The 111,397-nt window shown below is 35.3% G+C and overlaps 9 protein-coding genes, 1 long non-coding RNA gene and 1 pseudogene across 12 annotated transcripts in view; 6 read left to right on the top strand and 5 right to left on the bottom strand.

Moving 5' to 3' along the window:
• The first annotated feature begins 7,881 nt into the window (after positions 1–7,881).
• LOC116025490 (chromatin modification-related protein EAF1 B-like) lies at positions 7,882–22,765 on the top strand. The gene is made up of 23 exons (XM_031266722.1): positions 7,882–8,231; positions 10,033–10,213; positions 10,313–10,367; positions 10,452–10,549; positions 10,647–12,111; positions 12,228–12,347; positions 12,507–12,662; positions 14,065–14,253; positions 14,486–14,566; positions 15,268–15,325; positions 15,407–15,927; positions 16,033–16,083; positions 16,788–16,845; positions 16,936–17,132; positions 17,274–17,327; positions 17,406–17,486; positions 17,571–17,708; positions 18,122–18,238; positions 18,654–18,751; positions 18,860–19,078; positions 19,206–19,584; positions 20,388–22,047; positions 22,246–22,765. Exons 2-22 carry the CDS (start codon positions 10,086–10,088, stop codon positions 21,858–21,860), a joined length of 5,736 nt encoding a protein of 1,911 aa, XP_031122582.1. The 5' UTR covers positions 7,882–8,231; positions 10,033–10,085; the 3' UTR covers positions 21,861–22,047; positions 22,246–22,765.
• Positions 22,766–22,984: 219 nt separating this feature from the next.
• On the bottom strand, positions 22,985–33,481 carry LOC116024360. The gene is made up of 7 exons (XM_031265254.1): positions 32,338–33,481; positions 31,710–32,229; positions 30,625–31,610; positions 23,745–23,895; positions 23,570–23,625; positions 23,292–23,397; positions 22,985–23,218 (listed from the first exon to the last, which is right to left on the bottom strand). Exons 1-7 carry the CDS (start codon positions 33,479–33,481, stop codon positions 23,143–23,145), a joined length of 3,039 nt encoding a protein of 1,012 aa, XP_031121114.1. The 3' UTR covers positions 22,985–23,142.
• A 1,772-nt stretch (positions 33,482–35,253) lies between these two features.
• On the bottom strand, positions 35,254–35,922 carry LOC116024866. The gene is made up of 3 exons (XR_004099535.1): positions 35,831–35,922; positions 35,454–35,665; positions 35,254–35,360 (listed from the first exon to the last, which is right to left on the bottom strand). It is a non-coding gene; the product is annotated as an uncharacterized LOC116024866 (long non-coding RNA).
• A 44-nt stretch (positions 35,923–35,966) lies between these two features.
• On the bottom strand, positions 35,967–36,791 carry LOC116024359. Its single transcript, XM_031265253.1, has 5 exons — positions 36,662–36,791; positions 36,472–36,568; positions 36,268–36,395; positions 36,074–36,161; positions 35,967–36,003 (listed from the first exon to the last, which is right to left on the bottom strand). Exons 1-5 carry the CDS (start codon positions 36,789–36,791, stop codon positions 35,967–35,969), a joined length of 480 nt encoding a protein of 159 aa, XP_031121113.1.
• Positions 36,792–46,647: 9,856 nt separating this feature from the next.
• Positions 46,648–47,856, top strand: LOC116026321. The gene has a single exon (XM_031267803.1). It carries the CDS (start codon positions 46,857–46,859, stop codon positions 47,712–47,714), a length of 858 nt encoding a protein of 285 aa, XP_031123663.1. The 5' UTR covers positions 46,648–46,856; the 3' UTR covers positions 47,715–47,856.
• A 520-nt stretch (positions 47,857–48,376) lies between these two features.
• Positions 48,377–55,207, top strand: LOC116024358 (annotated as a pseudogene).
• Positions 55,208–62,265: 7,058 nt separating this feature from the next.
• On the top strand, positions 62,266–67,267 carry LOC116026309 (ankyrin repeat and SAM domain-containing protein 6). The gene is made up of 6 exons (XM_031267791.1): positions 62,266–62,642; positions 63,077–63,141; positions 63,263–63,549; positions 65,938–66,009; positions 66,094–66,156; positions 66,775–67,267. Exons 1-6 carry the CDS (start codon positions 62,536–62,538, stop codon positions 66,817–66,819), a joined length of 639 nt encoding a protein of 212 aa, XP_031123651.1. The 5' UTR covers positions 62,266–62,535; the 3' UTR covers positions 66,820–67,267.
• Positions 67,268–68,202: 935 nt separating this feature from the next.
• On the bottom strand, positions 68,203–73,364 carry LOC116026127 (GPI transamidase component PIG-S). 2 transcript variants are annotated; one of them, XM_031267577.1, is made up of 13 exons: positions 73,127–73,364; positions 72,354–73,023; positions 71,888–71,972; positions 71,686–71,775; positions 71,541–71,614; positions 70,940–71,024; positions 70,765–70,854; positions 70,511–70,641; positions 69,825–69,906; positions 69,709–69,756; positions 68,943–69,015; positions 68,754–68,857; positions 68,203–68,649 (listed from the first exon to the last, which is right to left on the bottom strand). In XM_031267577.1, the coding sequence occupies exons 1-13, from the start codon at positions 73,281–73,283 to the stop codon at positions 68,539–68,541; spliced, it is 1,800 nt and encodes a 599-aa protein (XP_031123437.1). In that variant the 5' UTR covers positions 73,284–73,364; the 3' UTR covers positions 68,203–68,538. The 2 variants fall into 2 exon arrangements, 1 of the variants encoding a protein (XP_031123437.1); XR_004099781.1 differs by lacking the exon at positions 68,203–68,649 and having other exon boundaries at positions 68,795–68,857; positions 69,709–69,739.
• Positions 73,365–77,552: 4,188 nt separating this feature from the next.
• On the top strand, positions 77,553–80,354 carry LOC116024843. The gene is made up of 2 exons (XM_031265852.1): positions 77,553–78,121; positions 79,760–80,354. Exons 1-2 carry the CDS (start codon positions 77,842–77,844, stop codon positions 80,131–80,133), a joined length of 654 nt encoding a protein of 217 aa, XP_031121712.1. The 5' UTR covers positions 77,553–77,841; the 3' UTR covers positions 80,134–80,354.
• A 310-nt stretch (positions 80,355–80,664) lies between these two features.
• LOC116024581 (oleoyl-acyl carrier protein thioesterase, chloroplastic-like) lies at positions 80,665–84,446 on the bottom strand. The gene is made up of 7 exons (XM_031265500.1): positions 83,981–84,446; positions 83,157–83,290; positions 82,971–83,084; positions 82,484–82,579; positions 81,816–81,903; positions 81,670–81,738; positions 80,665–81,220 (listed from the first exon to the last, which is right to left on the bottom strand). Exons 1-7 carry the CDS (start codon positions 84,311–84,313, stop codon positions 80,990–80,992), a joined length of 1,065 nt encoding a protein of 354 aa, XP_031121360.1. The 5' UTR covers positions 84,314–84,446; the 3' UTR covers positions 80,665–80,989.
• A 25,307-nt stretch (positions 84,447–109,753) lies between these two features.
• Positions 109,754–111,397, top strand: part of LOC116024495 (membrane protein of ER body-like protein) — an 8,174-nt gene continuing 6,530 nt past the window's right edge. Inside the window, exon 1 of one of the 2 annotated variants that reach the window (XM_031265397.1) lies at positions 109,754–110,034. In XM_031265397.1, coding sequence (XP_031121257.1) covers positions 109,806–110,034 — 229 coding nt within the window. In that variant the 5' untranslated portion in view covers positions 109,754–109,805. The remainder of the gene's footprint in view (positions 110,035–111,397) is intronic. The other variant, XM_031265398.1, reaches the window with a different exon arrangement.

Raw genomic sequence — 111,397 nt, 5'->3', positions numbered from 1 at the left:
CAGAACCCCCCCCCCCCCCCAAGAAATGAAAGAAGAACTAAATAGTTAAGCACAACACCCCATTATTTCTGCCATCGCCATAAACCCGAACATCACCCCATCAACGCAACATGCACACTGTCAGACCAGAAACTCTAGACTATCACGCCGACCTAACCACTCGGTGGAAGCTATTAGTGTCGGAAACCACCCCCAACCCTCAATACAGAAAACGTAACCCTCCCCCATACACACACCCAACCGAACTCAAAACCGCAATTAAAAACAACAAAAATCAAAGGAAACAAAAAATACCTTGCACACCAACGGGATACCGTTGCCTAAGCCTCTTCGAACGCCTGGGAGAAGATCCTTCCATTGAAGTTACTAGCGCAAGCACACATGTAGGAGAGAGAAACAGACGGCATGATGGGATACCGTGAAGTTGAAGAGCCTCTACACACGTAGGAGAGATGATAGACAACAAGTAGGGTTGCGTGAAGATGAAGAGCAACAGTCTAAATGGAAAGAAAGAAAATAGAGATCCACTGCAACACAAACACACAAGGAAAATACAACAAAATCAAGCAATTAAAAATAAAAATAACGGGTGCAGATATAACAAATTACTAAACAACCTCTCTAAATATCAAATGCAACTCAATATTACAAATAAATCAGATCCGTTAATTAAAAATAAAGAATGATTAAGATTCGATCTCACGATCTCATATAACTAGGGTGGTCTCATTGGATCCAAATCATATATATATATATATATATATATATATAGGGTAGGGTTCAAGTGAGACCACTTGCTTAGGTAGGATCATGAGATCACATCTTGTGCATCCATGTAATACTTTTTAATGGTCTAGATTGATTGACACACACACACACTTCGTTCGCACACATTTAATCACCGTTCGCACACACCTCAACTTAGAATTTTAATCAATCTAGACCATTAAAAAATTTTGAGATCAAATCTTGTACATCAATCACCGTTCGCACACATTTAATCACCGTTTGCACACATTTAATTACCATCCGCAAACACTTAATCACTATTCGCACACATTTTATTACCGTTCACACACACTTCAACTTAACATCTTAAATCAATCTAGACCATTAAATTATTAAATGGATGCACAAGATCTGATCTCACGATCTTATCTAAATAAGTGATCTCATATGATCCTAACTATATATATATATATATATATATATATATATATATATAACTTCTTAATTTACTTTTATTGTTGTCTGCCCATTTCTTCCCTTAGAAAGGTTTACTCTTTTGTTGGAGAAACCATAACTCTTGAACAGTATTCTGCTGCACTTGAAAAGTCTACAAAATTGGGACTAAAATAGTACAGGTCTGGTACAAGGTGTGGCTATCAGAACTCTGAAGTAATGGAATTAACCTTGCAAGTTGGTCCTTCATATGTTAGTATGGTAGTAAACTGGTGATGTACCATGAAACTGTTGATTTTACCATTGGCGGATTGCAATATATACTACTCTATGATGAATTAGGAAGCAAATAATGCTGATCAAATATGAATAAGGAAGCAAATAATGCGGACCATATTTTGTAGATTCTATTTTCTTATAATTACGGTATATTCCTTGTATATAGTGTTTTAGTTTCCTTTCCAGTAGCCTACCTTAGTTTCTTTGCATGTATTTATATTTTTCATTGTCAATAATGGGAAGTAACCTTTTCCCTCATCTTCTTTCTCACGACTTACTGATATCCCTTGAGTTTCTCAAACAATTGCTCGTCGTTTTCATCATGGCATCAGAGACAGGGTACAACAAGGCAAAAGAAGTTACGTCGAAGACATCGGATGAGAGCGGTGAAGAAAGAGAAAAGACCCAACATGGTAAGGTCGCATCGAACGCAACAGAAGTTTTGCCTGGTTGCACAGATGTCATGTCACCTTATTTCTTACATGCTTCTAATGCTTCAGAGCACATTTATGTTATTGAAGTCCTCCTTAATGGCAACTACGGAGAGTGGGTAAATGATATGTGAGACGCATTGTTTGCCAAAAACAAGATGGGCTTTGTAGATGGATCTCTGTTAACACCGACACCCGACTCACCATATTTACAACAATAGATGCGTTGTAATGTTATGGTGAAAGGTTGGCTAAAGAGTGCGATGGACAGGGACATGAGAAACAACCGTAAGATACGCCAATACAGCCAAAGATATTTGGGTGTACCTGGAAGAAAGGTTTGGGAAGGGAAGTGCACTGAGAGCCTTTGAGATTAGGCGAGCAGTGGTGCTCCTACGACAAGAAAATGCTTCTATTTTGTCTTACTACACAAAATTGAAGAGCCTTTGGGATGAGATGATGGCAATCTCTCCACTATCAAAATGTGTTTGCAGTGGATGCAAATGCAATATATCAAAGCAAATGGTTGATATGAAAAAGAAGGAACAATTATATGATTTTTTGATGGGATTGGATGAAGATTTTACTGCGGTGAAATCACATATTCTTTATTCAAAACCAACACCGAGCCTTAGTCGTGCATATCATATGGTTTCTAAGGACGAGCAGTAAAGACAAGTCTCGGCCACTCATAAACCAATGGTTGAAGCTACAACATTCTAAACACAGAAAGTTTTCAATGAAAAGGATGGCAGAGGAAGAAAAAGGGATAAGCCCACGTATGGACACTGGCAGAAGATTGGACATACTGGCGTAAAGGTCTTCATGACAAGAGAGGAGGGCAATATACAGATCAGAAAGCCATGCCAAAAGTAGCCCATGTTGATGCAGACATGAATCCCTTGCGAAGTCTTACACAAGCTCAGGTGGCCAGACTTGTTCAGTTCCTGAATACATACGAAGAAAAGTTCAAGCATGGTGGGGCATCAGCAACCCCAAGTGTTAACATGGTAGGTAAGATTGATAAACGAAACACGTAGGTAACCCCAAGTGTTAACATGGTGGGTAAGATTGATAAACGAAACATGTGGGTGATAGATTCTGGAGCCACGAACCACATAGTGTGTGGTAGTTATCAATTGAATAGAGTGAAGCTTGAAAGTGGTGATTTTCCTGTCACCATACCAAATGGAGACCGAGTGGCAGTTAAAAGCATAGGAAGTACTAAGCTTCCTAATGGGTTGCAAATAAATCATGTCTTGAACATTCTGGATTTTAAGTGTAATTTGATCTCTGTTGCATTGGCAAGTTGACAAAGGATTACAATTGTATGCTAACATTTTTTCCGGATTTTTGTATACTGCAGGACTTACCCTCGAGGAAGCTGATTGGAGTGGGTAGGATGTGCAATGGCCTTTACTACCTAGAGCCAACATTGCATGAGGGTGTGGCAATGTCAATTAACAAAGATGACCCAGATGTTTGGCATAAGAGGCTTGGCCATGCTTCTATTGCAAAGATTAAAAAAATTAAGTTAGATTATTTGGTTACTAGTGAGAATAATCTTCATTGTGAATCATGCATGCGTGCTAAACAATCTCGTCTGCCTTTTCCTGTTAGTAGCATTAAAACCAAATCATGCTTTGATCTTATTCACTGTGACATTTGGGGTGGTTACAAAATGGCTTCTTTTTCTGGTGCACATTATTTTCTCACTATTGTCGATGATTTTAGTAGAGGTGTTTGGGTATATTTGATGAAACACAAGTGTGAAGTTAGCCACCATCTTGTTTCATTTTGCAACATGATTTCCACCCAATTTGGGAAGGTGGTTAAGCAGATTCGAGCTGATAATGACATGGATTTTAGATCAAATTACATGCTAGATTATTATAAAGAGCATGGCATTTTTTGCAGAGGTCGTGTCCAGACACCCCACAACAAAATGGGGTAGTTGAGAGAAAGCATAGGCATATCTTAGAAATGGCACGAGCACTACGATTTCAAGCCGATTTGTCAATTGAATTTTGGGGGGAATGCATTTTAACTGCTCTATACATCATTAACAGATTACCCTCTAAAGCCATCAAGGATAAAACACCTTATGAGATCTTAATGGGGAGAAAGCCAGATTACAGCCACTTACGTGTTTTTGGGTGTCTAACTTATGTACACAATCGAAAGAGAGACAAGTTCAATGAGAAAGGAAAACCATGTATTTTTGTAGGATATCCAAATGGGCAGAAAGGGTATAGAGTGTATAACCCAAATGATGGAACCTTTTCCACCATGAGAAACTTGAGTTTTATTGAAAATATATTCCTTCTTAAAAGTAGTATTCATGACTTGGGGTCACGAGTTGAGCGCCTACGCTCTCGTTTAGCCTATGAATGATGAGCATTATGACATTCAAAGGATTGTGCAGGTCCAAGAAGCAAATAATGGAAGTATAGAACATAATCAACTTGAGGTGGAAAAGGATTGTACTACACCTATTGAGACAAGTGAATTGGTAAATATACATACTACCGAGAATCATGAACCGGTAGAGCCACCAGCGCCTACTCACAACGTGCAATAGCAGCATAAAAGTCAACATACCAGAAGTATGTCAAAATATTTGGAGAATTGTGAGACAACATTGCCACCCCCACTAGTGCCAACGCCATCTACCCATCCTTCGGCTATTAGAAAATCATACAAGCGCAGCGGAAGCATCAAATAACTTTCTATATGAGTTTATGTAAAAGAGGGAGTTAGAAGGATTTTACCCTTGAAGCGTGCTTTGGCAGAGTCAACAGTTTGAACCGTCCAACTGTTCAGCCTCTAGTTTGTCCACCGGTTGGGCACGCGAGAACTCCCAGAGATTTCTACGTGAAAACTATTTTCCTAACCAATCTTTGTATCATTTCTCACTCTCTTAAGAAATAGGGCAAGGCTATATATATAGCCTGGTTTGGGCCCAAAGGTGCTAGCCTTTAAACGCCCAAAACTACCAGTATTAAATTAATCCATTAGTCAATTATTAATGTATTAATTCAATATCGATAACTCTTTATCTATTTCTTTTAAAGTTCTTAGCATTACCACGAACCATTAAGGTGTGACTTTCTAGGTTCATAGTCAAACTAGCAATGAGTAATATTTAATAACTCATTATTAAATAACTCGTAAGTCATGAGTGACACCTAGCAGTATGTCATGACTACCTAGTTGACAATGAATATATTTTAATATATTATAATGAACCTTTCCGTTACAAATATCATGCAACATTCCTTCCACACAACACTTGTTCCGAACCAGGTAAAGGTCATGGTCAAATTTAGTCAAACACATAAACCCGGTCAATATGTCTATTCAATATTCTTAACCTGAAGTCCAACTTTATTACACTCTGGCCAGAGATTCTCTTTGTATGATTATTGAATAGACTGGAACATCCTTGTTACCTCAAGGTGGTGGATCCTCTATTGAACGCACACATGTCTCCGTACAATACTGAACTAGGTCGCCAAGTATACTTATAGTCCCATAAGGAACAAAAGGCGCATACTGGCAAAAACTAGTCCACAATATGTACGAGACAACCATGTCGTCTCAAGTCAAAGGATTATTGCAAACTTATACCATACAACATACCGATGACGCGCAGGTAAACACCATGTGGTACGTTGTATCAAGTCATTGTTCAATGACTTGTTCTCTAACAATCATCCACATGTCCACTATCTATATCTCATACAGAATGACATGAGACTCACCATAAGAAGGACAATGTGCTACTCTTATCGGAATTCTAATGCCCAATTAGAATTCCTATGACTAGGAGCATTTTTACAATTCTTCATTTATTAATTCTTCGTCACTCATATTCTTAACTCTTAAGAATGAAGAATGAAGAAGATTGTATAGAATAATATCAAATATTAACTAAGCCAAAATAAAATAAATAAAACAATTATTTATCATATTTATTTAATAAGAAATTAATGCCCAAAACAATAAATGTTAGCTCCTAGGGCATACATGTCTAACATCGGCATCCTCAACAGTATATCCCTTGTCTCAATATGTCTCTTATGACAATTTCTCTTGTTCACACAAAGCTTTTTTAGCTACCATCACTAGTCATGATGAGCCAAGAACATTCAGGCAAGCAGTAAAAAATGAACAGTGGCGAGATGCGATGTGAACAGAAATTGTCGCTAGAAGCAAATGGAACATGGGATATAGTTGAGCTTCCACCAAACAAAAGGGCAATAGCCTCCAAGTGGGTTTATAAGGTGAAGTACAAACCTACTGAAGAAGTAGAGCGATACAAAGCGCGTCTCGTTGCCAAAGGTTACACACAAGTAGAGGCTATTGATTATCACAAAACTTTTTCACCAATGGCCAAACTAGTCACCATGCGCTGTTTATTAGCAGTTGCAGTCAAGAAGTCTTGGGAAATTCACCAACTTGATGTAAATAACGCCTTTCTCCATGGTGATTTGCATGAGGAAGTGTACATGCGCATACCTAAAGGTTTTGGGCAACATGATGAGACAAAAGTTTGCAAATTAAAAAAGTCTTTGTACGGGTTGCGGCAAGCCTCACGCAATTGGCATCAAAAGTTTACAAAGGCGCTTATTAAGGTAGGATTTCAACAATCCAAGGCTGATCATTCTTTGTTTTTAACATGGTGCACAATTTCTTGTTGCTTTAATATACATTGACGATGTCATTCTAGCTGGTGATGATCATGCCAAGATACAAGAAATTAAATCCTACTTGGATGCTGGATTTGGGATCAAGAACTTGGGCCCTCTAAAATACTTTCTTGGTATAGAAGTATCACGGACAATGCAAGGTTTAGTTTTAAGCCAACGAAAATATGCATTAGACATTCTAAGTGAGTGTGGTATGCAAGGTTGCTGAACTATCACACGACCAGATATCACATATCTTGTTAATATCCTTAGCCAGTTTGTCACAATGCCGCGACAAGAACACATGGATGTTGCCACACATGTTCTGAGATTTTACTTAACATATTATGTACATGGAGTTAATAAATTATGTACCTATTACAATTAACGTATTATGTTCTTGCAATTAAGATATTATGTAACTTTATTTAACATATATGCACATAATACAATTAATATATTATATAAATTCAGTTTATTTACAGGTGCATAATTAATTAACGGAAGATATATAATATATTAAATAAATATATACATAATCTGAATATCGTTTTAAATAATGATTCATAATACAAGGTGGACGTATCTTATAATTTATGATTGTCATATTGGTATTTTAAAGTGACAATAGGCAAATTATTGTGTGGACCATTGTCCACACTCCACACAGTGCTATGTGGACCATAACAAAAAATACATTTTTAATATACTAATTATATTATTTGTATATTGAATGTACATTATACAAAATAATGTAATTTCAATATTCAAATAATGTATTTTTTTTTTGAATATAATGTACATTTTTAATATACTAAAAGTATACTCCCTCCGTCCCATTTTGGTTGTCTGGTTCGTTTAACGAAACTTTACTGAAGTTATTTTTAATTCAATTTTTCATAATATTAAGTTTAGCATTAATATATAAAATTTATATATTTAGAAATTACATTAAAACTACTATTAAACACAAAAATTAAATTTAAAAATAATAAAACATTACTAAAGAAATTAAGCAATGAAAAAGAGTTGGTTTGACCAATAAATAGTAAATAAGACAGGTAAAAATGTAAAATGGGACAGAGAAAGTATTATTTATGTATTGAATGCATACTATTTGATAGTATAGTCGATCCAATAATGATTGGTGACAATATGAGTGGGCTACGTGCATAAAGATCCGACAAGGCCCAAATGGGTCCGAATACTCAATCAGCCCCGTTGGATGTTTGTCTGCATGTCCAGCCCACTTACCGGTAGACGACGAATAGTTTACGAGCTTAGAGAGAGAGAGAGAAGAAAAAAAAAAAAACTGTGGAGAGAGAAAAACGAACGAGCACGAAGACGAAGCAGGAAACCATTTTTACAAACTCCAAAAGCACCACGCACGGATATACATATACATATTCATGCGTATACACGCACGCACATCTTAATATATACATTTTGGTATTGCATAATATTCCTGCTCCCATACGAGATTCAAACGCGTCTATGGCTTCATGTAATTCTAGGGCAAGCGTGTTCCCTGCTCTGAATTGAGGTCCCTTTTGCCATCAAAACCTAACCCTAGGATTCGCTGCGACATTCCTGGAAGATCCATTTCTTGCCCTAGATTGCAATTCGAGCTTTATATTTCACAATTCAGGTATAATTTTGAGAATTCCAGCTAGGGGAAACCTAGAATTTGCACTCTGGTTTATTTTTGTTTGCCAACCCTAGAATTTGGAGGGTGGTTCGAATTGGTAGTTAGTGTTTGTGGTTAGGTGCGTAATGTGAAATGAGAATTCTTCATTTACGCTCGTGCATTTTGCTTGAATTGCTGGGAGGTTTCGCACGTTGGGTCTTGTCGTTCCTTAAGCTTCCGTATTAGAAGTTTATTTAATGCGGTAACTTTAGTGTTGCTTTGCACGCTAAGGTTGGAGTCGTGTGATTGCTTTGAGCTTCTTACCTTTTCGCTCTTTTGCTTTGCCGGAGCTGCTTAAAGTAGGATTAGTAAGCTTGCTGCCAATGCGTGTGGCATGTACTTGCTATCTATGTATGCTTTGCATGCACTATCCTGCAGGGTGGGCATGAACTTCTAAAGGGTTTAGTGAATTTATCAGTTGAAAATTTGCCATTTATTTTGGAAGATTTACTGGTTGATATACTACCTTTGGTACACATCTACAAGCAATCAATGGCTTACAAACATGCACACATCATGCATGGAATGTCCTTTTGACCATGGTATAGGCATGATTTCTATTCCAATTTTGATTGACATTTGCTATATGGAAAATAATCAAAAGATGCCCATTTTCTAACTTGCCATTTTATTGGATTACTTTTTCAACCTATACTGTTGTATCTCTCCCTCTCTTTCATTGCTTTTGTATAATTTGGTCCAGGGGAAATGCATGTGTAAACTTTTGCATGTCTTCCTTTCTCCCAGTAGTGTGGGACCCTCCAAGGATCCATGGGTGATCAAGTGCTCACTTGTTCCAAAATCTTTCATGCAAGAGCCGTGTGCTTTGGGTTTAAACTAAAATATTGCTTTAATGGTGTCTATGTTTTCAAGGAAATAACCAGATAAAGTTAGGGTTTAAAATTTTTTTTTTTCTTATTTGTTCCTTCTTTTCTAAATGTCTAAATTTAGACTATCACATTCAGAAGTTCCCTATTTTGTGTTTCTTTTTCATTCTTTATTTTTATTTTTTATTTTTTTTGGAGAAAAGATTCTGTTTGGTATTAATATTCAAGCCTTAGTTTCTCCAATATATTTTGCCTGGATATAGATGATTGCATGCATGGATGTACCTGGAATTTATAGTGATGTTTCTTTGGGAGAAACTGTTGTATCTATTGCATTAAAGGCTGATATCTATTAGGCATGTAACATATACAATTTACATTGGTGGATGACACTAGTTTGACTCCTACCAATAATATGACCAACACAGTTTATTTCATGTTTTCATATGCCATTTGATAACACTTGGAGAAGTGAGAACTGAATTCATACATCAGATAGTCTCTTCAGGAATTCATGCCCCACTAGTAGGTGCAAATAGACCACTTATCCAGGATACAAATTGTAAATGGTGCAGCCATTGCATCTATGCTTTGCAAATAGAAGATCTTTGCTTGAATAAATGAAGTTCCAGTTTCTTTTTATTTTTATTTATTTATGTATTTTGTTTCTTTGTTGGAAAGTTGGAGATATCATGTTTTACCTCTTCAATTTATTTGTCTCATGGTTTGAGGCATTTTAAACTGCAATGAGTAATAGACCTTTCTTTTCCTCTGCTATTTTGCTTCCCTTCAATGAAAATCTGTTTGGAATCATTTTAGTAATTCCTTTTCATATTCAAAGGAAGAATGTACACATTCTCTATGTGTAAGTTATGTGCTATCATTGCTACCACCTGACAGTTGTTTTGCTATTGTAATTGATTATTTGAATTTAGGCTTGCATTAATGGGAGGTGAGTAATTGTTGCTGTTAAGCCGTTAGGGTGGTAATGCATGGATGTGATACAAGATCTGTTCTTGTAGTCAATGCCGAGGTTGATTCGATGGGAGGAGTTGGTAATGATACCAAAACCTCTCCACGGAGAGCAGCTATTGAGAAAGTTCAAGAAGAACTTAGGTAATGCTAGCAAAATTCTTGGTCTTCATGGCCAGTTCACAACAAATTTTATGACATGTTCCAATTTGTTATTTCAAACAAGTTGCTTGTTGATAACAGACAGGAGTATGATGTCCTAGAGGAAAGGAGAAGAGAATTGGAATTTCTTGAGAAAGTATGGAACAGCATTTGGTTCTTATTCTAACTGTTTCAGATTCCTTTTGTGAAACTTTGAATAATTTATTTCTTCTTTCTGCAGGGTGGTGATCCATTGGAGTTCAAATTTGGAAGTGCTGTTTCAGTTAGTGTCCAGTCCACCTCACTAACTGATCAACAGTTAGATCAGTTTGTGACCAGGTATTTGGAATGCAAATTTGCAATACCAGTTTGTGATCTGCCATATTTATTTTCCCTGATTTTAAAATAATCATCTATCTTTCCTTTTACATTGCAGTGAGGCCAAAGGCAGTTTTGCTTTCACTGCTTCACCTCATGGGGATTCTGTTGAAAGTAGTGGTAGACCTGGGGGTACTCAGCTTTGTGAACCAAATAGTGCTGATAACCTCATGCTATTTGATGGTGAAAATGAATTCATTGAAGGTGAGCGGACATCTAGATGTCCTGGTAGGACTAATATTGCTCCTTTGGAGCAATCAACCCAGATGGATGGAAATCAAAATGCCAGAGAATTAGGGGGTTCTGCAGCTCTTGGCGCTCCAAGAAAAGCGTATAAGCGACGTAACAGGACCAGGCCTAGTCGTGATGGCGCTAGATCAAATTCAAATGATGCCCTAACTCGTGGTGGGCGTGGCTTTTCTTTGCCCTCACATGGTGGCCCCACTGATTCAAAAGGATTGGTCTCTGATGCAGAAAAACAGTGGGACCAGAACATCACTGGGCAGCCTAACAGTCCAAATGGTGGCGTGACCTCCAAGACTTTACCTTCTAATAATCAGGTTATGGTAGAGTTGGACAGTATGAAGGCTGCCAAGCCAACGACTGACTTGGTGAAAGTTAACCAGCTTAATGATGTGCCAGATGTTATCTTTTCTACAGATATAATAAATAACCAAAAAGATCAACAGTCAGAAGGTGTTGCTCAAGAAATTCCTATCGAGGTGGCTCCTGAAGGACCAGAATTGTTGTCAGAAAAGGAGAAGCTGGGTTCTGGAGGTCTTGAAAGTAAGCCGTGTTCAGATAAGGCAAAGGTTGATGATCTAGCTAGGTCCAGAAAGATAAATGGGTTTAGTAGTGCAAAGGGTGATAGGAAAAGCTTATCAAATGATGGTCAAAACAGCAGTGCAGCATTGGCCACAAAGGCTTTAGATTCAGAGTCATCTTGCACTCAGACCAGTCTTAGTCTTGATGAAAGGAATGACACTGAAATCTTTACTGACCGAAGAAATTTAGACTCAACTGGAAACATGAAGGATCAATCCTCTGTTCCTCAAAGGACGTCAGCTTTAGAAAGCGATATTGTTAAAGATGTGAAAGAGAGCAAAGCTGATGGAATTTGTGGTTTTGTTAGTGAGGAATGCAATTCATTGCATAAGAATCATCAGGAGAATGGATTTGGACCAACACCAACAGAAGAATTTGTTAGAAATGAATCTAGTTTGCAAAATGAAATAAAAGATGATGTTGTCATTGAAGGGAAAGAATCAATTGGTCCTGCTGTATCAGAAACTGAGGGGAAGCCTAGTGTTCCTATAAGTGACAATTCCAAAAATCAAGATGACAATGTCTGCAATGTTGACCATCAGGGCTCTTTTGATTCCTCTGTTCCACATCCTTCAAAAGCTGCACCACTGGTTGGAATTTCAACTGTTGCCCATGAAGGACAACAATCTGAGATCAACATAAAACTTGTTACTAAAGCTGATGAAGATTCAATCTTGGAAGAGGCACGGATCATAGAGGTTGCCTTTTTGAACACAAGACAAATTTAACTCTTATTTATGAATTTCAAGGATGTGTATATATGTGCATAATTGGACTTTTAAGGTCCAAAGTGCTAACATAATTTAACATGCAGGCAAAGCGTAAGAGGATCACAGAGTTATCTGCTGTAACTACCCAAATGGAGAGTCGCAGCAAATCTCACTGGGATTTTGTGCTTGAAGAGATGGCATGGCTGGCAAATGATTTTATGCAGGTTATATTAAATGCCTTGTTTTAACATCTTTCTGATTTTAGAGGGATGTATTAAAGTATGCACACATCACATATCAAAGTCAATGATTCAGACATTATGGGATTAAAATTTTCCAGATTTAGTGCCAGTACTGAATTGCAATTATCTCACTTTATATAGGAGCGTCTTTGGAAGAGAACAGCTGCTGCTCAAATGTCTTACCGAGCTGCCTTTACCTCTCGGTTAAGATTTCAAGAACTCAATGACAGTTCAAAGCAAAAAATGGTAGCTCACACCTTAGCAAAGGCTGTCATGGATTTTTGGCATTCAGTGAAGGTATATTAAACCAAGTAACCAAGTGATGCATCTTCATAATTTATTTTGTATTTTGTACTTCTATGGACAGAATGGGTTGCATTGATATCATGATGATTATCTTGTTTTGGTTATTTTCTGACCAAGTAATCTATTTAATGGGGAATGTCAATAATTTTGTCAATTGGTGTCAGTGGTGTATTTTTTATTTGTTTTACTGCTTTTGTTTGGTGCTGATGGTTCTTCTCTTATACTATTTTGTTTTCTGTGCTTACTACTAAAACCTCTATCTATTCTGATTTCACTTTCCCCATATTTTTGCCCTCTCATGTCTCAGCTATGGATGACAAAAAATTGTTCTTGATGAATTGGATGACAAGGCTAATGATATAGTGGGCATTTCTTTAGGAAGTTTCTTAAGCACTTGTGCTACTTAAGATCTTGTATGCATAATCTTCTATCCAAAAAATAAAAAGCAAGATTGGCTGGTAATTTACTGTGTCTGATTTCACCATAATAGAAATGGCTTGCCATGTATATATCATTTTGTGATCCTTATTTATATTGTAGCTTTGATTTCAAGGTTTTCTGTTTGTTTGAATGAGTTGAGATAAAAGAATGTGTTGTACTGTTATAGCCTCTTTTTGCATTTATTTATTATTATAATAATAAGCAGAATCATCACTAAGATAGTTGTATAGGAGTATGGGAGTTTTGTCTTTTGTCCACTAGATTATAATACCTCTCCCCTATAGACAAATCTTCTTGATTTATGTTAAAGATCACAAGATGACAAGAATATGCTTAATGAAATTCTTATATTCACACTGTTGACCGGTATAAGACAGTTCATCTTATATGGAGGACAGTGAACTGGGCCAAATTTTTCTTGTTGGAAACAGGTCAGATTTAGAAAAGGTTAAATCCCAACCAACCCAGAATGACTGTGGGCTGAAATGAGTGGGTAAACAATGGGGTTGTAAAGCAGGCCCAGGATGGATTGGAGGGCATGTTCACCTGTTTTGGACCTCTTTTAAAATTTTATTCAGAATAAAGGTAGAAGATTATTAAGGAAGCAACATATACATTTTTGTTTATTGGTTTTTTGTGTAACCTGTTTCAATTTGTGTTAAAAAGCTTATACACGACACTTGACCAATTTATTTGAAAGTGACCCACTGGAGAAGACAGGCATTATGGGGATGTTATAAAAATTGATTAAAATTGTCTCCATTTACTATCTTTTATTTTTTATATTTTAATTTTAATTTTAATTTTTTTTCTTCTAATAATTGTTTTTTATTTCTTTGTTGATGACCATTCTTTGTATTATTTTCTAATGTCCAATGAGAAACTTTGAGATTCTCATTGCACTTTTTTTTTTTTTTTGGTTTGATGTATGATTGCATGGTGGTTGTTGTAGGGAAACAAAAAAGTGGAGCTGCAATGTCCTAGAAAAGCTTTTGGTCTCACAATTCAGGATTATGCTATGAGATTTCTGAAGTGTAATAACTTTGATGTTCCGGACAGCCAGGCTGAAGCTCCTGCAACTCCAGAGAGAGTGTCTGACGTGGCAATTGTGAACATGTCCTGGGAAGACAATTTGACAGAAGTATGGATGAGCACCTGTAACTTGTACTATTTTATTAGTGCACCCTACTCTTCTTCGTTCTGGATTCCTGTGCTCTAACCTGTATTTGTGTTTTTTTTTTTGGTGATTTATATGATGATTACATTTATTTATTCACTAGTGGATATGTGCATCTTCTACTTTATAATTATGCCTATCCAATCTCTTTTTTAGTTGTGTAATGCTTGAAAGTTATACTCCTACTTTCTTGCAGGAAAATCTCTTCTATACTATACCATCTGGTGCAACTGAAACCTACCGAAAATCTATTGAATCTCATGTTCTGCAATGTGAGGTAAACATATAGACCTTCTTGTGCCCTGTGGGGACTATTATACCATACACATTGCTCTTAGTGATAATATGTAGCAAATTGTTGGGGCTACTACATGAACACTGTCTTTGCCCTGTGACATTCAATGAGTTTGCAAGGATGATTTACTGCTGCCTTAAGATTGACTGGTCTGAACTTTATTTTTTTGGAGGCTTGTTACACATGGATTCAAAAGGCTCTTGATTTATGAGTTGCTATGCTGGCTCTTCATTTTAATGGAATCAAGGCTGGAATTGTTTTGAAGTCCTACAATTTGAATGTGATTTTGTTTATTTCATATTCACCTTGCTCTCTTTTTAAAATTTGTTCAATTAATCATCTTTTTGAGCTCATCTGATGAAGGCTTGAGAACTAAGAATTACACGAGTGATAGTATGCTGAGATACATGATCTGGTCTCGTGGGCATCTGGTGAAATTCTAAGAACACACTTTTTTCTTGTGGGAGGGTCTACTGAAAATTTCATTTTTTTTTTAAAGAAAGCAACTCAAATATTAAACGCTGTGAACAGGAAATTGATTGAAGATATTCCAACTTAAAGAATATAAAGCCTGAGACCATTTCCTCTCTCTGACCTGATAGTTTATAATTATTGTTGGATAGGAGGCTTTTATGCTATTGTGGTTGGTCTTATCATTGTTACTACCATATGATTTCTTTCAGAAAACTGGCACAATCATGCAAGAGGAAGTTGAGACATCTGCTTGTGATGCTGTTGCAGGTCTGTCTTCAAAAATCATTACTGTGTCTGCATAATTTCTAGTCAGTATGTTTCTTGACAAGCCTTTTGCTTTCTAATCAGATCCAGAATTTCAAGATTATGCATATGAAGAAGATGAGGGGGAAACAACAATGTATGATATGCCAGTTGCCTTTGATGGTAACAAGTCTTCTAGATTTTCACAAAAGAAGAGGAAAAAACATTTGCGCACATACAGTGGAAGATCATACGACATAGGTGCTGATTTGTCATTCACTCAGTGCATGGAAAATAAAGTAGGGAGCCAACAATCTGTGCCTCAGGCTAAACGCCACACCAGCAGTCTTAATGTGTCCTTTCCAACAAAACGTGTTCGGACTTGTTATCGGCAAAGAGTTCTTAGTCCTTTTAATGCTGGAACATCAGGTCTTCAGATGTCTACAAAGACAGATGCCTCTAGTGAAACCAGTTCATTTCAAGATGATCAGAGTACTTTGCATGGTGGATCACATGTGCCAAACAATTTAGAGGTTGAATCTCTAGGGAAATTCGAGAAGCATCTAAAGTTTGATTCTGCTGAAGTATCTATGAAACCTAAAAAGAAGAAAAAAGCAAAGTTTCTGGTATTTGATAACTTATTACTTCTCTATAGACAACTTAAAATATTTAAAATATGCAGTTTGGCTTTGAGTTTTTCTACTGTTGTTTACCGCATTTTTTCTTTCTAGGGTTCATATGAACAGAGGTGGACTGCTGATTCGAATTTCAAAAATGAACAGGTGCTTTTCCTTTCTAAAATCCTATGGATTTTGTGCAGACCAGTGTTCCAATGTAGTGGTCTGAACTTCTTTTCATTTTAATATTACAATGATTATGAAAGTATTTTGTTGAAGTCCCTCTTATTGTCTATCTCTTTGAACCAGTCATATATAAGTCAATTTATGTTTCTGTTCTCCCATTATACTGTGGACAATTTGATGGCAACAGATGTAAGGAATGCAGCGTAGTATTAGAGAGTTTTTATATTAATCATTTGGGTTATGTATTAGTAACATATTACTGGTTAGGTTCTACTTTGCATACATTTCTCATCACTGTTAAGCACTTGAAAATCTTCCAAGTATTATTTAGAATTGTCTTCCATCTTCTTTCTGCATGTTCAGCTTATATAAAAATGTTTATCTGAACCATGGCTGGATATTAGGGTATAAGCTTAAAATAGATGTTGCAGACAGTGTAATGTGGTATTTTGTAAAAGAACCCTATTGCAAGTCTAGATATCAATATATTACTTATTGAAAAGAAGTCTAGATATCTATATGTTTGAAGGTTGTATCTAGAAATTCATCTCTCTAGTGCGGTATTGCATGCTACTCATATCTGCTGTTTCTTTTCTTGACACTTTTTTGACTAGTCTATTGAGTAGTTCATGAAGAATTTTATATTATTGCAATTAAATTCTCTACGTCTTTTCTGATTTCAGGGGGATTATTCCAGAAAGAGGTTAGAGAGTCATCAATTTGAGTCTAATGGTGGCAGTGGTAATGTCTCTAAACAAGTCATTTACGTTTCAGGACTTGCTATTTAATGTGTTTTTTTCTAGTCCCTTAGAAACTGTTGCTCTTTTGAAGGTCTATTTGGTCAGCACATTCCAAAGAAACCAAAGATAATGAGGCAATCACTGGAAAGTTCTTTTGATAATATTTCTCCAATTTCTGGATCTGTCCCATCCCCAGCTGCATCCCAAATGAGCAATATGCCCAGCTCCAATAAATTTACAAGAATGCTTACTGGCCGTGATTTAAGTAGGAAGGCTAAAAGTTTGAAGGTACTTAGGAAAGCTAGCTCAACTGCACAGGACCTTCTTTCAATATTGCTATTTATACTTTCAAGTTTCATCTTCTGTGTCAGCATCAGTGTTTTATTCATTTAAAAATACTTGCATCCTGACGTTTATTGCCCTTCTCAGATACCTGCTGGACAGCCTGGTTCAGGAAGTCAATGGTCACCATTTGAGGACCAGGTACAATATTATGATTGTTGATCAATTTTGCTTTGGTCTTTCTAAGAATGTCTATAATGAAATCAAATTCTATGCCAGGCACTAGTTGTTTTGGTGCATGACATGGGTCCAAATTGGGAACTTATAAGTGATGCTATAAACAGCACTTTGCAATTTAAGGTGAGCATCTGAAATTCTGAATTTGTTTGTCAACATTATTTTTATATGGTGTCAATGTTACCAACAATCTTGACACGTGTGCAGTGCATATACCGCAAACCTAAAGAATGTAAAGATCGCCATAAAATACTAATGGATAAAACTAATGGTGATGGGGCTGATAGTGCTGAGGATTCAGGATCTTCTCAACCTTATCCTTCAACATTACCTGGCATTCCCAAGGTAACCCCTTTTCTTTTTTCTAATAGCTCATTGTAAACAAATTGCTAGAAATCATGTGTGGTAATATGGTGGGTGGCATAGAGCCATCAACCACCCATAAGGCAGATGAAGCTTATAGAATAAAGCAAGAACAGTGGGGAGAAATATTATTTTGATATAATTGAAAATTACATTAGTGGTGGGTATTTATACAGAACTATTGGGCACATCATTAGAAAACTAGGAGTCTTATAGATAATATGATTCCTAAACTACAAGAAAAATATACTAATAAAGCAACCACCAAGATATCTATGATTTCTAAATTTGAATTAAGGCACCTTCTGAATTAGGAGGTTAAATATAAAAAAAAAAAACAATATTTATCACTTTCCAAAACTGGCTTGCGTAACACGTGCAATATGGCCACACAGGGGAGTGCTAGACAATTGTTTCAGCGCTTGCAGGGGCCAGTGGAAGAGGATGCTCTCAAATCTCATCTTGAGAAAATCATCTTGATTGAGCGGAAATATCAGCTTCGCAAGACTCAGGTATGCTTGTTGATCGTCAGGAGTGTTCCCAATATATTATATATGCATTCTATATAAGAATGTTCAGGTTTAGAAGTTAGAACTGGTGAATATGGTAAATGGCTTATCCTTGGTCATCTTATTAGGTTCATAATTTTATTTTCCTTATGTTGTGTCTTGTGTATTTGGGAACATTTGCTATGAGGGCTAGAGCTGCAGTATGCTATTCCATAATATATATGTGTGTGTGTGCGCATCTTTCAATATTGCATTATTCATAATAATTATTGCAATTTAATTTGAATTTGAAGCTCCATAAAAGGCTTGGTGTCCGGACGCTGATCTACCTTTTATCTGATCACTGTTTGCTTTATGCTTGTTTGGATTTATATTGACCGTAATATCTTCTCTTAATATCTTTTCATTTTTTATGAAGGGTGATAACCAGGATCAAAAACCAATCCAGCAAGCTCACAGTTCTCATATAAATGCTCTTTCACAAGCTGTTCCAAATAGCCCGAATGTTATTTTGACGTGAGATCCTGCTCATTTGTGCATAATTGAGATTTCGTGTAATTTGATTTGAACACTTTGTTTTCGTTCTGTGGATATTCACCTTTATTTGTTTACTGATTACTGAAGGCCTCTGGACCTGTGTGATGCACCTTCATCTAGTCTGGACAATCCTCCTCTTGGATACCAAGGTCCACATTCAAGTGGATTAACTGTTTCAAGTCAGGGTGCTTTGGGGTCAATGCCTCCTGCTTCTGGTGCAAATTCTGCAACAATGCAAGGGTCTCCAAATGTGATTCATGGAAATAACTTTCCGTCATCTTCAAGTCCACTAAATGCAGCTGTCAGGTAAAGGATGACTTTTATGCTCATACTAAAAAAGGTCTTCTACTGTGGCATCGTGCTTCTATTATTATATCAAATCATTTTCTTTTATTTTGTTACCTCAAGTCCTAATATGGTATTCTGCTTATAGGGATGGTAAATATGCTATATCTAGATCTGCATCTATACCAGTTGATGAACAACAAAGAATGCACCATTATAATCAACTTCTACCTGGGAGAAACATACCCATTTCATCTGCTCCTGGAGCTTTTCCAGGGCCTGATCGTGGTGGTGTCCGCATGCTACCCAGTGGAAATAGCATGGGGATTATCTGTGGCATTAACAGAGGCATGCCAACACCTAGGCCTGGCTTTCAGGGAATTGCCTCACCATCTATGCTGAATTCTGGGACTATGACTTCTTCTGGTATGGTAGCAATGCCAAACCCTGTAAATATGCACTCTGGAGTAGGCTCTAGTCAGGGCAACTCAATGTTGAGACCTCGCGAAAACTTGCATATGATGCGGGTTAGTCATTTCTAATTTTCAGATATTTATCTCCATTCTTTTATTTGATCTATACTTATATAAACAAATACTTTTTGAAATAAAAAGGAGGTTATCATAACACAAAGGATAGTCAACAGAATGAGCTTTACTTCTCTTAGAGCAACCCCAACAGGGGTTTCTTAACACTTAACAGTTTTTAAGAAGTTTTTGCTGATATGGAAGAGGAGAGGAATTGGGTTTTACTGCTAAAACCCAAGTTTTTGTCAAAAATGAAAAGTCACACATGTTCGTGAAAGGCTTGTGCCCCAGCCACATGCCTGCTGGGCACGTCAGAACTGACAACCACCCAATTTATTTATTTAATTTTTTAATTTTAAATTTAAATTTATTATTATTTTTCTTTTTGCTCCAACTTGGCCAATGATTTCACAAAAAATTCCAAAATATCATAAAACCATTGTTGATGCCCTTATATGCTGTAAATTCATATTATGTGTTCATCTGCGTACTTGTTTCTGGAATTCTCGTACCAATAGTCTTGTTAGGGTTGTGTATGCACACTGAGACATGCACAAGGATATTATATTATACATAAAAAATAGTCTGGATATGCAACTCATATTGTGTTAGCATTGGCTTTAAACATTTTCTGTTTACAATCAGTAGGTGTCATTGCACAAAATATTGCTGGCAACTTATTTCTGCTTTTTTGACCCTGCATTTGCACACTTGAGGGATTTTTTCCCCATATATTGTACCATTGTATTACTTCACCTAAAGTTCTGCACATAACTTGTGCATCCCACTTGTTTGTGTTACAGCCTACCCAAAATCAAGATACTCAGAGGCAGATGATGCTTGCTGAGCTTCAGATTCAGGCCTCACAAGTAAACAGCCAAACAGTACCTCCATTTGGGGGGTTAACTACCTCATATCCTAACCAGACTGCCTCTCCACATGTTCCAACATACCCACCTCATCATCAGCAGGCTCAATCGCCACATATGCTTAGTCCTCACCATTCTCATGTTCAAGGTGCCAACCATGCCACCAACTCACAGCAACAAACTTACGCATTGCACTTGGCAAAAGAGAGGCAACTGCAACAGCGACTTATGCAGCAAAAGCAGAAGTTTGGTTCGTCAAATTCTTTGATACCGCCTGTACAGCAACACCAACTCCCTGTATCATCCCCATTGCAAAGTCCCCAACCACCTGTATCACTTTCTCCTCTGACACCAACTTCCTCAGTTCCACAGAATCAGCTGAAACATCCTATGTTGCCTCATGGCCTTGCCCGAAGTGCTCAAAGTGGGGGCAGTGGTCCAACTAATCAGTTGAACAAGCAACGGCCACATCAGATACAGCAACAGCAGCCACTCCAACAAACTAGCAGGAATCACCCTCAGCAGCGGCAGCCGAATGCTAAACTTTTGAAAGGAGTAGGGAGGGGGAACACACTGATGAACCAGAACATGCAGATTGATCCCTCTGTGTTGAATGGAGTCTCTTCAAATTCAGGGATCCTAGCCTCAGAAAAAGGTGATCAGATGACAAACTCGATGCAAAATCAAGGATTGTATCCTGGGTCAGCAGTAAACCCTGCTCAGCCTACAAAATCATCCACAGCCCCTAATTCTAAGATGCAACAGCCTCAGCAAAAGATATATTCTGGCCAAACTGCTTCATCAACGAATCCTCACCAACAGACTTCTCATCCTGATAATATGAGTAAAGGTCACGGTCTTCCAACTGCATCAGGCTCAACATCACCTGCTTGCCATCAATCTATTCCAACGCCAGTCATTAGTTCTTCCAATCACCAACCTGTTCCACATTCACAGCCTCTCGTGCAGACACAGAAAAATTTAGTAAATCAAAGTCATCCTACTTCCAAGAGAATGGTGCAACCAAGCCGCTTGATGAACTCTGAACCATTGAACAAGCTACATGCTGGTGAATCTCAGTTCAATCAGCATACTGCAAGCAACTCTTCTCCTATTGGTACAATGACAGCAACAGCTAGGGAGTGCAACAATGCAACTAATGCGGCACCTGTTGTTTCTTCTAATGTTTCCCAGTGGAAGGCTGCTGAACCATTATTTGATTCCATAGGGTCTGTGCCAAATACTGCTGCTGGTGGTGAGCATTCTTCTCAAGTTGGCCAGGGGTTAAGACAGAAGCAATCTTCAGGCAACTTGTCCCCTGCGGGGCATGATGCTAGCATGCAATGGAAGCAGCCCTCCCACTTGCAAACCCACTCACCTGTTCACCAACCACAGCAACAATTGTAGCTTACACCCTGAAACATTTTCCAGCAGCTGCAGGTTCTGCTCTGCAATCAGGGAATAGCAGTTGTATGCCTGATCCCAGTGATTGTGGACTGGATTGATGTGCACTTGACAAGATTGGAGGTAATTCCAATGGTGGCTGGTCATACCCCTAATTGGGTCGGCATGCCTTCAAAATCACAGTGTACAGGTAATCCTTTTTTGAGTTTTGCACCCACCATTTATGATAAATACGGTGTAGCAGTGCTTTACACACATTTACCCGTATGGTGGGGTAAATCGAGCAGATTTGTTTCCCTTGCAACAGGCAGGGTCAGTAACAGACAATATTTCATTTTGTTGCAAAGAAGTGTATTACTTGCTGAATCTTGCTTATTGCTCTGTGCAGGTGAAGTCCAGGTTTTGCTAGACTAGGGATGTTGACAGGCAAACTCTTGGGTTTTGTATATTTTTTGCCCTTGAATCTAAGGAAGATAGTGCTAGATAAAGAGGTATGTGTACAGGGTATCATCTATGTTTTTTTTTTAAACCTTTTTTTTTTTCCCAAAATCCTTGGTTGCCCTATTGTATCTATGTGGGCTCTTTTTTGCTTTGGCTTATGTTATCTCTGTAGTTGATCCCATGTATTATTGCTACTTTGAATTGAGGGGTAGCTATAATTTCTATAGCGAAATGGTGTTGGAAATTGTGAATATTAGTGTATACTTTGTACTATTGCGTAGCCAAGTAGTAAGTAGTAATAGACTACTGGGAGCCAGCCAGCCAGGCTGTGCATTTGTTGTAAATTGTTATGGTGATTCTTCTTCTTCTTCTTCATATGGGATGGATGCGCGCATGCTGCCAGCTTGCTTCAATGTGCATTTGACAATAAATAATCAGCGAGAGATTGATTACGTTTCTTCTTTTAACTTTGATTTGAGATCAACTTTACAAATCTAAAAAATATATATTTACTTTTAAGCTTAATTGTTGTTTTTGTAAAAAATTAGAGCATCAGTTGGAACCGTGGTTCTCCCCTCCCAAATTAATATGTATAGTTCATGAATTAAAAATTTTAAGCAATGTTCCCCTTGAATTTCTAGCCTTGATGCTTGTTTAATATATTCTCTTTTTGCTTAACAAAAAAATTAAAATAGGACAAAAGGAATAGTTTTAAAAAGAATAACAGTTGAAAATGAGTTTTGAGTTACAACAAGTTAATGGTCGAAAAGACAACACATGACATGATACAAATGTTTGAAACACTTGCGACTTCCCAATTCGTTGAATCAACTCCGGATCAGAACTATTTCTTGTTGTTAGCATTATTCCCTCCAGCCGCCGCTTTCCTGGCTGCCTTTTCTTGAAGCGCCTTTGCGTCCCTGAATGGCATCACACTTTTGTAATTGCTAATCACACAAATCAAAATGTCAAAAAAAAATAAAAAAATGTCACCTCTCTCGTCTTTGCTCGGGGGTCAATCCATCGCCTTTTGGTTGCTTGGGCTTGTGGCCTGCCCTTGCTTGAGCCCTTTCCCGATCCCTTTCTCTCTGGTTTCCCCGTTAGCTTAAGTTAAGCTCAACAACAAACAAACAAACAAACACTAATCTCTCTTAATATTTGGAGTTTGGACCCCACCAAAAAGCCTAAAATTGGCTATGCTTCTAAACAAAAGAAGAAAAAAAAAGAAGCATGATCTAAAATCAGAGAGGAGAAACATATCGTAAGGATATGAGTCATTCTCGATTTCGCCAACAGCCACCAAACCACCAATATCTCAGATTGTTGTCTATGTATAACAGTCAATACACAGAAAAAAAAAAAATCAATGGACTCAAGAATTAGTGACGCTCAATCATCAAACATTATATAAAACAAAGTTTGAGAAAGATCAGACGCGGAGTTTACCTGATTGAAGGGTGCGATTGTGGGTTGTGGTAGATGGATGGAAGAGTGGGGAATAGATATATTAGTAGTTGTAAAGTGATGCAATTCGTTGTGGCAGTCAGCTGGAGGAAGGATCGAGAAGCCGCGAAAGATTCTTCCTTTTGTTTACGTCAATTTGCACTTCTACTCCCCAACGTTAACTCTTTTTCCAATTCTACCCTTTGTGTACTCGCACACCCTAACACTTTGTTTTGTATTTTTATAGAGTTCTATTATACATACTCCCAAATTCTACTCTCTTATTTTACTCCCTAAGATGACAAATATAAATTTATTATTTTCATTATGTGGTCCCACAGAAAAGTGTCTACATAAAAAAAACATGTGAGAGGGAGTACAAATTGAGAGTATAAAGTGGGAGTATACCAAGTATTTTTCATTTTTATATATATACTAGTTTTTTCACGCGCGTTGCGCGAATATGATAATGCTCAATGTTTATTTTTAAATAAGCACTTCAAAGTATATCAGTACAATATTATATATGAGATGTTCATGCATATGTAATTGAATGTTGATTTTTTTTAATTTAAATTGATAATTCAAAGTATATATAATTGTCACTAAAATAAATGTTTGCAATTTTATAAAAACGATAGTCTAAATACTTAATCTAAAAATGATAGTATAAATAAATACTACTTTTGGTAATAAAAATTTATACATTTTAAATCATATTAATAAAGAAATACGATTTACCATTAACGTAAACAATTGTGATGTAATCCAAAAAATATTACGGGGTAGTTTCACGCTTCAATTTTTTAGGTTATTTGAATGTCTTCTTTGTCAACAAATCCTCGCCAAGTAGTTAATATGGTTTGAAGGTAAGGAATCTTTGCATTGTAGAAAATAAAGCCAATATAACCAATGCAATTTTATCTCTTTTTTAATTTTTTGATAATGAATATTTTTTATTGTAGAAGATAAAAGACATATAACTAATGAAATTATATCTCTTTTAAAATTTTTTGATAATGAATAATTTTTATTGTAGAAAATAAAGACAATATAACTAATGAGATTATATCTCATTTTAAATTTTTTGATAATGAATAATTTTTTTTTTGAATAAAGGCATTGTAAACATCGAATTCTAAATTAAAGGAATGCATTTGTATTAATTTTTTTTTTGTTGTAATTACTAATTCAATAAGAGTAATAGTGTGGGGTACTCACTTTTCAATAATATACTCTAACATATTCGTAGTATATGTTTAACAATTATGCTAACTCTGGTTGGGATGAGTTTCGAACCTAAGACTTTTCTTATAGAAATTAATTAGTAAGTTTGATAGGTAATATACCCCGGGTATACGACCCTAAGTACTATACGTATGTTGCGTGTACTATATGGGTATTGGCTCATCCCTATTTAAGGGACCTTAGCCCTTCAAGTTGGGGACTTTTGGCCCTTCTCTTCCTCTCTCTAGAAGAGACACCAAAATATACTCTCTCATCTCTTTAGATAATTGAATAATTATCGATAAAAGGATGAAGTGAGGGATTTGCATTATACTCCCCCAGCTTCTCTTTAAAAGGTCTAAGAAGCCAGAATACTCTCTATTCTCTCTACTTGATCAAAGAGCAATGAATAAGATAGACTTATTAAAAAAGTTTAAAAAAAATGCATATTGGAAGTTGAATTCTTCAAATCGCAAGCCTGAATGTAAGGAATACTTCTGCAATTGAACAATTAAGTTAATAAGTTAATTGAAGAAAAGTTGCATGGGTCAAGTAGTGGTCTCTGAGTACTAATAACAGTATGAAGGTCTAATTCAACCATTACTAATACTTAATGAAATAATTCGTACACTGAAATGACAATCAAAAACTTTAATCAAGTTTTGGTTAACTAATTGGAATTTACAATTTAAAAGATCAACCAAAATTATGCACCACAACGTTTAAAGTTATACATATGTAGGTTCAAAGTAATGCACATGTGTAGTTTCAAAGTTATGCACTTCAGAATTAACAATTATATCATATTTGAAAATTATAGAGAGAGGAAAAAAAAAAGAAGTTTTATTTTTATATAATAATAATGTAAACCATTTTCATAAAATTTATATTTGCAAAACTAAATAATATCTATAATACTAATCTAACAGCACATATATTGGAATATATACACAAATAATATATGTATTATATGCACATATAATTAATATTCATAGATATTTAATTAAAATATAATCTAGAACTAAATTAATTGTTTGGAGCAAGAATTAAATTAATTGTTATATGTATTAAAAAAATTAATTGTTATATTATGATTTAAATAAATGATAATTAAAGAATATGAAAAAGATATGGTACATGTAGATGTATGGTAATAGTGATGTGGTCATTAATGTTATAATCCATTAATATTCTATTTGGTAAAATTTATTTTAGAACTTGTTAGAATTTGTTCATTGTGCCCGTTGGCCATTAGCTCTAACCGATGAACATTGCACGTAAATAGAAAAGAAATAGAGAGAGTAAGAGACAACAAAGAGCAGGGAGTATTTTTATTCCATCAGCCACATCAATACAAAAAGGGTACAACATATATATAATATACAAATATAGCGGATACAATAATGTAGCAATTAATTCCCTGACCGTTACATAATAAATAGGAATAATGTCCATATTAAATATGGTTTATAACACTCGCCCTTGGACATTATTTGTCCATGATCTTGCCGATTAAAAACTTGCTAAGAAAACCTCATGGGAAAAACCTAGACAATAAAAGAGTACATGGTACATGAATGGTATACTCAAATACTTTTATGCCTCGTTAAAATCTTCACTAGGAAGCCACGTGGGAAGAACCTAGTTGAAGAAAAGAGTACATGATATTTATAAACTCATATATAGTCCTAGTTGCCTCATTAAAAACCTTATGCTAAGAAAACCCAGTGGGAAAAAACTTAATTAAGGAAAAGAGTACAACTATAACTTTCTGCATTTAATCTTCATGATTTACAAGAGTTGGTGGTATTCTAGACCAATAATTTATGTGTATGTTGTTGCTCCCCTGAAGACAACAACTTTCCTGATTGCCTCAGCTCGTTAAAAACCTTAACTTAAGAAAACCCAGTGGGAAAAACTTAGTTAAAGGAAAAAAGAGTACAATCATAAGCCTTCAGGGCATAATCTTCAGGATTTCGGGGTTTTTCTATTTAAATATTTATTTGTAACTTTCTCCTCGTTTATCATACTCATGCCTCGTTAAAAACCACACTAGAAAAATCCAATGGGAAAAATCTAGTGAGAAAAAGAATACATGGTATATATGTATTCATATGTTGGTAAAGTACAACTTGTTAGTCTTTTAAGACTCAATCTTCAGAATTGATTTAAGTAAATGTAGTCCTCATCTCCCCCTGAAGATAACAATCTTCAAGTTCTACATTTCATAAAGTAGAATAACTGTTTCAAAAAGGAGTATAGAGGATATGATATGACAATCTTCATGATTGTTACTATAAGTTAACATTTTATACAACGATTCTCGTGACTCTTTTGAAGCTTATGTGGGTTGAATATAGCCAATATTCTTTAACCATACCCACTTAAAACATACTTTTATTGTCCTCCCATAAGTCAGTGGAGGTAGAACTCACATAACTAGTTTGGAAAAAGGAGTCAATACCAAGTCATCTATGAAAACACTCATTGGTTTATCACATAAATTTACTAGAAGATATTTGGAGCACTAAGAGTTATAAGTGATTTCACTGTAAGGACAATGTCAGTCCTAATACGATCACGGAACTTCTGGTTCTCTTGTAGTGTTCCAATAATAATGAAGTAATGGACTTCAGATCCAAAATGTCCTTAGAATCATTTTTGAGTTTAAACAGTTCCTTATCTTCTTCAAGAGATATAACCGTTAATGTGATAATTCAATCATATTTATCCATATGAAATGCGTTAAAGACATCTTTCGAAAAATAAACTGATTGATGTATATAATGTTCAATGAAATACTCGATCTGCAGGTCGAGATAATAATTGGTTTTCCAAGTCCTTTCATTTCACTTTTAGAGCTAATACCATTAAACTCTTTACGATGTTTATAATACCAACATAGGTTGTGGTAATAATTAATAGCTCCTTAATAAGTACTAATGGTATATATTGATTTTTATATTTTCTTACTTCAGGAGGAAATTACTTAGTTAATTGCTTTACTATTTAAGTAAAGCATTTGTACTTTAACAACAAACTTGTAATATTTATTTTGAGAATTATAGATCCATCAAGGATTTCTCAAATAAACATATCGTATTTGGTAATTCTATGCTCATTTACAACTCAATAAAGAATACTTATGGTACATATTATCCCTTCAAAATGAAGGTAATAACTCCATTCGTAATTCTTTAAAGAAGTCATAATGACACATAATTCCTTCTTCAAAAAGAGAATTACTCAGTCAATTATGATCTGTGCTAAGGTCATCAAAAGACCATACCGTCCAATGACCTTATTGTCATATGGTCATGATGTTTATTATCTGCATATCTAAGTTTATTATGCCAATTATCTTGTATATCAGAACTAAATTTTATCGTACATGGGAGATTTTGGTTAAAATCAATCAAGGGTATCTGCATGAACCCATGTGCTACAAATACATGCTATTGTACCACCTTATTGCTTTCATTTCTCTTTCGCACAAACATCCATTTGTAACCAACAGGGTTATCATTCAATGGTGTACGTTTTATCAAGAGAATTTGTTTTAGCGAGTCAAGCTCTGCCTTAATTGCTCCTTTAAATATTAAACAATGAGGATGCTTCTGGCACCTCACCTGGATCCAGTTTATTTAAATGAGCAATTTATATAGGCGTGTGTTGTCGACAACTATAATATATAGTTTCTCCTGACTTCATTAAAATTTTTAAATTAATCAGAGCGTTGATATTTCCCAATATTAAGATATGATTATTCCGCATCCCTAGTATTATGTTTGTTTGGTGCACCTTTACTAGGGTTTTTGTCTTCTGGACAAATGTCTTTAGGACATAATTCATTTTAAGACAAAAGTGACAATGCTTCTTTGCTAGATCTACTGTTATGTTTCATATCTCTTAAACCGACAAATCTCCTACACTTCTGGTGTCAAGGAGTATCGAGATATATTTATATTTGGTCCAATTTTGGGGATTATATATGGGACCTTGTCACTCTTTTTGATCAACATGATCAATGTATATATACGTTTTTGGTATATATTTGGCAGATTATTTGCTACTATCGCAAATAGATTATCTTCTGAGCTTCGAGTTCAGTCTTACTAGTATGTGGATTATAATGAAGATTATTCCGTTTCATTGATTTCTCGGCATTTAAATTTGGGTATATCTCCCCCTAATGCCGTGAAATAGATCTTCAGTATGCAGTCAACGTATCTTTTGACTCCCTATCATGGGCTCTATGTAAACAGATGAAGTGTTATAATCATAGCCCATAAAGATACGCAATAGTGGTTATATAAAAAATTAGACTGCACACTAAGAATAATTACGCAGATTGGGAAATGGTTTACACGTACTAGGTTTATGGGGGATTTATATGCAGTGTGCCGAAATTTAAGCAGCTTGAGTACTATATTTCCCCAACAAGTATCCGTCACATTGGAGTTGTTACAAGAGTGTTTGCTTCATGCAAAGCATCTTGGTTAGATTCAACATTGTGATGAGTATTTGGGTGTCAACAAAATGCTTCGGGGTGTGGCGCGCGCGTGACAAGCGCCTTTTACACCCACACTTGGAGCATACTTGTTGATAGGCCAGAGCTGACAAGTTTGATCATTTTTTTGTTGTTGTTACGACCATGGCCTTACCTTTTCCTCTTCTTCTTCGGCAACCCCTCTTGGTGTTGCACATTTGAGCAACATCGTGTGCTTCGTGCACTAGTGCAGAGCCAGCTGAGCATGCATTATGAGTTTGCATCAACAGTTGGTTGTGCTTTACGGTTAACAAGTGGGGAGGTGGGGCGAAAATTGACTCATGATGTTTAAATATTTGCCTTGTACTACTAGTAAATTACAAGGTTATTCGTATGGAAATAAGGTCTTGTTAAATTAAAGCCAAGCAGAAACATTTGTCTTTCAGAACTTAAGATGCGACACAACTTTGTGTATAGCTGATTTAGAATCAGTTACTGATTTAAAACCTAGAAATCCCAAGTTAAATTAGTCAAATTGTTACTTGGAAAGAACAATGATATTTGCTAGTCAAAGCAATCCTTCAGAGATTTTTATAAGGCATAGGGGTCCTTTTCAAGAAGACATTCATGTTTCAGACCATGGTTTAGATAGTAGCGAGAGAGAAGAAGAAGAAGAAAAAAAAGACTTTTAGCTTTAAGGCCGCATCGTTCGTGGATTTCTCAACGACCGTATCTTCAGGATATGTAGGATTGAGATAAATATCAATTGCAATGGCCTATGTTAAAGAAGTGCTCCCGTCCAAGATAAGATTGGTAAATTCATATTTGGAGATAGTATCCAAGATCTAGATTTTTTTCAAAAAAAAATCTATATATACTATGGCGGGCTAAAAACGAGAGCCCACGTATAAGCCGCATAATCAAAACTATTGTTATGCTAATAAGGTAGAACTAGCTATTGACCCGTGCGATGCACGGACTAATATTAATATTAATAGGAATGAAGTATTTTTGTACAAAAAGGCAGTTAAAAACGTTAAAAACTTTGGAAAGGAAAAAAATGTTAAGATTAATGAATTTAGAAATTACAAAGTACTAATTAATTAACAAATTACAAATTGTTAAAAACTTCTTTGTAAACTACATTAGTTGTACTGTTAAGAGTACTTTTTGAATCATCACAAATTAAAATCTTGAGGCCGTTTGGTTGACTTATTCTTGATGCAGCAACATATAGTTGTCCATGGACAAAAACTGGTTTCCTAAGGATCAAACCAACATTGGACAAAGTTTGGCCTCGACTCTTGTTGATAGTCATTGCATATGACAACATGAGAGGAAATTGTCTTCTATTGAACTTGAAAGGTAATCTTGTGTCAGATGGCGTTATCGTCATTCTAGCAATCAAAACCCTAGTGCCAGCATTTGGTCCTGCAAGTATACTTCCTTCAACCACATGTTCAGCTAATCTTGTAACAACCAACCTAGTACCATTGCATAGTCCTAGACTGTGATCAATATTCCTCATTAACATTACAGGTGACCTAACCTTTAATGTTAAAGCATGATTTGGCAAGCCTGAAGCTCTAATAGTGTTTAAGAATTCAGGTGTATGGACATCTGCAAGTACAGTAGAAGAACCATCAACTTTGCAAGCTGTGTCAGAACTGAAATACGTCTTCCCTTCACCTATAGTCAAGTCCGACATATATTCATTTACTTCATTGACAACTTGTAATGTTGGTGCTAAAATAGCACTGCTATGAAAGCAGCTACCATCAATTATACCACCGTTGAACTGAGGGAAAGTACTGTTAACAATAGTTGCAATAGGATCACCATTACATTTCAACAACATTTGAGAAGGGATATCAACCTCAGCGTAACCATCGTTATCTTCTCCAATAGTACCATCACCTATTGAAGAAAGCCAGTTTGCAAATTCTTCCATTCGTTGTTGATCCAAACCAGGTTGCATACTATTTAACCTCAAATTCTTTGTTAAGCGCATAACTTTGCAATGCTTCCAAAGGTATGATGAATTGATAGCTGAAGAAACAATGTCTTGTCTTGATCCTTTTGGCTCCACAGGTAAAATTTGCCTAAAGTCACCTCCGAATACCACTGTTTTACCTCCAAATGTCCTATGACCACTGTCTTGATTAACAAATCTTAATATATCTCGCATTGTTCGATCCAAAGCCTCAAAACAGTGCTTGTGCATCATTGGTGCTTCATCCCAAATTATCAACTTCGCTGCAACAATGAGATCTGCCAACTGACTACCTTGATGAATATTGCAAGTTGACTCTTCATTGATAGAAATAGGTATTGCAAATCGAGAGTGTGCTGTCCGTCCTCCCGGCAAAAGCAAAGATGCTATACCACTAGATGCCACATTGATAACTATTTGACCTTTAGCTCTAATATAAGCTGATAATGCCCTCCAAAGAAATGTTTTGCCAGTACCACCATACCCGTAAACAAAGTACAATCCACCCTTGTTAGAATAAACATAAGAAATAACAGCATAATAAATTGACCTTTGTTCATCTGTAAGTTGACCATGAAGTAACTGACTTTCTTTAGCAAGCAACTCACGATCGTATGATAACTCTTCCAAGATCAACCTATTGTCAGTGGTAAGAGACAATTCTCCTGAGACTAAAGGCATGTCTGGAAAATCCTTCAAACTCTTATTGTAAAGTAATAGCAGTTTTTCCAACTGTATTAGTGCAAACTCCTTTTTTTCTTGGTCGTTTAGAAACAAATCTGAGGAATTGAAATTAGAAATTTGTTAGTTAAAAGAAAGGCTAATTTACAATGTAATTAAGATAATATACATCATTTGATGTTAAGAAAGTATGGACAAATGAATACCTTGATCATTTAATACTTTTCGTCGATTGTATTGAGCATCTTCTGCCAGATACGTCCAAACCTCGTTCCAGACATATTCAGGCCTCCCCATTGTGTTTGCCATTAAAAGTGTGACAAACAACTTTCTTAGTGAATGTGCAGTAGACCATTCGCTAGCTTCCTTAATTGCATCAATGTACTTAAGATCATCATCTAGTAACCCACGGGCATAACATGCATCCTTAAAAGTGTTGTACTCTTTTCCATTGTATGTTTTGATGTCTTCAAAACTCTGAGGTCCTCGAACTATGTTCAATAGGCAACGAAGATAATAAAGCTCCCCAGTACCAGGTGGTACGTAAAAAATACGACCAATTGAAAAACCACGTTGCCTTGGCTGCCATTGCCGCACATTTTTTTTCCAAACAAATTTATTCGGCATTTCAATATAACTTAACAATCTCGCTTCAGAGTATTTCTTGTTAGCTTCAAACCATTTAGTAAACATGCTTTCACCCAAGGTCTGTCGATTCAAAATGGTTTCCACATCTTCATCGTCTTCAAAGTATACTGTTTGGCTATCTGGCAAGTGGAAACTAAGTCGCTCCACAGCTGGAGTTCTGCATTGTATGTCATAGCTAAGTAACCGCCAAGTAGCCTCTGAAGCTGAAACATACCTACAGTCATAGTACATGTTTATCTCATCAACAACCTCAACACCATTAGCTTCTGCGGAACTTCTATAGAATTCGGCAGTGACTCGATCATTGCCTTTGTTGATATACTTGAATAAGTACTTGATAGATCTGGACTGGTTGCACCATTCAACATTCAAATGTGCCTTGTACCTCAACAACAAATATCTGTTATGAGGCACCACATACCTATTGTCCATTTGAATACCATTCTTTGTTATTGTTCTTCCATCATCACGCCTTCTATATATAGGGTATCCATCTTGATCAAAACTTGATGAATCAACAAATCTTTTGGGGAAGTATTTGGTACATCGTCCATTGACCATGCAAGGTGAGTTAGATCTAGCAACACCGCAAGGACCATGTACCATGAATTCTTCGACAGCCTTATAGTAATCTTTATCAATCTCTATATCAGGAATTTCCGCTGAAATGAATTTATCAATGGAATCAGGAGATGATTCCATCCTGTTGGATCCAAGAAACAACAGGATATGTGCGTGTGGTAGTCCTCTTTTTTGAAATTCAATTGTGTATATTACTGTTCAATAAAAAAAATTAAATTAATATCAAAACAATTGAAAAATGGCATACTACAGTGATAAGTAAACAATTGTCAACCTCTTCATTCCTTAATTGTGTTTGTTTAGAGAGTATGTTGTAATGTGATTGTGATTGTAACTTACATTGAGGCATTTATAAAGTGAAATGAAGCTGGGCATCCATTGATCATGTAACCATTAAATGATATTGCCATGGGAAGGCCAATAGTTGAAATCATTATGAATAAATATTTGTGTGCTATTTAATGTCAGTTTTCTTAATAATTGGGACAGTTGTGTGTGCTGCTTTGCAGAACACTTAAAAGTTTTTAATAATCAATCATGCTTTCATAAAATAGAATTAAAATATCATCAGATCATATTTCAATGCTACATTGCTGTTTTCACAGATACTATAGCTTATCTTACCTTCCCAAATTTAATACTCTAGTCATGTTTGAATAAATTTTTTTAAATTCATTGTTTTAAGTTCATTAGAATAATAAATAAATTTTGATTAAGCTATAGTTCCACATTTGTACAAGCCCCAAAAAATGGAAATTGAGAAGAAGAAGACATAGATGTAAGAGCAGACAGACATTGATGTGAACGACTAAGGTGACTTTCTTGGTTTTTTAATTCTTAATATACACAGTGGAATGTGTACATGTGTTTATCTGCTTGTTGTAACTTTTTATTTAGTGGGTGTATTATATATAGAGTACTTAGTTGTGTAATTGGCCTTACTGAATATTAAAGAAAAAGAATGGTCTTTTTTATAAAAACCGTTAGTACATTTCTAATAAGTAAGTACAATTTTGCTTATTTAAAAGGATCTTAGATGTAAAAAAAACAAAGAAAAAAAGAAATTTGAAAAGTATCTAAAATGGCACTAAAATGGCCTTTCTAAATAGAGTATAGAAATTGGTTAACTATATCTAAAACTGTATTTTGTTGCTTTGTCTTCTTTTCACTTGGTGGTTCACAGTACATACTTGCTTAATGTATATTGCTTCGAACTGCTTTGTCTTGTATTTCTTGCTGCCATATTCGTAGTTGTAGGTGCTTTTAAACTGCAAAACTTAGACCTGCAAAACTTTACAAACAGCAATAACAAAATAGGAGAAGGGTAACTTAATAATAAAGTAGTTCTAAGATAAAAAAACAGATATCAAAAGTTACAACCCAATCGAATATCTGGAAATGTCATCACACAACACATTTAGAACCAATGTCTACAATCACAAGTTACAACCCCTCCACATTCAGAGCTCAGTTTTCTCTGAGTTTTGGTCAAATCCTAATTCACTATCCTTTTCCAGTTGATAATGGCAGTGTGTGTCTTCTTCTTTGGACACTGGGTGGATGAAAACTCATCCAAAAGCCTTCTTTTAACTGCTTCACTATCATTGCCACTACCTTTAGTCATTTGAGTTAATGCATTTGGCAGAGGACTTTCAGCCTCTTCATCTGAAAAAAAGCCCTAACACATAATAAATAGCAAGAGTTAGATGACCTTGAAATTTGTAAAAAATGTGAACTTTGTGAACTCAAAATTTGAAAAAGTAATTACCGCATCAGAATCTAAGTCATCATCCAATAGCTCAACAGAATTAGTTGCCTTCTGCTTAGTAACCTTCACCAGCCCAGGACAATACTGGTTCAAAATTGCACTGTCATCTTTGATTTGCATGACTGGAAAAGCAAGGTTGCGTTTCTCTAATCGATCCCTCTCAACATTAATCTTGAATAGCATTCCTCTACCAACCAATGATACAATTTCTTTAGGAATTTTGGTTGGAACCTGCATTTTAAGCCAAAGTTACTCTGTAATTTTCCTATTTTCAATAGGACCAGCTTGTGGTAGAGATTAGAAAGGAAGTAATAAAATGCTTACCTTTGGCTGCATAGCCTTAAGCTCTTCAGCTGTGATGCCCCCCAATAGCTCAAGTGCCTCGCGATCCCAAAGTAAGAATGGTGCACTACCTTTGGCATCATACACTCTAATTTTTATCTTATATCTTAACTTAGGTTTATCGCAGTGAGTTCCACACTTACCACAGACATACATCCCACCCTTTAGATCAACCTTTTTATTACACCTAGTTCCTATGCAAGAAAGATAATACCAGTCAATCAAATTACAATCTAACTCCAGAATAATACATGGCACCCAATATTCCCCAGTCTGCAAATGAATGCAATCATTGTGTTAAAAAAGTTTTTAATGAAACTTTAAAATAATATACCAATAGAGACTCTAAAGAAATGTACCTCACTCCTTTCATAGAGTTCAGAAATGGTACTTAAAACCATATTAGAACTGCTTTGATCACCCAAAGTGTAAGTTGAAAAACTAAGGCTGGAATTTGATGTGATGCTCTTCAAAGGAGTTGGTTGATTACATAGTCTAATACAAAGCATGTTGACAATTATAAAAAGAAACACTGCAAATTTTATAGACAGGAAAGCATTACAGTTGTATAAAAAAGTGTAACTATTAAGATAGAAAATTACCTGTCTCTGAAATCAGTAAACTCATCACAGTCATGGTTAAACAACAGTTGGGTTGCATCATAGGAGCTACAAATTTTGACTTCTCCACCTGCATTTTAACGAAGTTTATATTTTCAGGTACTCCATGTAACAGAAAAATCAAATGGCTCACAGAAAACAAATGGCTCACAGAAAAGGTAATTCAATCTACTTACTGTTTTCTGGCACTTTAACCCTACACATTTGAATAAGCACAATGACTGGTTCTTTTAAGTCAGATTGGCAAAAGGGCATGACCTTTTCCACATGCTGATCCCATACTGTACATTTCAGTTGAATGCCCCTGATAATGCAAGTGGGATAAGTTGAGTTGAGTGTAGAAGGTATAGTAAATGCTATATTTGTAACTGTAGACTTACTTTAAATCCTCGATTACAAAATCGATCAGTTTAGAAGGCCTCTCATTGATAAGCTTATCCAATGGTGAGAAGATTTGCACCACACGACCAATGACATCTGCCATTAAACAAAGTATAGTCAATAAGATATATGATTAGAGAGTAATCTGACTATTTAAGTAGAAAAAAATAGTAAAACAGTATAACATACCAATCAAAACCTTTGGATCAATTCCTTCTAGACTCTTGATTGAGTCAAAAGTCTGCAAACGAAACATTTTTCTAGGAAAATCTACACCTTTGTATTCTTTGACCAGGGTTTTATGATAGTACTGCAACATGAACGCACTACTACAGGTCCTATAGGTATAGATAGGACTGATTACCAGGAAATTTTTGATGCAATAGACATGTCCTTCTATGAATGAGTTAGTAACAGAAACATTGTTCCCTGGAATATTCAGATGCACATAGGAACCCTATAACAGCAAAAAAAATGTATTTACAGTCAGAAGAACTTACTGTTAGTGAAGGAAGTTTAAGAAAAACTAATACCGTTACCTCTTCATCATGGAATACACATTCCCTCGATCTGACCTTGTCACTGTATCTGCTTTGTACAATATCGTAGGTACGTATCAGGCGCAATCTCATGGCAGCAGTAGTCTTCCTATCATCAATATCACGCGCAAGGATGTACATTGGAGCCATATCTTCTCGTGACAAAGTTTTTCTCTCAGAAATCACAGTGTTTATTTTATGTATTCGAATGGTTCCATTGATTGTAGTCCTAGAAAATGTATATATACTTGTACCCAGGTCCATGAACCGGTATTATTTCTCCGTCGATAAATGCGAAAAGGTATTGTGAATCGAGGAGTCCAGCCGCATTTGAAATGCCAAATGACGTTGTAAATAATTATTGCAAAACCAATTAACCGGCCGTAATTAATTGCCCTAATCTAAACGACACAGTTTGTAATCCAAAGTAGTGAAACTACACCGTTTTCACTGGGCGGGAAAACGAAATGTTTTTTATTTTTCAGAAATGTGTGGCTTTTATATATATATAGATATGCATATGAACTCATATTCAACAAATGAGTTGTATACTAATAATTGTAATATATGAGCATATTCAATAACAGTTCAAATAATAGGTCGAAAAAATTAATAATGATAACAATGTGAAGAGGGCCCAAAACATAAAATACCAATCATTATTGTGTGGACCATGGTCCACACAGTTGTGTGGACCATACTATTAAATAATGCACATTCAATATAAAAATAATGTACATTCAATACAAAAATAATGTACATTTAGTACATTAAAAATGTACATTTGATTATGATCCACATAGCTGTGTGGACCATGGTCCACACAATAATTTGCCATAAAATACGAACCAGTAATAATTTTTTTTTTCAGAAAATTAATGGGTCAATACCAAATCACCAAACCCGGCCCAACAACAATTCTTATCATCTTCACCACAAAAAAACCCATTAAAAGAAGGATCATAAAAATAGGCCTAATTGCTATTTAATATGAAATGGACTAGGTCTTGGCCGAATTGGCCAAACCCGGCCCAAGAAAAGCATTAGCCATTTTTTTTTTAGGATAAGAAAAGCATTAGCCATTAACTATCACTTGTCTGCAAAACCTAGCAGCCAGGTAATAAACAAAAACAAAAATAGCCCTGCAAAACTAACTCCTACACTAATTACACGCAGACTAATTCTAACAGAAGCAGACAAAGTCTAACCACTAAACTAACCATGACAAGAATCTGTTATATACTACTCCTTTACACGCCCCCGCAAGATGGTGGATCCGTCGGAGACACCCAGCTTGGAACGGAACATTCAAAAGACCGGCGAGGCAAGGATTTGGTAAATACATCGGCAATCTGATCCTGCGTGCGAATATAACGAATCGACAGTGTCCCATTACTAACAAGATCACGAACAAAAAAATAATCAAGGGCGAGATGCTTCATTCTGGAATGGTACACAGGATTCTTGCACACATAAGTGGCACCAGCATTGTCACAGTGTAGCACCGGCAGTGTGGAAACCCGCACCCCAAGATCAAGCAACAAATTTCGTAACCACACAACTTCAGCTGCTGCATTTGCCAGTGCTCGGTACTCAGCTTCAGTGGAGGAGCGCGCCACAGATTTCTGTCGAACAGACCGCCATGAGATAATATTAGAACCCAAGTACACAACGTAGCCCGTAGTTGACCGGCCACCATCATGAACACCGCCCCAGCTTGCATCTGAAAAAGCTGTTAGGCGCAAACTCACGCCACGACGTAGGAATAGCCCATGGCATACTGTTCCTTTGAGATAACGCAGAACCCGTTTCACCCCTTGCCAGTGTAGCAACGAAGGGGATTGTAAATAGTGAGATAGCCGGTTAACCACAAAACTGACATCGGGCCGAGTGACAGCAAGATATTGCAAAAGACCAATCGCACGACGATATTGAGTAACATCTGCTGGAGCGGCCCCATCATCAGCATGTAATTCAACCGCAGAGCCCGGTGTCGAAATGGGCTTAGCATCTTGTATGTGAAACTCTTTGAGAATGTCTGTAATGTATTGTGCTTGAGAAAGAAAAACACCCGCTTTAGTTGAGACCACCTCCACACCAAGAAAATGATGCAGCCTTACTAAGTCCTTGAGAGCAAACCGTGCTGATAGGGATGTGATGAACTGATCCAAAAAACTGGGTGTATTCCCTGTTAAAACCACATCATCCACATACACCATAAAGTACGCCACAATACCATCACATTGATAAACAAACAAAGAGTAATCAGCTTGAGACTTCCGAAAACCAAAGGTAATAAGAAAAGATGACAACTCCATATACCACGCCCGGGGGGCCTGTTTGAGACCATATAATGCTTTCTTTAATCGACAAACATGCTTCGGGCGCTCAGGGTCACAAAACCTCGGTGGTTGTTTCATATATACCTCTTCGGATAGAGTCCCGTGCAGAAATGCATTATTGACATCCAGTTGACGCAACGGCCAGTTAGAAGACAACGCCAAAGTAAGAACAATTCGTATTGTTGCTGGCTTTGTAACCGGGCTAAACGTATCAAAGTAGTCTCTACCTGCTTCTTGCAAATACCCCTTGGCTACTAGGCGAGCTTTATACCGTTCTACCGACCCATCCGGTTTACGCTTTATGCGAAAAATCCATTTACACCCGATCGGAGTCTGGGTTGTCGGTGGCACTAACTCCCACGTGTCATTCCGGAGCAGCGCTTGATATTCCTCATCCATCGCATGGGACCAATGTGGGGATTTACGAGCTTGACTAACAGAGGTAGGCTCCAGCATTGGTGCTAAGCTGTGGGTAGTTGTTATGTTGATAAAATGAGGATTGTAATATTTCGGATTTGGGCGCCGATTTCGGACTGGTCGTGCAGAAGGTTGGGTTTGGGTTTGAGTGACTCCGGTACAAAGCTCAGTGTGTTGCTGGAGCACAGAACCCAGTGTGGCTGCCGAACCACTTAGCTCACTGTGAGCATCGGATGGTGGTGGATTAGGATCACCTGGTAGTGAGGGTAGGCTACGAGTTTGAGTGAGGCTTGGGTCAGATTGTTGTTGACGACGTGGGGAAGGCAACGAGTTTGAGTGATTAGTGGAGGATGCCTGCGACTGGTGCGTTTGGTAATTTATGGGGGATAGAGGCGGTGGGTTTTGAGGTTGGGACACTGCACAAGGTGGACTACCATGGGATATTATAGCATCAGTGGATTGAGGTGTGTGTATGGGTAAGATTGGAGGAGTAGAGAAAACAAGATGAGGAATTAGTCCCGTACCTTTTGAGCCTTCCACATCTGCCGGGGAACTCCGTGAATGTGTTAATGCCTGAAAAGGATAGTCAAAAGGAACAAAACGAACATGACGAGATTAATAGACACGACCCGTAGTGTGATCAAGACACTTGTACGCAGACTGAGAGGTAGAGTAGCCTAAAAATATATAGGGCTTAGACCGAGGTTGAATCTTTGAGTTAGTGTATGGTCGCAACCAAGGAAAACACAGGCAGCCAAACGGTTTTAATTTGGAATATTTCGGTGTTGTACCAAATAATGCATAGAAGGGTGATTTATTTTGAAGAATACGTGTTGGCATTCGATTGATTAGATAGACCGCTGTCTGAAACGCATACGACCAATAGGTTAAGGGCATAGACGCATGATGTAGCAATGACAACCCAGTATCAACAATATGTCTATGTCGACGTTCAGACACTCCATTATGCTCAGGTGTGTGCGGGGGGCTAGTGAAGTGGGATATGCCACATGAGCTTAACAGTGGCTTTAATTTTATAAACTCACCACCATTATCAGAAAATAAGGTGTGTATTTTGTAATTGAATTTGTTCTCAACTAGTCTTTTGAATTGCGAGAACACATCATAAACCTCTGATTTCCTAACCAAAGGGTACAACCATGTATACTTGGTAAAGTGATCCATAAAGATCACATAATACCGGTACCCATCCACAGATTGCTGAGTCGAACTCCAAACATCAGAGTATAACAATTCTAGGGGTCTTGAACTTGCCATTGAGTTCGCATGAAAAGGTAATTTATGGCTTTTATTACTTAAACAAGACTTATAACGAAAATTAAAAACAGACCGAATGGAAACATTAGTAGCCTGTAGCATGTGAGCCAGTGTCTTACTAGATGGATGACCAAGGGTATGATGCCAATTTGCAAGACTAGACGCAACAGTGGTATTTATTTGTGGAACAGGAAAACGTGGAATGCAATACACATCATGGTCGTTCCTCCCGTGCAAGAGTGGCGCCCCCGTGAACCGATCCTTCACAACAAAATGAGTGTCAAAAAACTCAACAGATACATTATTTGTTTTGCAAAGTTTCGAAATAGAAACTAAGTTCCGTTGTAGTTGTGGGGCGCATAAGACGTTAGACAGAGTGAGATTACGAGTTTTAGCAGGGAGGAGTGTGTTACCAGTATGAGATATAGACAGAGTATTACCATCACCCAAGTGGATCTCGTCTGGTCCACCGTAGTCAGAAAAAGACTGCAATATAGACGGGTCCGAGGTAGCATGATGTGACGCACCGGAATCAAACAACCATGGTGTTTGGTGTTGAGGAGAATTCACGGTAGTAGTGTTCACCATAGGATTTTTCCCGAGCCTATCATCTGTAGAGACATTATTGTCCCGTAAAAACCGTTGTAGTTTGCGACATTCACGCGCCTCATGGCCATTAAGATTACAAAACTTACAGACCACATTCCTGCGGCGTTGAGTAGAGTTGTGAGAGCGCTGGTTCTGTTGATATTGTTGTCCGTTATTAGTCCAGTTGGGTTTATAATTGTTTCGACTAGTTTGCGAAAAACCGGATTGTCGTTGTGTCACATTAACAGTAGCGAGGAGAGCTTGCCTGGCAGCATCTTTCTTCTTCTGTTGTCTTTCAAACTCTGTCAAAACATCCTTCAGTTCCGAAAAAGTAATCGGAACCGGGCGTATACGTAGCGCGGGAACGATATGATCATAATCCTCATTGAGTTGTGTGAGAATATGAATCACCAAGTCTTGCTCACTAATCGGATTTTGAGCAAGTGCGAGAGCCTCTGCAATGTGGAACATCTCATCAATATACTCTTCTATAGGACGACTATTTTGGGGATTCGATGCGAGCTTGGTTTTGAGTGACACAATGCGGGATGGTGAGGAGCTTGCGAAGTTGGTAGTTAATCGGTTCCATGCTACAGCAGATGATGCTGCTGAGGAGATCAGGGGTTGGATAGTGTCAGAACAGCTCCCTAAAATGGCATTGAGAATGGTTTGATCTTGTCTAAACCATGGGAGATATGCAGGATTAAGTTCCTTTTGGGCTACATCAGAAAATTGCGCAAGGGCTGGCGATGTACCATCAATATATCCAAGCAAGTCTAGGCCAATGAGGGAGGCTTGAATCTGTTTTCTCCAAACTTGAAAGTTTGAAGATGTTAATTTAATGGGAAAATTTGTTGGAGCATTAAGCTGAATGATTTGTTTCTCTGTAGGGAGGGCCATTGGCAGGGAAGGAAAAAAAATTATGCTCGTTAGAGTAAAGGCTTTGATACCATATAGAGATGGGAGGAATGATGATTTATTATGAAGCACCAGGATGGTTTAAATAGCCCTGCAAACCTAACTCCTACACTAATTACACGCAGACTAATTCTAACAGAAGCAGACAAAGTCTAACCACTAAACTAAGCATGACAAGAATCTGTTATATACTACTCCTTTACAGGCTTAAGCATGCCTCAGCCTCCTACTCCAGTCACGACAGCTCCGCCGTTCGTTATCGCAGCCCGCAGCCCTCTCTGTTTCGCAATGATCCTCTCATTTTCAACAGCCATTTCAATTTACTTTTTTTTTTTTTTTTAGAAATGGATACATAGAGATAGACAAGGAATGAGGAATTATGGAAATACATGCATAAATTCTGGGTACCGAGAATGAGGTTTGTTTGGTTATGAACTACTGCTACTAAAGATTTCTTCTCTGTAGCAACACAAAAACCAACTAACTAACTTTTGGTGATCTTTCCAGTTTGATCTAAAAGAAATGGTAAAACCCTTCTTCTCAACACTTTTGCTAGAATATTAACATCTCTATTTCTAGCATACTGGAAAAATATATTCATATACATTTAATTCATGTAGATAAACAACATACACAAAAAAATATATGCAATTGGTTCATATATGTATACTACCAGAATATAAATACCAGAATGCATACTAGCATATTATCAAAACTCACAGGCATACATATGCAATTTAGGTATTAAAAAAACTTATAAAATTACCGTTCACCACGGTGTACTGAGCGTGCAGATAACATGTTAGAATTTGTTCACTGTGCACGTTGGCCATTAGCTCTAACCGATGAACATTGCACGTAAATAGAAAAGAAATAGAGAGAGTGAGAGACAACAAAGAGCAGGGAGTATTTTTATTCCATCAGCCACATCAATACAAAAAGGGTACAACATATATATAATATACAAATATAACAGATACAATAATGTAGCAATTAATTCCCTGACCGTTACATAATAAATAGGAATAATGTCCATATTAAATATGGTTTATAACAGAACTTATATAGTTTATTTTAGAGAAAATTGCCATTTTGGTCCAATGACTATTGTAATACTGTTAATTGCTATTCGCAACTTTAAAAAATGTTAATTGCGCACCTCGATTATGCATTTTTTTTTATCAATTTTGGTCATGCTGACCAAATTGTCGGCCAAAAGTGGGCGGAATATTTTAAAGGAGGAAATATTAAAGGCAATTTAGTCATTTTACTTTTTCTTGTTTCTTCTCCGACCACGTCTCTGCACCCTCCTACTTCCTCCGTCTCTTTTACCATTGTTGCAGCAATGCTAGGCTACTGTTCCTTGCAATTCAATTATAAGATTTGTTTTGGTGTAAGCTGAGAAGATGACCCAAATGAGAATTTTTTTTATGGCCTACTAAACTACCCAGAAGCTGGACCACACTCACTATCCACTTCTCTTCATTCTTGAAAATCTGGCGATTTCCGGCGCAAATCAGCAAACTAGAGAGCGCTCTCGCGGCGGCGCCTTCTCCGCCGTGGCATTGGCTTCCAGCATCGCCACCAGTGACGGAATGCACCCTATCTCACCCAACTATTTTCGAGTTCTGGAACCACTGTACCCTACTGCTGTTATCTCGTACAAAGCTCTCGATGCCGCAATTCTGATGCCTAAAATAAACTATAGCGCCGGCGATCAATGGACACGATGAGAATTCTCCGGAGATTAAATTGGACAACCAAGCAATTGCGGCCCACGACGCTGTAGCTTCAAGTCGGAGAAGAAAGAAGTAAAAGTAAAATGACTAAATTGCCCTTAATATTTTCTCCTTTAAAATTTACCGGCCACTTTTGGCCGATAATTTGGCTGGGTGGACCAAAATTGATAAAAACTGCATAGTCAAGGTACGCAATTAACATTTTTGAAAGTCACGGATAGCAATTAGCACTACTACAATAGTCATTGGACCAAAATGACAATTTTCTCTTTATTTTAAGTTACAAATAACTTATAGTTCTGTTTGGTACAATATGAGAATTTAAAATAATAACTTTTTTTTTTAAATAATACTGGGAAAAAGGTCAAATAGACCCTTGAACTTTAGGCAAAAGTGCAATTAAGTACTCGAACTTGTTATTTTGGTGCATCTAAACTTAATAACCGGTCATTAAGATTCCGACGACATTTCAAGTAATAATTCTGGTGAAAAAAATTATGGCAACAATAATAAAAAAAAAATCAGGTGGCCAATTGTCTTCTCCGGTGGAGAAGGCGACCGGACTGGTCACCTTCTCTAGTGGAGAAGACGACTGCCGGTCGTCTTCTCCGGTGGAAAAGGTCACCGAAAGTTGCTTGTTATGTTTTTAATGGTGGTTAGTTGCAGTCGACGTCGATAATATTATCGGTAATTCGAACTTATTTGACTCATTTTGATAAGTTTGAATGTTTAATTGCACTTTTTTAAAGTTTAAGGGTCTGATTGCACTTTTGAATAAAGTCAAACGTCTATTTAACCATTTTCTCAAACAATACTGCAAATAGCATTTCAAAATAAACTATTGACTTTAACTTTTTTTTTCTTTTTTATTCTTATTAATTTACAACAATGACACCATTTATATTTCATTAATCAAAGTCCTAATATCTCAACTTATCATTTTATGTCTTTTTACAGTTATCATCTTATTCAAGAACTAATTTTACCAAACACTTTAATTAGCTTATTAACTACTAGTTTTTCATCTTTCAAAGTAGCTTTTCAACTAGGTCCACCAAACATATCAAAGCCTAAATAGGAATAGAGTTATAACTTATAAGTTACGCTATAACAGTGTGAGGATGGTTTCATTCAATAAAAATGCAGTAAAGGCAATTTTATTCATTAAAAATAAAATATACTCCCCATCCCATTTTATTTGTCCTACTTACTATTCATTGGTCAAACCAACTATGTTTTTCTTTGTTCGTTTATTTTCTTTAGTATTTTTTACTCATTTTTAAATTTGATTTTTTGTGTTTAATATTACTTTTAGTGTAGTTTCTAAATATATAAATTTTGTACACTAATACTAAACTTAATGTTATGAAACATTTAATTACAAACAAGTTTAATTAAGCCTCGTTAATCGAACTAGACACATAAAATAGGAAGGAGGTAGTATGATATATTCACTTATTAGCAAGGGTTGCTATATTAGGGTTCAAACCTCAGACTTCTCACTTGAAAAGTCACAACTATATATAATACCACTCGACCACACAACCTTTGACAGGTTGTTTAGTTCATTTATCTAGTTTTTATTTTTCGATTCTCATTTCTTCAATTTTCTAATTTTCATTCTCTATTTTTCTAAATTTCTTTTTATCCAAAATTTCAATTTTATTTTCCAAATTCAATTTAATTTTTAGATTAAAATAAAGTCAATACACTAATATTAAATGTGTAAAGTGTAATAAAAAGTAATAAAAACATATTACTAAATAAATTACATCTATTACAATCATTTTAATATATAGTCTGATAACAAAATATTGGCATTATGCCAATATTAAAAAAATGTTTTTAGATTAATAAATATTTAGAACCAGCAATATTTTTCAGAAAGCAAATTATAAAAAAGAGTAGGTCTTGCTATTTTTATTCTTAATTGATTTTCGATAATATATTTACATCTACAAACCTAATAAGAAGAGTCAATAAAGTTAGGTCTATCCGTCTATAACAGAAATTAAAAAATATTAGTGTAATTATTTGTTGAAATAAATTGTTTCCCTCTAAAATTATTATCCAGTGAGGGTGCTTGCCTCTAAAACTGTTATTGTACTAATTAATCCAACATGTCTGCATAGTTATACATTTTTGAAATATTTAGTTTTATGAAAAATTTAATAATCTTGCATGATACCGAATGATATTTATAAATTTTGAAATACTAATTTAAAAATACGTATAGGGTATTAGAATATTTGCGCAATGTGCTTGGTAACTAGTATTTTGTTATGATTTATCTATAGTTTGATGGTCGTTAAAGAAAAAAAAAATATTCATCGTAATGCTATATATGTTACAGTTATACAGACGGTGAGCAATTGAAAACTTCCGATCCGTGTGACTCGCTCCATTGTAGCACAGCAAATCTCGATCCCTCGTCCCACGCTTGCCTTCTTCTTCTCCTCCATCTCTAACAAATTACCAACCAAACAAAACAGACAGCCAAAAACAATTCAAGGAAAGAAAACGCAGAGAAAAAAATTGCACTAATTAATACTAGCTAGTGTGAATGAAACACGGAGGCGGAGGAAAGAAAAAGCCGGCGATAACAGATGAAAAACCCGCCGATCCTCACGGCCGTCGCGACAATCTAGCCGGTCTAACTCTCTTCGCGGTGTTGAGCGGCGGAGATGAGGTGTCGCCTCCTCCTCCTCCTCCTCAGACGGCTCATCATCATCATCAGAGCAGGCCGACTCTCCTGGACGCCCTAAAAGACGATCCGAATAGCGCCAAGGAAAACAAGAAGACATGGAAACATTTCAAGGAGAAACTAGGGCTAAAAGGCGCCGCCTGGACTTCCACCGCGCCGATCCCCGCCTCGGACGTGCCGATCCACCCGATGAGCAGCCGGACGATGAGCCGTAGGGTTTCCAATCGATTTCCTTCGGGAGAATATCCGGCGGACGAATATAAGCCGGAGCTAGCACAATCGGCGTCGAGGAGAGAGCTCCGGCCGACTCCGTCGAATCGAATGTCGTTATCGAGGAATCAAAGCCGGAGCTTGAGGTTGCAGAGCTCGGCGTCGATCAGGAGATCGGGGACGGAAGGGGAAGAGGAGAGCGAAAGAGGCGGAGAAGATGGGGAAGGAGAAGGAGATCAATCGGGGATGAGAATGTCGTTGATGGCGTTGTTGGAGGAATCGGAAGGGGGATTAATGATGGATGAGGAAGAGGAGGAGGAAGGCGGTTGCGAAGATTACGGTGGAGAATTCCATAACTGCTGCGTTTGTATGGTTAGACACAAGGGAGAGGCGTTCGTGCCATGCGGACACACATTTTGCAGGCTCTGCTCAAGGGAGCTCTGGGCTGAGAAGGGCAATTGCCCACTCTGCAACAATTTCATCCTCGAAATTCTCGACATTTTCTGACCGGAATCCAATTTAGGAAAAATGACTGAAATGTGTCATCTTAATAAGGAGAGACAAGAATAAGTTATACAAAATAAGAAAAAATTCACTTGTGACTTGAGTTTTTTGTCAAAAATAAAGTAGCAAATGAGTTTCTTGAAAATTTAAAATGAATTTTTTTTCTTAAAATACAACAAATAATCGAAGTTAAAAGATTTTTTAAAAAATATTATAATTTTTAAAATATATTTTTATTTTGATTTTTCGATAAATTGACATTATATGTGAGACGTATGTTATTGCTGTAGTAGTAATGAAAAACGCATGTGCATGGGGTTTCTCATATTATACGAGAAAGGCATGTCCATTAGTTTATACAAGATGGACATGCGTTTTGTCGTATTCTAGTGAACTCAAGTCTCAAATAATTTTTTCTTTATTTTGTACAACTTTTGAAAGTGTCATATTTTTGTCTCTTCTTTAACACATTTCAGTCAAAAACCTTCCAATTTATCATCATATCACCCAAAACCCTTCAAGTGCAATTCACTTCTATTTTCATTTTCATTAACAACTAACGGTTTTACTTTAGATTTCTTTTGTGTTTTATTTAATTATTCCATTTTAATGTCGTATAATGGATCTATCACTTTTGTTTTTGTTATGAAATAATTTGTGCAGGCATGCAGGGTATATATATGGATCATTGGATACTTAATTGCTTGCGTTCGGATAGTTTGCGTGTAAAATATGAAGGGATTTCACCCGTTAACTTATTTACTACCTATTCCATCATTTTTTTATTTAGGGAAAGAAATGGTCAAATTAGTCACTAAAGTTAGAGGTGCTAAAATGAACCAGTTTAACACATATATAATGATTCATTACGAGCTAAGTCGAAAACGGGCTAGGTTGAACTATGCTTTTTGTAACCTAACCCGTCAAATGGTGGGTTGGCGTGCTAAACGAGTCAACCCACTAGTCTACTTATTATTAATTGTTTAATGAATTTCAAAGTTTTTGTATAGCAAACCTCTAATGTCTAAATTAACAATTTTTACTATTTCTAATCAAACGTATTACGCTTTGATCATATAAAATGTATGTTTAGATATTTATATTTTAATTTGTAATTTTTAACATATAATTATAATTTATTTAATTTATATTTACCACTAATATAATTTATTTATAATATTTTTATTTTACAATTATATTATAATATTATTAATTTATAAAGTTTATAAAATATATAGTTTATAGATTTATATATATATAGTTTATGTAATAAATAAATTTTATACTAATATTTATATAAAGTTACAATAAATTGTATTACTTAATGCTTGTAATATACTCCATCTATCCCATTTTATTTGTCATATTTACTATTCATTGGTCAAACCAACTCGTTCTTCTTTGTTTATTTTCTTTAGTATTTTTTTTACTTATTTTTAAATTTGATTTTTTTGTGTTTAATAGTACTTTTAGTGTAGTTTCTAAATATATAAATTTTGTATATTAATATTAAACTTAATATTATGAAAAATTGTATTTAAAAATAATTTCAGTCAAACCTCGTTAACCGAACCAGATACATAAAATGGAACGGAATGAGTGTATATATATATATATATATATATATATATATATATATATATATATATAGCTCCCATCTGGTGAGAACAAAGTGTTAGGTGAGAACGTGTGATTAAATCTACACCATTATTTGTTTGATTTTGCACGGTCAAGATTACAAAGCTTGCATCGAAAGACCTCGTCATTAGACAACACAGGGCTAACCTTCTCACCAACCTTCATCATAATATACCACATGCAAAATCGGTGTCGACTACGTGGGTAAACGTGTTCGAGCGCAATCTTCATAGCCGGGTCTTGGTCAGTTACAAAACATGATGGAGTAGTACCCATTGCCTCCTTGGAATTGTCCAACACCCAAACATATGATGCGACATCCTCTTTGGTTATCAATGCGGCACCAAAAGTAACGCACCGTTTGTGGTTATCGACACTTATAACACACCTAGTTAATTTTGCTAGTTATAAGGAATTTTATTAGAACATTACTTGGAAATTTTTAATTTGTCATCGATTATGTTAGTATGTTACATTATTTATTTTCTTTTATAATTGAAAGGGGAGTTACGTTGCAATATTGCATGCGCATTTATCATTTTATATATGAATCATGGAATGGACGTGACCTAATGAAACTGTAACAAACATGCTACGCGTTGATTGCAACATTGCGTATATGTAATGCCTTGTTCACGTCTGGTGCGAAGGACCTTGCAGTCCAGTAGTCTCAAGTTGCTCTCTTATATGGGAGGTTATGGATTCGAGCCTATGAACAGATATTGCCAAAAAAAAAAAACCCCATCTTACCTGTCTCCATGAGCAAAGCGACATCTCTTCAAATTCAAAGTTCCTAGAACTTGATGGTCTTGATTGTATCTTGATGTTGATGGTGTTTCATTGCTCACCAATGCTAATGTAGGTTTTTCACTTGTCACCTAGTCATTGTCAAACTAACAGTAACATGTTGAATAGGTAATAATAGATCGAGTTTAATTGTATTTTTTTTTTATGGATTCTTGATAGATTTTTTTAATTAATTGACTTAATTGCACTATTTAATTGACTTAGGAGGCTTATTTGGTTTTTTTTTTTTTTCTATTTAATATGTAGTAAGAACTAAGAAGGATATGATGTCTGCCGTTAGTAGCTTGTAGCTAGTATAAATGTATAATACTCCCTCCACTGTAAAACGGTTGTATGATATGAATAATACAGTTTGACTAAGTTATTTATAATTTAATTTGTGTAATATTTAATTTAGTTTTAGTGAATAAAATTTATATATTTAAAAACTCTATTCAATACAAAAAAATTATAAATTATAAAAGACTGTTAATGAAAAAATTGGTTGGACCAATAAACAAGGTTGCAAAAATCGCTAGGCGCCTAGCGCCTAGGCCGCCTAGGTTTTTTTTTTTTTTTTTTTAATTTTAAAAAAAAATTAAAAAAATATTTTAAGAGTTAATAATTGTAAAGTGTTTAACATTGTAAGCCTTTACACTTTAATAGTTAAATATTTAATACTTATTAAGTTATTTCTTATTAGTTATTATTTATTAATTATTAGTTCATTACTTATTATTTTATTAAGTTATTACTTATTATTAGACTATTAGAGTATTAGTTAATACATTATAACATTAATAGTTTAAATGTTTCATATTTATAATTTTTTTAATTAAAAAAAAAATCAGCCGGCTGGCGGCCTAGGCGCCGCCTAGTCGGCCGGCCGCGGAGGAGGCCGATTTCGGCCTTCCTCGACGAGGCCGGGCGCCGCCTAGCGCCTAGGCGCGATTTTTGCAACATTGCCAATAAATAGTATATATAACAAAATAAATGGAGATAGTGTATAATTGTATATATAAGCCACAGAAATTTAAAAAGAAAATGATTACTATGTATTTCGGCATGGCAAATTCTTATATTTTTTGAAGGCAAAAATCCCGAAATATTATTAAAAGAGCGAAACAATAGAATCGGGAGGGACAGTGTCCCAAAACAGAATGCTAGCCTGAGAACCGGCTGCAGAAGCAAGAGTATGAGCCAAAACATTCTTATGTATTATATAGTTTTGCTATAAAATATTGATTATATCGCAATTTTACTATGTAGTTACATTTTATTTCCTGCAAATTATGTTATGTATTATATATAGTTTTCCTGTAAAGTACTACTTTATGTTATAAAGTATTATATATAAGGGTTAAAGTATTGTTTATATATATCTCCAATATTGTTATATTAATACTTTATTCATGGCAAAATGTGTATTACATTTATACTATAAAGTATTATAGAGTATATATATAAGTCTTAAAGTATTGATTATATATGCAATTATGTTATGTTATTACTCCATACTTTCTTCCAACAAACTATCTATTACAGTTTTGCTATAAAACACACTATATTTATGCTATAAAGTATATTTTATATAAGGCTTAAAGTATTTATTATATTTGCAACTATGTTATGTTATTATTTTTTTTCTTGTAAATTGTCTACAATAAGTATTCACATATATGTATTACAATATCTATAATAAGCTAAGTAACGATGCATTTTTAATTCTATTTGGTATTAAATGTTCTACAATAAGTATTACAATTTCTTTAATAAATATCATTTCATATATAAGTATTACAATATTTATATTAGAATTACACTTTGTAAGCATCACCATTCCAGTTACAAGTATTACAATAATATATATTATTAGTAACAATTATTTACCTTAAGTAGTATCACAATTTCGATCCTATATTAATATTACAATATCTATTGTAAGTAACAATAGTTTATTTATTTCAAATTGGTATCAAATTTGCTATTATAAGTATTATGATTTCTATCATAAGTAAAAAGCAACTATCCCAGATTCGACACATTTCATAGATTAATATCTATAAGACGGTCTCATGCAAGTGTGACTCTCGCCATTTGGTGTGATTTGATTATATTTTTCTGTTGAAGGTATTACGTAGCACGAAATTTTGGTTCAGAGCAGTTATGCACAATGGCTTTATGGCATGCACGAATTATGGATAGGAGTCCAAAGTTGTATATATACTCAACATCGTGCATATACGACGGCGCTAATTAAGTTACACACAAACCATTTGAGATTCATCATATCGTACGTGTATAAATTAGCTAGCTCTGTGTGTATTACTATTATATTACAAGCTAAGAGAGAATCATCAATTGGGATCGAAGATATATACATAATGAGGTTGTTGGGTGCGGTCACGGTGGTGCTAAGCGTGGCGGTGGCGGTGGCGGTGGCTATTAGCGCCGCCGCTGCCGCCGACGTCTCGTTCGATGCCAACTACTTTGTTGAGTGGGGGAACTATCATGTCATATCCTCTAACCAAGGAAGAGAAGTTCAGCTTTCAATGGATAAATCTTCTGGTCAGTTAATTCCCTTTCTTCTCTCTTTTAGCTAAGCCTAAGGAATAATATTTGTATGCTTTATTATATTGATTTAATCTAGACAGTTATATTTTCTCTCCTAGAATTAATCAAAACTGTTGCTGACTTTTATCTTGTATTTTCCTGTGATCAATGAATGAATATACACTCTTTCTTCACTATTTAATAGTATATATGCATGAAATGAAAGTTTATTAAACAATATTATGACACTGTTTGGTAAATAATGAGCTATCGGCCAATTTTGGCTTATTTGACCACTATTAGTTGTTTGGTTAATAAGTTTTTTGTAACTCCAAAATAATAAAATTCAAAAGGCTACTGAAAACAGCCTTTTCAATTAGCTTTTTGAGAAAAGAAATTATACCAAACAGTTAACAGCTAATCTATCAAACAACTTTCTACAATTAGCTAATGTTATCAACTAATCATACCTTCTAACCCAATCAGCTAACAGCCATTTACCAAACAAACTTTCTACAATCAGCTAATGTTATCAACTAATCATACCTTCTAACCCAATCAGCTAACAGCCATTTACCAAACAAACTTTCTACAATCAGCTAATGTTATCAACTAGTCATATCTTCTAACTCAATCAGCTAACAACCATTTACCAAACAGGGTCTATATATAGATGCTTTCAGGGTCAGAAATTTTCTTAACATATACTAAGTCATGCACATACTTAATCATTTTAGCTAATTCATTTTTTAGTAATTTACATCAATATTACATGCATACTTATATCTTTTGTAATTTAATCTTAAATTTAAGAATCATATAAGTTTTCAGTGTATATGTACGTACGTAAGAGCTTATAATGCATTTATATTGAGTAATTAATTTAATTTGTTGATTGCATGCATACATAGGGTCTGGCTTTGCATCAAAGTCCAGTTATGGATCAGGGAGTTTCGAAATAAGGATGAAGATACCAGGCCATGACTCTGCTGGAGTGGTTACTTCTTTTTATGTACGTAAGCTAGCTAACTCAAATTTAATACATCAAATGACAACTACTGTTGTGCAAACTTGTTAACTGCACAATCAGGCATTACAAAATGCTCTAATTGTAAAATTGTAAGATGCACAACTAGACATAACAAGTTGCACAATTCAAAATACAAAAGTAATTACAGAATTACAAATTTCCGGATGCACAATTATTTATCCGGGAATGCACAATTATTAGACATTATAGATGCAGATAGTTTGTAGATTCACATGAAAAATATATATGGTTCTCATTGATTCTGCCCCCCTCTCTCTCTCCCTCTCCCTATATATATATATTTTTATTCAAATGTGGTCGCGCCTTCCTGTGCGGCCGGTGCGGAATACACCACTATGTATACAAATATACACCACTAAATGTTAGAAAATGCACCACAAAAAAAACACACCACACACCCAAAATAATGTACTATAACTCCCATGCCCTTAGTGGTGCATTTCCTAACACTGTGTGGTGTATATTGTACTATAACTCCCATGCCCTTAGTGGTGCATTTCCTAACACTGTGTGGTGTATATTTGCATGCTTAGTGGTGTGTTTTTTGATGATACGTACCTAATGGTGCATATTTGTGTTGTGCACTCTAACATTGAGTGGTGACCATAATAACCACACGTTAAGACGCGTCCACACTGATTATGACTAGATGTTAAATGCGGCATATATATTATATTGATGCATTATGGTTGGCGCATGCATGCATGCAGCTAACTTCAAATACGAAATATAGGCACGACGAACTGGATTTCGAGTTCTTAGGGAACCGAGAGAGGAAACCAATTACGTTGCAGACTAACGTGTTCGCTGAGGGTGTGGGGAATAGAGAGCAAAGGATTCATCTCTGGTTTGATCCCGCCGCCGATTTTCATTCCTACAAAATCCTCTGGAACCACCACCAAATTGTGTAAGCTAAGCAAGCTATATATAGTACTACTGACTCTGTTATAATGCAGTATCGGTTCATAACTACTTTCTCAACTTACTGAAATACAAAGAGTCAATATCATCTCCATTAAGACTGTATTAAATCTGATCTGAACATAAGAACTCATACACAAATATATGCAGATTTTACGTGGACAACATCCCAATCAGAGTGTTCAAGAACAATAAGAAGATTGGAGTTGGGTACCCATTATTTCACGCACTGCAGATTAAGGGCAGCTTATGGAACGCGGAAAGCTGGGCAACCGATGGGGGCAAAGCCAAGATCAACTGGTCACAAGCGCCATTCAAAGCTGAGTTCCAAGGATTCAACGTCGATGGCTGCACCGTCAATCCAAACTCCAATAATCTTCATGACTGCTATTCGCGTGCCTACTGGTGGAACCAACCCAAGTTCTGGTCATTGAATCGTAGAGAGCAAATGGTGTACCAGAAAGTGAAGAGAAGCTTCATGCACTACGATTACTGTGCCGATGTGCCTAGGTTTCCTACCCTTCCTCCAGAATGCAACTACAATTAATTAATGTAATATTATTATTAGCTTCACTTCACTAATATATACTTAAACATCATCTATCTTAGCTTGTAATAACCAACATCATCTATCTCATATATCCATCTAATAAACATTTCAAATACTCCTCTACTTATATTTATTCACATTATATTCCTACTACCTCTTTCTTCCCATCCATATTTGTATCACATATAGGGAGGATTGAAATAGGCTAGCTGGTCTGAGTTTTAAAAAATTAGGCCTAAGTTTGTTATGAGAATTTGAGAACTAAACTTAGGCTTGGGCTTGTATATCAACTTTTTTAGGCCTTGCCGGCTTAAATTAAAATTTTTTTAAAAGCTTATTTAATAGGTAGGTCATTAAAGATACTCTATTGTAGGCTTTAAATAGGTTTTGAGTTTATTTAAGATCTACCTACACGTTATACATTTTATAAAGATTACATATTTGTAAAAAAAATTAAACCTAATATAACAATAATAGATGAAAAATTATAGTCGTAAGCCACAATAAGCTAAGCATGTAGGTAACGACATCAATAAGCATACTCAACCTCAATAGAATATAAAAATAATATAAGAACTCAATATCAACTGTTGATCAAAGTGTTTCACTTTATCGCCTCCACTGCTACTACTATGCAATATGTAAGGATGGGTCAACCACAATAACGCTGGGAGGGAAACAAGGAGAGACGAGAAAGTGTGAAAATTAAAAATTAGAGATTTAAGTTTTAGGGTTTGACAAACACACAAACACACATACTAGTTTCTTTTACGCGCTTTGAGCGAAAACTTGTGCCCAATGTTTTAACTTGATTAGTAAATCATTTTAAAATAGATAAATTGCATTTGTGAAGGTTTTTTTTTTTATTTGACGAAGTTTCATAAATATTCACGTAAAGTTTATTTTGTTGATGTATTTGAATTTTTTCACAAGAAATACAAATCCATTATGATGAATATATACATATGTAATTTTAAGTAACAGTATTGAACACTATTTTACAACTATTTTCTCCTTGCGTTATTTAGTTAACATGTATTTTCCATTGTTTTCAATCTCACATAAAAGTATGCTGCTTCTGGTCTTATATGTTTTCAAAATGAAATTGGCAAATGTTGTAACTATTAGAGAGTGTAATTTTTCGATTTTGTTGTTTGCTGAACATCCAAAAATAAGTAATAGTAGTTGTTTTGTTTGAGAATATCATTTTTGTTACATGTAAAATGATGTATTCTATGAAGAAAGCACATTGATGTAAAGGCAATTGTAAATGAATAAAATTTATTTAAATGCCTTTTTCTTCAAGTTAGATCCCTTGTAAATTCATATATATTGTCGTAGGGAAATCCAATAATATGTGAGCCATCACATCTTGTATCCAAACATAAATAAAGTCATGTGTTAACTTACCATTAGCAAACATTTAAGAACATATGTACTATAAAAATTATATTTAAAAATTGAAGGACGGAGCAGTTTTGGTCATTTTTAAATCTAATGGTTAGAATTAAAATATTTATATATTTTAAGTTCCATAAGTATAAATACTTGATTGTAAATATGGCATCGCTTGGAAGAACATATATACAAGTGACGATTATGTAGATTACATTAGGAATAAAAATTTTAAAAAGAGAAGGTAGAGTAATATAAAATAAAAAAGTTTAAACAACTGAATAGTTAAATATAGATAACATGAATGTTAAGAAAATAAATTATTCAAGGAACCGAGAGGCCGAAGGTTCTCTCGTTTAGATAAAAAAAATAATAATAAACTAACCTTAAAATATATGGTCTAACGGGAGCTTGTGGATGTTTATTCTTCTTTATAGCAACTTAATAAGTGATCCATATTTCAGTTTTAAAATTTAAATTTTAGTGGTAATCTAAGTTTATAAAATATGACGATTTTTCATCTTCAAATTTCCTAAAACTATCAAATCATGTTTTCGAATAAGTTTTAATACCTTGTAGGTTCTTGCACTTTTGCCATTAGAGTACACCAACTTCATGCATTATGTGGGTGCTCATTTGATACCTAGATATGAGATACAAAACTTATTGAAATTGAATGAAAGATTCAAATTATACTTCATCAAATTAACTTAACATATTTAATCAAAGAATATTAATTCATTTAAAAATTGGTTTATTTCCTTTTCACCTTACCAAAGATATCTAGAATCGTTATTTTTCTTGAAAAAAATAATCCCAATGCCATTGATGGGTAAGGAGAAGTTAAACACTCGGAAGAAGAGGACGACTGACCTGGAATGACCTAAGACGGTCAGATCAGACCTAATGAAGACCGAATGTAAGTAGGCGTCGATCTGGATGTGGAGCGGGTCGACCGATCGGAGGTTGGTCGGCACTCATGGGTGAATGAGTGGAAGAGATTACATGAAGAGGAGAAATGGGAGAAGGAAGAAGGAATCAGTCTGGATGTGGAGCGGGTCGACCGATCGGAGGTCGGTTGGCACTCATGGGTGAATGAGTGGAAGAGATTACATGAAGGGAGAAACTAGAGAGCGAAGACTCCAAGGGGAAGGCGCGAGTGATAAAGGAGAAGAATGCAAGGACAAGGAAGTCGGTCAAGAGAAGTTAGACTTGTCGACTATTGAGCAAGAGCCGCGGTGGACAGAGATATGGGGAGATGGACCACGAGAGTAGGAAAGACGAGCCCGGGTAAGCAAAAAAGGGAGAAAGTAAGAAGCCCGTCCCCAGCAAGACGAGTGGAAAGGCCGAGTAGGCCAGATATTCAGCGCATAAAAAAGCTTGGGCGAGGCGAATTTGGAAGCTTCCTTAGAGAGGATAAGGAATATATTTCGCAGACATGCATAAGGAAAGTAGATCAGAATGCATTAGGAAGTTGAATCAAGTGTAATAAGACAAGGAATCATGTATATTTATGGTAGTTTAGGTTGTCATATGAGGAGATACCCCTTCTTCTTGTATAAATAAGGGCATTCAACCTTGAAAAAGGTTAAGCAATTCGAAATAAAATTAGAGAGTAAATGCTGCTTTCATAATTCTTGAGATTTAATTATTTTTCGGTAGTGTTGACACGTCGTTCGACCATCTCGTGGTTTATAAAACCAACATTGCTGCCTGTGGGGAAAGATACTAAAAGATGTGTTGTTCTAAGCAGTTGAAATAAGAAAAAAGAAGCAACAATAGTGACGACGAGGAGTCGAAGAACGCAGCCACAGGTGCAAGTTAACGTAACCACTGGGCAGAATCAGACGATTTCCCAAGGGCGAGACCTGCGAGAGTAGCTTACTCGACCCAACTCTCGTGATTTACGAGAATAGCTTGGCCATCCAAATTCTCGTAACCATTTGTCAAATGGCTAACACGGGCCCAAATGATCCGCCAAATGAAGGTGATTTTTCCCAAGCCTTGCCAAACACACACTGAAATCCCGAAAAATGATTTCCGGAAATCATTTTCTAGGTTTCCAAACTCACCCTAAATCTCTTTTACTAAACTGCCATCCTCGAATTGAGTCAAGCTTATTGGACTTTAAGTTGTAGAGTTTGATAAGTAGTGTGAGTGGTACTTAGGGTACCAAAACCTATTATCAAGTATATCTATTTTGGAAAATTATAAATGTACTTACTTTTAGTAATGTTTTCAGGTCTAGAGTAGTTTGCTTGTCTGCTTGGTTGAGTACTTATTAGTAGACTCTTGGATGTTGGTGGACTTATGTTTTTAGATTGTATGTGATGATCTATGATCTTGAATGTTTAGTTTATCCTCAGCATTTGGGCTCGTGTTGACTCAAATAGTCAAATGTGGCGGTTACACCCCAATTAAGTTCTTTTGTCTTTCAGCTTCCGCTTTGAACTTTATAAAATTGCCCTTTTTACTTAATTATTTCATGTATTAGAATTGGGGGTGTTACAATAGAGAAAACACACTTCCCCTCCTCTTCATAGAAAACAAATTTCTTCTTGTCCTCCACATCATAGAAAATCCATTTCTCCTTTGTTGTAGCTTAAAGCAAAAATCAATTATGGCGGTGGCTATCGTTGGATGGCAAGACAACTGCATAGATAATAAGTAGTATTTTGATGGTGTGATTGGAGATCAAATACAATGATGGAAGTAATAGATCGATTGTTCCCTTATTAAAAAAAAAAAAGGAAAACCAAAGGATGTGTTTCAAGTCATTAATGACAAAACTTAAAGCTAAGTCAGAGTATCTCATCACTATTAGTATTCATTCATCACTATCTAAGTGTTTATTGCCGAAGATTGGAGGAATTATGTTAATCCGTGGAGAAAAGTGGGCAACAAGTTTATAAAATTCAATTAAGAGTAAATTAGACATTTACAAGTAAAATATAATAAGACTAGCTAGCTCATGGCCAATTGAAGGAAAAAAATTTGTTTAACCAAAAACCATTTTATGATATTAACTTGGTTAAACAATTAAAATTAATCAAACAAAATAAAACATGACTAATCAATCTTATAGATTTAATTAACTCGGGGGTTCGAATTAATAAACACGATAATTAATAACAAGGATAAATGGATTTGAAACAAGCAATGTAATAACAAAATGATAATGCGATAAATCACAGGGACAAATTGTATTCATAAATTGTGTAAGATGATTACAAGAAGTGTGCCCTGCTATTACAATGTTTCATGATGTCTCAACAAGACAATAGACTAGACCTTTATACTTGCTAGCCTCATAACCGCCCCCGTGAGAAAGGAGGTGGTTATAGCAAACTTGGACGGCGCCCACCCGAGCACCACATCGGCTGAGCCCCCCCACCCTGGCTGAGCCCCACCTCCAGCCGAGCCCCACCTCAGTTGAGCCCCTCAAGGGGCAAGCTGCCCATAATAGGTTCTTCTGTTAGGTAGTGAGTGGGTGCATCCCCATGTACTACCGTTAGGGAATGCCAAGGTTGAGGTTGGTGCGTACGACCGCGACCATAGGGTTGATTACTTTGCCTTGTGCCAAGCGAAGTTGGACTTTGCAAATCTTATTACGAAGAACATATGTCGATGTTTGGGGTCAAGCCCCTCATTTACCTTTGAAAAATAAAATAGCTTCGGGCTTCCGAGGAGGGGTCACTAGGTGCACCTTTTCTGGAACAACGATATCAGCTCCAGATTCCCTGGGGTCCAACCTGCTCTTTGGTTCTCCAAATCTGTCATACTCTTTTTAATGATTTGTTAAAGGGTCTCAGGCCTCATGATGGGGCTTGGGTTCTCACGCATTTAGAGGAATAATTTGCTAGTTGTGGCCTAAGCTCCATAAAGGGGGGGGGAGGGGGGTCAAAACCTATTTCTTGGGTCTTCGGGACCCCTTAGTCTACTCAGATCATCCACGTCGTCCATGGTGGCCGAGCTTGGGCTCCTCATCTTCCTGGTGCTCGAGGTCGAGCTCCTCGTGCTCATAGTAGTTGAGCTCGGGTTCTTTACGCCCGTGGTGACCGAGCTTGAGGTGAGGGTAGACTATCGACCACCCTTGCAAAACCCCATGTGGCGCCCCGATGCCAAGTTGAGAGGGCTGCACTACTCTTTGGAGCCCCTCAATGAGGCGTTTTGGCAAGGTTGCGGCTTGTTGGAGCGCGACAACCCCCTCCTAGAGCTCCTCTATTCGCTTCTGGAGCTGTTTGACCTCATCACGGTGAGAGCTTGGGTTGGGTCACTAGTTTTTCCCAACCGCTCCACCCAGGAGGCTTGTGAGTTGTGCCCATGTTCGACAGGGCTTAGAGCCCACGGCTCGGTGACCTTCGTGAGAATGATTCCTTGACCGAGGGGTCGTTCGCGGTCGGCCTCAGCTCTAACCTGTCCTGGGCCAGTGTACGAGTGCCCAATTGTGCCAAGGCGGACTTGGATCGGGTCGGTAGCCCCTTACTCGTTCATTGATGTCCTTGCTTGTCTTGATTGACATCACTTCCTCCCCGTCTACTGGACAGTCGGGGGTGAGTTGACCTCCCCCTCGGCTAGGGTCCTTAGGGCTCGGGTATGTCTAGTACTTGGCTCACCACACTCCCTTGGGGGGTCAGTGTGGGGTCGGCGTTCTTCGAGAGGCCTTGGGGCTAAGTTGGGGGCTTGGATACCTCTTTGGAGCCCTTCCACGAGACGAGTCAACAAGGCGGTGACTTGTTGGATCGCGGCTACATGTACACCTTCTTAGAAGCCCGAGGCCGTGGCGGTTGTTGGTGAGTAGATCCCTCAAGTCCCCCGCCAACCTCACTAAGATGATCTGTTGCCGGCTAGCGGTCCCGTTGAGCTCGTTCCCGCTCGGGGTAACACGAGTGTTGTGAGAACCGTTTGAATTACGAGAGTTAAATCTCGAACTTGTCATAACTAGTGAAAAACAACATGTTCGAGCTCCTAATTAAAGCACCAATGATAGATTTAATTAACTCAAGGGTCTAAATTAATAAATCCGGTAATTAAGAACAATGATAAATGGATATGAAACGGGCAATGTAATAACAAAATGATAATGCGATAAGTCACATAGACAAATTGTATTGATAAATCGTTTAAGATGATTACAAGAAGTGTGTCCTGCTATTACTAGTGTTTCATGATGTCTCAACAAGACAGTAAACTAGACTTTTATACTAGCTAGCCTCATAAGTGCTCATAATTGCTCTCGCGAGAAAGGAGGTGGTTACAACAAACTTAAACTACGCTCACCGGAGCACCCCCTCGATCCTCGGTCGAGCTCCCTCGACCGAGCCCCTCAGCGGAGGCGTTGGCCGGGCCTTGGCTGAGGCACTGGGCCTTGCCCGAGGCCTGGGGCCTCTGGGTAGCCCGGGTCGAGCACTGTGCTCTACCTCGAGGCCCCGAGTCCATCCACGTCCTTCTTGATCCACACCTCCATGTCGATTTGCTCCGGCCTCCGGTCCAATTTCTAATATATCCATCACAATCATTTTCCAAATATTTCAAATTACCTTCTAACTTTAAACTAACCTTAGTTTGATGAAATTTTGAAAACGAGTCGAATTCGAAAATAAGTAAAGGGATGGATATTGTGTCTGTTACCATGCCTACGCATCGCATAAAGAGCAATCAATTTTGGGCGTGAGGAATAACCGACCCGTTTGTAAGTGAGATGCTCATACGCATCAAGCAGAATAAAATCTCTGCAAAACCACATCGACCTCGCTCCTCCCCAACCCTCTCGCCGGAATCACCATTCCTGCGATCATCGCTTGTATCTGTATTATTATTATATTATTTATAATATATTCGCTACCTTCAGATATAGGGTTAGGGTTTCCGGCCGGGAATTGAGTGTTCTTCTAACTACTATTCCGGTCGCTTCATAAATTATCTGTACAATGTACGCTGATCGAGTGGAGTCTGGGGCGAGGGTCTCAGTAAGGGACAGGCTCAACGGCAACGCAGTCGGTGGTTCTGCTCGAAGACGACAGATCACTGGCAAGAGGTTCCTCTCTCTCTCTCCCTGTCCCTCCAAGAAGCTTATCTTCCTCACCCCCTGTATGTATGTATGTGGCGTTTTAGGATGCATGACTGGAGAAATTCTGCATGTAGAAATTGTTGCCTTACAATCCATCTCTTTTCTCCAGTTGAAAAGTGTAGAAATTTGAATGTTTAAATGGTTTTTATTTATTAGAAAGTTGCCTCACTAATCCTTCTCTTTGCTGCTTCTGATATTAATTTGAGTTATAATCCATTATATTAGCATTTAGCCTTGGTTAAAATGGATTTCTTAAATGGATACTCTGAGATTTTGTTTTCTGTTAGTGTAACTTCTTTTTATAATCTATTTTAGAGAGAGAAAAAAAAAGGAAAAAAAAAAGAGTGCAATGGTTTTATTATTTCTTTCAGCAGACAGCTTTAGAAAGTTGTTTTGTGCAGACTCAGGGAAGATGATGACAAATGGGAGCATGACCTATATGAGGCTGATGAACCTCAAATATCAAGTATGTGCTGATGAGAAACTGTTTTGTTCTATTAGAAGATTCTCCTATTGAATGTATTAGGAATGATTTTTGTTTTTGCTTTTCCTGCCGTGGATAAGCTTTCGCTATTTTCATTGCACAGGTCGCAAACTTGGTGTAAAGGATCTTCGTCTTAAGCTGCAGAAAAGAAGTACTCAAGAAACTTCACAAAGTCTGAACAGATCCGTGTCAAGAGGTACGAGGGATCTACGGGAAAAGCTCTCTGGTACAATATATTCTGAAGCAGGAGAGGTTGATCCGTCTAAACCAAAGAGAAATCCAGCACCTGATATCAGTAAACCTGTTAGGAAAAGTGTCATTGCTGAAGCTCCTGTATTGGAAACAAAGAAAGTTGCCAGCACAATTTCTAAGAAGAAGAGTCAGCAGAAGGCAAGAATATTCTTCTATTTTACTTTTTTTAATAATATTATTAATGTGAATATTTGTCTTCCAATGAATGTTGTTTTGACCTCTCATTATATTTCCTTTTTGGTCTTTAAAAGCCTTGTGCAGTGTACATTTTGTGCTTAATGATATTACTTTTTTAATAGCATAATAATAATGCTTATATTTTATCCTGAAATTAACTGTCAAATTTTATGAACTTGATTACTTAAATTTTAATGTGCTGTTCACCTGTTTGTGAAATGGTCAGAATTTTAGGATATACTGTTTATGTGTCAATGTTGCCTGGAGCAGTGTCCCGTCACAACTGATTGGTTGTAGTGCCATATACCTTTCAGCATTTAATTTTCATTGATTTTCTTTAACTTTTGTGACCTATTTCTTTATCATCTACCACATAATTTATGAGTTTTTCTCCAGAAAAGGCCAACTAAGTTTTTAATGCTCCTGCATCACACGGTGTACAAAAGGATTGCTGGATATTAAATCTCCTCTTAGACTTTTAAAATTTTAGGTATCTTTTTATGGAAAACTACATGCTAACTGTATGTTGTGGCATGCAGTGTTGTGTTGTGGTAATACTAACAAAAGCTCAATGTATATTATCCAATGAACAACTTGTTGTATAGTGCTATTGCTGAAATGATATTTTTTCTTGAGAATTATACCAATGGTGACAACTCAATCCCTAAGTTTTGGGCGTATCTAAGTTTGGCCCCTTAATTTTTACGGAAGTGGGCAAGTGGCACCTTTGGCCCCTAATTTTAGGGATCCATACAGTGTTAAATTTAAGGGGCTAATAAGTAAATTCCTTACCATGGTCAACCCTTACTGTGTACTGTAAATGTTTTCCTTGTCCAATTACACAATTACAATCACTATTGCAAAAATCGGCCTAGGCGGCCACCTAGGCGCCGATTAAGCACTATGCGCCCTTAGGCCGAGGGGATTTTACCCTTAGGGCGGACATTAGTTGGCCGGTTGACTAGGCGGTCTAGGTGCCTGAGTCGGCCAAACTCGGCTCCCGAGTCGGCCAACTTGGCAAAGTGTTTTATTTTTTTTGGTGTGCAATGTGTACACTGCTGTGTTTTTCTTATTATTATTACTCGCCCGACAAGTGCCTAGCTCCTAGCGCTTTCTACAACATTGATTACAATAAATCTTTCCCGAAATTGAAGAGCGCAAAAGCCCTAACCCGCAAAACACTTGTGTGAGTGTATTTAGGCGAATTCCTCCTGGTCATCGGCTTGTTTGGAGAAGATAAAGATGACTTCATGAACATTGTTGGGCACAAACACACCTCCATACTATAAGTGTTGTAATTTTTACATTCTATTGAGCACAAAAACACAGATGAGGAGGCAAATCATTGATAGAACGACTGTGGCGAGAAGCACGAAGAGGATGGCGATTGAGTTTTCATACCAAATTTGGTATTGGCTATCATCAAAATTGTCGTCGTGTGGGCTAAATGAAAATCATAGAGCCACCCTGTGTGGGGGCAATAGCATATCTGTAAGCATTCATGGTGGAATTGTGTTGGGAAGTGTTATGTTCTTTGCAGAATGCTCTCGTCAATGGGCGAGAAGCGAGGGTTGAGGTTGAAGCGGGATCGTCTATGGTGAATGGATGGGTGAATGTAGATTGTAAAGTAGGAAGTTGAGATAGAGTGTAATAAGTGCGGGGAGTTTTCTGGAGTCTCCGGCTCCCTGGTTTTGTTTAAAACTTTAGTGCTTGTCTTATTCCTCTATCAAAAGTCCTTTACTTATAGTAAAGAATTACATATTAAGCAAAGTTCAAAAGGAAGGAAAATACTGTCTTCTTAAAATAAATCTACTAACAAAGGAAGTAAATAAATTATCTTGATTTGTTTCCTTAGTTTGCTGACTGCATATACCGTGTGACCTCGACAACGACGCTGGTATGATGTTCCAATGAACGCATCAGGAAGACATTGAAGTTTAGGATCAGTGATGTTGCGTTTTGAGTTTGGTAACAAAAGTACTTAAGTTAGGGACCAAAGGTGCCACTTGGGTTAAAACTAAGGGGCCAAAGGTAGATACGCCCTAAACTTAGGGACTAAATCATCACCACATGTACAACTCAGAGATTAAAGGTGCTATATCACCTTTTTTTCTCATATAATTTATAAAAATCTTATCCAGGCAGGATGTATATTCTCCAACAAATGACATGCCAATATGCCATGTAGCTATTGCTGAAATTATGCTTATTTTTTCATTCATATAATTGATAAAAATCTGGTCTAGGCTGAATGTATGTCTTCCAACAACTTATGTTGTTATGTGGTACTATTGCTGAAATTCCATTTATTTTCGTTCTATAATTTCTGTGAACCTGAATCTTGTGCAGGCTGAATCAGTGGGTAGTTTTCTGCAGTCCCTAGGTCTTGAAAAATATGAAATTACATTTCAAGCTGAAGAAGTATGTAATTTTCTCACTCTCATTTCCAATGTAGTATCAAGCAGTTAGCCGCAGAAAATTAACCAAAACATTTGCTTCTTGCAGGTTGATATGGCTGCCCTTATACACATGACAGATGAGGATCTCAAGGCTATGGGAATACCAATGGTAAAATTAGACTCAATATTTTGTGAATATATTGCTTGCACCAGAGCTTTTTTCTATTTATAATGAATATTCTTAACAAGGACACTTGCGTAAAAGTAATCTAAGCTAGACTATTGAATGATGATCAGCCAATGGTTCCATAAAAAAGAACTATTTTGAACCACCACATTTATATTTAGATGTCTGAAAACACCATTGGGAGTACTTGGTTATACCGTCCTTCTATAGTGGTTAGAATTTTATAAATTTTGAGAATCAGTGTGGAGTTGGTAGGGTAAGAAGTGAGAACTTGTAGATTTGCTAATACTGGAAAATTTTTACGTAACTTAACTATTTCCTTTGCTCAATTCAAATTGTGAAAATCTTTTGTTTCAAAATTATTCACACTGCCCAAATGTTTCTTTAAGCATGTTTTTCAGTCAAATCTTGACCACATAGAAGGATATTATTTGACCTTATATTCCAAAACACACTACATCAATAAGGTGCACAACATTCAAGTTCACCTGTAAGACATTCTAGTTGCTAGGGCAGGCATCAGCATTCTTCACTGTAAAAATTGAACTTTCTATGTGCTCCCATGAACTGCTGCAAAATTTGATAATTCTGTTGTTTCAGGGTCCGAGGAAGAAGATACTTCTGGCATTGGAGTCTAAACGCTGAGAGTTGGGGTTAGTAAGTAACTAGGTTTACCGGGTTGGTTGTATGGTGCACCAGTTTTGTTTTCTGTAAGTGTACAAGTACCTTTTTTTCTGGGATCATTGTGTCATCCATCATCACTGGAAGTGGTCTCCATGAACAACCATTTTAGCAAGGATAACCTCATCAACTGGGAAAATTTTATTTAGTCTACTTTTTAGCATTTTGTCACTTTTATAGCTTTATTGTGTAAGCAGCAGGGTGTTAAATGTTACTCCGTATTTGCTTACTGTGTACAATAGGCTCCATTTTGGCTGGCTGTAAGCCTGTAAGTACGCCCTAATGCCCTATTTTGTTCTGCACCTTGATTTTGTAGACAAAAATTGGGGTATTCTTTCCGTTCCCATTCAAGACTAGATTCTTGACTTGGATATAAACTTATACGGAGTAATAGAGTTGAACATGAACAAAAGTGGATAATTGAACATATTACAAAATTTAATTGACAGGTACAAGTATATTTTAGCCACTACTAACCAATTTTTCTCATGTATTGGGTAAGAGTGAGTTTTTCTTACAGATTTTTTATATGTAAGACGGGATGGTTGGGTCATGATAAAAATATGTTGGAAAATATAATATTAATTATAAATAAATTCTTTGTTACTTATAAGAAAAATTGTAATATTCTTAAGAAAAATATACGTAGTAATATTTTGTCTCATTTTGCCTGTCATGTTTATTATTCATTGGTCAAATCAATTCTTTCTTCATTGTTTATTTTATATTTTTAATTTCTAAATTTTATTTCTTTAATGTTTAATATGTAGTTTTTAAATATATAAATTTTATATACAAATATTAAACTTAATATTATGACACATTGAATTTAAAAAATAACTTCATTTAAGTCTCGCTAACACAAACAAAATGGGACCGAGGGAGTACTAATCATTGATAAATATCATTGATAAATTGTTTAATTGTTACTTATGAAAAAAAAATGTAAGATTTATAACAGAAAATGTGATATTTTTAATAAAAAATGTAATACTTTTAAATTAAAATAAAATATTAAGAGTTGAAAAGTTATTTATGACAAAAATTGTAATACTTATGAACAAAAGTGGATAATTGAACATATTACAAAATTTAATTGACAAATAAAAATATATTTTAGCCACTACCAAACCAATTTCTCTCAAGTATTGGATAATTAATAGTCTTGAGATCCATCCTACTAGTTTTACCATAATATTAAACGACACACTTAAATTCACATTTGTCAGCATCCGGTCATGGTCTATAGTGCCAAGTTTATTTTTAAGTAATATACCAAAACCTTCAAAAAAAAAAGTTGTATACCAAAAAAGAAATATTCAATATATTAAAAATGAATATTCAATATACTAAAAATGAAACTTTTATCATACTAAAATTGAATTTTATGTCAATGATCCACCTTACAAGGTGGACCATGGTATAATGATTGCTAATGATTGCTCCTCTTGTACACAAAAAGAAACGCCTAAAATGCTTCCAAATTCATGACTATATCTGTGCCCATCAAAACCATGCTTCCAAATCCAAACCTACTAAACTGAACCAAAGAACTTGAGTGTATCAAGGGACTAACTGTTCATTTGACACGCAACTATAAGTCTATAACATGTTTTCTTGGCCATGACGGTGAGCACATAACATACATCAGCAGCTGAAAATTAGCCTATGATTTTTGACATGCTAGTTAACTTTGGCTTTCCATGCCAGGTACTTTTTGTTTTCTTGTTTGCATCTTTTCCATTCTCTTAGAACAGCAAGAATCACGTGCAAAGCAACTGGGAGAAAGAAGGGCTGCAGGAATAGAGTAGGAGAAGGAGAGAGGGTAAGACAAGTGTGCTAGATTTTGGGTCTTTGCCTCTTTGGGAGAATAAGTCCTATTTATGTCAGCAACTTACCGAATAGACAGCAAAGCAGTGCTCAAATGAGTAGTAGCTCACTGACATCATAGATGGATGATAAAAGGCATCTTCTGCCAAGGATCTCGCTTGTCTTGATGACACTGGTAGCGAACAGAGTAAACTAAGAAATTTGCAAATCAAAGTGCAGAGGAGATTATTGAAAGCTAAAAGGCAAAATAAACATACCAGCTGAAGCATCATAATTGCCAATTGATGCATTGCTTAGAGATGACTTTGCAGCGTCAAGAGAGAACTTCACCTGCACATAATTAATACTATATAAATAATAAAAGCATGCATCTCAATCAGTTCTGCAATATCTAAAATAGTATCCCCTTTGTCATAAAAGAAAGCTTCTTTTAACCAGCTTGGTTGGCATGAGTAGCTGTGCACTCTCATCCCTTAAGAGAGTTCGGGAGTTCAAAAGCCCCTCTCGTATGGAAAAACCAACATGGCCAGCACTTTCACCCTTAATTGGGCCGGCCCGGTGCAAACGGAAATTATTGAATATGGTAGTGATGGTACGAGCTTAATGGTGCCTCCTATAGTTAGGGCTTACTCAAGACACCTCTTGGTCTAACCAAAAAAAAAAAAGCAAGCTTCTTTTGAGACAGAAGGTAAGGTGCAAATGAGGTCAAACATATATCATGATCAATATGTCATGATCCCCAGTACATATCCTTCATGACCACCTCATGAAGTCATGATGTGGCATGTTTCAATTTGTTAATTGGGATATTTATATAGAAATGATGTCATATAAATTAGATATAGAAGAGGTTCATATAGCATTGCCAAAAGCCATAGTAATATAATAAACCAATTGTAGGTAACTGAAGTTAACAAATCTCTACCAAGTACCAACACAGAGCAGGTGCAAAGGGTTCAAATATGATGGCTCACCAACAGGAATATAGACTTATAGAGACAAAAGTATAATTGAATCACTAACCTGCTTCCCTATCTCATCCATAATTATCATCCTAGGAAGTGATTGAACCTGAATGAGAAATTTTTCAGGATCTAGACATAAATAAAGGACAAAGGATGGGGCAGCTAATGACGTACCAACCGACTAAGTGATCCAAGAGTGGTACCACATTGAAGAAGATTGAAGCATGTGTGTTGTCGTGATATGAAATCCAATTCCCTTAAAATAAGAACACACAAGTTTTTGAATTATCATTAGCAAATAGCTTGCAACAATGTAACACAACAAGAAGTTACCCCCTTTTCCCTCACAAGTGTGCCAAGATGTTACTTAAGAAGATAAGGGAAGTAATTAGTTATGCTATGCTGGCTAAACATCAAAAACCCAAATCAAAAGGAAAGGTGAAAAGAAAATATCATTTAGAATTACATTTAAGGGGTCATCATTATGAATACAACAGATGATTGCACTAAAATTATGGATTTATGGTTGTAAACATCATTGTGGCATAAACCACATACAGAGTAGTAGTTATTAGAGGTCTGGCTTTTCAAGACTAACATAAGCCCTCCAACATTCATATGTAAATAAACAGAAGGGAGAATAGAGAGAGGAATAAAATTTTCTGCAACAGAATATGAAATAAAGTATTGCATGGCAGTAGAAGCAACATGTTGACCTTCATATTCTGAATAACAATAACTATAGATACTATATTCAATTTTGTAGAAGCAGATGATGCATATTTATCATCAAGCATGCAAGACAGTTTTTAGACCTACTCCCTCCCAATTGTATTCATTGTTTTTAGACATAGTCTAACCATTGTGTAAAGCCTTTTTCACTGGTTAATAGTCTAGACGTGGCAGTTGCACCAACATAGAGGCTATCAGAATTTAAACCAAAGAGTTGCCGCAGCTGCCCCATGAAAACTTCAAAAACCTTCTTCAATTCCTGTTTCAGAATGTGCATTAATCAATTCAAGAACCCATGTTAGAGCTACTTAATAACCAGCAAACATATTCGATAATGAAAAAAATACCAAAATCTTATACAATATTGAATCTGAATGCTGACCTCAGAGGAAATCTTATGTCTGAGAGGTTGCATCTCGGAATTCCTTGAACAGGAGGAGGGAGGATTCCAAACAACAACTCCTCCCCACATCTGAAAAGAGTCATATTCATGTTATGAGGTTGTGAAAGAGAGATGCAAGATAGAAGGGCATACTGGGGATGAATCCTAAACTCACAGGAGATATAAACCCATTTGTTTTGGAAAGCTTTCCATTTGGAAGCAGCAACTGAAGAGGACACTCTTCTTCTGATGGCACATACCTGGAATTAAACAATCCAACAGAAATGCTAGTGTTTCAGATTTTACTGATATAAAGTTAGAGGCAGCTATGGCAAAAGCATTATCTGCAGAATCATATTTTTATGGGGATAATGCAAAGGATAATGGCCTAGTTTGGATGAGCTTATTTTCAGGTAAGCCCTTAAGCTGATTAATTTACAGTGTATATTGTTATGAAAAATAGCTTATGGCTTGAAAAGCTGTTCTTAGCTTATTTTCATCAGCTATTTCAAGGAGTTTATCATAATAAGCTGAAAACAACTTTTTGAATGCCAACTGAAATGAAACACCTGTATGTTATTTTGAGCTTATTAAAAAGTTTCTTATTGTAAAAGCAATTAATAAGCTGGTTATCTAAACTGTGCCTAATACCAGTATATCAGTTTGATTTGAGTTCTAAGGTTGCCTAAAATATATATGGCAATCTATTCCCTTTGTTTGTTCCCCAATTAATTTATGAGTGTTGATTAACAGTGGTATTCAGTTAAATAACATACACCACAAAGTGCAGGACTTTTGACCGGCCCCCAGCTGCTGTTGAAGTATCCAAATGCCACTCATTTGAATTCACCTATAAATCTCATTAGTATAAATAAGGAATTCTACAACATCCTCAATAACAATAAAAGTAAAATGACTTACAAAGAAGGGAAGATCCTTAATACTGAAAATATAGCTTCCCTGCTTTTCATCCCATCCAGAAAATGAGGACTTTGGAGTATGGTAGAGAACCTGCATGGCAAAAATGAAAATTATATCTTTTTATAAACACTACATGGGACAGAAAGAAAGATTGAAATCTCGATGACTCTCTACAAAGGCAACAATGTAGTGTGAATGCCACCTGACTCTCCACACTAATGTCAGCTATTGGTCCCAAAGCTTGGACAATAGGAGCCAACAACATATCATCTAACTCTTGAAAATCCCTGCTTATGCAAAAGCATTTTAGATGAATATGTGCAAACAGGTAGATAAAATATGTTTGAAGAACACTGATGCATCTGATTGCATATCTGCAATTAGAAGTAAATAAACTGTCAAAGAAATGATTTTAGAGCATCTTTATAAGCTTTAGCTGCAAGGTAGCAAGTAGTATGATTGTCCCAGGGTTGCAAAACAGGGAGAAAATACAAGGCCCTTGTATCAGAATCAAAACGATCAGCTCATAGAAAAACTAAACAGAATATTAAGAAGATAGTGGCTCAAATTCAGAAGAAATAAAACGCCATATGTTCCAGTATAAATGGTGGCATAAAAAAGATCAAAATAACTCTGAATTTACAAAAAGGAAAGGATAAATTAAATACCAATCATAAACCCAATCACGGGGATCAGCATTCAAGAGATTGAATGAAAGCACAACCCTACCATCTGCACCGACTGGCATAAATTCCCCATGAATTGATCCTTCTTCTTTCCCACCATTCACAAACACTTCCACAAAAATTTCCACCACTTTCTCCACAGCTTCCTGCTCAGAGAGCTTACCTACAATCCAAGCATGACGATATTTCCCAACCACAGCTCTCACCTCTTCATCCCTGTTCACCACCACTACTGTATAAACCCTACTGCTCCTACTATCTAACACAGACTCTAAAAAATCATCAGTGTTATCCAAACTCTTCTCAAAATCAAGTCCACTTAATGCTCCACATTTCCAAACAGCATCCTGGTTTTCACTGTAAATGCAATTGGAACTTGAGCTTTCAAGTGTTACTGCAACTGTAAAATTGCTTAAACAAGTACCGCAAACGGGAGATTTGGTTGAAGTGAGTTTTTGCATTTGACTAGTTATCAGAAAACTTAGCTCACTGGCAGTGGAAGTAGTGCTATGATCTAAATTCACAAATACAACTTGGAATTTACAGGGGAATAGCAAGGGACTCCTTTCGATGGATAAAGCTAGCGAATCGATGTCTTTAAATGGCAATGGCGCTCTATGGATCTCGATTGATTTCAACAGAAATGGCAAACCTATAATCAATTTTTTCAAAAAATAAGAAGGAAGATAAAACTTGAAGTCGTGGCAGTTACAAAAAACGTGCAGATGCATAGTAAGTAATAGCTGGTGAGTTACCAATGAGGAAAGAGATAAAGATGGTGAGGGTAAGAAACAGGCGCTTCCTTCCGGGTTTGGTCTTCCGCATGGTGTTGGAGTCGAAATCGTTGACAAACGACTGGTCGGATTTCTGGTTACTATCTTCTGCACTCGGCGCTTCGGAGATTTCCGCCATGGCTGGAACCTCGAGTTGTTCCTTCACTCTGTTTCTTTCTGAATAATTCAAAGCACAACTTCTGTTATGTCATTTAAACGATGCGGTCGTGGGTTCGAACCCTAAAAAAGCAAGGTGGCTGCTAACTTCTAACCAAATTACATACAAGTTACAATACTATAAGTCTATAACCAACAATTGTGACATTATTTCTTTAGGGAAAATTATGATTTTAGTCTATTAGTTATAACTAAATTGTAGATTCGGTACATGAATTATTATCTTATATAAATTTTTCTCTTTAATTATGTTGAAAGTGGCAGTTTCAATCCATTGTTTAAAGATTTTGTTAATATTAATAATTTATTTTAAATTGCTATATTATTAAAGGATCATATTGATCATTTCATAAAATTTTCTCAAATCCCCTCTATGAATTTTCATATATATGCTACTCTTACAATATAATAACATTTTTTAAGTTGCACAAAATAATAGTCTAAGTTGCATTTGTTTAATGGACATCAAAACAACCAAAAACTTCCATGGGTTGCACGAAAATACAAAATACAACCTAATATACAAATGATTTAATAGGCACCGAAACAGTCAAATGATAACCTAAGTTACATGGTTTAACAGGCAAAAAAACAAGATTTATGTAAATGCTTATCACATGGTTCCAATTATTTTGCTTCTTAAATTTAGAATGATGTTGTTGCTTTTTTTTTTTGTTAGTATCCTTTGGCTAATAATAAATGTTGGAGGTTGCATTGTATCTTCTTAAGTGTATTGACTCTTAATGGTGGAGGCTAGATAATTAGGTGTTTTTTTTTTTTTTCATTATTTACTTTATCTAAAGACCAATAAAGATAATTATCTCATTCACTCAACTTCCACTAAGGGTCCGTTTGTAAAGCAGAAAATTACTTCTGGAAAATGAGTCATTTTTTAGAAAATATTTTCTTTTTCAATGTTTGTTTGTTTTCTGAAAAATGTCTTTGTATGTTTAGTTCATTTTCTAAAAAATGAGTAGAGTTGTATAATTAAACATTTTAATTATTATTTTTAGAATATAAAAATATTTATAACAATATTAAATATGATTTTATTTATTAAAAAATTTAAAAAAATAATAATAATAAATAAGTAATAATTTCTTGATTGGGGAAGAGGGGGAAGAGTTGAGGGGGCAGAGTTGATATGTACACAAAACAAAGAAACAAAATGTGGTTTGAACAGATGAACGAGAATGAGAAATTGAGAATGCAAACCTTTGTTGTAATATTAGGATCTAAATATGGCAAGTCACATTGCTAAACACCATAAAAAAAAATCAATGGTTTTCAGCGGAAATCAAAATCGGAATCATGTTTTGGTTGTTGGTAGAAAATGACTTACGCCAAAATGCCTTCATTTTCCTCAGTCAACAGATTCAATTGACTGGATTTTCCTATTGCATCAACCATTGTAAATAACCCAATGGGGTAGCTCAAGTGGCAAGTGAGTTCTCCATGTGGGGAGGAATTTTGGGAGAACCTGGGTTCAATTCCCACAATTCCCCTTGGACTAGTTTCGCTCCATTTTGGAGCGAACGTTAAACGGACGGAGAGATAACTAAATTGCATATGTTACTCATATTTGTATGATCTCAATGAGATATAAAAAAGAGTAATTTGCATTCAACAAAAGAAAAAAATTGTAACAAACTAGCATATTAAAATTTCAATTTGATTTATTTTCAGTCCTAAGTAATCTTTTGCTTGTCATTTTTCTTCTTAGATTCCACCTCAATCAAGACAAACAAGTATTTACCAATAATTTTACGGTAATAGTATATATATATATATATATATATATATATATATATATATATATACTTTTTTTTAAAGAAAATAGAAAATAGAAATGACATATGAATTGAAAGTGCTTATAGATTAAATACTCACCCCAACTTATTGACATGAAAACAACAACGTACATAAATTCGTAATATTTATTTCAACTAGTAATATTTAGTAAACTTATAAACCAAAACAATTTAGAATTTTCAGCTACACTCAAATGGCCAAAAAAAGAAAAATTGTGTCTACCAAACTCAATGTTTAATTGATTATTTAATTAAAAAAAATGACTAAGATTTCCTTCAATAATTTGGGTTTAAAATGCATGATTAATATTAACATAATTTGTTAGTGGTGGACTAAAATTGCCACTTTACACATAATTAAAGGGAAAAATTTGTGTATGGTAATAATTCATGGACTGTGTCTACAATATGGGTATAATTGATAGACTAAAACCACCATTTTCCAAGATCTCATGAAAGTAGTTTCAAATTTATAAAAATTCATCATTTTAAAAGTTTACATATCGAAGTCATGATTGAATACACCATTTAGTTCATTTTTTAAAGTTGTAAGTAGTTTCAACTTTCAACAAATTTAAAAGAAACGATATCATTTTGGACCATGGTCCACAATAAAATTTGCCGGGTTGGGGGCCTTGGGTCCTATCCCTGAAATTTTTAATAAATAAATAAATAAATAAATAAATAAATATATATATATATATATATATATATGTATGTATATATTATTATAATCGGTCTTTTTTTTCCGGGGGAAGGGAAGGAGAACATCCATGATCATTAATTGATCCTAACAGTGTTGAGGCCACCAAGAAAGCCTAACTCATCTTCGCCAAGATATCTCTGGATAGTTCTGGGAGGAACCTCGTGCCACTTGATCGCCTCACCATTGTTTTGAGCTTCTTTAGCCAAAGCATCAAACAACTTTATTTTGTTCCCTCGGAACATGGACAAAGATGACATCCCAATTTCTCTTCTCCGAAGCTCTGCAAAGCTCAACGATGTTGTTGCCGTCTCTGTCGTAATTTCTAGCCCCATTAATCAACTCCACAGCCTTCATGCACTCTGACTCAATCATCACCCTCCAATAGCCAAGCTCCCAAGCTTTCTCGATCCTAGTATGGATTCCCCACAGCTCTGTCTCAAGCGCTCCACATGTGCCAATCTTGTTCGAGAAAGCACCAGTGAACTCTACGGCTTCGTTTCTGAATACTCCTCCACCAAGCCGTTCTTTCTTTCTTTCTTTATTAACTTATTTCCACTTAATTTAAAAATCTGTTTGGGTATATGCTTTAATTTTATTAATTGATTAATTAATTAGTGATTTATTATGTATTTTTATTATATATTTACACTTTTATGATGTACATTTGCTAATTCAAAGATTAGTTCCGTACTCATCCCTAAAATGTATATAATAATAATCCTATTATTTTTATTTGTGTGTATATATCATTCAATATATAATGTATTTTTTGTCTTTTAAATATTTATTCCGTTTCTATACATAAAATTAGTCAAAAGCATAATATAATTCATGAAGTCTATTGTTTATGCGGTCCAAATAATAAACTAGAATGTTTATTCTATTTCTAATATATTCCATTTTCTTTAGAATAGAATTTATATTTCACAATTAATGCACTAATTTGTTTTTCAAAATAATTGTTCCAACAAACACCAATAATGGAAACCACACTTATAACTTATTACAGAAGCGAAGGACAACACTACTTTGCCTTAGAAGTAATCTTTGTCTACTTTTCAAGGTGAAGGTGATACTCCATTTTCCATCATTTCTCTGTGCTAATCTTTTGCTTACTTAACCAAATCCATCTCCCACCCATCCCCAAACTTTTTTTTTCTTAATTAGAAAATCAATTACCTCAGTAAAATAAAAGAGATTTTATTTTTTATAGAGAAAAAGTCATTTTTGGTTCCATGTGCATGACTATGTAATTTGTATTACATTTATTCTGGAAGACCAGATTTCTTGATCAACTATTACTGAAAGTGCTCTTTTCGGAAAGAGGACTTCCTAAAGGAGCACTGCATTTGCTTTTTCCGGAAGGAATATTTATAGAAGAGCACTGCATTTACTTTTTCGGGAAGGAGCACTACATTTACTTCTTTGAAATGAATACTTTTGATAATAGTTGACCGAAAAATTAGACGACAGAACTAAATGTAATACAAATTACATAGTGATGTATCTAATTAAAAAATTTTAGTACTTCGGAACTAAATATGATTCAGTCCGAAACGAAAAGTTAAATTTATTATTTTTTATATTACGACATTGTAAAGTACTACGTAATTCTCCCTTAACTACATAGATTAGATCTGAGCCCTTCAAGAGTTCTGACACCTTAAACCTTCACATTCTGCTTAAAGTCCTGCCTTTTCAAAGTGGGGGTTTACTAGACGTTGAAAAATAAAAGGAAAAAAACACAAACTTTTTATCTGAACATTTTTTTCTCGAAAGATTCGATTTTTACCGTGATTCAAATAGTTATGAATCGTAATTCCACCAAAGGGTTTTCTTTCTCACTGTAGTGGTAGTGGATATAGCTAGGGTTTTAGGGTTGTATGTGGTAGTTTGTTGAAGAAAGCATTGTTTTATGAAGTGGGGGTTTCTTGAAATTTGATGCTGAATCAAGGGGAGTTAATAATCTGGTTAGCGGGTGAAGAAATTAAAGGTGTAAAAAGATGATTCAGCTGCTGTTCTTAGTTCTGTGCGCGGAGGGTGCTGTGGCATTCCTTCTAATGGTGAAGATTGGGCCTCTAAGGGAGCTGGTGATGAAGGGGTTGGATCAGGTGAAAATGAGGAAGGGGACTGTTTTGACTATTGCTGGTACTTTTTCTGCTATCCTCCTTTCCAACTTTATTAACATTGTGAAGATCCAGAACAAGGGTGCTAAGCTTGGTACTATGACACCCATGGATCAAGTACTTTGGAGGACCAACTTGTTGGAAGCTACTCTCATGGGTATCAAGTCCTAACCCTTTGTTTTTGTGTTTTCAATACATTTCTTTATGGAAATTGCCACTTTATGCTATAGTAGTAGTTCTGTTCTATGTGGCTCTTGTGTTGTTCCAACTGGAAACTTGGTGTTTTTCAATTGTTATTGCCCCAAAAGGTTGAATCCCCAACCCCAGGGGCTCCCCACGCCTTTGGGAGGATATAAATCACGATAACTTAGTGGCTCGACAAATGCTGGTGTGCACAAGGGATTTGCCCACTTTGGGCATAATCCCCACAATGCTGCTGCCGTGTTTTGAACCTTAGTCTCTTGTCCCAAATTCTGCCTACTAAATCTTGGTCTTTTCAATTGTTCTGTTTGAAGATTGGATTGCATTGCGTTGCATTGTGGTTGCTTATATCTAGTTTTGTTGTGCAGTGTTGCTTCATTTACTAGAATACTTGCTAGAAGTATGGCCTATCTTGTGTTCCCTCTTAACAAGCTTCATATATTGCATATAGTAAATTGCTGTTCCGTGAGTGAACGCTCTGCATTTCTGCTCTACATAATTTATCACAGCTACAATGAGCTTGATGCTGAAGAAGTTAGTAGTAGTCTTGGAGTAGTTGGGAGGGTAGTAATGAAAATGGTCGGGATTAGTTCTGGTATTATGTAGTGTACCTAAATTTTGCCATGATTTGCAAGGAGTTTATCTAGCCTTTCTCCTTGATAGTTCTCCATTGATTATGCAACTTTCTGATTGTTTCAGTTTGTAATGCCATTCTCTGGAATTTTTATTTTTTTTGGACATTAAGAACCACATTCCAATATTAATCTTCCAATTTCACTCAAGTTTATTTCCTGATTCTTGGTGGAAGCTGTGAATTATTTGTCTTATCATGGATCTGAGTAAAATACAGCAAGGAAAGAAAACCTAGTAATTTAGTACATATCAAGTCCTGTTTAATTATATAAATGAAAGGATGAAATAGTAAGCTTTTGTGTAAGAGTTCTTTCATTTATGGGGTTTTTATATGTAGAGCATTTATGTTGGCATAATCATGTTGAATAGATACTACGGATAGGTTAGATTGTTGTCACAACACAAAAAATTTAGTGCATTTATTGTATTATTATTATATACTAGCTAATATTTTTATGAGAAACCTCAGCCGAGGCTCGACGCTCTAGCTAACCTTGTGACCCTACCAACAGAAGTCCCGGAGGCATTAACAGCTCCGAAATGAAGGGCCTTGCTTCAGTTTTGATTCTTAGAAAATTCTACAATTCATATGTGCAGAATAGGTTTGAATTTAGACCTTAAGAGTTGCCATTAAATAACGTCGTGACTGACATAAGACATCTCGCCAACACCTGCTTTCTACAAGATCGGAATCCTGAACCTTTGGTCTGTTGAGCAGCATATATATAATAATATATAAACATAAATGTGCAATCCAACTATCAACTTAGGCTTTTAGTTGAGATGGAGCACATGCTTCAATCAACCCGATGCCAAAGGTCATGCGTTCGAATATAAGTGGCTGACATTGAGAAACGTGAAGCATGCCGGTTAAAATTTATGTTATCATTTTAATATGAACAAATTTCTATTTGAAGAATTCCTTTGTGCTTAATTCTTATTCTTGACCTTACACTTACAGGGTTCTCTCTATTCCTTGGATTCTTGATTGACCGCATGCACCATTATCTTCGGAAATTGGTTGGGTTACGAAGTAGTGTGGGGACGTCAAAGAATGAAGTCGAAAAGCTTGAGAAAGATAAGCTGTCCTTCAAGGAGAAGGCCGAAAAAGCTGAAGAGGAAATCAAGCGACTGCAAAGAGAAATCTCGAGTTTAAAGGATAGTTTGAAGAAGGCTAAAGTAGAATGCGAGGAGAAAGGCAAAGAGGTTGAAACAGCAGAAGCACACGTTGCTGCGCTTCAAAAACAAGCTGCAGATCTACTTCTGGAATACGACCGGCTATTAGAAGACAACCAAAACCTTCAGGCCCAAGCACTCGGTGGTCATCGGAATTAAGACTTTTTTGGTGGCTGGCCATGCGGATGAGCTGGCCGGGCTACGCCTTCTTGGGTAGAGAACGAATTTTGAGGATTGGAGTTTAGGGATTGTGCTTGGAGGAAATCCTGTAAAATTTTATTCAGGCTAAGGCTAATCTAAATCTTGACTCCTGGTATCTCCTGCTGTTGATGTTGTGATTTTAAAACGATTTCGAAATTCAATCAAAATATTTGGATAGCTTTGTGGTTTTGCTTTGCCAAGCTTTGGCCACTTCTTAGCATATATATATAATATAAACATAAATGTACAATCTAACTATGAGTTTAAGCTCTTGGCCACTTCTTGAGCATATATATATAATATAAACATAAATGTACAATCCAACTATGAGTTTAAGCTTTTTTGTTGATGTACCATCTATGTGCTGGGATTATATTTGTGGTTTCTCTTACATTTACATTTCATAATTTGAGTTATGTTTTTCTATTTATGTGCTATACACATGCACATTGAGGTAGAGAAATTTTTAGTTCAAGAGGAATTGGAAAATGAAAAACCCAAATCATTTAGCTTAGAGGGGGCAATATAAGCATGATTGAAGTATAACCATTAACCTCCCAAATTGCCACCTTTAGTTGAGTTTACAAGTTACAACTTACAACAACAGTAACTAGAGAAATTCAGTTGGAATAAAACATATTTGACAGACACTTCACAACATACAGCCACCAGAGCAGATAGTTGAAATTAGTCATTTACAGTCACTTGAATCAAAGCTTATTTCATGAAAACAAAATAAAATTTAAGCTGCAATCTGCAACAACCTCTCAGGGCTTCCCTCAGTACAAATGATATACTGGCTGGAAATATGGCCTCATAATTTCTTTCTCCACTCGGTGCGACCTCTATTTATCTCGACTCCATTGCTAGATAGTCTAAGCAAATGCAAGAAGCACTCGTTGTCGTTGTTTATAGCAGTGGCAGATTCATCAACTGGCTCGAGGCTTGTGAGAGAATCAACCACATCATCATGCTGGCATTCCCGCTTGTAATCCAGTGTAATGGTTTGCAGTTCACGCGTATCAATGATTTCTTGAGGCATACTCTGTTGTGAACACAGACACCATGTTAGGAATATCGCACCTTATTGGCAAAAGATTTTGTTGGGCGGAGGTTGGTGAAGGGCCAAGTCCAGTATCCTGCCTCTCTAAAATGTGGCAATATAAGAAAATAAAGTTGCGCGTACGCTGTGAACTATAGCTTTTGGCGTAGTGGTAAGCGTTTGATCTAACAAGTGGTATTAGACCCATATCACGAGTTTGAGAGTAAAAATTGTGCAGTTAAGGTTGACAGGTGCTAGGAGGGGGAATTGTTGGGTGGAGGCCGGTGAAGGGCCAAGTCCAACACCTTCCCTCTCGAAAATGTAGCGGTATAAGGAAATAAAGTTGTGCCTTCACTATGAGCTATAGCTTTTGGCGTAGTGGTAAGCGCTTAATCCTAACAGATTTCATTACAGTAAACAAAATAATATAATACCAATCAAAGTTCACTAACCTCCAGTACCCATCCAATGTAGGTGACAAAATTTAAATGGTGGTTCATATCCAAATCAGCTCTTCGTGGCTGTGAAGTTACTGAATATGTGAGTACGGCAAACAGAATTCTGCTAGGCTACTCATACTTTCAAAATGATTACTCACCACCAGCCGAAGTACCGAATACTCTGCAGGATCTCCCAACTTGGGTATTTTCTTAGAGCTCGAATTGTTATCCTCAGGAAAAGAAAACCTAGCAATAAAGTAGGTCATTAACATCAATACCTTACATAAGAATATAATAACTATAATATGATGGATTTAAGAGATGGAGAATGGGTGCTGTTAACTTCAATATGGCACTTGAGAACAAACAACAAAAAATTAAGCACATAAAAAGGGAGAAAACAAATTATATCCTCTGTATCATTCCACTACAATTGATTATGACATATTGGTAAAATAAATTAGAATATGATTTTGAACTTCTTAAATTATCTGTCATAGTAGCAAGACAGTACAAGAGAGCATTATTATAATTTTGGGGTATTATGAAGCACACAAAAGGACAAAAAACAGGAACTTGTTAACATCAATATGTTACATAAAAACAAACTACAAATATTAAGTACATAAAACGGATAAAAAATAACATGTCTAATCAAAAGTACTCAAGGATGGAAAGCAGAATGTTGCTGTTTTACTGCACAGTACACTATGTGCTAAGATTTTGAATCTATTCATCTAATCACATAATCACACTGGAATGGACTCCTGGCATTGAAAAAATGTAGTAGTAGTAGAAGAGATAGGATAAGGAACATCACATTTACCTTGGCGTTTTGGGGCAATAAGGCATTAACTCGTTACGAACATCATCAATAACTTTCTGAAGTCGTCTTGTGTCATGGTTCATCATCAACCACATGCTGCAATTTATACATTAATCTTCCGTTAGAAATGGAATAACTGATAGAAAAATCAGTCAAACAGACAAGCCAAAGTAACATAAAATAAATGCACAACATTTCTTAATAATCAGACAGCATAGCAGACAAAATTGATAGAGATCATAAAGTAACAGTTTTTTTTATACATAAGTGGCCCTCACTCAAATTTGTTGAGCAAATTCAACTAAATGTGTTACTAGAAAAACTGCTTTCCCAGAAGAATTTTTTAATGCATAGCTTAGAGAACAACAACATAGTAAAAGATCAAGAAAATAAAAGCATACAAAATGCCACTCTGAAAATAAGTTCGAAACTGTATCAGCAATTCAACAACATACAATTAAAACTGCATAAAAATATTCTAGCACACCTGGTAGACCTTCCAATTACTTCACCAGATGCATAATCCTTAATGACCCAATCACGTCTAGTCCCAATCCTCCCCTCGCTAGCAATCCAAGTCTCTATCTCAATGACATCACTCCTGCACATATAACAGTTAATACAATTCATGGTTGCAGCATATTTGTACCAAGAGGAAGGGAATTAGTACTACCATGCCGGGTATTTATAAATCTCAATGTGCATTCGTGCAGCAACCCATATAAGATGCAATTTCCTCATGGTATGAGTAGTTGCAAAACCATCTGCTGAAAATCCAACACTCTGAGCATGATTGCAAGAGACCTCCTACAAAATCAATACAAAAGTTCAGTCAAAGATAAATGGGTCTACATCAACTACAAACCTTATTTCATGAAGAGTGACTCTCCTGTGAGACGGATCCTTATTAGTGATATGGGTTAGGTCAATATCAAAATGTAATACTAATAAGAAATAAACTGCGTGTTACTTAAAATGATTAGTATTACATTTTTCTAGTATTAAGTATTAGATTTTCATTTTGACCCCACCGACAAGGAAATGTGAGCCAATCTTACACAAGTTTTTGCCTTTTAGAGTGACTCTCCTATAAGTCCATCTCACAAAACCTTATCCGTGAGACAGGTCGGGTCAATAAATATAGAACTAAAAAATATAATACTAATCATCATTATTACATTTTCAAGGATAAGTATTACGTTTTTATCTTGACCCTAGCCGTCTCATTGATAAGGATCTATCAGACAAGTTTTTGCCTTTCATCAATATTGTATAGTTCATATTGTAAATATGGCAAATCGTGAAGGGGTCTAGCTATCTGGCTGGTTTTCTAACATTTAACTTTCCCAACAATAAATGTCACAGTGAGCAACTATAGAACTTCAGACACATCAAATAATTTAGTAGAAGGAAGAGGATTGAGAAATTTAGAACTGAAACTCGCAGTGCAATTCAATTAGCCAGCTTAAATCTTTAAAAAGAAAGAGCAATCTTAACCTGCAAGAGATTGGCAATGGCTTCAATGGTGGCGGTTTTGTTAACGCCGACCTCACTGCACCGGATAATAAACTTCTCCTTAAACGAGAACCCGTCCGCCGCCAAGCTCCCAAGCCGGAGCTGATTTGCAGGGCTCTGCTCGGCAGCGCCCGCCTCACTAATCTTCGGCTCCTGAGTCGACACAGCCATAATCGGACTAGTACGGAGAGAGGCGCCGGAAACGACGGCATTCCGGCGTGTAGTGAATACCGGATTCTTGGGATTGAAGAAGCGGGGCCTGCTGACGCGGGCGAGATCGGAGCCGCCGACAATGGAGTTGCATGTCGACAACATTGTTCGTATTTACAGAAATACCGGCGAACTGATGGCCAGTAATTGCTCTTCGTCAGTGTTTTTGAGCTGGGACTTTTAGAGGGCAACGGCGATGAGCTCGAAGCGGAGATCCAGAGGGACTGCGAGCGTGTAAAAAGACTAAAATGCCACTGATTCGATATGCATCTATTGTTTGGTATTTTCTACGCTAATAGAAAATGACAATTTGAGTCATTTAAGTTAAAACTTAAAATCTTTTCAAAAAAAAAAAAAAAAAGAGTTAAAAAAACTAAAAAATAGATGCTTCAATTATTGTGTTACAACCGGCTCCACTGAAGCATGATCTTATGACCTTCTATTTGAAAGAGTCATTAAAGAATCACTTGATTATAAATTCATTGATAATTATAGAGTATTAGTTTAGTCACTTTTCAGTTGTTATGCCATGGACCCGGGTCCACCTTGCAAGGTGGACTCGGGTCTATGTTCACAATTTCATAACCCTATGTTCATAAATTTTAATTTCATGTTCACATTTTCATAACTCCATGTTCACAGTTTTATAACTCTATGTTCACAATTTCATAATTCCACGTTCACAATTTTATAGCTCCATGTTCACAATTTCATAGCTCTATGTTCGCAATTATATAACTCTATGTTCACAATTTCATAACTTTATAGTGTGACAAAGAGTTCTAAAATTGTGAACATAGAGTTCAAAATTACATATATAAATTGTGAACATAGAGTTCTAAAATTGTGAACATAGAGTTATAAAATTATGAACATAAACTCGGGTCCACCTTGCAAGGTAGACCCGGGTCCATAGCATAATTTGCCGTCACCAATCGTTTTATCGTGGACCAGGGTCCACAGTGGTCCACAGTGCACTGTGGCTCCTGATCCGAAACGACGTGAATGACTTCAGGAAATACACATAATCATTGTTTAGAATACACAGAATGACTTAAGGGAATACACATAATATTGACACAACTACACAGAAATCTCCATCCTAACATTCAAATACACAAAACACATCACAACCTATGTTTAAGTACTCCTAACATGAATACACAAAATCGTAGTCTACAATACACAGAATGTCTGACCAATAAATTGCATGTATGTTTGACCAAAGGAGAAGTCAATTGAGAATTACTAACCACTACATCTAACCACAAAGAACAAACACCAAAAGATTTTCAAGCGATATATGATAAGCATCCGCATCAATAACTTTGCATATATGTCATAATATTTTTGTAACTCTTTCCAATGGATACTGAAACACGACAAATTTTCATAACCGATAGGAATTGCCTTTCTTCATTCCATCTTGACTTGTAAGGATTAGGATGTTGTTCCATGGGTAGGGAAATAATTGAGCCAATCCGTTTGGTTTAGAGCTAGTCTTATTAGGTTGTTGGTTTTGTCGGTTCGAACTTATATTATAAGTTTTTTTTTCTTTGTCGGGTTTAAATTTTTTTGCCCTAAACTTAAAATCTCGGACTATTGAATCATCAAGCAAACTCAACTAAAACTTTTGACATTTCTAAATTTTAAATTTTAATAAACCAATGCATTTACACTAATAAATATAAACTTATATATCATTCAATCTATATAAACCTCCATTCCCAAATTCCAACTAAAAATAATTAATATATTTACACTATAATATAATTATAATATTTTTTATTCTTCATTATTTATTTTCATAAAAAAATATTTTATTTTGTAATATATTTGTTAATTTTTATTTAAAACATTAATAAAAATTTTGTTCCACAGTTCTTATGAAACAAAGAATAGTTTTAAGTGGTTCAGACTACCGGGTTAACCCACTGAATTCTGTGCTAGCCTGTTTGGGCCATCGAGTGTATTGGTGTAGTGTTTATCGCAAATTATGCCGTGGACCTGGGGCGACGCCGTTTCACTATTTTTATTTTTATTTTTAAAAAAATTACTAAACATATAGTCCTGAAATGTGTGAATGTGGAGGTTTCAAATTGTGAATATGGAGTATAGAATTTGTGAATGTAAAGTTATGAATGTGTGAATATGTAGTAGAGTTGACAGAGTTCTAGCAGCCCTGAAATGTGTGAATGTGGAGGTTTCAAATTGTGAATATGGAGTATAGAATTTGTGAATGTAGAGTTATGGATGTGTGAATCTGTAGTAGAGTTAACAGAGTTCTAGCAACTTGTAGCCCTGTAATGTGTGAATGTGAAGTTCCCAAGTTGTGAACATGGAGTATAGAACCTGTGAATATAGAGTTTTGAATGTGTGAATGCATAACAGTGGTAATATAGTTACTAAATATATAGCCTTGTAATGTGTGAATATGGAGTTTTCAAATTGTGAATATGGAGTATAGGGTCTGTGAATATAGAATTTGTGTTCTGTTGCTATAAGAAACCGTTAACGCCGTTAATTTTATTTTTATTTTTTTTAAAAAAATTGTGAAACGACGTCGTATTGGACCCAGGTTCACGGCATAACTACTGAGTGTTTATCATGCTCATTTTTATTAGGCTAAAATTGTGAGCTAGCCCGTTGGGCTATCGAACTTATTAATTGGTTTCATGCTTATCGGATAGACTTTTTATTAGGCTAGCTAAAATCTTTCGGCCCTAATTCTAAAATTTTGTGATCTTAGACTCTAATCCATTAATTTCAAGTTAGGATTAATGTCCCTATCTATGCGTTGTCAAAAATGTTGCAGGACTACACTTTCAATGATAAGTTTGCACACTTTTCTGGACATGCTAAATTATGTTTGAAAAATAATGCCTCGTATTATCTACGTCTACATTATACCTAGCAACATTTTCCTTTAAGACCAAATACCAATTTTAGTCCTACAACTATTAGCAAAATGACAATTTTAGTCCACATATTTAATTTCTGCCAATTTTTGTCCACTACTATTGTTTTAGTACCAGTTTTGGTCCCACGACTACTGTTTTAGTGCCAAAATTCATCGCGCCGGTCACCCATCCGTTTAAAACGTGCCAAAATCTAAAATTTTTAAAGGTATAGTATTTTCGTCCTTTTCAACTCAATGTCCCAATTTGAGCCTGAATAAAGAGATTTAAGCCCTAAGATCGATCACAATTCACAGTTCTCCACCTCAAATTAAGGTAAAATGAGGAGGAAAAATGTGAATTTTGATCGATCTTAGGACTTTAATCCATTTATTCATGTTCAAATTGGGATATTAAGTTGAAAATGACGAAAATACCCTTAACAATTTTAGATTTTTTGCACATTTTAAACGGATGGGTGACCAGCGCGATGAATTTTGTCACTAAAACAATAGTCGTGGGACCAAAATTGGTAGAAATTAAACACGTGGACCAGAATTGTCGTTTTGCTAATAGTCATGGAACCAAAATTGATATTTGCTCTTAACCTTAAATTTATCACTAACCTTCATTGCTCTCCGTGGAGGATTTTTCTAAAACAATATCCCACAAGTTATCTTAATGGTAACTAGTTCTCCCCAAGGTTGATAGTTTATGTAACTTCACTACCATCAAATTAAACTTAGGTTGACGAGAATGTAAAGAATTTGTTAAAACTCTCAGTTAACATTTTGTCCATGCCTGCTTAAAAAGTTGTCTAAAAATTATTTATTTTGTGATTATAGTCACAGTGATGGATCAACTACCCCACTCTCCTACCCCATCCCCTTTATATATATACTAGTATTGTCCCGTGCGATGCACGGTTAAGTATTGAAGATTTGTTTGTAGCATTTCAATTAACTAAAATGAATTTATTTATTAGACTCACATTACGTTAAAGGTATTTGGCAAACAAAAAAAAATTATGAATAACAATTTAATGTTTAACAAAAATTAAGGGTCATTGTATATATTATGTAAATAATAAAATATTAAACATTATTAAACACTTCATGGTAAACAACGTTAGTAGTTGATGTACTAACATTGTTTGAGTCACTACAAATTAAAATTTTCAATCCGTTTGAATTGTTCACTCTAGAAGCAGCAGCGTACAATTGCCCATGAACAAAAACTGGTTTCTTTAAAAGTAAGCCAACGTGTGATAGTGTTTGCCCTTGACTCTTGTTAATTGTCATTGCATATGACAAATTAAAGGAAACTATCTTCTTTGGATTTGAAAGGTAATCTCGGATCCGATGGTGTCATAGTCATTCGGGGGACCAACACCTTGATTCCTGCATTGTTTCCAGACATAATTTTGCCTTCAATCACGTGATATGCAAACTTCGTAATGACCAGCCTAGTCCCATTGCATAGTCCAAGTGAGTGGTCTATATTCCTCAACAACATAACAGGTGACATGACCTTTAAAGTCAAAGAATGGTTTGGAATGCCATATGCCCTTATACCATCTAGAACCTCAGGAGTGTGCACATCATCAAGTAAGTTGCCATTTGAGTTCTATTTACACACACTATTACAACTGTAGTACGTCCTACTATCCCCAGTATGCAGATCACTCATGTATTCGTTGATGGAGTTAACAACGTCAAGGGTTGGTGCTAATAATATATATACTAGAAATTTAGACCCCCAATTATTTTAGTTTTTAGACTTGAGCTTTCATACTAGCAACATCGCGAAACATTTCATCTAACCGATATTTAGACTTATCTTCATTTGCTTCATTGTTAACATACATGTTAGATGTACTAGCCACATCTCTTTCATCGTGCCATATTCATTTTGTATAATTGAAATTAATCCGATTATAGATTAGATCATTAAATATGTCGTCTTCACTTAATTTTCTCTTATTACAACACTTCTTACAATGACAAAAGAACATCTCATTATTATTCGGAAGGTTATGCTTTGCAAAGTCTAAAAATTTTCTAACTCCGTCTTCGTATTCCTTACTAATTCGAGGAGCATTCATCCAACTTTTATCCATCACAAACCAATCAAAAATGATATTAACCATAATTAAATTTTTGTTAACACTAAGTCAACAAATTTCTAAAATAATAATAATATAATAAACAAAACTCATTTAAACATAGACCATGGTGTGGCTAATCACCGGATGCTCAGGGAAAACCAAAAACATAAATAAACATAGGTCACGGTGTGCCCAATCACCGGATTCACAAGGGAAAACTGAAAGTTCCTAAGAAAAAAAATAGAGAAAGATTATACCTCACTAAAGAGTTGTCCACATTGACAAACAAAACCCGAACGAAACTAATCACCTACAATTTTTACTTGTAAATTAATATACGAAATGAATATTGTCCAACAAGTTAGGTAATTTGGGTGAATAAAATTAGAAACCTATATTCTCCAACTAAACTAAAATTAGAAATAATAATTTCTAAAATTTAAAATATATACACAATAATTTACAAAATTCATAATATATACACAATAATAAATACACAAAAATTTGATATATATAGGTGGTGGCAGTGAGAGGAGGTGGCGCGGCGAATGACAGGGTGGCAGTGAGAGGAGGAGAACGACGATGGCGATGGTGAGAGGAGGAGAACAACGGTGGCGGTGGTGAGTAGAGGAGAATGGTGGTGGCAGTGGTGGTGTGGCAATGGTTGTGGCTGAGAGAATAAGAAGAAGAAGGAGGAGGAGAAGGCGTTGGATGGCGGCAGCGAATAGATAATGACGGCTTAGGAAGAAATGAAGTAGAAGAAATAAAGAGAAGAAGAGAAGAAAGGAAAAAAAAAACGGCTAAGGATACGACATCGTTTTTTAATAAAAACCGACGTCGTATTCTATTTAATTTTTTTTAAAAAAAAATTATAATAACATACGACATTGGTTTTGTTATAAAACTGTACGTTTTGCGTTTTAATTTTTTTTTAATTAAGAACATACGACTTCGGTTTTACCTAGAAAACAGATGTCATATGTGTTGTGATTTATTTATTTTTAATTTTTAATTAAAACAAAATACAACATCGATTTTCTTTTAAAACCGACGTCCTTACGTAAAAAATTTAAACAGACTAAAACGACGGGGTTTCATTTATTTACTTATTTTAAAATTTTAAATTCCTTAATTATATGACGTCGGTTTTATATAAAATCGACGTCGTATCTATAATGATTAAAAAATGAAAAAAATATCATATACAACGTCGATTTATATAACCGGCATCGTATATTATACTTTTTTTTTAATTTGTGATATATGGCATCTATTTTAAAAAAAAAAAATCGACGTTAAAGTGTTTTTTTTTAAATATAAATTTATTTGTCGGTTTGACCAAAATTTGACGTCATATGTGCAACGTTATATGTTATTTGTTTAGTAGGGAAGTTTCAATCCTTGCTTTGGGTGCACGAAGACGGGGATTTTTATGTTTACCTTGAGTGGCGATGCCATCGTTATGAGCCTACAGCGGTCGTGGTGAATTCGCTTCTATGACAATGGTTATACCATGAAAACATTCCTTATTTTTACATTATATTTTTGGCATATGTCAACAACTATATTTTTGGCATCACTTTGAGTGGCTTCAAACTCAAGCCAAATCTACACCCTGCACTCCCATATAATCTCTCAAACTCCGCCAAATTATATATGTGGATACAGAAACGCAATATAACTTCCTCATAAATTAGCCAACCTGTTCTGTTTTACATTATTTTGCTTTAATAATGGTGGAGCTCAAATCCATCGAGTTTCAAAAAAATAAATTATGTGTTTAAATAAACATTTTTTTCTTAAAAGATAAGAAAACATATTATTTTACTTAAAAAACACTTAGGCGCTGTTTGGTAAATGGCTGTTGGTTGATTGGGTTGGTTGTTTGGGTTAGAAGGTATGATTTTTTGATAACATTAGCTGATTGTAGAAAGTTGTTTGATAAATCAGCTGTTAGCTGATAGTTGTTTGGTATAATTTCTTTTCTCAAAAAGCTAATTGAAAAGGCTGCTTTGAGTAGCCTTTTGAATTTTAGCATTTTGAAGTTACAAAATTGGCTGATAGGCTGATTATTTACCAAACAGGGCCTTAATTTTTTTATTTATTTTTTTATTTTTCAATTGACTTTTCAGTTAGACGTGTAGAAGATGGCCACTATTACCAACTGTGTTGCACGTGTGTAAATTAGGCTTCTAATATTAGATGGGTGCTCTTAGACTCATCACTTACCACTAATTTGGCATTATTTGACCCATATATCTTATTTCAGTGGCTATTGTTTCAATCGTATGTACTTGTCATTTTTTTGAAAATTAGTATTGATCATCATTTTCAAAAAATTAGGAATGAGATAGATGCATTATGTATTTTGACAATCGTATATAGTTGTCATTTTCTTGAAAATTAATATTGATCATCATTTTCAAAGAATGTACGTAGGAATGAGATGGATGCATGGATTTTAATGTTAACCCATGAAGAAATGAGAATCATTAATTAATGTTGAATCTGTTAAAATTATTGGTTCAGCATGTTTACACAACAATCTTTTAATTTGTGACATGTTAAGAACTTTTGTAATATTAATTAATTATTAATAGATGTTATGGATTTATTTTTTAAAATTAAGGTTTATGCATGATATGGCTTATGTTTAATATATTTAAATATTGGATGAGTTAACTTTTGTAATTATGTATTTAAGTTCTTATTTGCATGAAAATATTTGAATATTATATTTGATATTTTGGTTTTTATTGATAATTTATGAAAATTTAAAAGTACTTTGAGATTAATTTTTTTAACTTAAATATTATGAATTATAGTAATTTGATTATTATCTTTTAAAAAAATTACTAGTTTAATTAAGGTTGAACAATGACGGAAATTTTCAATTCTCAAAAATTCATTGCATGCAGGGATGCAGAAAGATTTCTTATTCCCCGTGGGGATGGGAATGAGGACTAGAAGATCAAGGTGGGGTTTCTAGGAGAGGAACATGCAGTATACTTTCAGCCCCATTGCCATCCATATCTCTTTGTTGTTATCAATAATATGAAAAGAATATCAAAAGCATAGAGACGAAAACTGATGCATAAAATATCAATATCATTTCTTCTTTTAAAAAAATATCAATATATATCATACTTCAATTCAATATATAAAAAAAAGCCAATACCGCGTATTATATATATATATATATATATATATATATATATATATATATATATATATAAACCAATACCGCACGTTTAAAACCAATACCGCACGTTTCATACGTCACCCGTGGTTTTGTTTCATATGTCATGGAGATGAGAAGGCTTTAATGTACCAATTTTTGAAAATCTTTTCCATTTTTAATATTGTGTATTTGAAAAGTTTTTAAAATTTCTTTTATTATTAAAACTTAATTAACATATATTTTCATAACTAAATTTAAATTATATAAAAATGAAAAAAATACTCTGTACTAATGTCAAATAACTTGAAATAAGATTCACTAGTTTTTAACAATTTTACATACACTAATACTCATAAAAAAAAGCTGTAGGTGCTTTCCTAAATGCAAAATAATTAATAATCACATCATTGTTTAATTTTCATAAGTAAACAATTATAGTTTATAAAAATGAAAAATAATTTCAAATAAAATGACCTTACAAACAATAACATAATAAATAATAAATTAATTATTAATAAAAATTTATTTAAAAAAAAAAAACTTACAAACAGGCAGAGCCAGAAATTTTGGTGACGGGAGCAAGAAATTGAAATATTTAAAAACATACTCTTAACAATATACTAAATATAATTAATTGGATAAACTTATTTGAATAAAAAATACATTATAAATTACCCATGCATCTTCCTAATTAATATTACATTTATAAATCTTTTTTTGTTAGTTAGATCAATTTTAAAATTTTCAGGATTAATTTGATTACAATGATGCAAAAGAGAAACTTATAAACTACATTAACTAAATGATTAATAAACAATGAACTCAAAAAAAAAATGATTAATAAACAATAACATATCTTTTAAACTATTATTCATAACTAAATTACAAAATATATTCTATTAGTCATGTTATGTTTTATATTATTTATATTATATAGTTTGTATCTTAGTGGTTCCTATTCAGTCAATACTAGACTCCTAGAGGATAGGAGAGATCAGTGTAATCTCTAGTATAGGGACTCTGTAATCGTTGGTTACTGAATAATCAAGATTAACATTCTCATCTGGTATCACGCTAGGTTACGACCTTCTTTCTCCACCTTCCCGTTAGTTTCGTAACGTCAGTATGAGTCGGCCAACAGACGGTGCGATCACCCCGTCCGTCGCCGCTCCTCCATCGCCGGTGCCTTCACTCCCGGCCAGCCACCACGTTCTCTCTATCAAACTGTCGTCGCACAATTATCTGTATTGGCGCACGCAAATCATGCCGTTCCTCCGGAGCCAGGGGCTAGTCGGCTACATCGACAGATCATTGCCGTGTCCTCCGCAATTCCTTCCCGTCGATGCTTCTACAGCAGCCACGACACCACCCTCTGTTCCGAACCCGGCGTATCTTCCATGGATTCAGCAAGATCAGGCCATCCTCTCGCTGATCGTTTCTTCCCTTACCACCGAGGTGATGTACCTCGCAGTCGGCAAAGAAACCTCCCGGGCGGTGTGGGAATCCATCACCACCGCACTCGCCTCCAATTCCCGTTCCCGCTGCTTGAGTCTGAGTTTCAAACTCTTCGGCAGGCCAACCTCTCCCCAGCCGAGTACATCAGTCAAGCGCAGGTGCTTGTGGAAGCCCTTTCTCTTGCCGGGCGGCCGCTCTCTGCCGACGAGCAGATTCTCTATGTGCTGCGCGGATTGCGGCCAGAATTTCAGGCTATGGCCAGCTCCCTTACCACTACCAGCACACCAGTATCTCTCGCCCAGCTTGCGGATCACCTCCGCGCACAGCAGTTCATCCAGTCCGACGATTTTGCCGCTGCTGAAACGCTGCAGATGTAGGGCTCGCCGTCGGCCTTCTACCTGAACCGTGGCCGCGCTGGAAACGGCGGCCGGAATTCGCAGTCAGGACGCGGCGGCAGGAATTGGCGCGGTCGCGGAAATGGCCGTGGTCGAGGAAATGGTGTGCCTCGATGTCATATTTGCCGTGCTAATGGCCATACCGCAGTTCACTGTTTCCGGAGGTATGACGACCGCCCGTCGCCGCAAGCGCATGTTGCTTTCCCGGGAGATCCAGCGTCGCCGTCAGCTGCAGAAGCCTGGTACCCGGATACTGGGGCGTCGACACATGCTACCCCGGACGCACAAATGATGGATCACTCCGATTCCTACAACGGCAATGACGTGCTCAAAGTGGGTAATGGTACAGGTTTGAATGTTTCCAGTGTTGGTAGCGCGGTTATCCGTTCCAATTCCCGTAATTTTAATCTGTCTAACATTCTTCATGTCCCTTAGTTATCTATTTCATTATTGTCAGTTTATCGTTTCACTAATGATAATAATGTATACTTCGAGTTTCACAAAGATTTGTTTTTGGTGAAGGACTGCACAACTCAGGCAATCCTTCTTAAGGGGTCAACAGTTGGCGGGCTGTACCAGTTGTTACTTCCTCGAAGTCATAGTGTGTTTCTATCAGCCCGTGCGTCCTCCGTCGTTTGGCACCAGCGCCTCGGTCACCCTCACAATCAAGTGCTCCAGCGCGTCCTGAAAAATTGTCCTGTAACCACAAATAAGTCATATTCGTTGTTAGACTGTTCGGCTTGTCATCTCGGGAAATCATCCCGTTTTCCACTAGATAGGGTTGCAACTAGTAGCACAAGTGTATTAGATTTAATTTATACGGACATATGGGGTCCGTCGCCTATTATTTCTAATTCAGGCTACCGCTACTTTGTATTATTCGTAGACGATTTTTCCCGTTTCACGTGGTTTTATCCCTTACGGGTAAAATCCGGTTTATATAAAAATTTTTATTTGTTTCGGGCTATAGTAGAACGCCAGTTCTCGCGTTCTATCAAAGCCATCCAGTCAGATTTAGGTGGTGAGTATCGCCACCTTCATTATGTTTTTCAGTCTCTTGGCATTATTCACCGGCAAACTTGTGCCTATACCCATGAACAAAACGGGAGGGTAGAACGGCGAAATCGCCATATAGTTGAAACGGGACTTGCTTTACTAGCTGAAAGTTCAACACCTGTTAAATACTGGGACTACGCGTTTGAAACTGCAACTTATCTCATAAATATCCTCCCTTCCGCTGCTATTCAGTTCAAAAGTCCTTACTACTGCATATATAACACCCAACCGCCATATACATTCTTTCGTGTCTTCGGCTGTCGCTGTTACCCCCATCTCCGGCCCTATAATCGACATAAAATTGAGTATAGGTCCACTCCTTGCGTTTTCCTAGGTTACCCAGTTAACTATAGGGGATACCGCTGCCTAGACTTAAACACTGGAAAGATTTTTATCTGTCGCCATGTGCGGTTTGCTGAACATATTTTCCCTTTTGCCATACAGGACTCCACACAATCTAACTCCTCGCAGGTCTCATCTGACACACCATGGGTGGCAGGGCCGGTCCTGGTTCATCACTCGGCACCGCCGCTGCCTGTAACAGAACCGGGGGATACTTCATCCGCGATTCCTATCCCAGCCCAGGTCTCGTCATCAGCTACACAGTTCGATTTCCAACCCTCGTCATCCTCTGCTGATGTACGCACCACCACACAAACTAACGATGGTGGACATGCAATGCGTACACGACGGAAGACTAAGGGAACAGGCGAGCAATTCTTTGCTCTTCACGCTACCACGGATCCTACTTCTTATTCTCAAGCCGTTGGTCACCCACACTGGAGGGATGCCATGGATCAAGAGTTTAATGCCCTACTGCATAATAATACGTGGAAACTAGTACCTGCGGAGCCTAATATGAACATAATTGGTTGTAAATGGGTGTTTCGCACGAAGTGTAAAGCCGATGGGACTGTCGACCGTTACAAAGCCCGATTAGTTGCTAAAGGTTTCAATCAGGTTGCAAGAGAGGATTTCTTCGATACGTTTAGCCCGGTAGTAAAACCCACTACTGTCCGACTGTTGTTGTCTCTAGCTGTTACACATTCCTGGACTCTTCGACAGTTGGATGTTCACAATGCCTTCCTGAATGGTCACCTGTCTGAAACAGTATACATGAAGCAACCCCCGGGATACGAAGATCCATTACACCCGGGTCATGTCTGTCATCTCCAGCGGTCGCTATATGGATTGAAACAAGCTCCACGGGCCTGGTTCAAACGACTGCATGACTTCCTTCTTCAAACGGGGTTTTTTCCATCCAAGACTGATGTTTCCCTGTTTTATTATACTGCTGGTGACTCGAGGGTGTTTTTACTAGTCTACGTGGATGACATAATTATGATGGGGAACGACCCCACTTTAATCAACACTCTACTTCTGCGCTTGGCTTCTACCTTCAAACTACGGGATCTGGGTACACCGAGTTTCTTTTTGGGCATCGAAACGCTGCCCTACGAGGGTGGCTTCTTACTATCCCAAAAACGATACATGAAAGATATCTTAACCCAAGCCGGTATGTCTGACTGCAAAGCCCTGTCCACACCGGCGTCAGTCACTCAGTCAGTCACAACATCACTAGAGGAATTTGACAATCCCACGCAATATCGTCGCATCGTCGGTGCTTTACAATATCTCACTATTACTAGGCCTAATCTGTCTTACTCAGTTAATCGGCTTTGTCAGTTCATGCACTCTCCTACTGCTGATCATTGGAGTCTACTTAAGCGGGTTTGCCGTTATGTAAAAGGTACTTTGGATCTGGGACTTCGCCTCACTAAATCCACCAACACCGCCATCCATGCGTATTCTGACTCTGATTGGGCTGGGTGTCCGGTTGACAGAAAGTCCACCAGTGGTTATGCTGTTTTCTTTGGTGCCAATCTCATTTCATGGGTTTCGAGGAAGCAGCGTACTGTTGCTCGCTCATCCATTGAGGCTGAGTACAAGGGTCTTGCAGATGTTGCGGCTGAGGTCACATGGTTAGTTTCTTTACTTTCTGAGCTCCGTCTACACTCGGGCCAACCGGCGACTCTTTGGTGTGATAATCTAGGAGCCACTTATCTGGCTGCTAATCCAGTTTTTCATGCCAGAACTAAACATGTTGAGGTTGACTATCACTTCGTGCGGGACAAGGTGGCTTCTGGTGAGCTGGTTGTTAATTTTGTCTCTACACAGGATCAGCTGGCAGACATTTTCACTAAACCGCTACCAGCCAAACGTTTTCAGTCTCTCCGCTCCAAGCTCAATGTTGTTGCCTACCACCCTTGAGCTTGCGGGGGCGTATTAGTCATGTTATGTTTTATATTATTTATATTATATAGTTTGTATCTAGTGGTTCCTATTCAGTCAATACTAGACTCCTAGAGGATAGGAGAGATCAGTGTAATCTCTAGTATAGGGACTCTGTAATCGTTGGTTACTGAATAATCAAGATTAACATTCTCATCAATTCCATATAAATTAATTAAGCAAGTTAAATAATTTTTACCGTTAAATATAAATAGTAAATTATTCAAATAGAAATAAATTTTAAAAATTGATATGAATTAGAAATCAATGTAAACTATAAATTTCAATACAATTATAAAAATTTAAAAAATTTACAAAGTTACAAATCAAAAATAAAATTAAAATTAATAACAGAATTTAGTAGAGGTCTGTTTATTAGGTTTTGTCCTGTTATCCTCTAAAATAAAATTATGTGGCTTACCAACAAAATTCATTCTTTAATAACATGTTTGTATAATTGTATATTATATACTTCTACATACTTTTATGATATATAAATAAAGGGATAGGGTGGGGAGCTCACCAAGCATGGGCTCTAGACAAGGGCCTAGCCTACCCTTGATGATTACATAAGACTAGTTTGCTAGGCATATATATGTGAATTTAAACAATAGGGGTAATACCAGAATGGTGCTCTTAGAGCATCTCCAAAGAGATGTTAAAACGCTATGTTGATGTAGTTTTTCGAATTTCTCACTTCAACGAAGCCTATGGGCTCTATTATTACTTATATTATAGTACATGTTCATACATACTTTTTCGATATCGCATCCTCTGAGGCTTGAACTCATGACCTCCTATATGGGGGAGGCCACTACATGTCATTTGAGCACAAAGTATTTGGCTATACCTTTTGTTAAATACTTAAATATAAATAATATAGAGTTTATTACCGAAATGGTTCATCGACTATTGTGAAATTATCAATTTGGTCCTCGACAATTTTTCGTGACCAATTAAGTCCTTCGACTGTGAAATTTCTAACCAATTTGGTCATCCGTTTATTTTGCCGTTAAACATCCGTTAAATCGGGATCAAATTGGTAATTTGCTATAGTCAAAGGACCAAATTGGTAACTTTGCTATAGTCAAGGGACCAAATTGGTAATTAATTTTTCACTGAAATGGTTCATTGACTATAGCAAATTTACCAATTTGGTCCCGATTTTAACGGATGTTTAACGGCAAAATAAACGGAGGACTAAATTGGTTAAAATTTTCAAAGTCGAAGGACTTAATTGGTCACGAAAAATTGTCGAGGACCAAATTGGTAATTTCACAATAGTCGGGGGCCATTTCGGTAATATACTCAATAATATATTATTAAAAATAAATTATGTCATTTGAAAGATCTTATCAAGTACATAAAACGTAATTTTAACAAAATTAAAATTAGTACATCTGAAATTAATTTTTTTTTTTTGAGTACACATCCGAAATTAATTTAAGCATTCTAAAATATAATAAAATCTCTACTTTCTTTGCTGCAGTTTGAACTTTTAACAATTGAAGCTCATAATTTTTTTTGAGTAGATCTTGATTTTGTCGATATTAAGAAATAATATTAGTTCCTTGTCTTATTGTTTTAGTTATTGTTTTATTTGCTTTAGAGCGGATTTATCTTGTGTGTGAGTTGTTAAATTGCTAGGTGTAACTTGTTTCTTTGTGATAGCTTCCCCTAAGAATAGTACAGTTGGCTATAACAATTTTCTTCCTATATTTAAACAATTGTATTGATTGAGAATAATACAAGCTTCCATTTATATTAAAGCTCCACATGGTATCAAGAGCCAGGAAATTCTAATGCATCTTTTTTAAAATTTCTTTTTATGCGTTCCTTCTCTTACCTTGATCAAAATCTCAAACTACTCAGGGCCAATCTTCCTCATCACACTTATAAACACTAATTATTTTGTTTGGAGGAAACAAATTCAATCATCTTTGATTGGTCTTAACCTTGAAGGTTACATTGTTCAATGGCACAACAACTCCTACAAAATATTTTGATGTAACCTAGACCATCATCAATTTGGCCTATCTTGTCTTGTATAGGCCTATCTTGGCCTTTAGACTCATACTTAACCCACACCAGGATCAACAGATAGGGCAGCTGAGAAAGCAAAGAAGCAGCAACAGGAGCAAAAACTAAAGCTGCACAATTAAAAATGTTTGCAATATTATTTATTTATGTCTTTTGCACTAAAATGTACTTGTAATTATTTTGAGATTATTAATGAAAATTTTTCAGTGTGGGTTGCGTAGGGTTTTCAAATTTCAGTACTTAAATTCCTTAGAAAAATATTTGTCAAACTCTATTATGGGTTGAATTGTAATGAAAAAAAAAAAACAATTCAAGTTTTAAAAACATCCTTATAATATGGGTATAGGTTTTGGTATCACCAAAAAGGGAGATATTATTATGAACATTTGTAATTTAGATTTTAATGATACCAAAAGTTAGGAATTTTAGTCCCCTATTTATTTTGTCTTTTAGACTTAGGGTATTTATGCTCAAATTCAAATAGTCCGAATGATAACTCGAGTAGTTACGTTTCAGATAGTCACAACACAAGTTTGAATAGTAATTCGAATGATTACCTTTTGAATAGCTTGAAGATGAGGACCTCGAAGAGTTGAAGACTTAAAGTGTTCGAGAAGAATATTCGAAGAGTAGAAGACTACAAGACCGAAAGGTTGCAAATGACGAATGGTGGAAGGGCCTACCTTTCGAAGTAAAAGATGGAACGAATGGTAAAGTCAACCATTTATATCCGAGAGGTTGTAGAGTGTTAAGGTTCAAAATGTTAACTCGAATAGTGACAGTTAACTATTCAAAAAGAACTACTCGAAACATTCTCTAAGCCAATAGTTCGAAACCTTAAAAACACTAGTGTATGTGACCAAGGCAAAGAAAGTCCTAGGTTTACATCCCAAGGAGGATTTTTCTTAAAATCTTAGACATTTTGTGCAGAACAAAAACATATGTTCAGTGCAAAATAAGTCTTTAACAACTAGAAAGTTTGACGAAGTCTACCTAACTTTTAGATTACCCGATGGTCTTTACACGCTAATTAAGAGCATCCATATTAGATAAATTTTTGCACAATTTTTTATGTTACAATTAGGAGAGTGTGTGTGGAGCGAAAAAAAAAAAGAAAAAAAAAAAAAAAGAAAAAAAAAAAAAAAGAAAAAAAAAAAAAAAGAAAAAAAAAAAAAAAGAAAAAAAAAAAAAAAGAAAAAAAAAAAAAAAGAAAAAAAAAAAAAAAGAAAAAAAAAAAAAAAGAAAAAAAAAAAAAAAGAAAAAAAAAAAAAAAGAAAAAAAAAAAAAAAGAAAAAAAAAAAAAAAGAAAAAAAAAAAAAAAGAAAAAAAAAAAAAAAGAAAAAAAAAAAAAAAGAGGGGGGGGGGGGGGATTGCAGGCTTGCTGTTGACATTCTGACGCAAAAAAAAAAAAAAAACAAAAAAAACAAAAAACAAAAAACAAAAAACAAAAAAAAACAAAAAGAAAAACAAAAACAAAAACAAAAATAAACAAATTGATAAGCAACGCGTCAAAAATCACCAAAAAAAAAAACCATTGATATGGATGTTCTAATAAACGTTTGAAATGAGTTTTCCTCCTATGGACACATTTCTAAAACGCTTATAAATACCTTCATTCAAGACTGAAGAAGAAGATTAATCTATTAAAAAATTAGTGTTCAAAGCGTGAAAGAGCAATTATCAAGAAAGGCCACTGAGAGAGAAAGCTTAAAAGATTTTATCCAGATTCAAGAGACTTGTGTTGCAAAGAAAGTTCATATCCAGATTACTAGGGGTATAATTAATTTCGCAGTGAAACTCTCGAATCGTTGAAGTAGCGAAGAAGTAACCCCCTTCTAGACTTGTAACCCATACCCACCAGGACCAACAGAATGTTAGATTCCTGTGTTTGGTTAAAAAGTGAGGTATGTAATATAGATATGTTTGGTTGAAGAGTTTTTTTTTTTTTTTTTTTATGATGATTATTTTAATAAATTTTAAAATTAAAATAAATAAATAAGGTAATGGAAAAATATAGAAGTAAATTATTTAAAATTATTTAACTAATAAGAGCTTGAACAATAATTAACTAAGGGCTAAGGCAATGGATTAAAATGACAAAATTAACAATAAGATAATGGATTAAAAACCTTATGTGGAAGTTATTTTACATTCTCGGGAAGAATTGCATAAGTTGACCCAAATATGGAAATCTTATATTCCCAAGCAAATATAACCTTAGTTATCTTATATAACTTGAACCAAACGATGCCTTAGTATAATAAATATGTGAGTCATTTCCATTTTTGGTCCTACTGTTATTGTGGCATTGTCAATTTTAGTCAACTTCATTAATTTTTGTCACATTATGGACAATCTTATTTAGCCATTGTCACTTTTGGTCCATCGTTAGAAATTTCGTCAGTTGACCGTCTAACATAGGGATGTTATTGTCTTTTCATTGTGCGGTCGTCTCCTTACTCTTTGCGAATTGCGATGTTCTTTGGAGCTTAAACTTGTTCTCCTTCTTCAACTTGTCATCCATATGGAATATCAACGGAGACAATGGCCTTGTTTGGTTAATAGCGGATCCGCCAATTTCAGCGTTTTGACCAAGTCAAAACGCTGAAAATATAGTTTGGTTAGTGACGGTTTGGAGCAGCGGATTTGCTCCAAACCGCCAAGTTGCAACACGCTGCTATTAGCAATTTGTTGCAACAGCGTTTTGGGGAAAGAAAATTCTTTCCCCAAAACACCCTTAATTGTAAAAAAATAATAATAATAAATTAATAAACTAATGGGCAGGCTCCAATTCACGGAGCCTGCCTCTGTAAACAAAAGTACGGAGCCTAAGGAGCCTCAAGGCTCCATTCCCCACTTATCCCACCGTAGAGTGTGCCGAATATGGTTTCCCAAACAGGGAGAGATTGGGATGGTTCTCCAATCAGGGAAAAGAGCCTATAACTCTTAGGCTTGATTGACTTTTCTGTAATGAGAATGAGCCTAAGACTTAGACTCATTCTTAGTTATTTAAAAAAAAAATCAAAATACCATAGAATATGGAAGCGAATACATATGTTAAAATACGAAAGCAAATACAAAGTGAAGTTAACCATGAAAGCCTAAATCACTTTCAATAAATCAAACTTATATATATAATAAATATAAATAGTTGGATTTAAATTTGAGAAAATAATTTTTGAAGAAAAATTCAAATGTGTGTGTAGTGCAATTAAGATTGAACACCCAAACTATACTACTTAACAAATATATTCATGATTTCTTAATTATTTATGATTGTAATTATTATATTAATGATTAATAATAATTGTGTATAGTTAATAAATATATTTTTGTCGCACCAAAAAAAATAAATATATTTTTGATTTGTTAATGATTAAAAAGAAAAAAATTAAGTTATAATAAGATAAATAGTAGTAAATACGTACAGTAGGTGTATTTACACCTACTGTATTTACTATTCTTTATTAAAAATAATTCTAAAATGCATTGAGCCTAAGAGTTAGGCTCATTCAAAAATGAATGAGCCTAACCCTTAGGCTCTTTTCCTGTTTATGTAAACCACCCAGAAAAGTCATTGTTTGGAGAACCGTGTGCCCCCACTCCTCACCGGCAAATGCACCCGAAAACAAACATCACCACTTGGGCCCACTTGTCCTCCCATTTTTCGAGCAGTTCAAGTTCCTCGTCACACTAATCAAAAGAAAAGCCCTGAAGAACTCCTCAGTCAAAGCAGCAAAGGGTAAAGGAGACAACAAGCCTGAAAAGACTAAAACACCCCTGTTATGGATGATAATTTGACGGAAATTTTAACGGTGGACTAAAAGTGGCAAAGACTAAATAAGACTGGTCGCAATGTGGCAAAAATTAATGAGGTGGACTAAAATTGACAATGCCCCAATAACAGTAGGACCAAAAATGGAAATGATTATAAATATGTATTTTATATCATTGGTCCACCTTATAAGGTGAACGACCATGCTCCATGTTATAATGATTGTTCTAGAGATAGGTCCTATGAGTTTATAATTAGTTTAACGAAGCTAGGAATGGTATCATCTAAGTATAAAAATAAAAATAAACATAAGCTTGCTATAGGTAAATGTGTAATAAAGATTTAAGTGGAGTCAAATGTATGCATTATCAGTTTATCACACGTAGTTAGCTGTTAACATGATTAATCATGAAACATGCATTTATATATCCAGCCAGGTATTAGCTCAAAATCATAAACAAATCAAGATAATCTTAAATATGGTTTCGTATAAATAGAAGTCAGAAAGAAAATCGAAGATAATGTGAACATCTTGCCCACGTTGTGGGCATTCTTGAAACTAAACCTAGCCTAGCTTACCTCAATTTATTTTAATGTTTGAAGCATTGACTAAAGGAACAATCGAGAAACAAAACAAAATAAAATACTCCATAATTATTATTTGCAGGTACAGATCACATCTACCTTCAAATAAATTATTATACATAATATTCTAACTAATTTCAACTTAATATTTTTCTTTATATTAACGTAATGAAATAAAATTAATGACACCTGGATTTCAAAAAAAAAAAAAAAATTAATGGCACCTATGTTACCATTCTAAATGGATAGTCACATGATCAAACTTTAGTAGTGAGATCATTGATATAATACATTAATTGTATCAGTAGCTTATATTAGAGTTTTTTTTTCTTATACTTTCATAAATAATCTTATTTTACCTCTCTCCTTTTCAATTTTCCCTTCACATATAGCATTAAATTTAACTATTAAATCATAAATGGAATAAAAATATAATTGTATTGATATAATAAGTAGCATTGATAGCTTGTACATTACGCCTTATTTTCTTTATTTTATAAATATTTTGGAATTTTACCCTTTTTAAATTTATGAATACATTTTTTTTCATACAATTGACAGAAAAACAAATAAGCAAACAAATTAAACAAAATATGGCCGTCAAGTCACATCCACACTATTAACTTCTATTTTAACACAACAGTCCATTATAAATAGTTCAAAGCTTTAATTTGCTGACAAGCTAATTAATGCAACACCAACAGACCATTACAAATAGTCCTTTGAACAACACATTGTCCCCGTATTTTTTATTTTTAAATTCGTGTTCACAACAGTCCATTATAAATAGTTCAAAGCTTTGCTGACAAGCTAATTAATGCAACACCAACGGACCATTACAAATAGTCCTTTGAACAACACATTGTCACCGTATTTTTTATTTTTAAATTCGTGTTCATCATCTTGGAAATTAATTTTGACAAGACAAATAGATATCTTCTATGGTATGTTTCACGTGGGCATAGCCTACGCATCTAATCTCTCTCTCCCCTCTCTCTCTCTATATATATATAGAGCTAGTTCCAACAATGGTCCTCCGATTATGTTGATTTTTCAAAATTAGTCTCCGACTTTTAATTTAGACAATTTAGGTCTCTTGACTTTCAAATTCTTTCTAATGTTGGTCATTTCGTCAAATTTTGGTTAAATTGAGGTCAAATGAAGGGGTAAAATTGTTCATTCACCTGTATAGTGTATTATTACTCATATTTCTCATGTTCTATACGCTATATATATGAATATAATCTCAGTCGAAGAGATTTCGACTGAGATTATATGGTTTTGATTGAGACTTTGACTGAGATTATATTCATATATATAGCGTATATGACAGGAGAAATACGAGTAATAATACATTAAAAATGTGAACGGACAATTTTACCTCTTCATTTGACCTCAACTTAACTAAAATTTGACGAAAGGACCAACATCGGAAAGAATTTGAAAGTCAATAGACCTAAATTGTCCAAATTAAAATCGATGACTAATTTTGAAAAATCAATATAGTCGGAGGACCATCGCTGGAATTAACTCTATATATATAGCATGTAATAACGATATAGGTACAAAGTATTTGTTCCTTTCAGCTGGAATGCTGCCGTGCTGGAGCCAATGGTACTGGAGAGCTCTTCATCCTCAACCTCAAACGTAAATTTTGGGAATATCGTTTTACTTTGGACGTTTCAAAAGAAAAATACAAAACTGCTAACGAGCCATTATATTTTTATTTGTTTGCATTAATTTTGAAATGTAAAAAATTAATTATGAATTTCATTGTAATAATAAAAAATTAAATAATAATAATAATAATAATAATAATGATGATGATGATGATGATGGGATAAAGTAAAACATGGTTAAACAAACGATAAATAATATTATTACGGAATGTTATATTACCTTAGGGAATTTTAGATAACTGGGAATGTTAGATTGCTGTGTGGTTTAAAACTGAAGTATGTAAATAAGACAACGAGAACAAGAAAAATTGATTAAAATGCCAAAAGCTCAATATTAGTAATAATATAAGGAAATGTGATATTACTAATAAATTGGGGTGTATCTCACATTCCCTTCCAATAGCTAAAAACTTCATTTGAAGGTTATGGTACATTCCCTGGGAAAATTACATAACTTGAACCAAACATTAGAATCTTATATTCCCAAGCAAATATAACCTTAGTTTAAAGATAAATTTTCACTTTTAGTCATTAATGATTATGATATTGCTATAATTTTTTTTTTTTTACCTTATTACATCATTGAATTTTATTTACTTTGACTAGTATTTTTTTTTTTATGTGTGATGCCCTAAAATCGATACCCAATATTAGTAGTATTAAAAGATTTATTTAGATTTTAGATATTTATATTGTTGTATAATAATCTACTAGTACTAGTCTACTACTACTAATGATTATTATTATTATTATTATTATTATTATTATTATGTAACCATTTTTATAAATTTGATATGTATATTTTAGGAAATAACTTATATAGTACTCCAATATATAATGTCTATATATTATTACGATGGAAGAAGATAAGAAAATATATGGTGGATGCATGTGCATGGAAACAATAGTTAGAAAAGATAACAGATGTTATAACAATAGGAGTATTTTTTACCAAAATATTGTATAGTACAACTCTTATATAGCATAATGTATAAAAAAAATTAATGGAAAAAACGGATATAAATGAAGGGTATAACTTTCATTCACACCTATTAGTTTTTAGATAATTTTCATTCAAACCTATTAGTTTTTAGATTAGATACGATTAGTGATCTATTTGACCATTTCAATTGTCATTCCACTTTAATTTCGCAAAGATAAACAATATGTAATTTTATCATTTAAACCTCTTCTCTCAAGATGTAATTTATTTGTATCTCTTGTAAACTCTTTTAATTGAATGTTGAAATTACATGTTCATTTTTTATACCTTAAATATATAGTGAAATAATAGAAATTTAAATGAATAACTAATTATGACAAACAAATGAAATTTAAAAATGTAATAAAAATTTAAAAGTATAACACTAAATGTGACAATGTCATAATAATTGATAATTAAAAGTGAAATTTTCTCAAGTTTAAATATATAATATTTAAATTCATTTTGAATTTAATTAATGTGTATTAATATAGTAAATATTGTTTTATGGTAAAAATTAATAGAATGAAATAATATGAAATATATGATAATTAATTGTTTATGGATTATTTAATTGTTTTGGTAAGTATTACTATTAATGAATTGCAATCCATATATGTTAGTGATAACCATAAATAATTAATTTTTATTTAAAAATTAGTTTCTTGTATTTCAATAATTATGCTAATGTAATAAATTAATAATTACAATTTTGTTTTTAATACGTAACTATTATATTTTTAATGCAGATAATTCAAGGATATGATACTAATCTCGATTTACGCTTACAAAGTGCTTATAAAATATATTTACTATATAAAATTTTAAGCATTTATTTTTTATTTTTTTATTTAAAAATGAAAATTTTTATATTTAATAGATAATTTTACTAAATTAAGGAATTAAAAAATTAAATGGTAAAAATTTTGGACAGCTAAGAAGTTCAAATTATACACATGAAAAAGTATGGTAGGTAATATGAAATGCATACAACAAATAAAAATAAATATATTCATGAAGCCTCATCCCTCGGGCGTTGTAATTTCAACAACCCAATGGGGTAACTCAAGTGACAAGTGAGCTCTTTTTTAGGGGGAGAATTTAGGGAGAACTCGGTTTTGATTCCTGCGGACAGAGAAAAACCTGGTAGATTAAAAAAAAGACACTATAATTTCAACTAATTAAAATTTATTTTAAAAAAATTTAAAAATTAAAAAACCGATGATAATCTTACTGACGATCCCAAATTGAATTCCAATATATAAATAAATAAATTTCAGAAAAACTAGATGAGGATGTGAATAGCTGGCCTAACCTACCAACTACGGTACAACCTATTTATTATGTCAAAGTATTAAATAATTTAAGTAAATTAATATTTTAAAAAAAATAGTCTAAATGAGGGTTGGGATTGCCTATTCACGATAGTCAACGAATACCAAAAAAAAAAAAGTTTTATTGATTTTTTTTTTTAAATATTTGATTGATAAATAGGTCTATATTTTAACAATGACGAAAGTTGGCCAATTCACCATAAGCAATGAATAAAAAGAATTTCACTGTAATATCAAGAGTTGAGCATTATGAACTAAAATTGAGGAAAAAATATTGTTCTTTGATTATTAAATACACACTTCATTAGCCAATGATCTTGTGGTCTAGTGGGCACAAAGTGACTCTCTCAAATAGAAAATCATAGATTCGTCCCTAGTGATGTAGGGGATTTTAACAGATACTACATTGTAACAGAGTCAATAATACTAAAAAATTAGACACTTCATTACCTTAGATTAATCCATTTACCAGTAAGTGATGAAAATAAAATATTTTTAGACAATTTCATGTTAGATCATGAAGATTATGTAATGATTTTAGTAGGAAAAATAATATTATTCAAATATTAAAGAATTATTTCAAAATATTATACTATAATAGAATCTTATGAGATATTAGAGTATAATTTAGAATATTGTAAAATATATAAGAATATATGTTAATGAATAGTACGTGTTAGCACTACGATGAACGTTCAATAATGTTTTTCTTTAATGTTAAAATTTAATAATGACAAAATGATTTGAAAAATTAACATCAATATAATTTATGGACATTAGAAGCTTTAATAATAGGAAGTATATATAATTGGATGCACAAAATTGAATCTTTAGAACTTTTTTTTTAAAGTTATAAAGTCATTAGTTATAGAGTTAATTAATTCCACTATAGATCTCTTGTTTTTTGTAGCAATTTCAAATTTAGTCTCAGACCTATAGTCTTTGTCATTTAACATTTCAGACTATTATTTTTTAAACATTTTTAGTCTTTCTCATGACTTTTTTTTTTTTTTAGTAAGGGCATTTTTGTTTCTTTATATTTTTCTTTTATTATTTTTCCAATTTCAACCGATTTAATTGGTTTAGGACTTTATTAAAACCAGTTGAAAAATATGGTTACTAAAAATTAGAGGTTACCTATCCTAAATCAATTAAACCGGTTGAAACCGAAAAAATAACAAAAAAAAAATGAAAAGACAAAAATGCTCTTACTAAAAATAGAAAAAGTCATCAGAAAGACTAAAAATGTTCAAAAAATAATAATTTGAAATGTTACCTGGCTTAAACAATATTCTGGCCTTCTGGGACTAAACTTAAAATTGTCACAAAAATAAGGGACATCGATGATTAACAAGTAGCAATGCTCTATTTGTGTGTGTGTGTATGTGTGTGTATATATATATATATATATATATATATATATTATAAACATTCTGATAGTAGAATTCTTATCACTCTTGTACTATATATGTATATACAAAGCAAATAAACCATTTTCTTCCTTATTTTTCATGAATTCTTTATTGAAAAGAATGGGAAAAAATAATTGTTTTTTGGAAGTAAATTAAGATGGGACAAAAAGAAAATGTTGTCGTGCAGCAAGTTGCAGAAAAATCTTAAATGTATTTGTTTTTTTACTTTAATTTAATGGTATATGAGGAAAGCAGGCTGCTGTCATACATTGACCACATTTAATTTATAATTTACGTGTTTTCTTAATTTTCCACATTCACATTTGGCTGTAGATCAGAGTTCATGTGTATTTAAGGCAATATTGTATTATAGTTCCCAGGCAAGCGCTTAGTAGGTGTGTTTAACAATGGAGGTAATGCAATATCCCAGCAATGGCGAATTGAAGGAGGAGGTGAAGGGATTGACGGAGGCTCTGATGGCTGGTAAGGATGTTACCCTTCACACGCACAGTAACGGAGTTAATGGCTATGGTGGTGATGATAGTATGAAGGTGCAGAAAAGTGGAGTGGAAGATGAAGAAAAGGTGTTGAGTGGGGAAGGGCACAAAAGTAGTGTTTATCTTGACGAGGATGGAGGTAGGTAATTTATTATATATATGCACTTCACTTGTTTTTATTCTGTCTTTAGCCTGTAGTTTACGTTAGGATTCGTTAGGATTAAGGTTAACACTAGGGCAAAAGTTATAGCAAGCGGTGATGAGCACAACAATTCTTCTTTAACCACATGGTGGTGCTGGACTCCTATATCGATCACCACCGCTCAACAATTCCCCACCACCTGCTAGCTAGCCATCTGGTGGTGCTGGACTTCTTCACCGGCCCAACATTTCCCCCACCACCTACTAGCTAGCCAGATTTGGTGGTGTTGGACTCCTTCACCGACCACCTCTTAACAATTCCCCTAGCACCTGCTAGCCATCTGGGGGTGTTGGACTCCATCCGCCTAACAATTTTCCCTGCACCTGCTAGCTATCTTGTGGTGCTAGACTCCATTCGCCTAACAATTTCCTAGCACCTGCTCAGTCCACCGCCCAATAATTCCCCAACACCCTGTTAGACTTAACTGCATAGTTTACTCTTGCTGAGGCTCGAACCTATAACTTGTGGATAAATATGCAACTTTGTTTTCCTATACTGTCACATTTTTGAAAGGTTGACCCTTTAAGTCTCTACTCAACAACAATCCCTACCATTCATCGGCCTCCCCAAATAGTTACTTTAAACCTCATCCATCTCAAATACTTCTTCCATAAAACATTTTTCAGAAAACATTTTTCAGAAATCATTTTTCGGCCCACCAAACGCACCCTTAATGGGAATAAAAGCTAGCTGGTGATGTTTGGCTTGCAGTCCGTACGTCCAGCCTTCATTATGACATACGTAGTATTATTGTATGTATATTGGACTAACCTGCCAATAAATCCGGCCTGTTGCATGCTTCCATTCCCGACCAATTATTATTGCATGGATCATGGTCCACATAGTTGTGTGGATCAAAAATAAAAAGTACATTATTTTTGTATTGAATGTACATTATTTTTATACTGTAAGTACATTATTTTAGGGTACATTATTTTTGTACTGAAGGTACATTATTTGATATATACTATCAAATAATGTACCTACATTACAAAAATAATGTACCTTCAGTACAAAAATAATGTACTTTTTATTTTTGATTCACATAGCTGTGTGGACCATGGTCCATGCAATAATTTGCCATTTCCGACTGCCCGCCGGGACAAGATAATTCATAATACATAATTTACAAAATTAATTATTCAATTTTCACCAGTAAAATTAAATTAGGTTGTGATTTGAATTCTATTATAATTTTGATTGATTTTCATATATATATATATATATATATATATATATATATATATATATATATATATATATATATATATATATATATATATATATATATATATATATA

This window comes from Ipomoea triloba, chromosome 7 (genome assembly GCF_003576645.1).
Source record: "Ipomoea triloba cultivar NCNSP0323 chromosome 7, ASM357664v1".
NCBI lineage: Eukaryota > Viridiplantae > Streptophyta > Magnoliopsida > Solanales > Convolvulaceae > Ipomoea > Ipomoea triloba.
The sequence above is the reverse complement of the archived record's forward strand: the minus strand, read 5'-3'. Positions and strand labels throughout refer to the sequence as shown.

Excerpts from the sequence above, each read along its gene's own strand:
- LOC116026309 (XM_031267791.1), top strand. The coding sequence starts at position 62,536 with ATGTACGCTGATCGAGTGGAGTCTGGGGCGAGGGTCTCAGTAAGGGAC. Across the intron at positions 63,142-63,262 it reads TGATGAACCTCAAATATCAA|GTCGCAAACTTGGTGTAAAG; the intron begins GTATGTGCTGAT and ends TTCATTGCACAG. Across the intron at positions 66,157-66,774 it reads AGGCTATGGGAATACCAATG|GGTCCGAGGAAGAAGATACT; the intron begins GTAAAATTAGAC and ends CTGTTGTTTCAG.
- LOC116025490 (XM_031266722.1), top strand. The coding sequence starts at position 10,086 with ATGCATGGATGTGATACAAGATCTGTTCTTGTAGTCAATGCCGAGGTT. Across the intron at positions 15,928-16,032 it reads AGAAAAAAGCAAAGTTTCTG|GGTTCATATGAACAGAGGTG; the intron begins GTATTTGATAAC and ends TTTTCTTTCTAG. Across the intron at positions 19,585-20,387 it reads AAAACTTGCATATGATGCGG|CCTACCCAAAATCAAGATAC; the intron begins GTTAGTCATTTC and ends TTTGTGTTACAG.
- LOC116026321 (XM_031267803.1), top strand. The coding sequence starts at position 46,857 with ATGAAACACGGAGGCGGAGGAAAGAAAAAGCCGGCGATAACAGATGAA.
- LOC116024843 (XM_031265852.1), top strand. The coding sequence starts at position 77,842 with ATGATTCAGCTGCTGTTCTTAGTTCTGTGCGCGGAGGGTGCTGTGGCA. Across the intron at positions 78,122-79,759 it reads GTTGGAAGCTACTCTCATGG|GGTTCTCTCTATTCCTTGGA; the intron begins GTATCAAGTCCT and ends TTACACTTACAG.
- LOC116026127 (XM_031267577.1), bottom strand. The coding sequence starts at position 73,283 with ATGGCGGAAATCTCCGAAGCGCCGAGTGCAGAAGATAGTAACCAGAAA. Across the intron at positions 70,855-70,939 it reads CAAATGGGTTTATATCTCCT|ATGTGGGGAGGAGTTGTTGT; the intron begins GTGAGTTTAGGA and ends GACTCTTTTCAG. Across the intron at positions 68,650-68,753 it reads ACTGCTTTGCTGTCTATTCG|CCCTTCTTTCTCCCAGTTGC; the intron begins GTAAGTTGCTGA and ends CTATTCCTGCAG.
- LOC116024359 (XM_031265253.1), bottom strand. The coding sequence starts at position 36,791 with ATGTTGCAGTACTATCATAAAACCCTGGTCAAAGAATACAAAGGTGTA. Across the intron at positions 36,569-36,661 it reads TGATCCAAAGGTTTTGATTG|ATGTCATTGGTCGTGTGGTG; the intron begins GTATGTTATACT and ends GTTTAATGGCAG. Across the intron at positions 36,004-36,073 it reads TTTACTGATTTCAGAGACAG|TGTTTCTTTTTATAATTGTC; the intron begins GTAATTTTCTAT and ends TAAAATTTGCAG.
- LOC116024581 (XM_031265500.1), bottom strand. The coding sequence starts at position 84,313 with ATGTTGTCGACATGCAACTCCATTGTCGGCGGCTCCGATCTCGCCCGC. Across the intron at positions 83,085-83,156 it reads ATTTATAAATACCCGGCATG|GAGTGATGTCATTGAGATAG; the intron begins GTAGTACTAATT and ends TTATATGTGCAG. Across the intron at positions 81,221-81,669 it reads ACATTGGATGGGTACTGGAG|AGTATGCCTCAAGAAATCAT; the intron begins GTTAGTGAACTT and ends TGTTCACAACAG.
- LOC116024360 (XM_031265254.1), bottom strand. The coding sequence starts at position 33,481 with ATGGAATCATCTCCTGATTCCATTGATAAATTCATTTCAGCGGAAATT. Across the intron at positions 23,626-23,744 it reads CAATCGCACCCTTCAATCAG|ACAACAATCTGAGATATTGG; the intron begins GTAAACTCCGCG and ends TGTTATACATAG. Across the intron at positions 23,398-23,569 it reads GGCGAAATCGAGAATGACTC|GGGGAAACCAGAGAGAAAGG; the intron begins ATATCCTTACGA and ends ACTTAAGCTAAC.